Source organism: Balaenoptera ricei, chromosome 17 (genome assembly GCF_028023285.1).
Source record: "Balaenoptera ricei isolate mBalRic1 chromosome 17, mBalRic1.hap2, whole genome shotgun sequence".
Taxonomy (NCBI): domain Eukaryota; kingdom Metazoa; phylum Chordata; class Mammalia; order Artiodactyla; family Balaenopteridae; genus Balaenoptera; species Balaenoptera ricei.
Genome location: NC_082655.1, coordinates 9398959 through 9543137, shown reverse-complemented (window position 1 = coordinate 9543137; position 144179 = coordinate 9398959). Strand labels below are relative to the sequence as shown.

The following is a 144179-nucleotide window of genomic DNA, read 5'->3' as shown; positions in this document are numbered from 1 at the left end:
TCCGATCAACAATCACAGCGACACTTCAGGTGAGAGGAAATAGGTATCTTCTGTGAAAATGAAAAGGGTTTCTTTCCCTCCACACAGCTCAGTGGAGGAAAACGCTTCTGCGCGTCTTTATGCTTCGCTTACAGCGCCACCTAGCGTCCTGAAGCAAGTGCTTTCCTGCTTAGGAGATACTTCCCCTTTAGGAATTTTGCAAAATCCATGCATGCTCTTTCACCAACCAAGAAAAATAGAGATCAGCACTGAACTAGGCATCAGAATGTGCCAAAAGAAGTGAAGTGCAACACTCAACCTAAGAGGACTTTTATATCTAGTTAGAGGGGCAAGGGGAGAGATATCAGAGCAAAGGAATACATTTACGAGTACGTTGTTATTAAATTTAACTCCATATGAAAATAATATTTGAGCACCAACTCTGTGCCCAGCATTGCAAGGTACTGGTGATACTGCAGTGCTGAAGAGGATACAATTCTGCCTTCGAAGAGCCAACTTCAAAACAGACAATTAAAATACAGAATGACGAAATATGTGATCAGTTTATAAAGAGTGTGGGAAGGAGCCTAAAGAAGACACACCTTTGAGAGTCTGAGAATAGGGTCAGGGGAGTCTCTGGGTTGAGTATTTAAAAAGCTAGTCAGGTAAAGGCAAAAAGAGGGAAGGGGAGAGGGGTTTAGGTTGTTGGTTTAATAGGTATATTTAAGAGTATCAACCAAATCCAGGGATTGTCCAAGAGCCGCCTAAATCACGGATGAGGTGAGGCCCCCATGGGCACAGCTTGTACTATACCCCTCCCCGTCGTCGCAGCCAGGGCTGAATGGACGAGGAGTGAACACCTTAGCCAAGCTGAGCTGGGAATTTAGAACTGAGAATGGGCAGATTCCAATTGGGAAGAAACGCGATGTATCATTTAGGGAGGTTAGGGAGGTGTGGAGAAGCCATAATTTGCTGTCAGTAAAGCAGCAGAGAAATAAAGTCTGCAGGATAAGAAAGACATAGCTCCATTCCTGTTCACCACCACTCTGCTACCATCATGTGTCCCCTGGATGATTGCAGGAGCCTCCTAATAACTGTCCCTGCTTCCGCCCTTGCCCCTCTCTATTTTACAAAGGTGGGTGATCCGGTTAAAACTTGAACCAGACCATGTCACTTCTCTCTTCAATTGTCTGATAGCTTTCGATCTCAGAGTAGAAGCCATCGTGTTTAAAATCGTTTTTAAAAAGCTCATGTGACCTGCCCCAGGATCACCATTATGTCTCTGATCTCATCTCCTACTAAGTCTTCCCCTTTTATGCCCTCAACCAGTCTCCCTGGCCTCCCTGCTGTTGCTCAAATGTGCCACCTCAGGGCCTTTGCATGTGCTCTTTCCCCGAGCCTAGAAGTTCCTCTTCCAGAGATCCATGTAACTTACTCATTCACCTCCTTTAGGATTTACTCAAATTTCATATTTGTAGCGAAGCCTTTCCTGATTGCCCAGTTAAAAATTAAAACACTCTGTATTATTCCCTACCCCTGCTTTATTGAAGGATAAACAGAACTTGTCACCACCTGACATACTGCGGATTCTCATTATTTATATTACTTATTGTCTGACTTTGACCACCACCACCTCCCACTCTCATTACAATATGGGAAAGAGATTGCAATGAATTAATAAGCTAATTAATTCATTAGTGGAGTACATGTGAACACTGAGAGGAGTCATAGAGAGGGAGCTCTTTCTGGGTCCTGGATGATCTTCTAGCTCCTAGTTGCTCTGCACTTGACCTTGTCACATGCCTGCCATTAGCTGTTGGGAAACACACCTATATCTTTATAATTCTTCTTTTGTTGCTTAAAATAATCTCAGTTAATTTTTGTTCTATTTGCAGACTAAAAAGTCCTAACTCTTTCAATGAGAGAACAGCCTTTGAACTTGCTCTATCTGGAATAACTTTTCCCTGAGATATTCTTAAGCCTGACTCCCCTGCCTCACTTAGGTTTCTGCTCCAGTGTCTCTATGATAGAGGTCTTCTCTGACCACCTTATCTAAAACAGCAGTCTTCTAGAATAGATCTTGTGTTCTCACCACCAAAAAAAAAAAAAAAAAAAGTAACTTTGTAAGATAATGGATATGTTAATTCGCTTGATTGTGGTAATCAAGGATCAAGGTATATGCCTATCAAAACATCACACTGTGCCACCTAAATATATACCATTTTTACTTGTCAATCATTCCTCAATAAAATTGGAAAAATTAAAATAAAATGACACCCCCATCACACTCTATTCCTACCCAGACTTGACTTCCCTTCATAGCACAGAGGGCTTGTCTGACACATGTTTATGTGTTTATTACATCCCCCACAGGAATGTGAATGCCAGGAGAACAGGGTTTTTATCACTGGGTCCTCAGTGTTTGGGTTAGTCTAGGACATAGTTGACACTCAGTAAATGTGTGTTCATCTATTCCACAAATACCTTTAAAATGCCAATCCTCATCCCAGGTGCCGTGGAAATGTGTGCCCTCCAGGAAGCTACATTCTCACGGGAGATTTTTGTTAACTATGAAATGCGTGAACTCCAAGGTGAGGAAGGGATGGAGCCTGTGTCGACGTGTTGCTGGCCCTGAAGGTTGAGACAAGAACTGAAGTCGGAGGCTCCCTGGGAGGGCCAGGCGAGGCATAGAGGGATTGGGTTGTTGCTTCCCCAGCATCCACCTCCCACACACCCCAACAGGATGCAGATTTTCCATTTGCAGCAGCACAGGATTTGGGCAGGACTGACATCAGATCGAGGGGGCAGGCCTGGATAGACCTGAGCAATCAACACGTGACCCCTCGGCCACCAACACTGGTTTTCAGAAGAGCATGTGACTCAACCTGATCCAGTAAGGCAGGAAGAGATGTTTGCTGGAGTTACTGGGAAAGAAGTTTCTCTCTTCCATGGGAGCTAAAAGAAAATCATTCTTCTTCCTATGGACAGCATGGCTGAGGCTGTGTGTTCCAGAACTCTTGCAGCTAATATTGCTTCCATGAGCTAAAGAGTTAACAACAGAAGATGGCATGGAGAGGTCAAAGTCACATACAGCAAATGGCAGAGTCCAGAGAAAGACCCTGATGACATCATGAACCCATAGATCAAACTATGCCTGAAGCAGAATCCTGACATTTTCTGTCTTATGAGCCAATAAACTCCCCTTATGACTTAAGCTAGTTTTATATTTGTCAAACTATAAAAATAATACATGCTTGTTGAAGCACAAGAAATAATAGAAAGATACATAAGACAAATTTTATAATCAACTTCTATATTCCTTCTCATCCTATCCTCTGAAATATCCAATATTAACAGATGGATGTTACTATTGGGTTAAAATGTGTCCCCCCCCACCAAATTCATGTGTTGAAGTCCTAACCCCCCAGAACCTCTGAATGTGACTATCTTTGGAGATAGACTCTATAAAGAGGTAATTAATTTAAAATGGGGTCACGTGGGTGGGCCCTAATCCAATATGACTGGTGTCCTTATAAGAGATTAGGACACAGACACAGAGGGGAGACCATGTGAAGACACAGGGAGAAGAAAACCATCTACAGGTTAAGGACAGAGCCCTGAGAAGAAACCAACCATGCTGACACCTTGATCTTGGACTTCTAACCTCTGGAATGGTGAGAGAATAAATTTCTGTTGTTTAATCCATCCAGTCTGTGACACTTTATTATGGCAGCCCTAGTAAAATCATACCTATTTCTACCTTTCCATACCTTTCTCTTTGCTTTCACATATACACCTACAACATATGTACACATAATCATGAGTTCACTGTTTGTTTTTACAAAAAGAGTCATACAATACTCGTTATTCTGCAAGATGCCTTTGACATAAAAAACATGGATATTGCTAAAAACAGTTGTGGTCAATCTATTTATATCTGTTTTCTAATCTTTTAATGCATGTATAATGTACATAAATATAATTTTATATAAAGGCAATCATACACATACTGGGCTGGGGGGGGCTTGTTTGTTTGGTTGGGTTTTTTGGAGTATCTTCTTTTCTTCTATTTTTATCTGAGGCTTGTTTCATCTTCTCTTCCTTCATGCTCAGGAGAAACCAGATTAACAACCTCAAATGTGTCCTTGGTCCCATACTTTTCTCTGAGACATGTCATCAAGTTTTGTCATCCCAACCCAACTACAGGACTCCTAAGAGCCAATGGCTGTAGCACAAAGTTGTGGCTTCCTCCCAGTCAAGTGATTCCCATCACATGGTTCACAGTGGACCCCATCATTCCCATGGCTCAGGGGTTGAAATGAGAGCCCCCCATATAGATATTGCCCAAAGCCAGGAGTGGAAGAACCATGGCTGACACTTCGTGGACAGGGAGATGATTGCATTTGTGAGCACACGAGACACCCACCAGAGAGTCTCAAGATTAGCTGGAAAAGCCAAATTGTGCAGTGGCTGCTGGACACTCTGTAATAGTAAGTCCAATGAAAACCGTTTTGTTCTCCCTCATTTTACCCTCCCTGCCCCACACTTGCATTTGGATGATAATAGAAGAGCTAGGCAACTAGGAAGAGAGGTCTTTAAAAATAGCTCAGGTGCACTGATAGCAATCAGTTGGCACTGTGTTTTGTGCAAACGTGGCTTATCTCTAATGACAGCAAAATTGCAGACCCCAATATTTGTGCCCTCATCAATCAGTAAAATATAAAGATAAGATGAGCAGCTCCCATTGATCTTCCCTTTGAAGAGCCGAGTTATTGAACCACCTCTGCTTCACTTTGCTCAAAGTGATCGACCTTCAGCAGGCAGAGGCAACATGGATCAGAGAGATTCCAGATCTAACAAAGTACAGAGAAGAAAGCAGTGGAATTCCACACAGCGTGGCCCCAGACGCACGCCATTCAGAAAACAACTCTGTTGTTTCTGTTGGTCTCTGAACTCACGCTGTTTGGTGCCACCCATCAGCATGTCGACACCATGTCTGTGCCCTACCCCAGGTTTTATTTTATTTCCAGAAATTCTGATCTTACTTCCTTTTCCAGCTGTTAGACATATGTTCTTTGGGGCTCAGAAATGCTAGAAATATCATGTATTTAGGAAACAGAGCATTTTCAAATACATGAGCCTCAAGGTTTACAACTTTAAAAGGAGGTTCATATTCCCTCCCTCACAGGGTTCTTGCAGGGATTAACTGAAAGAAAACACATAAAGTGCTTTGCGTAGTGCCTGGCCCTCAGGGGTAATTGTGCAATAAACAATCCTTATGTTTACACAGGTGGGGACAGAGAAGAGAGCAGGGGATTTCTTGGGCCTGTGGTCAAGGGGCTAATGCCTCCATCCTGTGGTGAATGAAGAATGTGATGAGGGCATCATTCTCATGCAGGTGGTCAAAGGTCATTTCTGTTGTATCCTTTTGTGTATCCTGATGAATTATAGCCATTTGTGTCTTGCCAGAAAAACTGGATTGCACAAATTTGATACTTTGTTCACCCTTTGCTTCACTTTCATGCAAAAGTAATTTCATTATTACAAAGCGTTTGTGTGTGTGTGTGTGTGTGTGTGTGTGTGTGTGCGCGCGCGTGTGTGTGTTTATTCTTTTATTATGTGCAGGTTCTTTACATACATTACCTCACTGAAGTGGGTAGTGAAATTCTCCTTTTACAAATGAAGATAAAATGTTACAATGTTAGGGAGGTCCCTCTTTCTTTCTCTCTCTTTTTCTTTCTTTTGCTGTAATTATTAGTATCTGAAATTGTCTTATTTCATTTATATGCTTAATTATTTACTATCTTTCTCACACACTAGACTATGAGCTCCTGCATCTCTAGTACCTAGAACAGTGTCTAGAAGATAATTGGTATTCAAAAAACATCTGCCAAAAAGAGAAATATACAAGGAGAATACACTTTCATGAAAAGATTTGACCAGCCTGAACCACAGGGAGCCACCCAGGAGGCCCAGGTAATGTGCTTTTCTGAAAAATTACTAGGTTACTGGACATCTATTAAAATCTTGAACATATGCTTTCCTGGAAAATTACTTGACTCCTGGGAATATATTAAAATCCTAATTTTTACTATAAGAAATTGATACCACTTCTGAGTGATGTGGACTCCTTCTTCCTACAAATTTTATCCCCACCACCAAGTCTCTGGCTAGAGAACAGAAAGAAATGTTTAAAAACCATCCCTGGATCCCAACATACTCAGCAAATTCTCTTTATTCTTTTATTAAATTCCTGGAGATTTTCACTGTTTCATGCTTGTTGTTTATGGTGCAATAATATGGTGCAGTAAGATCTACAAATATATACAGAGGCAGTCTAAAAATACCCTTGTGCGTGGTTTGGAAAGATATCTTCAAGAGTATCCTTTGGGATATCTTTCCGAATAAAAATGCTGTGGGGTGGTGCTCTCATTATTGAGGTTTTATTCCTTATTCTTATTCACATGAAGGTGAGAACATATTGATGACAAAGATGCCCTTAGGCTTTTGTACTTCTACAAAGATGTTCCCATTGAGTTCAACAGCTCTCAGTGAATCATTATAAGACATTTTGTTGTTGAACTTCCTGCAGCACATGATTTTCAACATCTTTTTAGTATTCCAACCATCTCTCCTAACATTCGCAAACTGCCTTTTAAGGAATACAGGAAAACATAGCTCTAAAATCGACTTTGAAGAAGAAAAATGTTGTAAATGGCAGGGGTGATAAAAATTGCTAAAGGCTCCCTTTACCACCCATAAAGTTTTAATCAGACCCAATTTTGTTGAGCCTCGAATGGGAAGAAAATAATGAGCTTCTATTTTTAAAGGTTATGATAATCAGAAATTCTGATAATACTGATTTACGGCAAGGCACATCTGTGGCCTCATGATGTCCAGTCTGTAGGGACACAGGCAGAGTTCCTGTTTTTTTCTCATCTTCTTTGGTGTTCCAAAAAAAATCTGCTCATCGATACAGTGGGAAAGAATCTCAGAGGACATGCAGTCTACATTCTTCTTTCAACCTATGAGGAAACTGAGGCAAAGAAAGATTTTTCTTAAGTTTAATTAGCAAAATGGACCCACCAGATGGCAAGGAGGCTTTTCACTTTTAGTTGTTAACATGATTAAATAAATTAACAAATTATTTAAAAATTTCTAAATCAAATTCTCCATCCTACTCTGTAGACTAGTTTCATTCACGCATGCAAATTTTTGCAATTGGCCTGAGAAGGATGATTATTTTCGATAGAACTGATATGACTTGGTCATGAGGTTAGATGCTGGGGCAAAGGAAGATAGAGGTTGCAGACTTCCAGGAATCTGACTTGGGTGATCTGACATAGGTAAACACCTTATGAGTTCCATCAGCCCAAGAAGGAATGCAGCGTCTCATTTTCACAGCCTCCCTTTCCGCTAGACTCAGCCATGTGACCTCTGCTCCACCAATCAGATGCTCCAGTACATGATGTCTATTCAAAAGTGAGCAATGGGCCTTTGTTGTCTTTAAAAAACAATAACGTTATGAATCAATTTTAAAGCTTGAGAGAGAGGTGCAACTCAGCGTAATGGCTCCCAAAACTTGTAAATTACAGGCATCAGCATCAGTAAAATCATGACGACACCAAAAGAAAAGTGAGCAATGGGAGGAGGCCACCAGCACATGGAATTTATTTTTCCAAAGACATTTGGGAGTCAGGTGGTGGAGTTTCAAGCATACAGAGGCTAGCATCCTGCAACTGTGCCCAGGCATGATAGTAGTGGGTTCTGCTATATAAGCCTTGCATTGTGGTTTGAGCACTGTTCCTGAATGTATAGCTTCCAAGCCTGATTCTTATGCTTTCCTGGGATGTCTGAATGTCACCTGTTACTTTAACACACTTTTCTGTTCAAACCTACAACAGTGGCATGGTAGCTGGTCTCCAAAGATAACTCCCCTAGAAGCTGGTGTTGTCCGTCCCCTTGAATGTGGGCGAGCCCTGTGTCTCCCCCGGAACAGAATGAGGTGGAGAGACAGTGTGACTTCCAAAGCTAGTTGTAAGAATCCTTGCAGCTTCTGCTTGCCCCACTGGGAATGCTTGCTCTTGAGAAGGTCTGATTCGGACCATAGCTGCCATGCTGTGAGAAGCTTAAGCCACATGGAGAAGCTATATAGAGAAAGGATAAATCAAATTAAAAAGAAGAGGCTTAATTGTCCCTGTTGAAAATAAGAGTAGAGATTTCTCTTCATCCTTTCTTTTCCTTGAAGCATTTACTTTAGAAAATTAGATAGGCCTTTTGTCAGCTTTATGACCCAGGAATGTCTTTCTTAAGGACCTGGGAGCTATTTCTTTGAAACATAAACATCAAGAGAAATAGCATCTCTCTGTCTCTCTCTGTGTCTCTCTGTCTCTGTCTCTCTCTCAGTTTCTGTGAGAGGGTAGGATCTAACTTAAGTGAGGCTCTGAACACACCCCCCTCTTCTTGAAACTTCCTCCAAGTTACAAGACAATCTCCTATCATGAAGATATCAGAAGTTTGTTATTCCTCCGGATAAAGCCAATTGGCTAACCCAGATAGTCACCTCAATTACCAAGTAAAGTTAGGATGAACTATATGTGACAAACAGTGCCATCAAGTCCTCTTACCTGAGGACTAGTTACTGCTTATCTTGAGAACATGTGTATAATAGACTGTATCTGCTTGGCTATCTACAAGGGTGAGATTTCTTTCTATCTTTGCAATCTCTTAGCAGATTGCTTCTGATGTGTGCATCACATTCTGGTTTAATGTTTATTCGATAATAAAACTCTTTTCTTTTTCTACTACCTTTGTGGAGCAGTTTTCTGGGTTGGGAGAGGATTTTGGTTTTAATTACATTTCCCAAGAGTAGACACTCTGTCAGTCTCCGCTGAGATCCCAGATGACAGCCAGCATCAAGTGTCAACCACAGGAGTGAGCCATCCTGGACCTCCAGCCCAGTAAGCCCGTGAATAACTGCAACCCAGCCAATGACCATGACCGCATGACAGACTCCAAGCCACAGCCTCCTGGCTGAGCCCACTCAATCATAGAACCATGAAAGATAACAATAAATTGTTTTAAGCCACTAAGTTTGGGGTAGCAAGAGATAACCAAAACAAATAACTTTTGTTCTTGCAACTAAGAGCTCTGACTGTTACATGTAACCTCTTCTCTCCTTTCTGTGGGAGTATCTTAGAAGATGGCGGTCCATTGCATCTCTGAACCCCCTTCCTTGCAACTATTTTTCGCACAGAGGAGATACTAATACATTTTCCCATTTAAATCGCTTTTTGGACAGATTGGGGTTTAAATAAAATAAAAACAACAAATTGGATGCAATACATGTCAAATTGAACTAAATATTTTTATCTAACAACTGCTTCTAAAAAGCATTTGCTTCTGTTTGTTTACACACTCCTCAGATAATTTCCCTACAGTTTAAAGCCAATACACACAAAATTATGTTTAGGGAATACCAAGACTATTTCATTTTTCCAAAACCACTTCTGAGCTCTGCTGTTGGTTCATTGGGCATTTCGCTCTTCTGTTCACTTCAGGAGACACCATTCTGTGTTCTATGCCTGCTTTTTTCCCATTTTAATGGTGTGATTAAAAGCTCTCTATTTGTTGGCCATAGGGACCTCTCACAAATATCCATAGCATATTGTCAAGACAGAAAGCAAATGATTAGGCACAAAAAATGCTGTCTGCAGGGACCCATCGTTCCATTTCTCTGGAGCATCAGCCTGTGTGTGTAACAGTGACTGGATAATGTGTCTGCAGATACATGAGATCTCTTGTGATTTGACTTCTCCACACTCCTGACAGATTACTGACTCACAGGTTTCAAGATAAGAGCCATCCAGACACTGCCTTCATGCTTTTTCCAGGATTGGTAAGTGCCTTTTAATTGCGATTTAAACTGAACTTTGGAAACTTAAAGGTGCTTTCCTTAGTTGCTCTGGATCCTTTCTGACATGATTAGTCCCTGACAGAGAGGCTCTGGAAAGGTGGGCTCACAGCATCCATTTCCTGTCTTTTCCCCCATCCATTTGTAAAAGCCTCACTCAGCAGGAATGAGCAAGCCATCCATTTGCAGGGAAAGGATTGTCACGAAGGAGAGGTAGTGAGTGAAACCAGAAGACAAATTCTGTTCCAGGCAACTACTTCACGTCTGATGCACTGAAATCACTGACTTCCATCTGTTTTCCTTAGAGCCTGGCATAAAGACCTGATGACAAGGGCGTCAATAGTACTTGAACAATTTGGAAAGTATAGTGAGAGAGTGAGGTCAGGGAGAATTCATTCACAGGCTCAGCAACTTCACCTGTAAAAAGACAAAATGTTAGCATGCACCTCCCCAGGTTGCTGGGAACCCTAAAAACGTAAGTCAACTTAAGAACGTGAGTAGCACCCTAAGCATTGTGCCTGGCTCCTCGTGCAGTCAACATCCCCTTGGATATTGTCATGTCCAGAGCAATACTAGGGGTGATGCATTCTGTTTGGGGAGCTATGCTTTAAGAGGGACATTGCAAAATGTAGATAGAACTACGAGAGAAAAAGGAAGAGGAGAAAGAAGAGGAGGAAAAAGAAGCAGAAGAGAAGGAAAAGGAGAGGGTACAGGAGGGAGAGAAAGAGAAGGGAGAGGAAGATGACCAGGATGATGAAGGGCCTTGAAATAACATCAAACGAGGGAATACAAAACAGAAAGGTCATGAGAACCGAAATGCACCACGATTAAGGATACAGACCGTGTTCATTCAACATTACATATTTAATGCTTATCTTGGGCCCAGGGTGTTGCTAAGCACAGGGGATGCAGACATGGTCCCTGGCCTCATAGAACTTAGAGTAGCAGAGGTGACAGCTCATTTAAAAGGTCCCTGCTGTACAGTGGGTTATGGTACTATGACAGTGGAAGGATAGGAGAGGTGACTATGGTGGAACAGATCAGGGGCAGGTAAATAGTCTTTGGTGGGTAAGGGGGAGGTAAGGGTTCTCTGGAAAGGCTTCCACTTACCAGGTACCAGGACTAGGATACAGGATAAACTACTTAGCATTGCCAAGTCTCAGATGCTCATCTGTCAAATGGGAGTAACAACGGTACTTACCTCACAGGGACGCTGTGAAGAAGAAATACGACAATCCGTGTAAAGTATTTCACCAGGACGTCCCTTGGTCCAGCAAGGGATTCAACCTGGTGGCCATGGGGCAAATTAACCTCACTACATGTTTAGTCAGTGTTTCAAAAGGAAATGAGATGGCCACATTTAAAAATTGGGAAGGTTCACAGGAATTTGTATTTCTAGCTTCTCATGAAAAATAGGAGAATCCGGCACGTTTGCTCTCAGATTCCATATGGCAGCAGTTGGCTGGAACTGAGTAACAGCTGCCCTTCTGGGCAAGGGGTCTGGCCTCCAATTGGTCACGGTCCCAACAGCCCTCTTCTCTCACGTGTGTCCCCTGCCCGCCCTGCACGCTTCTGAAATGACCTCTCTTGCGCTACTGAATACAACGCAGACTCCTTACCTCAACTTTGCCCCTCGCCCTGCTTTTGTGCTCTTCGTTTCAGCAATCCTGAACAACTTACAACTCCCCCATGATCTCTGTGCAGAAGTACCCTTTTTCCTGCTGTTCTTTCTGCCTGGAAGAGGAAGAATCAATTAACTCTTGCTGAGATGAATTTGAATTCTGTTTTCAAGCGTGAAAGAATTTGCTTAGACAAAGCCATGGGACAAATGGCACATCATCCTCTGGGTAGTTTTAGGCTATACATTCCAAAGAGAAAAATTAGGCTGAACGTTATTATGAAAGGGGGAAAATTTCTGCTCAATGCCTGTCATTTTCTGCCAAGTGAAGGGAGCGCCTTCACAGTGATACACCTGGATTCTCTCATCTTTCACTTACTCTTCCCAAGGCAAGAGTGAATTTGGGTGAGTTTGGCAGAAAGAATTGGAAAGGCACAGCCCGGCCCTTTTGTCAGTCCTTTTCCCCTCCTTGCTGGTATGCCTACAGAAAGCATATGTCTTGCTCTGCCTCTGTCCTGTGGGAAAGGAACCTTCCCCAGCAAGGAGAGTTGCAGGCTTCCAACATCAACCGGGTCTAGATGGGTAAGCCTGGATGGTAGATTATTTGCAAAAATGGTTATAATTATTCCTTGCCTTGTACCCAGCCCTGTTAAGTAGTTCACACAACTTCCGGCATAAAGAGAGCTTGGGGGACAAGGGGAGAGGAAACCTGGGGGGCAGGAGGTGGGGAGGATTCACAAATTGTCTGGACATCACCTTTCTATTCTAACTCCTTTATTTCTCTGCCACTTTGAAATTTTAAAGTCCTCCTTCTATAGAAGACAACCTTCAGTCTTTGCCCATCTAGCATTTGACCTCTCCACATAGGAGGCAGAATCTGCGTCCCACTCTGGAATCTGAAATCCTGGACACGTCCTTTGCCACCCTCCCCTGCAGCAAGAGGGCCCTCTCCACTCCAGAAATGCTACTTCTGGAGATTCACTGCAGAATCTGAAAATAAAAGATCACCCTGACCACAAAGCTTCTGCCAGCAGATCCGTAGAACTTCTAAACGATTTATTTATCAACAATGGTGATATAATACATTCGACATTGCTTCTGAACAAAAACCTTTTCTTTTTTTACAGTGAGAGAAGAAAGGAGTTTAAGCCCATGGGATTCACTGCTCTTATCATATACCCCATCACCTGAGAATTCTTGGCCTTCTAGAAGAGTGAGAAGGCTTCTTGAAAACTCAGTGTTGATGCCAGTTGGACTGCCTTGCAAGGCTGAGTTGCAGTTATGCATATAAAATGTAGTATATGCTCTGAGCCAGACAGTAATTCATTGGGTGTTTCTTTATAGCCAGAATACATTGCATTCCATGCCCACAACTCTGGACTTCAATGGTTTAGAAAATGCTGTGTCCCAGAGAAGAAAGTTGCCTTTAGGAGACACAGCACGATTTCTTTGAATGGGGAGCTGAGCCACTGCCTATGCATTCAGGTGCCTCTGTTAGAGGAACAGGGGAAAGTGAGGGGTAAGTTGTTGTTTGAGATGATGAATTTTGACTAGCTAGGGAAGCTGGGGACATGGAAGGCTATGTCTAGATCTCAGGTGATCTCCTGTGATGGCTTTTAGTATTCCTGCCTTGTCTAGTGACAAAAATTAGTGGAAGATAACAGCAACCCCATGCAGGTGGAACACGAAGGACCCTAATCCACAGGGATGAAAATGTGGGTCACCCAACCAGGTAGAGGACCTCAAGAGGCCAAGGAGCTGGCTGAAGTTAAAGGCAACGGGAAATGAATAGAAGAGAAGTCATAAATTCACAAATACCAACTGTAGCCTTAGGAACAATTACTGTAATTAGTGCTCAGCATCTCCTGGCGTTTTCCTCCTCCTTGACTTGCACGTACACAAATGTATTAACTAATTTTCTTCTTTCTTCTCTGTCCTGCTATGTTTTATAAGATGTGTTGATGGTAGTTAACGTCACAATTTATTTTCCTAGAATACAGAAGATTGAGGTGGGATGGTGGCTGGACTAGAATAAGAATGGAAAATAGACACCCTAGACCTGGAGCTGGTAACAGAAGTGACTTAAAAAAGAAAAAAAGAAATGACTTCGTGTTGGTTTCTTTGAGGGAGGAGACAAAAAATATTTTTTATTTTATGAAGGCTATTTACATTATATTATTATTAGGTGAGGTTTTGTTGATTAGTTTAGTGTGTGTGCGTGTGTGTGTGTGTGTGTGTGTGTGTTGATACTATAAATGTGGGAAAAACAAAACAGACATGTTGATGTAGAACAGCCAAATGGCGAACATTTGCCATGATTTTTGGTTGCCCAGCATCTAACCCCCTTCCTATGTGTGCCAAGTCCAGCCCTGGTAAAGCAAAACACTTTTCCTATTAGAATCTGAAAATGTCATCAATTTGTTTGCCCACCTTTTCTTGCAGCTGGGTACCCAACCTCCACCTTTCCCACCAGGTATACCTGCACGAAACTTCGAATTGGAAGGTAGCGATGAAAAAAGAAAATAGGGCAGAACCTCACTGAATCTATGCTTGGGATGGGCGGTGACACTAGAGACAAAAACAGCAATGGCCAAAGTAGTGCCAAGGACAATAGTGACCAGTATTGCCAGCAGCAGTCCAGTGATATGTCAGGCTAGTTTCCTGGGATTTGGGTTCTGCTCCTGGCTGTAAACTCTGAGCTGAAACCTCAGGCTTTCCTAACTATTCTGAAAGTTACTCAATTGCATTTTAATGAATTCATTTTTGCTTAAATCAGTCAGAATTAGTTTCTGTTGATTGAAACTTTGAGCCCTGACTGATAAATATCATTCATTCAATGACTGTTAATTGAACTCTTACCATGTACCAGACGCTAAATTAAATGCTATGCTATTAGATACCAGCAGAGAGCAAATGTAGATATGGTCCCTGCCTACAGAGAACTTACAGTCTACAGAGAGAAATTTTCATCAAGTAATGAAAATACATTTGAGACTGATTCTCTTGTCTTTTCCACATTTATATTCCTCAGAGGCCTTGACACTATTTTTTCCTAACATTAAAGCAAAATGTTATTTCTGAGTAAGAGTGAGGTGAATGAGATTAAATGGCATTTTATTCTTTATACTTTTCTGCATCTTTTAGATTCTTTAGAATTGGTAAATATGTCTTTTAAAAACCTATCTTTTCCACCAGACAGATCGTACTTTATTATCCAACTAGAATCATTGAAATCTGCAAAGATTTTTGGTTAATGCAATCAAAATTATTTTCACTACTTTGCATCATTATAATAGCATTTGGAAACTGTATTTGGTTTATGGGAAATTATACCAAATTAGTTAATAAAATACGTCTTAATGTGATTGGAAAGATGTGCTTTATTTTATTGTGAGCACAGTTATAAAACAAGTAACGCAGGTCGGGTTGTGGTAAGAACAATTGTATTGAATATTAGAATAAATAACCATGGGGGGGAAACTATTCTTAAGAGATTTGCATATAAATTAGGTAATTTAAAAACTGATTTTTTTTTTTTTTTTTTTTTTCGGCTGCATTGGGTCTTGGTTGAAGCATGCAGGATCTTTTTTCGTTACAGTGCGCAGTCTGCTTGGGCTTCTCTCTAGTTGTGGCGTGTGGGTTTTGTCTCTCTAGTTGCGGCACACGGACTCTAGTTGTGGCTCGCAGGCTCAGTAGTTGTGGCACGCGGGCTTAGTTGCCCCACAGCATGTGGGATCTTAGTTCCCCGACCAGGATCGAACCCGCATCCCCTGCATTGGAAGGCAGATTCTTTACCGCTGGACCACCAGGGAATCCCTAAAAAGTGACTTATTAAATGTCTGAACTATGGAAACCGCTTAGTTATATTTTGCCACCATGGTGAATGAACAGTCATATCAACAGAAATCGATGTCATTTTTTCTCTCCCTCCCCCCTTCCTCCCTTCCCCCCTTCCGCAAGCTCATTCTTCATGCTGTGTTTGTTTATCTGAGTCATCTGATGGTCCCTTATGTTCAGACTTCTGCATTCCACCAAGCTTTCCCTTTCAGATGCCATTTAAAAGAGTATAAACTTCACTGTGGTTTTGGACAATTAGTTTGAAACTAAGTTTAATAGCAAAAAGGGAATTCCATTTGCCATATTTCATGAACCACTGGGGTTTCCTTTGGCTAAAAAATCCCTTCTTTGGGAGAGTAGATCCCTCTTCATTTTGCTTCATCGCTTCCTGTAGCCTTGTTTCTTCCCCATCTAATTTGTTCTTCATCTATTTATAAACTGCTCAGTTAAAAATGCTCTCCCTGTTGTTACTAGTGATCGTTCCCTAATCACCCAACTCAAAGAAAGACCTACTCCTTTCCCCACTGGAGACTTCTATAAATTAGTAAGTTTGCCTTCTTCCTTAAAAAAGAAAATTCCAAATCCTCTGAGGTTAACAATCGGAGGGAAAAACTTCACGTGAAAAGAGAAGCTGGCCTTGGAAGCCCTTACCCTTGTCCTCCTGAAGCTCACCTTCCTCTTTGTAAGATGAGGACCTACAACGCGAGTCCCTTGACTCCTGGACAAGGGGGTTCACGGCTCCTGGTCATAATCACTGCAAAGCTGACAGGGTTGAGGGCAATGTTGCTCGGCTCTCAGCTTTACTACATGACCCTTTCCTTACATTCCCAGAACACCTCACACAGGTGGTTCATTCCTGCTTGAGTAACTAGCTTTTGGCTCTTGCCCAGTATCTACGGTTAAACTTCTGGATGAAGCGATGGACTGATGTAGGATACAGTGTTCCCAGGGTTCCTCTCTGGATGGAGGTGTTGGACTGCCCACAGGTAGGCTATTATTGGGCAGATGCCCATCTCCGAGAGACCCAGTGGTACTTCGTGTGTTTGTCACCTGGAACAGACCCTTTTTAAAAAAAACTTTTCCTCTATACGTCGAAAATATTTTGAGTAACCATGTCATAATAAAAATCAAATATAATATTGATTTATTTTTTACTTTTAAAGCAATGATTTTAAAAAGCATTTTTCAAATTAAGGTATCGTTTGAAACCCATAAACCAGTTCATTTAGGAACTAAAATTTGTACTTCCAAGCAATATTATGTATGTTCACAGTTCGCTGTTTTAAAATTTCAGCAAATAAAAACTCCAAGTTGTCCCATAGAATTGAAGTAGTTCAAGTTCTGTTTCTCAGTTTTGGTAATCACAGCACTATCATGGTTTATTTCAATTCTACTATTTAATTGCAGGGTTATGTTGTGCCACAGAACTTGCAGACGGGAATTGAACCAGAAGAGAGCTGGAACCATTCAGAACCACTTTTATCTGACAGTGAGTTCAGAGTGGTTCAGAGTGGTTCTGCATTTTTAAAATTTTAAAACAGCTATGTCCATGTGCGTCGAGGCTCGGTTTTATGATTGGGAGTTCTTCAAAGTGACTTTCACAGAGAATATTATGTTTGTTAAAGGATAAATAATACAAATTACATTACATGTAAATTATTAGAACTCACAGTAACCCGAGCAATTGAGTAGAACTTAGACCAACGAAAGACTTTTTCAGATTATTTTATCACTGATATTGTTTACAATGGCCAGCACGTGGTGATAATAAAAAGCAGACACACTTTTAATTGGTTTTTTTAAAATTTATTATTATTATTTTTTAAAGATTCTGTACTTTAATTTATTTTTTATTTATTTATTTTTGGCTGCATTGGGTCCTCATTGCTGCACACGAGTTTTCTCTAGTTGGGGCGAGCAGGGGCCACTCTTTGTTGCGGTGCGCGGGCCTCTCATTGCGGTGGCCTCTCTTGTTGAGGAGCACGGGCTCTAGGCGCGTGGGCTTCAGCAGCTGTGGCACGTGGGCTCAGTAGTTGTGGCTCGCTGGCTCTAGAGCGCAGGCTTAGCAGTTGTGGCGCACGGGCTTAGTCGCTTTGTGGCATGTGGGATCTTCCCAGACCAAGGCTCAAACCCGTGTCCCCTGCATTGGCAGGCGGATTCTTAACCACTGCGCCACCAGGGAAGCCCCTTTTAATTGGTTTTATTACTGTCGTTAACTTCTCTATTACAAATGCATCCCTTTAGTGTCTGCATCTGCAATGGACCACACTTAGTGCCTGGACTTTGGTAAACCAATGGAGAGGTCTTCTCCGACCCCTCTATCTAATAAGTGAATCTCCCCTCTACTCTTATTTCTCTTTATCACCAGAACCCTATTAATTTGCTTTACAGCACTTATAATTTGTAATGACATAGTTGTTCATGTACATATTTACTGTCTACCTTACCACATTGCTATCATCATCAATTGGTGATGGTAGGTCCCAGCACCTCGTGGATATCTGATATATAGTAAGCACTCAGTATATTTTTTTAAATGAATGAATGCATGCATGAATGAATTAAAGTCTTGTTCGTTTAGCAGTGGCCAGGAGGATGAGATCATGTAATACCATATGGCAATTAATGCAAAAAACAGAGGTGTGAGTATGCTTTGGTATGCCCTGGCCTGCCTATTCACCTTGACTGAAATCATGAGAGGTATATAGATCAGATGTCCATGTGATGAGAAATACAACTGTCAGAAAAGCCAGGAGTTTACATCAGCCTTATCAGTGCATTCTTTCTTATAGTAAATATAGATGAGAAATCAAATCAAGTTTGCTTATATAGATAGCCAGAAAAGCACATGAAAAGATGCTCAACATCACTAATTATCAGAGAAATGCAAATCAAAACTACAATGAGGTATCACCTCACACCGGTCAGAATGACCATCATTAAAAAGTTACAAATAACAAATGTTGGAGAGGGTGTGGCGAAAAGAGAACTCTCCTACATTGTTGGCGGGAATGTAAATTGGTAGAACCACTGTGGAGAACAGTACGGAGGTTCCTTAAAAAACTAAATGTAGAACTACCATATGATCCAGCAATCCCATTCCTGGGCATATATCCGGGGAAAACCATAATTCAAAAAGATACATGCACTCCAGTGTTCATTGCAGCACTATTTACAATAGCCAAGACATGGAAGCAACCTAAGTGTCCAATGACAGGGGAATGGGTAGAGAAGATGTGGTACATATATGCAATGGAATATTACTCAGCCCCATAAAAAGAGAATGAAATAATGCCATTTGTAGTAACATGGATGGACCTAGGGATCATCATACTAAGTGAAGTAAGTCAGACAGAGAAAGACAAATATAATATGATATTACTCATATGTAGAATCTAATTTTAAAAATGATATAAATGGATTTATTTACAAAACAGAAACAGGTTCACAGATTTCGAAAACAAACTTATGGTTACCAAAGGGGAAACGTGGAAGAGGGGGACAAATTAGGAGTTTGGGATTAACTTACACACACCACTATATATAAAATAGATAAGCAACAAGGACCTACAGTATAGCACAGGGAACTTTACTCAATATTCTGTGATAACCTATATGGGAAAAGAATCATGTACTTTGGTTTTTTTGTTTTGTTTTGTTTTTAATTATTTATTTATTTTTTTGGCTGTGTTGGGTCTTCGTTTCTGTGCGAGGGCTTTCTCTAGTTGCGGCAAGCGGAGGCCACTCTTCATCGCGGTGCGCGGGCCTCTCACTATCGTGGCCTCTCTTGTTGCAGAGCACAGGCTCCAGACGCGCAGGCTCAGTAGTTGTGGCTCACGGGCCCAGTTGCTCCACGGCATGTGGGATCTTCCCAGACCAGGGCTCGAACCCGTGTCCCCTGCATTGGCAGGCAGATTCACAACCACTGCACCACCAGGGAAGCCCATGTACTTTGATTTATCTATGTTTGCTTCTTGTCTTTATGCCCTTTATGTTTATGCTCCCCCCTTCTTCCCTCTCTTTCTCCCTCTCTTCCTCAAATGTTTATTAAGCACCTAATATGCTCCATGTAGAGGGAATACCCCAATACACAAGATGTCATTCCATTTGTCATTAAAAGTCTTGTAAAGGATCTCACTGCCAGGAATGCCCCTGTGTTTAAGGAGTTTTTTCCTCTCTCTCCTTTTAGCAGCTCCACTACACCCTATGTTAAATGCTAAAGCTAGCTAGCATTTTAGTAAATAACAATGAGAGATAATGCTTTCCTCTAATTGTTTAAAATGATAGTGTTTCTAACGAAGAGTTTCCAGCTGTTTTGTCTGACCTAATCAAGAACTCTTCGCCTTATTATCTCAGGATTTTGCTCCCCATCCATTTGCAATTCTCTTTCTAAAGCACAGATGCCTGTGACATTTGGCTCGTGGGCTGATCAGGAGCGTGTGCCTCGCATGCTGTCCTAGTTGGCACAGAGAGGGGTTAGGAATGACCTTCTGGATTAGAGGCTCATCCTTTTCCTTTGGTCTCGTGTGTTTCCAACGACTTTGGCTAGGACGGTAGTGAGAAAATTACTCTGGCATTCAGAGTGCAGTGATCTCAAATGCATGAGCTTAAATGGCAACAGAAATGGCCTGATGAGATGTATGACATGTATGATTAGAGTCTCATCATACTTCAAGTCTTTTCTAAGAGAATGGTGCTCCACTTTGGTTACACACAGAAACATCTGGAGAGCTTTGAAATTAGGTCCACACCCAGGCCACACTGCAGACCAAACTACATCAGAATCTGGGGAGTGGGAACCGGGCATGGGTATTTTTAAAAGCTCCCCTGGTGATTCCAAAGTTCAGTCAAGTTTGAGAACTACTGCCTTGAGGGGACTCATAGAATGTTACAACACAGGAATGTCTCTTGATTTTAAAATTGAGGAAAATTAAGTCCAGAGAGGTCAAAGATTGTCAAAAGGCCAGGTAAGGGGGAAGGCAGTATTCAGACCCACGTTTTCCAAGTCCAAAGTCTGTACTTTTGATGCCTCATAAGAACCAGAAAGCCCTGAGTCACTATTAGGCAATGGTAGAAATAGAATGGAAAGAAATGAAACAAGAAGGGCATATTACTGATATAAATATTTAGTGAGAAAGAAAACTAAGCAATGAGAGCATCAAGTTGCATCATTTTGACCTTTTGGGAGAAGTAAGTAACCTTACAGTTGTTTCCTATAAACTGTAAATTTGCTGGCAAATACCTTTGAACACTGTACTTCCTTGGTGGCGCAGTGGTTAAGAATCTGCCTGCCAATGCAGGGGACATGGGTTTGAGTCCTGGTCCGGGAAGATCCCACGTGCTGCGGAGCAACTAAGCCTCTGCACTACAACTACTGAACCTGCACTCTAGAGCCAGTGAGCCACAACTACTGAGCCCGTGAGCCACAACTACTGAAGCCCGCGCACCTAGAGGCCATGCTCCGCTACAAAAGAAGCGCACTGCAACAAGAGTAGCCCCCGCTCGCCACAACTAGAGAAAGCCCGTGCGCAGCAACGAAGACGCAATGCAGCCAAAAAAAAAAAAAAAAAAAAAAAAAAAAAAATATATATATATATATATATATATATATACCTTTGAACACGAAAATGCGTGTTAATTAAAAGTGAATCGTCTCAGTGCTTGATTTGGAAATTGGAAGAAATACTGGACTAAACATGAAGCAGAGCTATTTTGGGCAATTTGGGCTAAAAGCAAATACTCTGATAGGATGTTGACAATGATCTTTCTAACACCATCTTAACTGATATTATCAGGCAGGCATCCTTCCTGGAAGAGGGACCTATCTAGTGGCTCATCTTGGTGTTGGCCCTACACAGTGTGTAAGAACGAGAGCTGGGAAGTGTGCGGACACGGAGATGGATAAAGCCCAGTTCCTACCAGTTCAAATCGGGCTTTAAGAGAGAAGCACTGGCACAGAGGGGATGGGAAGGGTATCCAAAAGAGGTCCAGGAGAGGCAAACACTCTTAGCTCAACTACTAAGAAGGTGGTGGCAGAATCAGTCTTCTAGAAATTGGGGGTAAGGGGAGGGGTGATACAGAGGCAGAACTTGATCCAGAGGATTTGACAGGGAAAGGGGGTCTGTACGGTAACTGTGTTACCAAAAGCCTACGTGTACTAACTAGGAAAACACTTAGGTGTGGTATATGTGAACCAATCATCAGGATATTATTATTCCTGACTTTGACCTGTCCTTCCTTCCTTCCTCAGGATCTTTGGCTGCAGATTTTATTTCTGGCAACTATACAAAACCAAAAGGTCCAGGGGATTAAAAAAAAAAAAAAAAAACAGTTAAAAACACAGAACCCAGTATGGGCCAAACTATCTCAGGGCCTCTGGGATTTGCATCTTTTTTGAACAATGTAAGCAGAGATGTCTGTCATTCGGCATCGTATCCTCCTTTGCCTTCCTGGGCACTGTGCCCTCTGGATCTCCTCTATCTCTGTCATTTTGGCTCCACACCCTCCCTCAGCAGGCTTTCTCTGACTCTTGCCTTCAGCTTTTGTCCCAGGGCCAAAGATTCCCAAATCTCTCTTCTTGAGATCCCTCTGCCTGCCTTCAGCCTGGTATGCCCAGCTGCCTTCAGATCTGTTCTCTCGGATGTTTCTCTTGGATGTCATCTCAAGCCTAATACGTAAAAGAGAAACTCACACCTTCTCTTCACACCTCCTCCCTAAAGCAGCTTTCCTTCCCAAGTTGCCTACTGCTCTTCCGTTTCCTCATTCCGTAAACTTGGAGTTTCGTAACTAACAGATGCCTGCTTTTGCTCCCAAGTCAGCAGCCAGCAAATCCCAGAGAGTCTTCTTCTGCAGTAAGATTCAGCCCTTTCCTTTTCCACAGCCACCAATACTATGCACCTAACACTCCCTTCCGTATCAAAATCGAGGTCTTCCCTCCATGGTTTTTCTGTCATGCTGTCGGCTCCGTAGAACCCTGTTGTTGATAATTCAATGCTACTGTCCTTATAAAGAACCTAGAGTGGTTTCTTAAAGGACATATTCCAAGCTTGCATGTAAAGTTGTTCATTAACTCGCTCCATTGTACCTGTTTTGTTTTTACATCCAGTGAATAAATATGTACTTTATTTACATAGTTATTACATTAACATGCTCTAGTCCCCCTACTGTGTGCCAGGCAGGAATACAGAAATATGAACAGAATATGGTTTTTGCCATTTTCTGAAATGTGTACAGCCCAGTGGTAGAATACAAGCACGTATGCAGTTTAATTAGGATTCAGTGGGGAAAATGCTACAGTAGAGGCAAATCAAGATGTTGTGGAAGTCTGGGGAAGAAAACTGGGAGCAGGAAAGATGTTATAGATGATAAAAATATGCAACGATGCATTGAAAGAAAACCAAGTATTTGGTAATCTGCCCCTTATACCCTTAAGCAAGAGACAGCCTCCTACATAGCATTTGTACACACTTCCCTGACTCACTCTAAATTGCCCTCCACCCTCCCCCAGCCTCTTTAAGAGCTCTCCAGGTCTTTGCTAACTCAAATTCTGCTTTCTTAGAAGTCCACCTCAAGACTAGTTTCCCTCAAGCCCTCCCGCCTCTTATCTTCACCTTCTTTTTCTTCTTCTTTCAGTACTGCACAATATCATTTCTTAACCAGAATGTTGGCACCAGGACAAAGGATCTCAAACTTAAATAGGTATTTGAATCACCCTCAAGTGTGATCCATCGGGGTTCAGCTAGGAAGGCAGGAATCTGATTTTTAACAGGTTCCCAGGTGATTCAGGCACAAGAGGATCTTGAGCCACTTTGAGAAACACTGGCTGAGACCTCTGTGGTTTCCTTCGACTTCTCCATACTGGCTGTCCACAGCCCACAGGGACTAGCTAAGCGTATGTGGGTTGCTGAAGGCTCTGGGCTCCAAGTATTCACTTAGGTCGGTGACTATTAGATACATCAATTATCAATGACATTCAGAGAGTAAAGAAAAGTGACTCAGTCAAGTGGACAGAACCGCCCTCTCTGGAGGAAACTGACTCCTGAGGCGTGAAATCTCTCTGAAAGTCACCATCAGAACAAGAGGATATTTGCAATATTTGCAAATGAAGCAACTGACAAAGGATTAATCTCCAAGATTTACAAGCAGCTCATGCGGCTCAATAACAAAAAAACAAACAACCCAATCCAAAAATGGGCAGAAGACCTAAATAGACATTTCTCCAAAGAAGATATACAGATTGCCAACAAACACATGAAAGAATGCTCAACATCATTAATCATTAGAGAAATGCAAATCAAAACTACAATGAGATATCATCTCACACCGGTCAGAAAGGCCATCATCAAAAAATCTAGAAACAATAAATGCTGGAGAGGGTGTGGAGAAAAGGGAACACTCTTGCACTGTTGGTGGGAAATGTAAATTGATACAGCCACTATGGAGAACAGTATGGAGGTTCCTTAAAAAACTAAAAATAGAACTACCATACGACCCAGCAATCCCACTACTGGGCATATACCCTGAGAAAACCATAGTTCAAAAAGAGTCATGTACCAAAATGTTCATTGCAGCTCTATTTACAATAGCCAGGACATGGAAGCAACCTAAGTGTCCATCATCGGATGAATGGATAAAGAAGATGCGGCACAGAACAAGAGGAAATTACACTTGCTGTCCTCTCAGAACAGGCGCAGCCGTCGCCCCGGATGACCTCCATGCGTCTCAAATCACGTTTTCAGAGAATACAGAACACACTGCAAGTTCAAGAGCTTATAAAAGAAAAAGCCTACGGGTACTCGATGCACTCAAGGCCATCACGCGTAGCCTCACAACCTCATAAACGGGTGCAGTTGCAAGAAACAAATATTGCTAATGCACCTCGCATAAGGGTTCATGAAAATGAATATGACTCAAATCAGGAGGGTCTGACAATAAAACGAAGCCCGAAGTGACCCTACGCGCGGCCCCGTCCTCGCCAACTTCCCCAAGCCCCAGCACGCAGCCCCTCCCTGCCCGGAGCTTTGCCTCCCTGTGGAGGCGGGGCCGAGACGTCGGTGACGTGCTGACGTCAGGGCGTGCGGACGCCCAAGTGTCGTCCGGCGCGGAGCTGGGCTGGCGGCGGCCCTTGTTGCCAGCTTCCTTTGCGTGAGCCGCGGGGTCCGTGTCTGCGCCCTCCGCCCTTCGCCCTTCGTCCTTCGCCCTTCGCCTCGTCCCGGTCTCCCCGGCCCGGCCCCTGCCCGTCATGGTGCCGTCGGCGCGCCTGGCGAGGCCCCGCTGAGCCTCGGCCCGGCGGCGAGCGCGGCTCGGGGTCACCATGCCTACCCGTGAGTGGCCGGCCGAGGGTCGGACCGGGCGGGGAGCGTTGGGAGGCGGCGGCCCGCTGGGCGCGTACTCCGGTGTCGCGGGGCGGCGGGGCAGGCGGGCCGGGCCGGGGAGAGCCAGGAAGTGCCGGCGACCGGCCGAGTTAGTTTCGTTTGGGCTTAGGCTTCCCCGGTGGGGTGGCGTGGGAGCCCGTTGCACAGACGGGGAAACCGAGGTCCGAGCGCTAAGGACGCACGGCTAGTAAGTGGCAGAGCTGCTAGTAAGCTTGACCTGTGGGACTTGGAAGTCCAGCTCTTTCTCCAGCAGAGCTAAATGGCACTTTATGGAAATGCTGAAAATAGCTCCGTTCCATCGCCATTGCCTCCTCACTTGCTCGAGGACCAGGCATCTCCTGGTGGGACGCTCCGGCCTGGCCCAGAGCCCTTCCCCGCGGCGCCCGAAGTCCCAGCAGCCCTGACTTTTCTCTGTGACACGTCCCGGGGGTTGAAGCAGGTGCTCTTTGGGGGAACTTGTTGGACCCACCGGCTTCAGATCCAACTGGCAGCTGATTGAAAATGCAGGTGTAGGGTTCCTCCCTAGACACGTTGAATAAGATTCTGGAGCTTGGGCCCTGGAATCTGCGTGTCCTACGTGTTACTGAGGGACCCTGAAGTTTGAAAATTGCTGGATAGTGGAGGCGTTTTGGACAAACAGGGTACTATAACACTACCAACGACAAATGTTAAAACGACCCAGAGAATCACCATGTGACTTTAAACCCGGTGACCTATCTGGATACGTGCAGACTAGGGAAGCTCCTGATTTTGGACGTAGAGCAAGCATGATGATGATTGATTTGAGATTCTTTTCAAGTAGGGCTCTTGCAAGCGTTTCATGCTGTAGAATCTTGAAACACTTGGCGGTATGTTTCCAATTAGTTCATATTTCTTAGAATTCATAACTTTTCCTAATTGTCCTTATTTTTGTAGACACATGGGACATTGGATTTCCAGGTCAGCCTCAAATGCATGTTTTGTCCAGTGGTGGGTAAAGAGGAATTATTTCCTGATACTAGAAAGGTTTATGTAACGCTGTTACAACTTTTTAAACAATCTTGATGTAAAGATTACTAATAACTCCTCATATATGTATGGGTTAGGTGGATTTTGTTCTCTTAACCCAGTCCTGTGTGTCCTAAACTTGATGTTCTTGGATTTTTGTATCCCGTACGTATGTCAGCAGTTTATATCTTATTCTTCTAGACTGGAGGAATATCATCATCAGTATTATTGTCAATTTTTTGTTCCTAAATTTATATTCATGTTAACAAGTGAATTAGCACTGTGCTAATCTTTTACTTTCTTAGAAAGCAAAGGGGGTGGGGGAGGAACACCTTTCTTAAAAGTTAAGGCTTCAAGTGGACTTTATTGGTAAAATGGCAATTAAACAGCGTTTTTAAGTTATGTTCTAAGGTTATTTAGCCCCATAGAGTGGATAGAAGACTTTTTTTTCCCCTTAATTGTGTGATTTACAATGCAGAATGACACAAGGATGAGCCACGGTGTACTTTGCATAGTTAGGATTACAAGATCTGTGACCTGACTGGAGGGCAAGTGAAATATTTGAGTTATCTATCATTGCTGTTAATATTTATTATGGTACAGTTTCTGTGGTTGCTTAAAAGTGTGTTACCGATTGGTGGTACACGTGTGAAGTCAGTTGTGTTCATAATTGCCTTTTTCTCTTCTTTTGTGACCAGAACCACCAAAATAGCTGTGATAGTGTATGGATATTAGTACTTCTCAGAAATTCTGCATGTAGAATAAGTAATTCCCAGCAAAATTATTATTTTCTTTAGGGATTTTTTAGGAAGGAACACCCCCCACCCCCCAATAAGCGAAGCTTTTTTTCTTTCTAATGTCAAATGAGTTAGGAGGCTCATGTACATACATGCTCAGCCAGTTAATCCTTAAGCATTTAGTGAAATAAATGTAATGCTTTTCTGTAAAATGAAAGTGTTGGAGATGATCACTAGGGTCTTTTCAGACTCTATAGTTCTGAGAGTGACCCTTATTCCAAGTCATAGAATTATTCTACTCTTGCTATTTTGTTGCTTATTTGGAATATTGATACCCTCAGTCATTGAAACTGGAATTGGTAAGTAGAATCCAGTGGCGCATAGTACACCCCTGAAGGCTGAACGATGGCATATCTCATGAGTGTTAATAGTCGCTTCATTGGACTTATTTCGGAGATCCATAGACTCTTTTTCAGAAAACAGCTACCTGGAAGGATGGTGACAGGAAGTTGCTGCGACACAGGAACAGTTCTGTGGTCATGTCACTGTGTATTTTCAGGCAGTAGTTTGCAATAATCACTAAGCACAGATTTCAAGACTGTTTCACTAAACGATCTTTTCAAATCTACAAACCTGTAATTTGTCACATCATTTCTCTAAAGGCCTTCATTTCATCCTCCTACACCCAAAGGATCGTTAAGAAACATTTTGATTGTGAAGATTTTCCAAACCCTGTATCAGAATTTGAGTGGAAGAAACGTTAAAGCTTCTCAATCCAATCGTTTCATTTTATTTTGCATATCAGGAGACTGAGACTCGGTGAGTTTCAGTAACTCGGCTAAGATCACAGATGGAGTAGAACCAGGACTTGAACACAGACCTCGGGTTAGGGTTTAGGTTAGGGTTCCTATCCATAATCACACTGAGCATAGATAATGTTTATTTTTCCATAGCTAAGTTGATAATAGTTTATCTTTTTAAAAAATTTTCCCTGGAGTTACACTAAGGCAAAAGTGAGCTTGGCCAAAACTTACATCAGACATGTGAACTTAAAAGAATATTTAACATTTTTGCCTTTGCTTCTGTCTTGTCACAGGAATCTGAGCAGAGATCGCCGGGGATTCCAGTGGTGTGCTAGGTAGATGCTTGGTTATATAGGTATAGATGTAAACTTTTTAATAAACTACTTATATGAAAGGGACTTGTTAGCTGACAGATAACTTGTCTCAAAGCAGGTCCAATAAAATGTGCCCTTTTATTGTATATGAAAACATTGTATATTGGCTAAGGGAAACTGTAACTATTAACCATTCTTTGCTGTTAAACTATACTTTCAGTAATTATTTGTGGGTAATGCTTTCTTCTCTCATTTAGATGTTGGCATTGATATCTGGCCGCATTTGTTAGGCTGTGGTAATGTGGTCCATCTGTGTGTGGATTTTTCCATTGATGAGGTTGATTATATTTGACTTATTTTTCAGTCCATTCTTATGAAATAAGTGCAGAATATAGGTGAATTGTGAAGTGAGGGATGAATGCTGGTGAAAGTGTTTTCATTTAGAAACACATGACAAGTAAACTTGATCTGTTACTGGCTTGTGAACCTTTTGTGTTTGTTCGTTCTCTCTCCCTCTCTGCCCCTCACCCCCTTTTCTCCTTCTCCCACCCAGCACCTATGTACACTGCCAGAGTTATAGCTGAAGAGTTTTCTTTCTCACAGCGACCTTTGGCCTGACATGTTTTGGTTACTACCAGATCTCATCTTTCAATCTGTCCCCACTCATGGGGACACGGGGCTGCATTAAAGACGATGTAGGTCATGGGAGATGAGGCTGGAGAAGGAGAAAGGAGCCAGAATTTGAAGGATGTAAGATGCTGTGCAATTAACGTGACTAAAATTGTGTTCCAGCTGTCACAGTCACAGTTAGTGGCTATTTTGTAGGCATATTAGCAGTTTCCAACTTAGTGGTTACTTAAAAACTTAAAATTTCCTCTTAGTAATAGAAATTGATTATTGGATATTGATTGTGTACGAGGCAATATACTTTGTGCTTTACAGGAATGATCTTACTTAGTTGTCTCCGACATTGAGGAGGGTCCTATTTGACCAATTATAGAAATGAAGAGATTGGTTCGGGGAAGTCAAGTAACATGCCTAATGACAGTAAGTGGTGGAGCTGGGATTGGAAGTGGATAGGTGTGACTTCACGGTCCCAGTTCTTTTTTCACACTGCACTGCTCCAAGCCGGGCAGGAGTTGAATCTGCAGTCCTCAGATCCTATCAGTTTCCTTTAACACTGTCACTTTTGCTTAGCACTATGCCTGATCACATAATAGGTACTTGGTAAATGTTGAATAAAAGAATGAATTCTAACTGGAGTCAGAGAAGTTATTCTTTGGATACTATAACCTGAAATAACTTTTTTCCCATAAAAACAGTGTTATAAAAAGTTTTATAGTTTATGATTAGATTCTTAGCACACCTGCCTGAAATATTTGCAATACCTGAGACAAGAATACAAATGGAGGCCCGCAAATCATAGTCTAAATTCGGGTTTCTCAATTCTTGCTCTCTTGATGTCTTGGACTGGATCATTTCTTGTTTGGGAGGTCTAGGGCTTTCCTGTGCATTGTAGGATGTGTAGCAGCTTCTCTGGCCTCTACCCACTAGAAGCTAGTAGTAATTCTCCCTGTCCCCTAAAGCTGTGACAACCAAAAATGTCTTCAGACATTGCCAAATGTCCCCTGGGGGGGGGAGGGGGGGGAATTGTCCCTGGGTTGAGAACCACTGGTCTAAATATTAAATGTTATAGACCAAGCTGTGGCCACAGCCTGGCCTGCTTTCCCATCCAGGGTCCCTACAATGTGCTCCCCAGAGATTACCTTCTCAACCTGGAGGTCCAAGCAGACTACAGGCCTGATCTGGTCAGCAGTGATCTGTTGGGTCAGGGTGGGGTCTTGCCTGACCCTGTCCAGCTTCTTTGGGGAGCCAGAGTGAGAAGGTCCCCCCCACCCCCCATTACCTCACTTCCATCTCAGGAGTTTGGTATGGTTCTAAGCACCTCCCAAAGCTCTATCACCTGAGTAGAGGGGCAGGTGGGTGGAGGGAGCCCCGCTTTCTCGGGAAACTCCATCTGCCTGGACTCCCACTTCGGGTGATTTGGGGTGGGCAACTTCAAAGAAAAACAGCTGCCGCCATCTTTCTCTGGTCTCCTAGGATGTGATTTTCAGTATTGTCCCTTCCCCCACCCACAGGTACCTCTCTAAAAGGAAAGAAACCTGTGTTGTGGGAAGCAGAGGCCCTTTTCCCCCCCCCCGAGTCAAATGAAAGCACTAGTTCTTAGGAGAAAGCCACATCTTACCTATTATATAGCTCAACTTAGGTATGGAATGACCCCAGGTCACCTGAATACTGGGTGGGTATTCACAACTACATAACTACCTTTATGTACTACTTCATACTACCTTTATGGGGGATGGAAAGGTATGGTATAGAAGTATTATAAAAATCTGTGGCTAAAGATTTGAAGAAGGATTCAAAGTTAACATCAAATATAAGAGATCAATATTTGCAGTATTTATACAAATCGGAAAGCAAAATACCACCAACCCTCCGTGGTTAAAGCACACACGTATGCTTGTCAAAGTCTAAGTACAAATGATCGATAAAGATTTGGGGGGAGATGGCTCAATTTTACTAATAAAGAAATGCTCATTAGAAGCTGAAATCATTTTAGGTTTATCGCATTACCGAAGACTTTAACAGTAATAGGCAAAGGTGGTGGTGAGGTGCAGTAGAAAAGGCAGAAGTTTAAATTGGTACAATTCTTGGAAAGTAATTTGGCAATATTTTATCAAGTGCTCTGATAATGCTTTTACTCATTGACCCAGTAATTTCACTTTTGGGAATCCTTAAGAAATGATTAAAAACATAAACTGCACTAGGATGTCTGCACTGAGGTGTCTGTCACCTTAATATTTGTAAAATAGTAAAAACCTAGAAACTTTAATATTCAATAATGGGGAAGTGGTGCAAATTGAATATAGAACATCCTTGCAACAAAATATCATGCAGCCATTTAAAATACTTACAAAAGCACTGGGATTATGAACTGTTTTTATTTTCTTTTCTATAATTTGTGTTTTCCAGAGTTTCTACAGTTAGCATATAATCCACAATCAGAAAAAGATGCTTAAGTTTTTTTTTTACAACTTTACCATAATTTTTTTCAACATTTTCGTAATTCTTTCCAAAACCTAAATGAAACAAAATATTACCCTGAACTAACTGGTTCTTCCTTTAGCCCATAGAAAAGAATTTTGGGTAACTGATCAGATAGTGTTGATTGTGTGTGTATGTATATATACGGCTTAGGAAAACAGTGCATTTACTGTCTGATTGCTACTGTCAGGTGATAGCAAATGCTTATCATTGGTGTTTTATTCTGAAAGGAGGAAGAAATAATTTCTGATTTATTAAGTGGTGGTTCCAGTTGTGAAAACCTGAAAGGTTGAGATGAATCACTTTGGGTTTGGTTTATTGGGAGCTTGTAGGCTTTTTTTGTTTTTATTTCCCTGAATGATTGTGTATTGTAGAATGAACACAATTCTAGGGAAGTATGATCACAAAATGGATGTTGGCAATTCCTCCTATGATTAATATGTCAAACCTGTCAAAATTCTTTCATCATTTGTATTTGCCAGGTTTATTCCACTCTTAAAATGAGCCTGCTTTCGCATATGCTCGAAATCAAGCAGGAGCTACTATTAATTTTCCTCTTTCTGTATAGGCTGTCATATCCTCCCTTCTGCATATTTATTTACTGCTTCCTAACTTTAGGTATTATTAGATAGCATGATTCTAATTTTTATTAAAGAAGGAATCACTACTCAGCTTTTGTCATTGTACCTCTGCATCAAGTTTGCCATATTCTAAAAAATGGGCATTAAACCTTTTGCTCTGCAGTCTTCAAGAGGACTTTCATTCTCCTCAATGCCATTATTTTTGGTTTTATCCTTAGTTGGTGAGTTCATTACCTGAACTCCAGGGTATTTCTGCTGTACTGTATCCAGTTTTCTGGATAATTCTAAGTGTTCTTCACACCCCTGCTATTTAATTGGCTTTTTGAACAGCTGTCTTGGCAATTTGCTACAAAGTTCTCTGTGCTGTGGTTGCACTTAACTTTAAATGGATCTCACTCCCGCTGGGCAGGGAAAATGAAATATAAGATGTTCAGATTTGCTGCGGTCAATGCCTGGGCCCTCGTAAATGGCAAAAGGCACTGGCCAGGCTAAAGGACTGGCCTGGAAGTCGAAAGGAGTGGTCCGTTTATGACATCTGACATAAATTGTTTTTTGAACTTAGTTATAAGTATTTTTATTAACTATTTGATCCATTCAATGGAAAATGATAATACTTCTCAGGGAGATTTAGATGCAGTAGAATTTATGTAATTGTGCTTTAGAGGTAGAAATACTTTATGAACATGGGATTAGAATCAGAATCAGAATTAGAATTGCTTCTTGGATTGTTACCCTTTGCTGCAGCTGGTTCCAGAAGGCATCTACAGGGGAGGGTAGTCCAGGCAGATGTGTAATAGCTAGGATTTGGGGTCTAAGTCCCTATGGGTTTTTCCCATTCTCTTAGCTGGCTGGACTATGTGAACTTCAGGGGTCCAGTTTCTTTTTCAGTTCACAGCCCGGATCAGAAACAGCCTTAAATAATTTGTCTACTCCATGCTGCCTTTTCCCTTGATTCCATCCTGCTTCATCACTTGGTCTTCCAAGGATGGGAGCACCTTTGGGAAGCTGCCCCAGGTTTGTCTTACTGCGCCATCTTTACGAAATGGAACAGCTCAGGTCCAGGAGATTGAGGGAAGAAACTGCCCCAGGTCAGTTCTGTTTGTATTACCTTTACTAAAGCTCCATCCCCTGGCACAGGATTCTCGTTGGGAGTTCCTGAGCATTACATGTTGTTCCTGATCTGTATTGGAGGGTGGCACAAGGGAAGTTTGAGCTACCGCTAGACATAAGTTTTCAGAATGTCTTCCATGGAAATATAGTAGGGACTGTTGTGTGGAGAGAGTGCTGAAAGAGCAGGTGGGCCTCTCTGCCTGACCCAGCTTCAGCCGGGCCAGCTCTGTCTTTAATCTGTCTTATGGTAAGATTCTGCCTCCAATTTCAGGAGGTAAATAACATTGTTTCCTTTTTAAAAAGTTTGAAATTTATGGTCTTAGGCATTAGAATATGCCTTTTGACAAGAACGTAAGATATTTTAGAATCAAAAGCTTAGGGACCTAGAGGCAAAACCAAAGCCATTTAGCTGATGGTGTCTCAGCTGCTTTTGCTCTAACGATCTCCGGGAATGGAGTTGTCGCATCTCTCCTTGTAGTCGTTTTGGTCATAGGTGCTGTCTCTATACTCTTGGAGTCACAAACATTCTCTTTCAGTCTTTATTTTCCTGTTGGATTTCTCTTAGGGATTGATTCACTCAGCAGATTATTTTAGTGCCTACATGTGCAAGGCAGTGATAGGTGGGGAATATGGGGATGAATAAAGCAGTCCCTAGCTTTAAAAAGTCTATCCAGTTTATAGAACCTTGTGTAGATGGCTATCACACAAAGAAGGAAATGGCAAGCCCCCTGAGAAAGTGCTGTGGGGTTCACAGAGAGATCGCAAGGAAAAGGTGAGTGGGAGATGGCGTCCTCAGCCTGAGTAGTTACCAGAGGTGAGAGTGCGGGTTTGGGGAAGATGTTTGAGTCACACAGGTGGAAGTAACCAACAGCTGGCGGGAGTAAGTCATTGGTGCTGGGGTGCGTGACGACTTTAAGGCCATATATATATTTGGTAATTTTGTCTTTTAAGCAACACATACTTATCAACGCCTAGTATGTGCCAGTTATTACAGGCACTGAGGACACAGCAGTACCTCATACTAGACACATGGGCATCACCCCGGACATCTTCTCTGCTCTCATGAAGCTTAATCTGGTGAGGAAGACAAGTGCTGACCAGACACTTATCTTCCTCACCAGACTAATTACAAGCACCTAATGCCTGTTTTCTTTGCCAACGTATATATAGTTTTTGATACAGTAGGTGGCTCATGGTACACATTCGGTGTATATTTGTAGAGTGACTCAGATTACTAAAGGAGAAACACAGGTTGCTATGGAAACACATGAGCGAGGTTGGAGGGAGAGCAGTTAGAGGTTATTAGAATACAGTAGTCTGAGTGGTGGGCTTTTGGACTTGGATGATAGTAGTGGGATGGATTGCAGTGTAGAAATCTGAATATTGTTGAGAAAGTACAATTCATAGGATTCATTGGATGAGGGGTTGAGGGAGAAGGAGGAGTCAGGATTCACTCCCAGATTTCAGGCGTGATCGTTCGGGTGAACTGCTCTGGTATGATACAGGGACTTTTTGGAGAAGGCAGGTGAGTCCATCTTAGGGTATGATAAGTGTGTGGTGCCTTACAGGGCTTTCAGGGTACATTTGTAGGAATAACAGTGGATGAAATTACTAAAGGATAGGTTGTGAAGGGAGTAAAGATGCTGAGGCAGACCCTCGAGGAACATGTTCATTTAAGGATGGAATAGGCAGAGGGAGCAGGTGGAACATTGCTAAAACAAATGCGTGCGTGACAAGAACTAGGTAAGGCTCGTGACAGTCCCTTTATTTATAGATGCACTGCAAGCATTTCAGTGTAGCGAGGAAAAGAAGCTGGACAGTCGCTTACTGTTTGATGTGAGGCTTTGACGATGATGATTTATGAAGTGTTGTTAGGAAAAAAAAAATCTTACTTTAAAACCGTAAAGATGATTGTGTGTCTTAATTGTGGTATGTACTGTCCTGTACTTATGTCATTAACTTGTCACTGCTTCCTAGCTGAGGGAAGAGATTGTCAAATTATAGTTGGTTGAGAGGATGTAAGCTGTTCTATAATTCCTGGGTAGACAAGCTAAATTGTGCAATTTGCAGGTAGAAATTAGGGAAGCTCCACATATGTAATCTAAAACTTTCATATAGAACTAAACTATTAGTAACTTATCATCCCATGCTGTCTTCTTTGAGTCTCACTGTTAACGTGTATTTGTGGAAGAACTGAATGATCTGCTCGTGGCAGATACAATGCTTATGTAAACTTGCTGAGGAACTGCTTTACTTCAGACAGAGAACTGAGGGGGCATTTAGAGACTGGAGCGGTCACCTGAGAGCATCAGTTAGCTCTTTGAGTGTTGAGCACCACATTCTCCCCCCACACAGCTGATACTCCTCTTTTTTCCCTTCCCTATCCATTGCTTTCTGCGTATTTACTCAGTGACATGGAGTAAACAGCCTCTCGTCTCTTTTCAGCAGCAAAGAAATATTGCTGCTCTTTTTGCTGCCTGCCCTGATAGGGTACAGCAACATGCTGGTTAAGGGCTGAATAATTTTAAAAGCTTTGTATCCAGTGGTTTCAAGAACATTAGGGAGGGGTGAGTACAATTAAGTGTGGTTTGGCTGCAGAGCTTTTGCTGGAATGGCAGTTGATTCCACCATTCTTAATTTTTTAAATCTAAAATTTCACTGTATTCAACCTTGCTAAAGAATCTGAGTATTTACACAAAAGTGAGATGATTTTCTCTTGTTCCCTTTTAATTTTCAAGAGTGAATAGTTTCTTTTTGTAGTTGTGGTAATAACATGAATACCACAAATGTGTATAGATTTCCAGGTTCTCCCTTTGTGTATAAATGCCACAGAAAGTTGCCGTGTTTTTTATTTCTTCCATGCATTCGTTGTTATAAGTCTTACCTTTGAACTTGAGGAAGATATAGCAATACATTGAAATCTTCGGGTAGCATCAGATTTTGGTTTATGATTCATTAAAAAAGATATTAGAGAAGATTAGATTTCCTTAAGAGTTTTGATTAACATAAAAGTTGTGCATGCTGTGACCATAATGTGTATAATAAATTAAAAGAATACCTAATTTAAAGAAGTCTTAGGCTTTTGACATTGTGTTACCCAAGTGAATACAAAATGTTTAGAGTCTTTATGTTTTAGCTGGAAGTTTTGGGGAGACTATGTCAAGCACTGAACCTCGAAAGTTTAAATTAGTAGCTTAATGTTTTTTAAATTAAACTTTGTACTTAGCTAGACCCACTCAGCAAGTCCTGTGTTATATTTTCCTATCTTCAAACTTTGGATAGAGAAATTAAATATATATTCTGTTTAGATACATAATGAGAGTGTTCCCTATCTTTCCCTTTACTGTTTAATCAGGAAATTTAATCATCTCAAGTCAAATGAAAATCTTCAACATATGGCATAGACACCGTGGGTGTTGTGAAATCTGTAAGAAGAATCAATGCCGTTGGTATATTGAATGTATTCGTTCTGAAAATAATTTTGGAAGTTACAAACACCCCAGATTTAACCCTTTTGTTACTCTGTGACTAATAAGGAAATAAGAATTTGTTAAAATTTAAGTCGTTGGGGAATTTTAATGCTGTTTTGGATTTTGCCTGAAATAACTCATATCCTACTTTTGAAATATTCAGAGAATTTTTAATTAAAAATAACTCAAACATCTGGTTCACTGAGAAAGATCCTAGTCATCGTCTGTGGTGGATTCTTTATGTCTGTAATGGGGACAAGTTAGTATCTTTTGATTTAAGGGTTTATTTTCCTGACTACAGTGCCTTAGCTCGTTTAAGCAGAAATTGGATTTGGATGTGTTGGTGTTTTTTTGTTTTTGTTTTTGTTTTTGTTTTTTAAAGAACTTAGCTAAAAATCTGCAGAAAACCCCACCTTTATCTTTTTTTAATATCCAGGTTTTCATTGTGGACAGTAGGGTAGCAGTAGGGTTTTAAACTGTGACCTTGGTATTACAAATACTTATTAAGGTCACAGTAAGTATACTGATGGAAATAATTGATTTTTAAGGACAGCTGTATTGAGATATATAACTTGCTTACCTGTATTAAGTATATGGAAAGGCTTGATTTTTATGTAAAATTAAAACTGTACAAATTACCTGAGCAGTGATTATAAATGTGAAATCCTAGATGCCCAACCTTTCCTTTCCCCCAGATTTTGATTCAGTAGGACTCACAATTCGATAAATTGCACGGTGTTAGGAGACTTGCTAAAATTAAAGATACTGAGTGGCAAGATTGTGAAATTCTAGTTCTTTTTAACCTCTTTATTATAAATCAGATATTTTTTCCTCTGGATTTTAAAACTTACACAGTATATTTTTAAATTTAAAAATCTGAAATCATCCAGTGTCAGATTACCGTAATCCCAAAACGAGTGTTTTAGTTTGTAGAGGGGAGAATTAACTAGACTTTTTCCTCTGCATGCCCAAATTATAATAAAGCAAAGGATTCCCACCTTATTTCTACAAAGTGAAAATGGGTTGTAGCTTCAAAACTGCAACTTGCTTTAAGTATGGATTTGCTGCTAGAGTTTTGTGAAAGTTTACATATAAATGCTTCTGTTATTTTCCTTGTTAGTTTTGGGAGTATTTCGTTGTCACAAGCTGAAACTCACAGTGCACAGTGGATAGGGAAGCTTTAAGACATCCTAAACAGCGGTTGTCATTTGGCTGTGATTTTGTAAGTAATGAGGTTCTCTCCCCCTTTTTTCAGTGGCTGAGCTCCATACAGCTCTTGTTTGTTGTCAGGTGTGCTGGGAATTCACCAGTAACTTTTTGTGGGGGCAATCTAATAGCCTAACAAAAGCTTCTCATTTTTCCTTTCATGATGTTCTTGTATTCTTAGGGATATTTTAGAGCTCAGAGTAACCTACAATAGGAAAAGAAGACACTTTCTCGAAGTGGGAAGTTTTGTAACATGACAGGTTCTCAGGCAGGGTGTCACTTCTCCATTCTCTGCCATCTGACTTGATGGAGAGCTTGGTAACAAGAGTATAATCTTTGGGCAGCTGTGAAGTATTTTGACTCTGTTGCTCTACTCTCCATATTAAACAGTTCAGCTTATTTAAAGAAAAAAATAAAAAAGCCATCTCAGGAAGGCAGTACAGTATAGAAACTGTTAAGAGCACAGGCTCTTAAGTGGATCCACAACTTTGAGTTGTGTGACCTTGGACAAATTACTTTTATCTTTCTGATTTCCTATTTGTAACCTATAGATGTTGATACCTACCTCATACAGTTATGAGCATTAAGGAAGATAAAATCTGGAATATAGTAGATGGTCAAATATTGGTTGAATGCATTCTGAAAGAATCAGACTGGCAGATAAGGAATAGATAAGAACAGGGTATTCCTGGGGTAGATTAGGTTAGGTCTTCTGGTTTTCTACTATATTTTGCATTATATCCATGAAACCAGAATTTGTGCCGCAGGGAACTTGCATTTAGTATTTGCTGTTGTGTTAGTTTACTAGGGCTGCTGTAATAAAATACCACAAACTGAGTGACTTGAGCAACGAGTTTATTGGCTCACAGTTTTGGAGGTCAGAAGTCTGAAATCAAGGTGTTGGCCGAGTTGCTTCCTTCTGAGGGCTGTGAGGGAAGGGTGTGTTCCAGGTCTTTAGATCTGGCTTGTAGATGGCCAATTTCATGTTCATCTGGAGTTCTCCCTGTATGCATGTCTGTCTCTTAATTTTCCCTTTTTATAAGGATACCAGATATATTGGATTAGGGCCCACTCTAATGACTTCATCCTCACTTAATTGCCTCTGCAAAACCTTATCTCTAAATAAGGTCACATTCTAACGCCCTGGGAGTTAGGACTTCAGCATATGAATTTTTGAGGGGTATACAGTTCAACCCATAATAGCTATGTGAGACATGAAAGTGAAACAGATTTTTTTAGTTACAATATTTCCATTTTCTAAGCCATGCTTATTTATTAAACTTCGATGTAAACTGATGGCATAGTAACTTTTTCTTTTACTATAACCAAATATTCATTTACTTAAACTTATGGTGAAGTATATCTAGCACTAGAAGAAAATTGGTAGAATGGAACAAAAATTCTTTCTTTTCATGGCTCAGTTATTTGGTATGCTACTAAATTCTCTGAAGGCTGACTTATAGTCATTTTGGCATTTGAGTTGATTTCAGGAATGGTACATATCTTAATATCTAGCAAATACAGAATTTACTGGCCTCCATGTTATATGAAATCTTACTTGTGTTAGTTTTTCAAAGCTGCCATGTACAAGGTACCATAAGCCAAGTGGCTTAAGACAACAGAATATTCTCACAGTTCCAGAACCTAGAAGTCTGAAATAAGGTGTGGGCAGGGCCATGCTCCCCCATAAGTCTCTAGGGAAGGAGCCGTCCTTGCCTCTTCTAGCTCTGGTGGCTGCTGGCAAGCCTTAGAGTTCCTTGGTTTGTGGCAGCATGAATCTCATCTCTTCCTGTCTTCAATGTGGCCTTCTTCCCTGTGTGTCTCCTCTTTCTCTTATCCACTTGTCTTATCTTTCTCTTTAGGAGGGTACCAGTTTTTGGATTAAGGGCCCACCCTAATCCAGGATGACCTCCTTTTAATTTGATTCCATGTGCAAAAACTCTGTTTCCAAATAAGGTCACATTCACAGGTACTGGGGTTAGGACTTCAACATATCTTTTTTGTGGGAACACAGTTCAACCTGCAACGTTTGTCCATTGCTTTAAAAAGTTAGCTTCTTTTAACTTCTCTAATCTTGCAAGTATTCTTGACTAGTAAATGGACAACTTTGTTATCACAGATTAATGTTCTTGAGCCTCACAATTCAGAACCCTCCCAGTGTCTTGATTGTTAACCCATTACCTTGGTTTTCCAGGTAAAGAATTATGCTTCACTTTCAGCTCTTTGTCCTGTTTCAGTAGTTTGTTGCAAATTCTTTTTAAAGTGCCTTTTGTCTCATACTTTCTTTACCAACTCAATGTTATGAGTTATGTTTGAAATTGCTGAACCTACTATGGTATAGTTTACAATAGATTTCAATTCCAGGAGCCTTTTGTAACTGGAACGCATGTTATCTTACTGCTGAGTGCATCTTATCTGTAGTATTTTTTATGAAGACAAGGTATTCTATACAGATAGAATGGTGTGAGCAGGTGCATGGGGATGAATAGGTTTGGGGCTTGATTTAAGAGCTGTGAATATTCACAGTTTTTATCTGGGAAGTAAGGCTGAAAAGTTAGAGACTGTGCCCAGGTTCATCTCCAAAACCAGCCTAACAATGAAGTGTAAATAAATTGGGGAGATCTTTATTTTGGTAAAGTGTAACTGACTTCACTTTTTAAATCTTTAAATAAATGTGTGTGTGTGTAGCTAAAATAAACTATTAAATTTGTCATATACATTTTGTAAAATAAGTGATTTGGGTTTTTGTAGGTATGCTCTGAATGAACTATCTGATAATTTGTCTAATCATGGATACTATTTTAATAACCTTTTCCATTATATTCCATTATATTCTCCATATATTTCTGACATACAATAAAATGTCTTGTAGTCATATTCTTTCTGTGTTAACTTTGCCTTATATAAACTTCACAGTCTTTTTCAAAGGCATTTGGAAAATGTCAGGTTTTTTTTTGTTTTTTGTTTTTTAACTTTCACAAATTGGAAATGTCACAGTCAGACAGCTTCTGAGGAGAAATAGAAGGCTTTTATTGTGAGTCAAGGTTTGAACTTTATTTATTTATTTTTTATTATTTTCTTCTTATTAGTCATCCATTTTATAAACATCATTGTATACATGTCAATCCCAATCACCCAATTCCTCACACCACCACCCCCGCCCCCCCCGTCGCTTTCCCCCCTTGGTGTCCATACGTTTCTTTTTCTACTTCTGTGTCTCAATTTCTGCTCTGCAAACCAGTTCATCTGTACCATTTTTCTAGGTTCCACATATATGCGTTAATATACAGTATTTGTTTTTCTCTTTCTGACTTCACTCTGTATGACAGTCTAGATGCATCCAAGTCTCTACAAATGACCCAATTTCATTCCTTTTTATGGCTGAGTAATATTCCATTGTGTATATGTACCACATCTTCTTTATCCATTCGTCTGTCGATGGGCATTTAGGTTGCTTCCATGACCTGGCTATTGTAAATAGTGCTGCAGTGACCATTGGGGTGCATGTGTCTTTTTGAATTATGCTTTTCTCTGGGTCAATTTACATGCCCACCAACATTGCAAGAGGGTTCCCTTTTCTCCACACCCTCTCCAGAATTTGTTGTTTGTAGATTTTCTGATGATGCCCATTCTAACCAGTGTGAAGTGATACCTCATTGTAGTTCAGATTTGCATTTCTCTAATAATTAGTGATGTTGAGCATCTTTTCATGTGCCTCTTGGCCATCTGTATGTCTTCTTTGGAGAAATGTCTATTTAGGTCTTCTGCCCATTTTTGGATTGGGTTGTTTGTTTTTTTGATATTGAGCTGAATGAGCTGTTTATATATTTTGAAGATTAATCCTTTGTCCATTGATTCGTTTGCAAATATTTTCTCCCATTCTGAGTGTTGTCTTTTCGTCTTCTTTATAGTTTCCTTGGCTGTGCAAAAGCTTTGAAGTTTCATTAGGTTCCATTTGTTTATTTTTGTTTTTATTTCCATTACTCTAGGAGGTGGGTCAAAAAAGAACTTGCTGTGATTTATTTCGAAGAGTGTTCTTCTTATGTTTTCCTCTAAGAGTTTATAGTGTCCAATCTTACATTTAGGTCTTTAATCCATTTTGAGTTTATTTTTGTGTATGGTGTTAGGGAGTGTTCCAACTTCATTCTTTTACATGTAGCTGTCCAGTTTTCCCAGCACCACTTATTGAAGAGGCTGTCTTTTCTCCTTTGTAAACTCTTGCCTCCTTTATCAAAGATAAGGTGACCATATGTGCATGGGTTTAACTCTGGGCTTTCTATCCTGTTCCATTGATCTGTATTTCATTTTCTGTGCCAGTACCATATTGTCTTGATTACTGTAGCTTTGTAGTATAGTCTGAAATCAGGGAGTCTGATTCCTCCAGCTCCGTTTATTCTCTTTTTGATACTTCCTCCTACCCCCAAATTTGTCTTCCTCTGTTCCTTATTGGACACCACCATCCAACCACTTGTCCAAACTACCCTGTCTGTTCCTTTTGACTCCTCCCTCTTTGTACCTTCTAAGTTCAGTTGGTTTCCAAGTCTGCTTCCTACAAGTTTGTCTAGCCATTTCTCTCATATTGCAGAACTTTATGTTTGTTTGCAAATTAAAACGACACTCTTGTTCTTAACATGTGGCTCTCTCCACCTAGAATGATAATCCTCCCCCCTTTGCTGAATTCCTACTTCTTCTTCAAGACTTAGTTTAGTTATTACTTCTTGCAGGAAGGTTCGGGCTGTACTACTGTTCTCCTATAGCAATCTCTTCTGTCATAGCTGTTGTCACATAGAGTTATAATTCTCTTTGTATGTGATTATCTTCTCTTATCAGACTATGAGCTCCTGAAGGCCAGGGACTGTGACCTGTATTTGTCTTCCCTGCATTTAGCCTAGTGTCTGGGGCATGGCAGGTCTCATGAAAACCTTGCTGAAAGAATTAATGTGATTGTGTATGTGTTTTTTCCAGTTAGATATATTTCTGTTGATTTTAAGACTGTAGCAGTTGCACCCTTGTTCCCCTCTGAATTTGGACCCAATTGAGAGAAGTATAAATATCAGGCTGATAAAAGTCAAAATATGAGCTTTATTACTAGTAAAGCTGGGTCAGAAAATATGGTTTGACTTTTGTCTATCATCAGGCTTCCCACTTACTTTCCATCCAAATCTAGACTTTCCAACGATGTGTCTAAGGGACATTCCAGGTTGGCAGAGCAAATGCACTTACCAGCCTTCTGCAAGGAGGACACTCTGAGTTAGACTTCTGGGTAACCCCCTAGTGGCCACGTAGAGACAGCCTTCCAGGACCAAATATACTGATCACGTAGAGGCAGAAAGAGTGACTTGCAGAAGGCAGATTTGAAAGAGAAACGTTTGAGAGTGCACTGTTCATTCATTCAACAAATAGATATGCACTCTCCCTATGTGCTGGGCATTGCGTAAGTGCTAAGGATATATATCCGGAGCTTATGTTTCAAGGCATGCTCAGTTCCTTTGTCCAGACTCACCAGTAAAATAAGTCACTCTTCCTCCTTATAATAGAAATTTTCTCTAGGAAAGGTAGGTCAGGAGAATAGAACAATTTTTCCAAACTGTAGAGCTCATTCCTTAGCTATTGCATGTAAAATAAATTCCAAGGACTGATAATTTTAAGGACAAAGTGGCATGAAATACAGAGAAGCATACCAGAGCAGTCTTTTAGGAAAAGGGGAAATTTCAAAGTTCTGGTCATATTTTAGAAAATCATGTGCGAAGTCTGACCATGATAATTTGTTTTCCTTTGCTCCAGTACTTGATTTAGGATTTTAAAGGCCATTTAGTGCCTCACCCTGATTTATCTCCAGCATGGGTCTGCCAAGTATTCACTTAACGTAAGTTGTTTAGAAAATCTAGTCCACAGGGAGGTATGGTGGTGGCATCTCACAGTGATGGGGAAGTTCTAGGGACCTCAGCCACGAATACCAGTGCACTGTTGGCAGTGAAGTTCTGTCAGGTCAGTATCTTCTGTGACGTTGTTTCCAAATGCCCTAGTATTTGTCATCTCTGTCATTCATTTGGTCTCATAAATGGTGCTTTATATGATTCATTTATTGTAATGTATTAGATTAACTTAAGATGCCGCCGGTATTATCATTTTTTATCCATTGCGTAAGTTAGGTAGTAAGTACAATGTCCTGCGTACCTCAAGTACACAATAAGAAAAAATCATATACGTAGTTCTTTAAATCATTATGCAAGGGGAGTGGTTCTTGAGAACTTGAATGGTCATAGTAGGAAGCGGGGGTTATTTCTAGAAATAGGAATTCTGGTATCCCATCTCTAGAGACTGACTCAGAAGGTCCTGGCTGGGGCCAGGGAGTATTCAGTTAAAAACATATATTCCAGGAGATTGTTTTTCAGATGGCTCATAGAACCCTAAGGAAAGCATTGTACTATGGAAACACAGTTTACTTAGGTAGGATTTCTTATGAGGTAACCTTTTATCATAAGAGAGTAATAAACACATTCACATCTTAAAAGCAGAAGAGTTGAGAGTGTTGTTTTAGTTAGGGAAGTTGAGAGTGTTCTAATTGTTCCCTAGAGATAATGTTTGTTAAGAGTATGGTAGAAAAATCAGCATAATTAGAAATATATAATTCTACCCGGAGATTGAGGGTGAATTTGGTTACTTGCCATTATGGTTTTGTTTGCATGTGCCTTTCGTTTTTAGTAAAGGAATAATCATCTTGTTTTCTGTAGTATTGATTTCTTACAATTTTGTTAGTATTTTTTGTTGTTGCTTGGTTTAAAAAAAAATTTTTTTAACGTCTTTATTGGAGTATAATTGTTTTACAATTGTGTGTTAGTTTCTGCTTTATAACAAAGTGAATCAGCTATACATATACATATATCCCCATATCTCCTCCCTCTTGCGTCTCCCTCCCTCCCACCCTCCCTATCCCACCCCTGTAGGTGGTCACAAAGCACGGAGCTGATCTCCCTGTGCTATGCGGCTGCTTCCCACTAGCTATCTATTTTACATTTGGTAGTGTATATATGTTCATGCCACTCTCTCACTTTGTCCCAGCTTACCCTTCCCCATCCCTGTGTCCTCAAGTCCATTCTGTACGTCTGCATCTTTATTCTTGTCCTGCCCCGAGGAAGAGAAAAACAAATACCGTATGCTAACACATATATATGGAATCTAAAAAAAAACAAAAAACAATTTTGTTATAATTTAAAGGTCTTCATGTTAGGAACCCGTTTTGTGACTTATTCACACATCCCATCACAGTCCCTAGCTTCATACCTTGACTGTAGTAGGCATTTTATAGAACATTAATTACAGATGTGCAGGGACTTTACCAGTTAATAACAAAAAATTATTACATCATTTGATATATTACGATTATAGTTATTATATACCAGAAAAATTAAAGCCAGGTAAACTCTTAAGTTATTATTATTTTTTTAACCAATGTTCTATGTTTCTTTTTTTTTTTTTCCTTACCTTTTTCTTTATCTTCCTTGGCTGGATTATTGCTGCTTTTCCTCATTTTGTAGCTGTAACTGAAAACTTGTCTACTTTGTTTGATGCCTTTAGACATGTCCCAATACTCCGTCTAAGAGAATTAGGATAATCCTAGGTCCTAGGTTGCCTGTGACTGCCAAGATTTATATCACTGGTCCTGGCATAATTATTAATAGCATCCTGAAGTCACTCTAGAGATGCTAAATTACTAAGCATCCCTGGGCCTCAGAACCATCTGAATCAGTGATTTGCAAATGGAGTTCCTGCCTTTACTTATCCATAGAGGTCCTTCTGAGGCTCTGCAAGTTTGTCTTTGCTGTGTTAATGTTAGTGGCTCTTTCTGTATTTTGATTTCTAATGTGAGGATTCATAGACCCTGAAGTTTTGTTGTCCTCTAACAGGTAAGACTAGTAGCATCTTTATTTTTATTGAGAATTTTTGTGTTTTTTAAATGTGGAATTTTTAACTTATTTTAATCTTATTTTTGAACTATACAATAGAAGGTTTTGGCTGTCTCAAGAAAATTTTGCCCTTTCAAAATGGATTCTAAATGGGTGAGAGAGAATTCTTGGGCCATTAGCTTATGTCTAGGCATTGATATAAGAAAAACAATTTTCAAGAACACATAAAAAAACAATATTCCATGGTGTTCCATGAACATTTGTTCATGTTAAGGGTTCTTTACAAGAAGTTCTAACTAAAGGGAAAGTTGTAAGTTCAGTTTCTTTTGTTCTTTTTCATAGTAAAGGAATTTAGATATACACTGATCTCAGTTTTTGTTTATCTTTGAAGAACACATTTTCTTCTTAACGTAAGATACTTCTGTACTCTTTGGCTAGCTTTGTCATATTACATATTTACCAAGATTTGCTCTGAGAAGTGGAAAATAAGTTTTTGTACAAAGCTCCAAAGATTGGTTTGTTGAAATATACTACAGAGATGGAAACTGTCAGAGCCCTCAATTACTTTGCCAACTGTTTCCCTAGCTGGGTATTAAATCTCCTTTTGAAGATAAAGGGTTTTTTGTCAGCTAGAGTTTTTGTTAGACTGTGTTTTAAATAGGACTCTTAAAACACATTTGTGCTTTAGTATTTTACCTTCTCAGTTACATTATAAATTCTACATAGTCTGATTTGCCTTATGCCCTTGTTCCTCTATCTTAATCATAATCCTTAAATTTATCTTTGACCATTACATAATTCTCTCTTCCCCCCAAACATATTAATTGTGCAAAATAATTATCAATATAATAGTCAGTACCATGGTGTGGATTCAAGGGGAAAGTTGTTGTTCACATGCTTTTTTAAACAATTACATATGGAGAAAATGTGATTCCTTTTGTAATTCTTAACAGTACTACTGACATTATCATGGAGGACCTTTAGTCAGTATTTTATCTATTAAACAAAAAAGGGAATCACATACTATTTCAGTTTTCAGTTCTGCCTCATCTAATTTCTTACCTCCGGAGATGGGGACACCGGAGCGCTGTGTACTCCCTTCCAGGACCACCCCTGAGCGCACTTGAAGAAGGTCTGTGGCACGCAGAGTCTGGCCATATGGTCTTAGAAGTAGGGATGAACCATACACTATGTCCTAATGGTGGTGGGGACAGAGGTGTGAGTACTTTTTTTTTCCTGGTTGCAGCTCTGGTTTCTGTATCATCCAGTGGATCCTTTCTTATTTGTTTTGCAAACTAAGCCAACATCAGATGAAATCAATAGAGAATTGTATTTCCTTATTTTAATGTTTGTGGTATTTTTTTTTTCCATATGAGGATTCCAAAAGGTTTTCAAATGCAATCTTGCAGGATTAGATTTTCTAAAAACCATGATTATTCTGTATTTTATTGCTCTTGTCCTTGGGTAACTCTACTGAGTAATATTTTTTTTTTTTTCAGTTAAGTATGATAGTATACTGTAAAGTCTAGGTATAAATCTGTAAATTGACTGTAAGTAGGACAATGCCTAATATATTTTTTTCCTTTAAAATTGTGATAGTGGGGGAAAAATGTGTTGAGTACAGACTGATCACTAGTTGACGCAGCAAAAAGCTGTTTTTTCCCTACAGAGAGTATCTCAGAGTAGTTTTGTGAAGTGTGCAGAGTTTTGTCTATGTTATGCCTTTTGTAGAGGCAAGTATTGCAATGCAGTGGGAAGACCACCTTTTAAAAAAGAATTGGAGCTTTAATTCCATTTACTGCCTTTGTTGTCCTCTTTTCCATGAAGTTTATGTGCCTGGGAATAAAGAACAAGTAGTGAAATTGAGAATGAAAGGAGAGAACGTATAGAATTACATGTGGAAAGAATCATGTAATAAAATACTCCTCTAATGGATTAGAATCCTTTCAAAAGGAACACTTTCCTAAAGATAAGACTATTTTGTTCCCATTTTACTTTGACCCCTATCTAATTAGTCACCAAACCCTTTTGATGCTTCCTTTGTGCCACCTTCTACGTTCCTTCCTTTCTAAGCTCTGGGTCATTAGAAAACGCATTTTGGGTTTTCCATGCGCCGTCCTCCATAGTGAAACTTGCACTGTCCCACCTGCCTGTAATCATCCTCCACTGTCTTCAGTGTATCCTTATAGTTCAGTCTACTTGTTCTGCAGGGGGAGCCCTCAGCTCAAATCCCATGTCCTTCACAAAACCTCCCTTCATTTGACCTGGGAGTGCTTTCTCTCTTCTCTCAACTTCTGTGGCCCTATGGCCATGTGGTCCATTTGACATTAGATGTCCCTTGTCCTCCAGTGTTGTCCAAATCTTGTTTTAGATTTCAATTTTTAAACCTTTGTCTTTTCAAGTAGATAGTTACCTTTTTGATCCCCTGTGGCTCTTAACACAGTGTCTTGTACATGTGTTGAAGTGCAGGAAGAACAGCCGTATTACAGGCTTTATATATGGTGTCTATATGTGTGTGTATGGTATATGTAAATCTACATATTACATGTTTGGTACTTGGGAGGGATATGTGTGAGTGGGACTGTAATATTGCTAAATCTTTTAATTGTATGAAGTGAATGTCTTGTTCTGACACTAACTGAATGAATAACTTGACTTTTAATTTTAACCTTGAAGAGACTATATGTGATGCAGACTCTTTTAAAGGGCTTTGGATACCATAGAGCTCGAGGTCTTGAAGTAATGAATTTTTTAAATCTTCTAATAGAAAAACACGCTGTCTCTTTTCACCTTGATTACTGATAGCTTCCACTAGGCCTAAAAATAAAACATGAATTGTTCAAAGTGATTCGTTTGACATTGTCAGCTATTCGTTGGAGAAATTATATTGTTCTGGCATTTATTTAGTATTTTGTAGTGGGCAGTGTACTTTATCATTTTGATTTTTATACCACATATCGATAGATATTAAATTCATTTTGTTTATCAGTGAACTTTGGGTCCACATTCATTTAGTGAAGGAACATTTTTTGTGAATGTCTGCTATATTCCAGACATGCACAACAATGAACAAAACGTATGGGCTTTATGTTGGAGTGACTCATTTTCTGGGGGGAAAGACAGACATGTGTATAAATAAGTACAATAATTTGTTATAGACACAATGATAGAAATATCATAAAGACCAAAATCCAGTAATCATAGCCATTCCCATTTGAAAGTATGACACCTAGTAAGCCCTAAATATGCCAGAGAATTCCTAATGCATTACATGTTAGAATTAACAGAGATAATATAATTGTTTTGTAGAAGGTATAGATACTGTTAATTTCTCCTTTAATAGATCATGAGACAAACCTAATTCAAAATCATACAGTTGGTTCCCATCATAAGATCTAAACATTCTTCAACTTCAGTGACAGTAACTTATTATTTTTGTTTTAGAGGGTAGCTTTTTCCCAAGTACTCAGTACCATGATGGTGTTTAATAATAGACATTAATAGTTTAATTATTAATAATTTAATAATGGAGATATTACTATTTCCAGTTAGGTTTAAATTATCATTGGTAATATAGTTAGTTGAAAGCATAAGTAACTTATTTTAAAAGGGGTCTTAATTAATTATCCAAACCCCCAGACTTACAAAGCTGCATAGGAAAGCAAATGTCATCACAAACTAGGAGTACTCACTGGTGGACCAGCCACTTAGATTACTGGCCCCATTAAGCAGAATTCTCCCAGCACCCCTGTGTGCCCATGTACCCGATCCGATCCATGGCTTCTATCAGCTCAGCCATGAGGTTTTCTGTGCAGCTACTCAAGTCCTTCTGTGAATGCCTGTTGGATCAGGACGGGTTGGAAATTATTTCTAACACCTCACCATCAAAGAAGGAGGATGATAGAGGTCGATACATTTCACTCCTGCCTGAGGTGAGGACTAGGAGACACTGGTGAATCCACATGATGTCTTGGGTGTCTTTAAAGAAGAAATGGTTAATTTAGGAGGGCAAAATTTACCAAAAAACAAATTTACCAAAAGATTATATATATTATTATATATATATAATGTTCTTAAAGTGGCTTCTATATTCCAGGCAATTTTTATATTGATTTAGTACTCCTAACCCTGAGAGATTGGTAGGATTTTTCTGTTTCCTGACTAAGGCTCAGAGAGCATTATTGAACAGATTGCCCCATGAGCCTGTCTGCACACCACTGTCATATGCAGCTTGGCACTTTTTTTTTGGTCATAATTTTTCTTTCCAGCTATGCCCCAGTTCCATTTTCCCATAGTTCCGTTACCTACTCGAGACTTCCTGTTTCTCCTCCTGCTGTATCATACGTAGGGTTCTAAATTCCATATGCTACAGGAGGAGAATAGTGAGTTACCTTCTCCTTTATGTGTTAGAATTAAATTTAAAGGAAGAATTCATATTGCTTAGACCTGCCAGTTGCTTGAGGCTTTCTTGTGATATGCTTAGCCTCTTTTTCCTTTGGAAAAGACGAGGTTGGGAAGCAGTTGAAAAGTGAGGAGTTAGTTGGAAGGGATCAGAAGCTAGGATGAGAAGGAATTAAAGGGATGCTTCAAGAAAAAAAATATAAGTTTATGTTCTTATTCAAACTATACAAAAATCTATATTTAGTAAACTAGCAATACAATAATAGTATCTTGTTTAAGCTGTTTGGCCTTGTCAGCAGAATTTGATAGGGATATTATCAAGTTCTCCATAGCTTTATATTTGATGTCAGCACGTTAGATAAGTTACAGTGTATTAGTACCTTCTGCTAATTAATTACAAGTAAAGTGAGCTAGGCACTTCCTGGACAGTAGGTAAAAGGATCTAAGAGCAGGAAGATCAGCTAGAAAATCGTCTCTTACAACATGAAGGACTATGTGCAGGTACCTGCAGCTGAACTCGAAAAGCCTTATGAACTGACTTCAACAAGGGAGTCAACCACATTTCTGTGCCTGAGTAGGTCCAGTGATTTTATTTTACTTGTTCTTGTGCTTATAAGTACAGAATTGTCTTATTTAAAATAGAGTTATTTCTTTTGTGATTATTGTTACCACTCACTTTCACCTTGTATTACCTTCAGTATGTTATCATTTTATAGAAACCTTAGTAAATTGAAGCTTTCAAATCTAGTTTCATCTGTCTTCTCTATAGTTGGTAAGTTTTCATGCATAGTAAGTGGTCAAGAAGTTGTTTTTGTTTTGTTTCGTTTTGAACCTCCTGGAGAAGCTCACTGTGATTGTTTATTTCCCTCCATGGCAGTGCATTCCTCATCTGTTAGCCAGACTCATTCCTGCAGTCACGTTCATGGTAATGGTCTGTGGAGAGCTAAAATGTTTAAAGTAATTTGGAAATTGTCTGGTGCTTGGATTCAGAGTGGCAGTTACCCTTTAAAGTCATCAGATCTGGTTGGAATCTCAGCTCCTCTCCTTACCAGCTGTATGATGTGGGACAGATGGGCCTCCCTTAGCCTCTGTTTCCTCGTTTATCACACAAAGCTGGAAATAGCACCTCAGAGAGCTGCCGTAGGAGTAAATGAATGATGCTGTAAAGCACCTAGTGTAGTGCTGCACACATCACGTTCAGAAAATAGCGGTTACCCCACTGGTTCTCCTCTTGTTACTGAAGGCTTGTTGTGAACCACATATAAAATTTGTTGGATTTTTAGATGATTAATTCACAGCAAAGGTCTTCACGTTGTTGGCAATACTATCTCAAGGGCCCTCAAGCACCTCTGCTTACCCTGATTGTGAGCACTTACAGCGTTACTAGTAATAACTACCATTTTATTGAATGCTACTGTGTATTACACCCTTAATAAGAACTTTACATATAGTTTTATTTCATTTTCCCAATAAATATGAAGAAGGCGTTATTACACCCATTTAACTGATAAGGAAACGTAGGTAAAATAAGAGAAGGTAACGTGCCTACCTAGCTGGACAGTGAGAGACCTTGGGTTCACCACAGTCTGTGTGACCCCAGAGCCCCTGCCCTTTAACCCCATGCTACCTATTGGGCATTTTGTCTTTTTACTTATCTGTCTCTTCCAGTACACCCAAGCTTCCTGAAAGTGGGAACTGGATATTATGTGTATTCCAAGTCCCCATTTTTGGAAGCCTCTTTAAACTAAAAGCAGTGTATAATATCAGAAAGTGTCAATGTGAGATGTAATACCTTATTAAGAATTCTTTCTTACTTACTGAAAATTACATAATTTACCATTCTGACAGGAAACTTGAAGCTTTGGGACTTGTTTTTCAGTTCCGTTCTCTCTTTGCCATAATAGCAATTTGAATTTACTATATTTGGCCTTGTGTTAGTGATAGCAAAGTATTCATCCTAATCTTCTTATCAGGTTATAAGCTTCTTTCATCATTGCAGTACCTAGCTCAGTGCCCTGTGTAAGTTAATCACTTGATACATACTTGATTTTAATTTATTTCAGTGTATTAATATTCATCTGAAGTATTTTTATATTAGGTATAGTTGACACAGAAATATGACTTTTGCTTACTTGGCTTTTACCCTTGTTTTTCTTTCTAGCAATCAGGCCTGTGTTTTGCTTTTGGACTTTAAAAAGAGTTCAGGTATTTTGGTGTTAGTCTGAAAAAAATTCCCTAATGGACTCTTTGGAATTTTTTCTTCTATTAAAGTAGAAAACATCCTGAACAATGTATAACATTTCGCATTATCAGCATGTAGTGCCTGTGTATATATTGCTGAATTATTCACTGTTTGTTTTTTAATAACAAGTTTATGAACTTCTCAAGGGCAGGGATCTTGTCTCTTATACTTTCTTGTATCTGTGGCATCTAGCCACAGATGGTGGCTAGGGACATAGCAGGTGCAGATGAAATATTTGGATCTTGATTGATTTGACCACTAATGTCTATGGGTTTGTGGAAAGAGCATGAGGTTTCAGAGTTAGACATTGGATTCTCACCCAGCCATTGCTGTTGAGTAAGTTACTTGGTCAGTTCTGCTACAGTTTCCACTCTTGTAAAGTAGTAATGATAATAATACCTAACTAATTTGCTGGAAATGTTAAATAATGTATGCACACTGCTTTATGATGACTAAAGATGCTGTACATGTCTTAATTCTGTCTTGTTTTTATCAATATAATGGCTCCATGCTACGACAAATCTGGACTCAGTCTTGTATGTTTTGGCCTGTTGGGCACTTACTTGATGTGATATATGACTGCATGCATGAGTCATGTATACTTCATGAGCAGAGTGAGGTCTGGAGAAGTTGTCTGTGGAATAACATTACTCAATAAGATCATAGAAGTCTGCTTAAGTCTGAGTTCTCTTAACTTCTGTCTTAAGTGTTCTCTCATACCATATTTTGGTTTCTAAATACATACAAGTGCACACTTACACACAGACACACATACCCCAGTTTCATAAATCATGGGAAGAATTTTATAATGGCTCAAGACCAACATTCCCATTAAGTTATTAGTTTGTAGTACAAGAAAATGGATCCCTCTTACCTACATAGTTCTTTCCAGAGAGCTGATGTGCCTTACCCAAGGTCATGTAGCCATTTAAGTGAAAGAATTGGAATGAACCGAGGTCTTCTAATCCAAATCCTTGACTCTTTCCAAGATGCCAACAACTGAAAATGTATAGAGCAGCCTTTGAGCATTTTTTGAAATTCCTGGACTTTCCCTCGATGTTGGTTCTCCCTAACTATTGTGGTTCCTTTGTATGATGCATCATATAGATACAGGTGTTACCTGTTTTCACCAGCTACACTAGGAGCGAACTGCCATTTTAAGACCATTGTAGCTGGAGCTGAGTGGATTGGGCTGGGCAGGAAAAGTGAGGGTGAGGGAGGTAAAGGTAGGGGTGGGGGCTGCAGAGAGTAGTAGGAAGTGAGACCAGAAAGGAGGCAAGGTGGGGTACCAGTTGTGTATATGCTTTAGAGGATGAATTGGGTGGGTTTTACGTGGATGTGCGTGCATGCGTGTACACACACACGCGCCCCAAAACAGTTTGAACAGTTTGGTTTGAAACTTTGGAATAATTCATTAGCATGTTCATTTTGACCTGGTGTCTTTGGGGAGGGGAGGAGAAATTTAACTTTTTCACTTCTTCATTAGTAATTGAATTTGCATGCCTTTTTCTATTTCTGGCTGTTTGAACTTTACCCCTTTATTTTAAAGAACCCATAAATATTCAGAAACTTGAATTTCTAGGTCGGCTTACAGTTCGATTAATCTCTGTACTTGGTGATTTTATTCTCTTTGAACAGGAGTGTGTTGCTGCTGTTCTGCTTTGCGTCCTCGCTACAAGCGCCTGGTGGACAACATCTTCCCTGAAGACCCAAAAGTAATTTGATCTGCATCTACTGCTCCTTCTCTTTGCTGGCCCATCCTCCCCCCCGCTGACCTCCCTAAAGGTTTCCCTAATTTCATTTCTCTACTTTTACTCCCAAATCTCATCATGTGCACTACTATTTTTATACTACTCTCCTTTTTTTTAACCTTTAAATGATCCATGCTTGCTTGTCTTGTTTTCAGATTCTTTTCTTAGATTAAGCATAAATTCAGAATGCTGGACGGATGATGTTCTTTAGTCTGTATAGTTCCTCAATTTAAGTAATACTCACTTACCAAAAATTTATGAACTAGTGTCAGATCATTTGTATGAAATGCCAAGAACACAGCTGTGAATACAGACGTGGTCTTCTGCTCTCACCAAGCTCCTAGACAAGTAAATTGGCAATTACAACATTGTGTGAAAGAATATGCTGTGATAGAGAAATAAGTACAGGGTACTGCTGGAGTAGGTAGGAATGATATCTAATCTGGGCTTGGGAGAAGAAAGGCCTGAAGGAAATGAAATCTAGGCTAAGATCCAAAGAATAAATAGGGTTGGCCACACAATTTTCAGAAGAGAATTGAGCAGTAAAGGGAGAATATTCCAGGCAGAGTTTGTTCTCTTTTTACTTAAGTGCTTTTAAATTTTTCATAGAAGTTACTTTATTGTGGAAGACGACTGGTTTCAAAGCAATTGTCTTTGATTGATTTTGTTTGACACTGTCTTAAATTTTCCAAGACTCTTTTAGTCTAGCGTTAAATGGATAGGAACAAAAAAATGTTACATGGGTTTGATTTCCAGAAGTTGCTTTATTTTAAAATGTAGCCAACTCTAGAAACCTTTTGGTTATCTTGATATTAATTTATGAGATACGCCTCATTTTTAATCAAATCTGATTTAAATATTCAGCTATTTGTAGGAGGCCTGCCAATTAAATATTTTGGCTGCGAGATATCCTGGATAATTTATGGCATATAAATAACTCTAAGATATGGTACCTGCCTTTAAGAAGCTTTCCATCCATTTGACTGAAATAAAGCGAAAGCATACTAAATATTAAATCACAATGCATAAATCAGTAAGTAAAATGTTAAGTAAAATAGGTGGTAAAGTTTCTGCCTTTATATCAAGGAGGTATCATATGGGTTGGCAATCTCTGTGAAGCATTCTCAGAAGAAATGCAATTTGCTGAACTTTGAAGGATGTACACCATCTGGAGAAGCAGAGATTAGTCTCTGTTGCCAGCAAGAGAAAAATCATGGTAAAGTAAGAGATACATTTGAGAACAAGAGCCTTCAAATGAAGGTGCCTATAGCCTAATTGAAGTGTAATGAATGATAATTGTACACAATTCCTGATTGGATGTTTCAGAAGTATCATTTAATAGACTGAATATTCAGATCATTTTCTTAAGGAATCTGGAACATACGATTACTGAAGATGAGGTGGAGCACAGATTATGGAGGAATGTGAATGACAGACGAGGCATCTACTTTACCCCCTTTAACTTACAGGCAGTGAGGGAGCTTTGAACACTTTTGATCTTGGGAGTGGTGGCAGGTAAATTAGAGAATGGTTACAGAAAGAATCTTTATTTTTGCCAAGTATTTAGATAAGATTTACTTAAGTAGCAATCTGTAAAATAAGGTTTAAGGAAAAGAAAAGATTTACATGAACCTTGCATACATATGGCAACCATAAACCCAATTGGCTACATTTCTTATTTTTAATTTATTAAACGAGCAAATCTTGTGGTATATCCAAAACGCATCCAACAGTAGGTTCCCAGAGTGCAGAGGTCTACGTGTCATAGTCCTGCCTTCAGAGAGTGCTCGAATGAGGGGAACAAATAACCAAACCTTTTCTTATAATTACTAAAATATATTCTATTCCTTACGCACTATATGCAGTTAATGGAGCTATTTTTCTGTAAAGGAAGGTGTTAGAATAATCCATTGCTTGTGAAAGCATATTTAAATGCTTTTCCTAAATGGGGCATTTATTTAACTTTTTGAAAATTCTGCATATCCAGAATGGTGATTAGCTCTTAAGAGGCTATATCCAGGAAGATTCAGCATAAATATGGATTAATTACCAATCCAAAAAGGGGAAATGTGACACAGGCAACACTTAGAAATACAAAAAATAAGCGTGAAAATATAGATATAAATATAACCTATTTCACTTGTTTTTTTTATTTTTATTTTTAGGATGGCCTTGTTAAAGCTGATATGGAGAAATTGACATTTTATGCTGTATCTGCTCCAGAGAAACTGGATCGAATTGGTTCTTACCTGGCAGAAAGGTTGAGCAGGGATGTTGTCAGACATCGGTCTGGGTAAGGAAACTAATTGCTGCTAATATAGTATCTTTGGAAAATTCTTCCTAGGCTAAATCATCCTATAAATTATTTTGCCATCTAGTCAGGGAAAGATAACATATGGAGAATAAAACATTGTAATATCATATAAGGAAATGTGTAATATCAAATAGATGCTGTAGCTTTTATTACTTTCCTGGTGGTCAGGTTTAAGAATAAGCTCATGTTACTTAACAGAGTTGTTTAAGTATCCATTAATTTTTAAGACTTCCCTAATGGAAATAGTAGAAATTGATTCCCTTAGTCTGTCAGCGCAGTACTGTAATTTAAAAATCAGTCTCAAAATTGAAAACTATCAGAAATTCTGTTAACGAACTGATTTTTATCACAGCTCCAGTTTTACCTATCAGAGGAGCAATAAAGCAGAGCTGTGTTAGGCTTAAGATTCAGAATATGTGCGCATGCTGATTTGACCTGTGCTAGCTGTACATCTACCTATAAATAAAGGTCTACCATCTTAATCCATTCTCTGTGCTTGAACAGCAGTAACTTTGCAGTTTGGTTTATAAATACTTTTCCATATTGTCATTTTATGATACTAGTTTCTTAGAGTATTCCTTTCTCCAAGTGCTATACTGGCTTTCTCTACTTCTGCATTGTTACCATTTAGAGCATTTGATACAAATGTGAGTCTTGATACAAGTAGTTTTTATAGTTGACTGTTCAAGCAAAGTTATCTAAAGTCTGAATTTTAATTTTTAGTACAGGCTTTAAAATCTGATGAATTATATGGTAAAATGTATGATACCTTTCCTTATAATATTGCTGATACTGTTTTATGTACTCATATTTACAAATACAAATAGATTATGTTAGAAATTTAGGCACATTTCTTATAATAACTTTTGGGTTGGATGCAAAGAAATGTGGTTAAAAGCCTGGAAAATGGAGAATATCTGTGTTTACAAAAAAATTCACATGAAGGTAATGTTAAAGAAGCTCTGGAAGAGTTTTTGGTGAGCAGGAGAAAATGGGGTAGTACAGTATAGTTTCTATGTACTTCCATATGAGGAATATTTTATAATCTCAAGATCATTTATGTTGTGTGAAGATTAGGATCTCACTTAGAAGCTGCTAAATTTGCCTTTCTGTGTTCTGTGCATTTAAATAAACTTACTTTAATTATCCCTATGAAAGTGATTAGGAGAATTAAGAGAGCTAGAGATGTGTTGACATTATTTTTCTCTTATATTTAGGTATGTTTTAATTGCTATGGAGGCATTGGACCAACTTCTTATGGCCTGCCATTCTCAAAGCATCAAGCCATTTGTAGAAAGCTTTCTTCATATGGTAGCAAAGCTGCTGGAATCAGGGGAACCAAAGCTTCAAGTTCTTGGAACAAATTCTGTGAGTAAAACTATTCTCTAATTTTAAGTTTAATTAGCATAACTTGGATTAACTCTTCTTAGAGTGTCTATCTGGTAGAAGCAGATGCTCTGGTCAGGGCATTTGGACAACCAGTACAGTGGTAGATGATTAGAACATTTTGTCTCTAGCTTTTATTGTTGCTGCTTGTGAAATCTGGGGTGTTAACCAATCATAAGGAACAACAGAAACTCAGTTGGCCATAAATAGAAGGTTTTTCTTTTCCCCCCAGGCCTTCTTACAGTACTTCTGAACTATCTCTGCTAACAACATTCATTTTCTTTTATCCAGAACCATAGTTTGTTAAACATGTGTGGGGTTGGGGAAGGCATATCTAATAAAGAAAATAAAATACAGTGATAACCTTTCTCCTCTTGTCTTTAGTTTCATTGTATAACCTTCAGTCTTTCGGTTCCAACTTCATCTCTGAGGAAGCTTTCAGGCATTCAACCAATCTATATGTTCCCATCCAGATATTTATCAACAAATAACAGAGTCATGTACTACCTGCTACTGTTTATAGATAACTATTTTGTGGTTAGGAAGTGTAGGGGGTGACTGACAGCATGGATTCTAGGGTTCGACTGCCTTTCTTTGAATTATGCCTATGCCACTTTCTAGCTGTGTATCTTGGGCAAGTTACTTAACCTCTCCTTGCCTTAGTTTTTCATCTGTGAAATGAGGGTAATAATAGTACCGATCTTGGTACTCCTGTTGTGTGATATGAGTTAATATAAATAAAGTTCTTAGAGCAGTGTTTGGCACTGTTAGTTATTGTTGGTAGTAATATAATGTTTTTCTTTTTTTGAAGCAAGAGTATGTAAATAAAATCCTCATTAAAAAGCCCTTAATATGATTTTGTCCATTTGCTTCAGAGGGAAAATATTGGCTATTTCCAAGTGCAGTTAGGTGGTGTGACAGGCTCCATTTCTGGCAACAGAGCTGCTTACGCGTCTCCTGTTTCCTTTACGTTTAGGTGGGGAACGCTTAGGGGAAATTTTTCTTTTAATTTTATTGAAGTATAGTTGATTTACAGTGTTGTGTTAATTTCTGCTGTACAGCAAAGGACTGAGTTATAGATACATATATATATATATATATATATATATATATATATATATATATGTTCTTTTTCATATTCTTTTCCATTACGGTTTATCACAGGATATCGACTATAGTTCCCTGTGCTATACAGTAGGACCTTGTTGTTTATCCATCCTATATATTAGGGGAAATGTTTTAATGGCTGTGGGGGAAGGAGTTTCAGTGTATATCTCCAGATGTTTCTTTACTTCAAGCCAGCAATGCCATTAGAATTCCTTTAATGACTCATTTGGGAAAAAGACAAAATTCTCCAGTTACCTACTTTGATTTGAATGAATTGTATTAAATGAAATGCTATATTATCTTGACCAACATTATTTATATACTGTTCCCTGAAAGTCTGATTTTAATTTCTTAGTGGTGCTAAGTTGTCTAACATTGAAAATTGAATATTAAAAAAATACTGTCAAACATGACTGGTACTGATTTAGTGCTTCTGTATTTATTAGTGGTCTTTGTACATTTTATTTTAATTTGTTGACATTTGCCACTTTGTGCTGATGCTGACTCAGTGTAACAGTACATGATTTATTCAGGTTCTCCTTTGTTTTAGAAATTGTGCTAGGTACTTTTTATGTTTACCCTTTTTTAAAATTGTGAACTATTTCAAATATAGAAAAGTATAGAGAATAATATAGCATACCCGCATAAACACAGATTCAGGCAAGAAAAATGTTAAGTAGTTAATATATCAATAAACGATAATACATAATAATTATTGTTATAAATAATAATACATAATAGTAATCAATGTTAACACTCTGCAACATTGGTTCATGTTTTTTAAAAGAAACCATATAGTATACGCTAGATACTTCATATACATTATGTCATTTAATTCTCACAAAAACCCTTCAAGCTTAGAAGTATTATTCCCATTTTACAGATGAGGAATTGAAGCTAAATAACATGTCCAAAGACATAGTGAAATATAATAAATATATTTATTTATGTGAAATAAATAGTGAAATAATAGTGTTATATAACAGGGATTCAGTGCTAGGCCTTTCCTACTCCAAAACTTGTGTTATATAAATACACTGTCATTTTTGTGGATTAAAATCTAGGAAAAGCAGAGGTTACTTTCCTTTTTTTCTTCCTCTTGTATTCAATTGATCCATCTCACTTTTCTGAAGCCTATTGCTAATCTTAACCTTTTCTTTAACTATTTTTGACAGTTGTCCATAGGGCCCAGTCATTTAAACCATTCACTACACTAAAGCAGTGATTCTCAACCAGGGACAGTGCTCCCGCCTCACTAACCCTCACTGGACGTTTGGCAGTGTCTGGAGACGTTTTTGATTTTTCACACCTGGGGTCGGGGGAGTGCTAGTGCTATCTAGGATGCTGGGCGCGCTGCTGAACGTGCCGTCCGTAATGCCCAGGACAGTCCCCACCACAGAGCTTATTGGGTGGAAAATGTAATAGCGCTTACTGTGAGAAACTACATCTCAGATCACACTGCTGCTGCCTTTTGTTGTACCTTTCAAAACATATCTAGCTCTTCCCTTAAATTTTTTTTTTATTGGAGCATAATTGCTCTACAATGTTGTGTTAGTTTCTGCTGTACAACGAAGTGAATCAGCTATGTGTATACATATATCCCCTCCCTTTTGGACCTCCCTCCCACTCCTGCACCTATCTGGGTCATCACAGAGCACCGAGCTGAGAGGGGGAGAAAGTAGCAAGGCCTTGTGCTAACTTTTGTTCATGGTTCTCATTTGAACTTCTCAACAACCCTGTAAGTTAAATATTCCATTTCACAGGTCACATATTTTGTTAGTAAATCCAGGATCCAAATCCAGAGCCATCTAACAGAATCCATTCCTAATCTCTGCACCATACTGTCTCATTTTTTTCCACTCCTACGTATGATAAGAAGTCTATAATGATAATACCTTTCTTTTTATTGATTTATCTTAGCACAGGGTGTATAGGTTTAGAATTTGTTAGAGAGCTCCCAGAGTTACAGGAATTAGAAGAGCTTTTCCATAAAATTGGGAAGGAAGATAATATTCTATGCATTGCCCTGGAACATAGCTGCACATGTTTTATCCTGTTCTTTATGCCAAAGGGCAATAGGAGAGGCTTCTGTAAATGATCACTCAGTACTTGAGTATTTGTGACTTTCAACAAGTGAAAAGAGAATAAAGTGTTGCCTAAAAATTTTCTAGAACATTTAACATTTTAATGGCCAAATTTTAAAATTTCTGATTAATTTTTTTCTAATTTAATATGTGATTTTTGGTAGCAAATTTGGAAAATGTAAGAAAATATGAAAGAGTAAACAAGTTAAAGATACCTGTAATTTCAGTATCCAGAAGTAGTCCTTTAATATTTTAATTTCTTTTTAAAATATATTTTAGAAAATGGGGAACATATTGTATATACAGTTGTATGTGTTTTTATCATTTACATTTTTGAGCATTTCCTGGTGTCATTCAAAGTTTCTTTTTATGAAAAATACAAATATTTGGCTTAATATTTTCTGAAACTCTTCATATGGTCAGTGTGTAGTATGGGAATCTTGAAAATTGGAATCAAACCCCTGAACTGTAATGCCAGTTTCACCATTTACTCACAGTGTCATTATGGGCAAGCGATTTAACCTCTGAATTTCAGTGTTCCTGTCTGTAAAATGGGGATAATGACACATGCTTTACAGGATTGTAGGAATGATTAAATAAGAACTCATGTGAAAACACCTAGTACAGAATATGGTACAGAATAGGTAATGAATGTCAGTTTCATCTCTACCAGGTGTGGTATTTGTGGTCTTTTTCTAGATAATATGAATCATATGAAATTATCATTTAAAACAGATGACTTGGCTCTGGCTAAATTAATTTAAAATACTTTTAGTATCATAATTTTATTTTTTCAAATTTATTCTATGCTTACTTTAGTTTTGTTTCCAGGACAGCTTTAGGCTATTTTAGAAGTAATAAATTACCAAATAAATGAGAAAGCAAATAAGAAAAAAAGATTACATACTAAGGAATCATATGGCTAGGTCTGTGACTCATGTAGGATATTTAAAATTTCCTAAACATATGGATATCTCTCTTTTTGTAATCTTTAGAAAAGAGGTAGAATAAATTTTACCATCTCAGTATTTTTTCTTCTCTATTGAGTTGGTTTTCTTCAGTTTAGGGCCCTTTTTTCTTGTCCCATCTCATTTGTATAAATATTACTCATTCATGCGTTATGTAACAACTGTCAAGATTCCCTACCCGAGATTTAAGAAATAAAATTCCCTGAAGGTTTGGGCCTCACTGAGGTTGTCATGGAAACACTGTCAGCATCCAGGAAATGCAGAAGGGCTTTAGAGCTCTTGAGAGAGTGGGCTCACTCAAAAGAGACTGCATCACAAAGTTATATTCGATGTTTATAATGCTATATTCTTGATTTTGTAAAGTTCGTTATCAAAAACTTCCTTTCGTATATATGTGGCATTTATGATATTTCATATTTCGTTTGCTTTTTACTTGGATATTTCTTGTCGATGTATGTAACAAATAATGAATGAAAGTAAATGTGTTTGTTCCACACTTTCAAAAAGGTGATAATACATCTTATTGTTATTTTTTTAGTTTGTCAAATTTGCAAATATTGAAGAAGACACACCGTCCTATCATAGACGTTATGATTTTTTTGTATCTCGCTTCAGTGCCATGTGTCACTCCTGTGATAGTGATCCAGAAACACGAACAGAGTATGTATTGTTTTATGGTTTATAGTCTTGGAGTTATTTATTGATGAATATTGTATTTATATATTACATAATGATCACCAAATGAGATGGGAAAATATATGCTTTATTCCTGAAGTACAACTTTTCATTGCTATTAGAAGAACTGACTAAAGCAGCAAAATTGAGAGTGGTTTCCTAACTCAGTCAGAATAAAATGCAAAGTCTTTACTGTAACCCAGAATGCCCTTTAATGCTCACCATACCCCAGTGTTGGATCCTGTCATTTCTTCTTCCTTTCACTCTGCTCTAGTACATGGGTCTCCTCGCTTGCTTGAATACATGAGGCACACTTCTCCCCAGGGCCTTTGGACTGCACAGTGGTCTCTCGGCCTTACCTCACTTTGTTCAGATTTCTGCTCAAATGTCATCTTATCGTGAGAATCCTCCCTCAGCCACCTTTTATTTATTAATATCAACCCTTCCATCCCACTCCCAGTTAAGCTTTGTCTTCTCATATCTTGTTATCTGTTTTCTCTCCTCTATGGAAGATGAACTGCAGGAGGGCAAGGGTTTTGTTTTGAGGACTGCTGTGTCACTAGTACTTTGAATATTGCTGAGCACGTTGCCGGCTCTCAGTAAGCACTTTTTGAATGAATACATACATAAATTGAATGAATGAATGACTGTATGTTACGGGATCATTGTCTGACTGAGGTTGTCATAACAACTGATTTGGGCATTTTTAAACATTTCTTCTAGATACATCCTGGTAGTAATCTAGAATCAAATACTTATCTGCAAACACAATCTATAGATTGACATGTATATGAAAGTTAAAAATTAAATTCAAAATGACCCTGGTAAATGTAGTTTGAGCTTTACCATAATACACCTAAAAAGAAAGAAACTAACCCAAATTCAGAGTGTTGTCATGGGCAGTCGATTGTCAAGATTTAGCATGTTTTGTGATTTTTACTTTTCTTTTAAAATAAAGGAATATACAGAAATGTAACTAGTTAGTTTTAAGTATGCAAGCTACAGTGTTGCTTTACACAAACAAAAACAAGTGTAAAAGTTACTTAACTTGGAGAAAGAAAGCTGAGGGGTAATTTAATAGTTTTCAGATATAAGATTTATTTCTGTCTGAGATGCTGTTAGTATAATTTTTCCTTGGTATACTATAGGCCGTTTAGGATCCTGATGTTATTCCTTTATTACGAGTGTAAAGCCTTATAGAAGAATAGGGATAACTATAACTATCTTATAATAATAAATTTCCTGTTTCTCCCAATCACTGCTAAAGTCTCTTTTTCTCCCTAAAGGATATTCAAAAAATGTTTTATAAAACTGTTCCCTGTTCTCAGAAGCTGGTATTAACTTGTTAATGGGGCAAAAAGGTATAAAAATTAGCTAAATAAAATGGCAGGTTTTTTTCAAAGTTGTAACAATTTCGTTTTCTTTTAAAATACAGAAAATAATCCAGAAGATAGGGGTTTCTAAACCTGTTTCTTTGTTTAGTTTGTTCACATAGGCATTTCCCAATTTTTGGTTGAGGTGGTGAATTTCACATATAAACCAATGTAAGTGAAAAGTGTTTATGATATTATAGTACCTATGAAAGGATGCATTTTAAAAATTCAAAAATTTTACATAGTATCTGATTTTTAGGTTTTAGCGCCCCCTAGTGAAAAATCTTGTCTTTTGAACATGTATTTTCGTAACATTTTTCAATTTACAAAAAAGAAACTTGAAATTTTCTGTACACAAATGAAAGGTGGTACTTTGTCTTAATTCTTTATTATATAATATTTGATATTCCAAAATAACACTTCATTTGAATCACTGTGAAACAAATGAGTAAACTAAAATGCTTTAAGATACTTAGAGGGCTTGATTTTTTTTCTGCTTCGTTTTTAGTAAAAGCCCTCTTCGGGTTTTCTTCAGGACTATTTATATTCCTTCTTAGGGTCTAACTTAGATAATTATTATAAATCCCTCTATTTTTAGCAATACACTGTCAAATAAAACTTAGGGGGCATGGCCAGTAGGAAATGGGGCTGATAACTGTTAAGATTTTCTTAAAATATTTGACTTGCAAATACTACCTTTGTAGTAATGTTAGGCTTGCCCACTCGTGATAGCTGCAGAAGAGATTTTCAAGACTTTCTTTTTGCTGTAGAAAGCAGCATGAATAAGACACAGCTTTGTAAGAGGCAAAATTTGTCTCCTAGTTCACTTTCTCACCTGTTTAGTGTCATGTTACCGCCGTATCCCATGCTCCACCTGCTACTACTGAATGCCTGCATTACTTCCCGATGGGTTTCTAAGCAGTATCACCCCCTTCCCCACAGCTTCCATTCTCTAACCCTATTCGCAGCTTTTGGAAAAAGTGCTGGGTAAGCTGAGTAAACTTCTAATGGTGACTATTTCAGGCAGTAACAAAAAAGGAGGGTAAATAACAATCAAATTTGGCCAGAATGAAGGTGTTTCGGGGCAGAGGGGCTACCGTGTTAGCTCTGCTCGCGAGATTGTTCTTCCCCAGATTTTATATACTGTTTTCTAATTACTTTTCTTCTCATCCTTGAACTGAATAGATTTTATTTTTAAAGAAGAATGAGGAAGAGCTTGAAGAAGTTGAGGGCTGTGAATTGGGAAGGGAGGGTAGGGCAGCATTCTCTCACAGTATGGATAAATTTTAAGTCCCATATGCACACAGTAATGTATACACATCGGGACACACGGATGTATATGTGTATATGTATACGGCTCAGGTTATCGGCACTCCATTTTGATGGTTCTCCTTTGTCATACCTTTTAAGGAACCAGCCTCATCTTCCATCTAGGTGGACTAAGGGAGGTGAGAGGTTCTCAGGAAGAAACAGTGAATGAAAAGTCTGCGGACGCATTAAGGGTGTTCAGGAACAGTGAAATAAATCCTGTTCTCACTCAGCTGCTGAGACTTGTAGGCAAGAAATGGGAGAGAATCTGGTCCACTTTGGTTTGAATTATCATCATCCTCTTAGGAAAACCTAATTCTTTTTTTTTCATTTTTAAAAAAATTTTACTGAAGTATAGTTGATTTACAACGTTGTGTTAATTTCCACTGTACAGCCAAGTGATTCAGTTATACATATACATACATTCTTTTTCATATTCCTTTCCATCATGGTTTATCACAGGATATTGAATATAGTTCCCTGTGCTGTACAGTAGCACATTGTTTATCCATTCTATATATAATAGTTTGCATCTGTTAATCCCAAACTCCCAATCCATCCCTCCCCACCCCGCTTGGCAACCACAAGTCTGTTCTCTATATCTGTGAGTCTGTTTCTGTTTCGTAGATAAGTTCATTTGTGTCATATTTTAGATTCTACATATAAGTGATATCATATGGTATTTGTCTTTCTCTTTCTGACTTAGTTCACTTAGTATGATAATCTCTAGGTCCGTCCATGTTGCTGCAAATGCTATTACTTCATGCTTTTGTATGGCTGAGTAATATTCCATGGTATGTATATACCACATCTTCTTTATCCATTCGTCTGTCAATGGACATTTAGGCTGTTTCCATGTCTTGGCTATTGTAAATAGTGCTGCATTGAACATTAGGGTGCATATATCTTTTCAAATTATAGTCTTCTCCAGACACATGCCCAGAAGTGGGATTGCTGGATTATATGGCAGCTCTATTTTTAGTTTTTGAGGAGCTTCTATACTGTTTTCCATAGTGGATGCACCAATTTACATTCCCACCAACAGCGTAGGAGGGTTCTCTTTTCTCCACTCCCTCTCCACCATTTGTTATTTGTAGACTTTTTAATGATGGCCATTCTGACCGGTGTGAGGTGGTTCCTCATTGTAGTTTTGATTTGCATCTCTCTAATAATTAGCAATGATGAACATCTTTTCATGTGCCTATTGGCCATCTGTATGTCTTCTTTGGAGAAATGTCTATTTAGGTCTTCTGCCCATTTTTTGATTGGGTTGTTTTTTCATTATTGAGTTGTATGAGCTGTTCGAATATTTTGGAAATTAAGCCCTTGTTAGTTGCATCATTTGCAGATATTTTCTCCTAGTCCGTAGGTTGTCTTTTTGTTTTGTTTATGGTTTCCTTTGCTGTGCAAAAGCTTATAAGTTTGATTAGGTCCCATTTATTTATTTTTGGTTTTGTTTCTATTGCCTTGGGAGAGTGACCGAAGAAAACATTGGTACAATTTATGTCAGAGAATGTAGGAGAACCTAATTCCTTTGATTAAATTATTTTTTATTGAAAACTGATACAGACTAAATATGTCTATATTTTACAGTCTTTTTTAACTTTAAATGCTGATTGTAAAAAGATCGTATTAAAAGTAAGCCTCGGGCTTCCCTGGTGGCACAGTGGTTAAGAATCCGCCTGCCAATGCAGGGGACACGGGTTTGAGCCCTGGTCCGGGAAGATCCCACATGCTGTGGGGCAGCTAAGCCCGTGCGCCACAACTACTGAAGCCCACGCACCTAGGGCATGTGCTCCACAACAAGAGAAGCCACCGCGATGAGAAGCCCTCTCACTGCAACAAAGAGTAGCCCCCACTCGCCACAACTAGAGAAAGCCCACATGTAGCAACGAAGACCCAACGCAGCCAAAAATAAATAAATAAATAAATAAATGTATTAAAAAAAAAAAGTAAGCCTCTTTTGGAACTGCCATATCTCTGTCCATCTTAGATTTTTGAGACTTTTATTTCTTAGACTTATTGTATGTTATTTTTATTGTCTTGAGATAACTATTTATTTGACATCCATTCTCTTAGCTAAGTAAGCAGACTTGTTTAAATAGCTTTTTTTCATGACTCAGTTTTTTTTCTTTTTTACAGAATCCGAATTGCTGGAATCAGAGGTATTCAAGGTGTGGTTCGCAAAACAGTTAATGATGAACTTCGGGCTACCATTTGGGAACCCCAGCATATGGATAAAATTGTTCCATCCCTGCTGTTTAACATGCAAAAGATAGAAGAGGTTGACAGGTATTGACTAAAGATGTTAGGGCTGGGGCTGTATTACTTTAATACGTGTGTATGTGTGCTCACTTGCTAGGGTAAGAACGTTTGTCTTTAGTATTATGTATATAGTAGTCTCATAAACTTGAGCAAGTTTAAATATGTATCCTCTCTGAAAAAATGTCAGCTTCAGTTGTCAAATTTAGACTGAGCAGACAGATTCTGACTCAGACACTTAAGCTTTTATTTCTTCTAGAATAAATTTTCACTTTACTTTCTGCTTATTATTGGGCATCCACATTGCTGTTTGAATTAATACTACTTAAAGCTGCAAGTGTAAGAAACAGAGATTATAAACTGAACTTCTGTTATTATTTAGAGATCCAGCATGCTTTTTCATAGGGAGTTAGTACTAATCAAAATAATAATAATAATAGCAGCTACTATTCACTGTATATATATTTTTCAACAGAAATACTAGACTATTTATGTCTTATTTATTCTTCTAAGGTATTTTGGCATGGAATATTGTTTTGGGGTGTATGCTGATTTCTCCCCCCACCCACCCACCCCAGTAACCTGTTGAACTTAGAATTCTGTACTTTATTCTCTTTTTCCAAATGCCATAAGCATGCTTTCCTCCCAACTTTCTGTTGCCTTACACAGAAGTACTATGCAACCAAGTTTTAGAACCAGTATTCTCCAGTTTGGCTTATTATGCTGATCTCCCTGATTCTTGCAGTTTAAAGAGGGAAATCCAAATCAAATTTAAAAGATATTTAATTCTGTAGTTCTAAAATTTTAACTTAATTTGTAATTTTGATGATTGTATGTGCAATATCAAAATAAAAGTGGTCTAGAAGTGAAAAGGTGAAACTGGTAACTCCGCAAGCGCTTATATGTTTATCAAAATTTATGGCAATTACAGCAAGTATTTATGCTAGATTCCTTAGATGTGATTGTCTCCAGCTTTGGAAACCTAAAATGTGAAATGATATATTTTAACACCTTCTGTATTTTTCCTGTTCTTGGCAATGTAGCTGAGGTTAGTTTTTCTGTCTAAAATATTTATTCTTCTAAAGGTACCTGGCTAGTTGAGAATTGACTCCCCATAATTATGGCTCTTGAGGTACAGGATTAGCATAAATAGGATACAGGAATGCTGTTAACCATTGGTTGCCAAATTTTAAGAAGTTGTGTTCTCTCATGGTTTTATCCCAATGCTACAGATAAATGCTTCTTTGAAATTATTATTGCACATGAATACATTAGTCTAAAATAAGGTTTTAAAATATGAACAAATAGTGTCTATTGAAGACATCTACTTATACAAATGTTCTAATTAGCTTTCAATTTTTGCTCACTTACAGTTAAACTGGGTGATCTTTGGGCACCTTGTTCTTACTAGGATTTTGCTATAAATGTAGCGAAGTTGTAGGAAGTTAACAAAATAGCAACTACTGAGTATTTTGCCTTTAGAAAAGATATTCTATTAGTTAGAAACAAGTTATACAAGTGAATTTAGCTCTCCAGTTTTGAAAGATTATGTGATTAGCTTCAAGGTGTTGAGTTCATGAAGTAGAATTAAGCTCTAAAGTTATTTTGGGATAAAAAGAAAATGTCATTCTAATATTTCCGAGAAGTAAAAATCTGTTCGAACTGTCAGAACTAGTGTCAGAGTCCTTGCATTCATTTATTTGTTTGTCTTTATTTTTCAGTCGCATAGGCCCTCCTCCTTCTCCTTCAGCAGCTGACAAAGAGGAGAATCCCGCCGTGCTGGCTGAAAACTGCTTCAGAGAACTGCTGGGCCGAGCAACTTTTGGGAATATGAATAATGCTGTGAGACCAGTTTTTGCGTAAGTAGTTGGTGTTTTCCTGGTTACTTGTGACTGTGCTATATTCATTCTGTTTTAATTTACTTACAGAGGACAAATACTCTTACCTGGGTGAGTGAGTTATTAATAGAGCCAGTGTAGCAATGTGGGAAGGGTACAGGATTGAGGCAGACAACATAACATCCCTTTGAGCACTTGTTCAACCACTTCACTGGATTTTCGCCCTTAAATAGGAAATACAGTCATGTGCATCATTTCACTAGAGTTTTTATTCACACCTTGAAATGTATATATCCAGTAAAATATTAAAACAAATGAATGTCCAAGTATGATGTATCTTGTTTTATTAACTTCTGGTCAGTTCCTCATATTCCCTGGCTTCTGTTTCTTGGCTTTCTTTTTGCCGTGGCTGGACTGCCTTAGGTCGCATTCTCTTCTCCGAGTAAGTTTTATCTTATACCGAGTGACTGAGCAGAGCAGGAATATTAAATACCTTGTTGGTACTTATATGCTGCCTTCCAAGCAGAATACATTTGTGAGCTTTGAGTTTCTCCACATAGACATTATCTCTCAAGCCTTGTAAAGCCTCTGAGTTCTAACTCAATTGTCAGATGATCGATTTATATAACATTCTGTGTAATTTCTGGACACTTTTGCTAGTCTTTCTTTTGTTAATCATTTGCCTTGTCCTTTCCCCTTCCTGACTATAATAATGTCTTTATAGCATATATAAAGTAGTCGAAATGTAATATCTAGAATTCTTTATTTAGGGCAGATATTTGGGTTCGAAGTTGAGCTTTAGTTACAAGAATCTATAAACCGCAAAATTAAGCGTCAGAGAATCATTATAGTGTTTTCAAAAGGATTCCCTCCACCCCACCCCCGACTGCTGCCACCCTCAAAAAGTTGAGATTTACCGTTTAAAGACTCTGTGGGCTTATGAAAATGCTACTAAGAACTAATCAAATTATGTCAAATATAACTAAAGGCAGATTTATTTTTTCGAGACATGCTGATTTAATATCAGAATTCCAGTTTTTATCTTAATCCTCTTGTTAACCCAGAGGTAATCTATAAGGCCTTAAAAATCTAGAGAGCTAGTCTAAAAGAAAGAAACTACCGAATTGACTATACTTGATTACTTGAGTAACTTGGAAGTGGGCCATATTCTTTTCTATGTAGAACTTAGTGGACTTACCTCCTGATCATGTGTTAATTAATCTAATTAAATGTTAATTAAATAGTTAATTATATATTAGCTATTTAGTTAATTAGTTGATTAAATATTAAATGCCCTCTGCAAGTAAGGTACCAGGTATTTTGGGGGAATATATACATGAATAAAACTGTCCTAGTCCTTAACAACTTGATTGATAATTGACATTCATAGTGGCTTTTTACCTTGTGTGTTCTGTGAATTTTAATTTTGAGCTCATATTCATTGTAACTTTATTTGTGAGAATCCTTTGAGGCTTGCATTAATGGTGTGTACTCCATAAGAGGCTTTATTTTGCTTCTGCTGAAGGCATAGATGCAGTGTTGTCCAGGCACCACTTTGAACTACATTCTTATCTTCCGTTATTTTAAACCACATAGATACTTGTGAATTCTGTCAGCCAAGGCGAGAGCCTGGGTGCTAGGTGTATGGTTGAATTCTTCAGAGACTTTCATTTTTGTGATTCTTCTCAGAGCCAAGGCCAACGCAGACAAGCTTCTTGACAGTCTTCTACAACATAGAACATTCCCCCAGATTCACTGAAGGTGTCATCTTTTACGGCTTGAATTGATGCATGTATTTCTGATCTGATAGCCACCTTTCCTGGGTGGACCCTAAACTTTGTCTCCAGTCTCCTGTGTATACAACCCTTTAAACCACTAGCTATCAGCTACCAGAGATCTGAAGATGTGCCTAAGACAACTGCTGGCTTCAGTGTATACTTACCTCTCCAGATTCTCACCTTCTTGTGGAGTCTGGACTGAGGGACTTTTCTTTCTTGCCAGCTCATGTTGGTATTGAAAAATCATATATATATGTATATGTATGTATATGTGTGTATATATATATATATATTCTAGTCTTTTATTGTTACTGTTTTATGAAAGGATCTGGCAGTTGTTCTGGAAATGGAAACATTGACTTTCTCTTAGATAATATTCTTTTGATTGGTAGGCTTTGCATATTGTTGAGGGTTCTAGAGGAGAAAGTGTAATAAAAATAAGGAATTCTTAAAGTACTTTTCTTACTGTTAATTTACAGGCATTTAGATCATCACAGACTATGGGATCCCAATGAATTTGCAGTTCACTGCTTTAAAATTATAATGTATTCCATTCAGGTAAGGATTGGTTAACTGTTATTTTTATATGTAAGTAATTTTAGTTCTGTGTCGATAAGCATGTCCTCAGACAGAGATAGAGAACAATGTAGGAGATAAGACGTGTTCTTAATTTAGTTCTTTGTCTCATTTATTTTTATTTACCGCTTATATTCTTATTTGCCAAGATGAAAAAATATCTAATTAAAAAGAACTAAATGATTTTATGATGACAATCTTTATTGTGCATTTATTAAATACATTATTGAGCATTTATATTTTACGATAAACTGGTATTAGAATTGATATTTATTACAGCATCATATAGCTGATACATTTATTGGATATTTACTGTGCAATAGTGTAGTTTTTATAGATTGAGGCACTTGATGAGGCACTCTCATCTACTGCAGAGGACAGCCTTGGTTTTCCTCAAACCTTGAACAGACCCAATTAGCTCTTAATTCAAGTGGGATTTTAGGTCTTTATTTTTTAACACTATCTACATTTTTAATGCCCTAAAAAGTCATCATTAATTTAAAGGAGATAAGGTAGTAAGAAGCAGTACAGCTTTTAGTATAGGTCATACCAGGATTTGCATCCTAGATGTGCTGTTTACTAGTTGCATAGAACTTGGGCAAATTATTTAGCCTCTTTGAGCTTCAATTTCCTCATTTCTGAAAAGGAAATTTTAATGAATTCATTGAATGGTTCATTTTTATATTAGAATAGAAGGTACCATTTATCAAGTGCTGGCTATACCTCTGAATATGCTAATAACCTTATGTATATGCTTTATCTCATTAATCCTCCTTATTTTATGAAGTAGATATTGTTATTATCCCCATTTTACAGATCAGAAAACTGACCTTTAGAGAGGTCAGACACCTCACTCAAGGGTACACAGAACGTAAGGATTCAAATTCTGGTCATTCTGTTCTAGAACTTTTGGTCTAAATTAAACATTAAGTTTAGGTTACTATAGCATGCCTAGCATAATGTAGGTTTTCAATGCATGGTAGTTATTATAAAGCTGGTTTGGATGTGGAAGGATAATTTAAAAAATTTTTTCCCAGTTTTATTGAGATTATAATTGACATATAACATTATATAAGATTAAGGTATACAGCATTGCAAAATGATTACCGTAATAAGTTTTCTCAAGATCCATCACCTCACATAGTTACACATTTTTTTTCCCCTTTGATGAGAACTTTTAAGATCTTTTAATTTAATTTTATTTTAGTAGGTGAGAAGTTGATCTGGCAATCTGTGGACATAATTAAGGCTGTTCCCCTGGTCTTCAGTAGCCTTGTATTTCTTCATTTGCCTTCCTCATTCAGATTTAGTTACTAGATGAAATTGTTTTTTACAAAAAGTAAAGTAAATTACTAAGTTGAAGAAACTGAAGGAATCAATAAGTATTTGTTGATTAAATTTCTGAGAAATGACTTCTGGTCCAGAGCATTGCTTTAGAAGGAGCTTTAAGTGCACCATATGTTTTTTGAAGTCCATTAATCAAAAATTACATGGTAGTACCCACCAGAATGGGAATTTCTGTTTAATAAGACTATCCTGATACAATCAAAACTTCTGATAGATTTGATTGTTTTAATTGCCATTTACTATAAAATTGATATAGGAATCATTCTTAGGTAATATTTCAACCTCTGTCCATAAAACATTAAACTAGCTGGCCCTGATCAGGAAATTTCATCAGGTACACATTGTTAAGACTTCAATTTTGGTAGTGGCTCTTGATTAGATGAGAGTTTTAACTGTTTAGCATTGTTAGATGTCCATGATAAGAAATAGTATGTATCTGGTTGGGTAAGAGAGAAGTACTATAAATGTCATAATCTGTCTTCTTTTTTAACAACATTTTGTCCTATTATCAAGTTATAAGAGTGTATAAATATTCTTTGTGGAATTACAGAGAAGTACAAAGAGAGTAAAAATTTCTCATAAATCTCCCTCTCAGAGATGACCAGTGTTAATATGTAGGCACATATAATTCTAGTCTTATATACTAAAAAACAGAATTTTATTTAACGTAGTATTTTACAACTTGCTTTTTTTCACTCAGGATATTGTAAATATTTTCCGGTATCCCTATTTATTCTTAAAAAGAATGGTTTCTAATGGCTACCTATTGTTCCATTAAATGTCACATGGTTTATCATTCTTAAGAATTCTGCCAGGATGCATGTAATTGTTCATATACTTTTACACTATTTTGTTCTTTTAGGCTCAGTATTCTCACCATGTGATCCAGGAGATTCTAGGACACCTTGATGCTCATAAAAAAGATTCTCCACGAGTTCGAGCAGGTATTATTCAGGTTCTGTTGGAGGCCGTTGCCATTGCTGCAAAAGGTTCCATAGGTGAGTGCCAGCACCCCCCCCCAAAAAAAATTCATTAATCATTTTCAGAATGTTTTTTTTTTCAGTAGGAATAGCAATGTGTGGAAAACTTGTTGAAAATATTTGCAATGTTTTTAAATGTGCTCTAATTTCTCTTGAAATGTTAGGTTCACATGACTGTTGTCAGACTTCCTTAGTGTACAGTTAAACATTTCCCTCCAAATCATTCTCTTCTTCCCTTCCTCCTTTTTTCCAGTAAAGATTTTTGAATACCAGTTATATGCTAAACATTGGGAGGGTACATATACAAGAAAGTTATGGTTTACTTGGAGTTAGATGACTTTACCTAATAACTGTAATACAAGGCAGAATTTGATCACATATCATAAGAAAACCAGGGTCCAGAGAAGGGAGGGAAAATGGATCAGCAGGAGGGAAGTATTACGTAGCCCGTTTGACTAGGACGTGTGGTGGTAGTGTGGGGGAAGCCCGAGAAGAGGCTTCAAGTTCCAGTCGTGGCCAGGTCACGGGTGTCATTCTACAGTGGACTGACACTAGTTAGAGATTTACTGTGCTCTTCATCAGAGGCGTGTTACAGGGCAGTTCATCTGGCTGCAGAGCGTAGGGCACATTGGAAGTCGCAGGTGGTTGTCACCATTGGAGGCACAGAGAAAGAACTTGACCTTGATGGCAGCAGTAGGAATGGGAACGTAAAGCCAGCAGGATTTGATAAGTGACTGACTAGAGAGAGGGGTAACAAGGAGATGGGACAGGTCAGACATCATGCTTTTTCATTCACATGTGATTAGAAGAATGGAAGGGTCCCTAATAAAATTACTGAAGTTAGGAGGAAAATCTAGTTATGGTTTCTTTGCTTCAAAATGAAAGTGGAACTATATATTAGCTGCTGAAGTATTCTAATATTCACTCAGTGTCAAATGAGAGTGGGCATTTTGGATATGGACTTGTCATTACTCATAACTTATCTCAAAGAGATGGAAGCAGGTTATTTAATTGAAGAGTTAACTTGAAATATGAAGTGAAACACAGATGATGCATTGACTGAATCGTCTCACCTGCTAATATCTATTATGTGTGAGGTTGCTATGTTTTAGGTTCCGTACATTCAAAGAAGCATTTGAACGTGGCTGTCTGTCCTGGAGAAAGTTGGAATCTAGAGTAGGAGGCAGAAATAAAAACACTGATTAAAGTATAGCGTGATAGATGCAGTGCCAGAAACACAGGCAGAGTATTTATAGTACTAAAAACAGAGAGCATATTTAGTTTACCTGAATGTGATAAATTGGCTAGTTTCTGTCTAATAATTGAGGCAAAATTCTTTCTTCTTCAGCCTCAAAAGATGCCAAACAAATTTCTTAGGCCACAGTGAGCTATATTATAGTTCTGTGGATTCTGACCCAACAGTCAGTTTATCCCAATACTGTACACATTATTCTGAGTAGACAAGATTAGATAGATGGAAAGTTTGTGGTAATCTTTATATGAATATACACATTTTGTGTGGTTTGTACCAAGGATTCAAACAGTGAGTTGCTCAGAGATGCCCAGTAAATGTTTGTTGGAATAGCTAGGAGACTTTCTTATTTAGGTATTTCTCATTTACTTTTTTAATGTGCTAGTTAGTTCATAAATTATGAAGTATTTCCAAGTACTTAGAAAATATGCAGAAATCTCTGTTGAGAAATACGAGGATTGGTTTTGAGTGTTCGTTGCCGGAAAAATGTATCTGCTCACATCAGGGTTCATTTGCAGGACCCACAGTGCTGGAAGTCTTTAACACCCTATTGAAGCATCTGCGTCTCAGTGTTGAATTTGAAGCAAATGATTTACAGGGAGGATCTATAAGCAGTGGCAACTTAAGCACAAGTTCCAAAGACAGTGATGAGAAGATTGTGCAGAATGCTATCATCCAAACAATAGGTGAGTACATTCCACTTTTCAAATTATTCTGGGAAACAGTGATTCAGAAAGCCCTCACGGAAGGTACTTGTCTCTTACGGGACATTAGTCAAAGGTGAATGATAGCTTAGACGTTTAAAAAAACTTTCTGTTTGGAAAATAAACAAACATAAGACTATGACAAAGAACACTGTATATACCCTTCACCCAGATTCATCTATTAATATTTTATGTCATTTACTTTATCGTTTCCTTTCTCTCTCTGTCTGCCTTTCTCCATCCCTTTCTCTGTTTCTCTGTGTGTGTGTGTATATGTGTGTATATATAGATACACACACATAAGCACATATATAAATATATACATATAGAGAGACATAGATACATACATATACACATCTACATTTTTTCCTAACCACTGGATGGTAAGTGCATGGCTCTTGACTACAGATTATTTTTCCAAAGAATAAACCAGAGTACTCTTACATAACCAGAGTACAGTTATCAAATCAGTATATTTAACTTTGATACAGTACTTTAGTCAAACTTTCATATTTCAGTTTTGTCATTTGACCTGATAATGTCCTTTATAGCATGTTTCTCCTTAGGTCCAGGATCCAGTCTAGGATCATTTAGTTGCATTTAGTTGTGATGTTTCTTTGGTTCCTTTAGATTGGAACATTTCTCTTTTATGATATGGGCATTTTTTAAGACTATAGGTCCCCCTGACCCCTCACTTAAAAAAAAAAATATCCTCACGTGGGTTTGTCTGCTCTTTCCTCATGATTAAATTCAGGTTATGGGTTCCTGGCTGGATACTACGTAAGTGATAGTGTTCTTCTCAGATTATCACATTCGGAGGTACACAGTGTACACCTACTTCTCGCTGGTGATGTTAGTTTTGATCACACAAAGTATTGTTCTATTCCTCTGCTGCACAGTTTCCATTTTTCCCCTTGCAAATAATAAGCAGTCTCTGAGAAGATACTTTTAGGCCGTGCAGATATTCTGCTCTCCATCCAAACTACCCCCTAGATGTAGCAACCATTCAAAATTCTTACCTGAACCAGTCTTTACCGTGATGGTTACAAAATGATGGTTATCAACTTGGCACTCTCACTTGGCACTCAGTGTTCATTGTAAGCAAGAGCCCCTTTTTCTCCCTACTTATGTATGTAGGAATACATGTGTTTATCTATTTAAATACAGTGGTATGAGCTCATGGATTTATATTTTTATCTTCATAATTTATTCTGTACTTTTTAAATTATTATTATTATTTTGGTGGTCAAACTGTCCCAGATTTGGCCAGTGGAGCCCCTATTTTCTGTATCTTTGTAATATCCCCCCACATTTCTTTTAAGCACAGCCTTAGGTTCATTTTATACTTCCTGCCCCAATCCTAGAATCAGTCATTTCTCTAAGGAGCTGTGGTTCCTTTTAGTGGGGAGAGGCACTAGAGACCAGGATCTGGGTACTGATACTTAGGCTTTAATATCATATGCTTCCCCCTCCCCTCACACACACAAAGGGTAAAAGGGTAAAGAGCTTACTTAAAAAAAAAAAAAAAAAAGAAAGCCATGGGGAATTTTTTGGGAAATTAAATGATCAGACTGTATATAAATACAAATTAAAGCAATCAAACTCTTCCTACCTTAACCCTTCTCTTCCAATATTTTCTTTAGAGTCCAGATCATATTTTAATGTAACTGTGATTTCTAGGATAATTTCCAAATTGAATTGTATTCTTGGGGTTTAGTACCTAATTTCTAGTGGTTACTAATAGTTTCTACTAATAATAGAGTCATATAAATTTATTCTGGAGCTCAGTTTATGCCTTTTATTTGAGTAATATCCTACCTATGGGCCACTTGTTTATAATAGTCCTTTGGCATATTTAATACAGAGTTTTCCTTTGTTTATTTCTAAAGTTTTATGGATATGCATACATGCATCACGCATCCACAGTCAGCACCTTTTTATTGAACATATTGAACTTACACCAGGCCGTATGCTTGGGCTTCTTGATGCACGTGACTCCTACCTTGTGGATGCCTTTGGTTGATCTGCTTGGGGGTAGTACCTCTGTTTCACCTAATCACAATCTCATCATGTGCATAGAAATTGTCCTCATTAGGGCAAAGGCCCAGGGTGTCTGTGATATTTTAAGATGGTGTATCAAATCAGCTAGTCTTGTTTTCAGAGAATTAATTTAAATTGCTTTAGTGACTTCTAGTTATATCAGTGTTACTGTTTTACTCTAGAGTGTTTAATTTATTGTTTCTCAAGTATGTTGTTATAAAATGTATATACCACAGACAAGCAATATTTCTGTGACATAACACATTCAGAATAACGTGAAAATTAAAACATGTGGCACAGTGAATAAGACTTTTATTTAAATCACACTTCTGCTTTCCTCAATATTTTCTTTCAGAAGTTCTCAGTATTCTTTATTTATCAGATCACATGAATACTGGTGGGACACAGAACAGGGCTGCTGTAGCTTTTGCACTTGAGGATGGGAGGCCGTTGGCCAAGCTCTTTCTTTTAAAATAATGCTCTCCTCTTTTGGGGAGGCTCATTAGCACTTCTATTCAGCAGTTCAAATACAAACAATGGGAATAGAGAATGAGTTAACTTTCTGGCTGTCCTCACAGTTGACTTGTTGGAAAATTTCTGCCTTTGTGGTTAATGACCAACTTGCTTGGAACAGAAAACCAGTGTCCAGTTTTTTACAGTGATTAGGAACATACCTAATTGGGTTCTTGGAAAGTTGAAAATACCTTATAGAGAGGAAGCAGAGAGTAATAATAACATACATAGGCTTTGGAGATGAATAGATCTCACCTCAGGTCTTAATGTTAGCTGTGTAATTTCTTGTGTGAATTCCTAACCTCTCTTATCCTAGTTTCCACAAGAGGAAACTGACACAAATAATAGTACCTGCATTCATAAGGTACTATTATTTGTTGCTGTAAGGATACAAATACAAAGTAGCTTCTTACCCCATAAATATGTGCTCAAGTGTTAGGTAGAATAATATACTTTATGCTGACTGAATAATGTTAAGATCATGAGATTTTTGATTCCTAGAGTATGTTATAAAGAGAAATGAGTTTTACCCCTAGATCTAATCAAAATGATAAATAGAACAATTTGAATTTATAGAAAGAGATTATTAACTCCAGTAATACAGGCTGAAGAGTTTAAGTTGAAAAACTAATTTACTCTTAAAGAAATATTAAAAATGTAGGTTTCTGTAATGATTGTGTTGCATTTTAAGAAATGATCAAAAATAGCCAGGTTTTAATACCTGTTCTGATCTTTCAAAGAAACAACAGGGTTAAAAGTTTGAGTAAGTGATTATTAAGTGTCCTAAGTCTTCTGTGACCAGGAAGTAAACTCTCCAAAGCTATAACAGATAAATTCAAAATATGCACAATACCCAAGAGTTCCTTGAGAAAAATGACAAATAAGTAAATAAGTTGAATTATGTATATTGAATTAATATTGAATTAACCCACAGTGTTAGACTGTAAACCTGGCTCATTATAATGACATTCTAGAACATTTCAACAATCCTGGGGAAGCCAAAGTAGTGGCCTAATTATTGACTTTCTTACTAGAACAGGAATTTAGGCTTACAAAATGGGAACAAGGATTTCATCAGAAATACTACCAAAAGTTTTTTTTTTTCCTTTTTCTAAAACTCCAGTCAATTCAAATTGATGATTTGCCACTGTTAACTGTATGCAAAAGACTTTCAAACATTTATCTTAATCTAAGTATTAGTCCATTAAACACATCTTATAATGTACATCATTAAATGATTTTCACCAAAGAAATTATAATATCTTTAGACTTACATGTAGCTCAAAGACATTATTTTACCACATTTTGAAAGCTGTGGTTAAAAATATATTATGATTCTTTATTATATGGAAAAATAAACTTTTCCATTTGCAAAATTTATCTTAAATTTATCTTAATATTTTTATAGGATTTTTTGGAAGTAACCTACCAGATTATCAGAGGTCAGAAATCATGATGTTCATTATGGGGAAAGTACCCGTCTTTGGAACATCCACCCATACTTTGGATATCAGTCAACTAGGGTATGTGTATGCAGTTGTTCTGTGTTCTCAAACTGTAAAGTTGAACTTAATCTTATATTAAATTTTATCTTAAATCTATAACATGTTTTGTCTTTTTACTCAGTAATAAAAGTCCTGTGGTGTTGTTATGGCACTAGATTGCTAAGCAGTTGAATCAACATTGCATGCTTGGGTGGGAGGAATTGGGAGACTGGGGTTGACACATACACATTATTGATACTGTGTATAAAATAGGCAACTGATGGGAACCTACTGTATAGCACAGGGAACTCTACCTAATGCCCTGTGGTAACCTAAATGGGAGGGAGGTCCAAAAGGGAGGGGATATCTGTATATGTATGGCTGATTCATTTTGTTGTGCAGTGGAGGCTAACACAACATTGTAAAGCAACCATACTCCAATAAAAATTAAAAAACAAAACAAAACCAAAAAAACATTGCATGCTTTTAGAATCAGTTTTCAGTATATCATAAATTCTCAAATTTTCTTATATTGGCTAGGTGGAAGGTCTATTCAGCCTGGGCATTTTCTATATATGTAGATTATTTAGGGTAAAGTTTCAAGTTTGTCACTGTGGAAGGAATGTTGACTTACTTCTAGAATTCTAGAACTGAAAGTTATTTTAAAGATCGTATGTCTTGGCCCCCTCCCCTCATTTTATAGATTTGCTTTGATTTTACAACATGCTAAAGCTTTAGTTTGTAAATATGTTTGTGTGTTGCTAATTTAATAAGGAAATGATAGTCTTATTTGACTTATATTTATTTGGCCATTAATTAGAGAACCCTTTCTTCATTTGTTAATTCTTTTTTGAAGAACTATTTATATAAGAATTATTTAGGCACATTCTTACCTGCTTATTAATATATGTTAAATAGATGTTATGTTTGTCAATTATATTTGCAATAGATCTATTCTCCAATTTATAGTATCTTTTAATTGAGGTTTTTTTGTTGTGTATTCATACAACTGACTTTTCATGTCATTACGTGCAGAGGTCTGTTTCCTTTGAGAGCCAATAGCTTTTTAATTTTTTTTGTTCAAATTTGATTTTTTTTTAGCAAATAACCCTTTAATTCATGTGAAATTTACTTTAGAGTATAAAGTGAGCCTTGACTTTAGCTAGTATGAAAATAAAATCTATATAGCTAATATGAATAGAGTTTTTAAATCAATAAATAATAATGTAAGGAAATGAAGTTAATTACTATTAATAAGATAATACCACTATTTTGTATATTTTAGGGATTTGGGAACCAGGCGGATTCAGATAATGTTGCTGAGATCTTTACTTATGGTAAGGAATTTAAGACAGGTGAAGAACACACTTAACCCTAAATTATTAAAGAGGTTAAAAGAATAGCTTCACATTATCAGTTTCTTTTTCTTGTATTATAAGATAGTATTTACGGTAAGTTTTTTTTCTGTGGTTTATATACTTGAATATTATGCTTTTCATTCTTTAAAATTTTACTTTTATTGTTTATTCCTCACTTCTCCTGTCGTCTTATTTGATCTTCATAATGATGAAATATACCGAGGGCAGGAAGCATTGCCATTTTATAGATGAAGATGCCTGGGCCCAGCTAGAGCCCGATTTGTCAGTCCTTTCCTCTGTGATCTTTGCTTTTTTATTTGGATCTTGTTTAAGAGCTCCTTGCCTACTCTGATGATATAAAAACATTTGTTTATATCTTCTTACAAAAGGTTTAAAATTCAGCTTTCCACATGTAGAACTTTGATCTGAGGTTTATTTTTGTATGTGGTATAAGATACGGATATATTTTTAATTTTTCTAGGTGGGTAGTAATTGTCCCACCAATTTCTGCTCACTTATAGAATCACTTTTATCCTATAATGAGTGCCCAAATGTAAATGTTAGATGTTCTATATATGCTAGTAATCCTGAATATAAATAGAGATTACCCACATGAAATTTCATTTGGTCCTAAGCCTTTTTATTAAATAAATTCCCTGAGTAAATAACTTTGTCTCTAATCCTAATTGTACTACATAGTCAACTGAATGAATTTCTATGTGGTATGGTTAAACTATTTAATAGCATTAAAGTATATGCTAATTAAAAGCTCCAACTTTAGCCATAGGGATACACTCAGAAATGTCACGTCAAATAAAGAATAAAGTACAGCTTTCCAAAATGAAAATGCTTTCCTATTAACCTAAATTACTTAATTTAAAATAAAAGAATTATTTGCCATTTTAACATTTTCAGGTCTTACCTGTGTTATTTGCTGCCTAGTGTCCTTATATCCATTTAGGACTGACTACCTGTTCCATATATTCTTAGTCTCTCTGAGCCTCAGTTTTCTTTTACAAAATGGGGGTACACTAATGCCTAGCCTCATAGGAATACGGTAAGGGTGAAGTTAATACACATATAGTGCTTAGATTCATGCCTGGCATATGGTAAATGTGTGCTATTATTAATTTTATTAACTCTATGAATGATGTTTTTGTAAATTCAGTAAAATCCTCATCATCTCACAAATTTCCTTTTAGTTTTTCCTTCAAGCTTGTGTCCATACTTGCTGTTTTCTCTAAGCTTCTGGTTCTTATAAAACAGCTTGAGAGTTTTACCAAAGAAGGACTCATGGCAAAGGTTTTTTTGTTTGTTTCTTTGTTTTTCCTCCCTATAATCAGGTAACCTCTGGATACAAAGCAAAGACAATAGTTACTGCACTGCCGGGGTCTTTTCTGGATCCTTTGTTATCACCATCCCTCATGGAAGACTATGAACTGAGACAGTTAGTTTTGGAAGTAATGCATAATCTCATGGATCGCCATGACAATAGGGCAAAGCTTCGAGGGATCAGGTAATGTGCTATTTGAAAATAGGCTTAATGGTAATGTTTTCAGATTTCTAAGTATTGTAATTTTTTTAATCTAGGATTTTCAGGTTTTCTTAATCCAGAATTTTATTTAATTGGTATTGTGACAATTTAATTATTAATATGTTTTACGATAGTGTTGAAGGTCTTTTAATGTACTTTCAGAGATCTCATCTACTAGTAATCACTAGTTACATAAATTTTATTTTGGTTTTGCTTTAAACTTAGGAATGACATTAGAAGTCAAGATTACTTTATGCAATTCTACTTGATTAAACTTGGTAATTCAGTAGTATCATTACATATAGGCTTATTTAAAATGCTCATTGAAATGAATGTTAAATAGTTCAGACTCCTAAGTATAGCTGATTCATCATATAAGATATGATATTATAACTAAATGTGCTGTTCATTAAAAATGATGCATTGATTGTCTCTAGAATAATACCAGATGTGGCTGACCTAAAAATAAAAAGAGAAAAAATTTGTAGACAAGACACAAGTTTCATGAAAAAGGTAAGATTATCTTCTGAAAAAGAATGCATGACTTAAGTTATAGCCATTTGAATTGTTAGGTAGTTTTATATTGATCGATAACCTTAAAATGAAGCCATAGCATTTTGGAGTTGAAAATCTGAAGCCATCTTCAACTCCCCACATTGCCACAACCGTCCTGATGGCGTCTCCTCCGGCCTGCGTTTAAACTTTGGGTTGTCCGTCTGCTGTGATAGTTCCAAATTTCTTCCTTTAAGTAAAATGTCTCTCTGTGATTTCTGCCCTGCTCTCCTCCCCACCCCAAACACACGTACTGATTTCGCTTTTAATGGGTCTTTAATAGACAACTTCAAGTTTTTGAAAGTACTTATCATCATTGATTAAATACATATAATGAGTATTTATTGTGTATTAGGCATTATTCTGTGCATTATTTGGGGTATAAAGGTCAGGTAGGCAGGATCTCTGCCTGTGTAACTAGTATTTAGCTAGATTTTCATTATGATCACTTAAATTTTGTAGGCGTATTGGCAAATGGCTGTATTTAGAAAATTATGGCATCTAAAGTTATTTAGTATATCAGATAAACTTTCTGTGCAGTTATTCTTCATCCAAAGCTTGAGCACCTAGTATTGCCAGACGCTGAGCTCAACATTGAGAGATACAACAGTAAACATGCCATGTGTGCTAACTGACCTCAGTATAATCACAGTTTTGGTGGATAAATCACAGTTTTGGTGAGCCTGGATCTTTAGAGGTGCAGAGAACAACAGACCTATAGGAAGATAGGTACAGATATCTATAATCCCTGATCATCTTTGGCTCTTTGTCAGACCCCGCTTTCTTCCTGTCACCATCTTTTATTTTTTTGTCCTTATCCATTAATATCGATTGCTGTGTTTCAAGTTAATGGCCTCAAAGTTTAAAAACTTCATTTGAAAAATATTTTACAATCACTGTTCCTAAATTAATGTGAATAAAAAGAATTCTTTAAGTTTGACTTTATTGTGTATGAAAAAAGTGGTTAATAATAGGTCAAAGGCATTAACTCTTTCCAACTTTTATTTTTTCGATATTTTATATCATCAAGTTAATCAAAGAAATTATTCCCCATAACTGAGGAACTTTTAATCGAGTGATAGAATGAATTTTTAAAATGTACTGATAGTTAATTTGGGGGTTTTTTACTTTAACATCATGACATTAAGCAATCCTGAACTTTGGGACTGGATTGATTTTATTTTATCTAGTATGATAGAAATAATCCTTTGTGCTTAATTTTGCTAGCCAGTCAATTTGAAAGGGTATGGTTTAACTGAAAGGTTAGACTACTTATTCCTTGTTAAATTTTGAATCATTAAACTGTTCTCTGCATTAGTTTTCCTTCCATTTCATAATTTAAAATAACTTAACCTGACTAAGCATTTGTTACCATTAGTATAAACCGTTTCTTTAGTATATTTTTCTTTAGGAACAATCTGTTCACATTTTTCCTTTATCATTTTATTTTTACAATTGGACACCCTTTTTCATTTACTTTCTCATTTATTTTATCAGTAAAAATGTTGTTTGGTTTTCATATGCAACTTTAACTAGCCACTTATGGAAATTTCAGTGAAGACCTGAAGAAAAAAAATTGAGGTCTATAGCCAGGGGACTGTGGACTGCCCTTTGGTTAAGAGAAGCTTGCAGTTTAGAATGGACAGTACCTTTGGCTTTTCCATGCAAGCATTATGTCCAGGCAGCTGTGTCTCAGATGACTACCCAGCCTAAAACTGCTCCATCTGAATGTTTTAGGGACATCTTAGACATTGGATCTAAGTTTGAAAAATTGTCCCAGGGCAAGGTGCCCTTACAAATTACATTGGGAGGTGCCCTTTCAGCTCTAATATCCTAATGAAGCTGTATTTTCAGATAAGAGAAAACAGCTGTTTCCACTCAGCTGTTCCAAACAGCTGTTTCCTCACCTGCCAGGGCTACTCTCCTAGAGCTAAATTCCTGGCAGAATGTCACTGCATAAAAGAGCTCTTGTTAGTGTTTTATCAATTAAGGATTATGTAGAAAAAAAGTACTTCTTATTATGAAATGTAAAATATATAGGCATTATTATTTTAATTACTTTTAAGTGAACAGCAGTACAGCTAAAAGCATCCCACATGCCCATCTTGTTTACAACTCCATCTTCTCCCCAAGAGGTAATCACTGTTCTTGCTTTCATGAATATTATTCCTTGCTTTTTTTTCCTACAATTTTGCCACCTAAGTGTATATCTGTATATCCCTGAACAGTACAGTGTTGTTTTATCAGTTTTTGTATTTTGTGTGAAAGGAACCATACCTTATATATTCTTTTATGTTTTCTTGCTTTCATTTAGCTTTATTTTGGTGAAATTCATTCACATGTGTAGCTTTATAGTATTTTATGACATGAATATACCACAGGTTACCCATTCTGTTGGTGGACATATGAATTGTTTGCAGTTTGGGTTTGTTATGAACAGTATGGCTATAAACATTCTTGTCCATGTATTGTGCTGTATGTAACTCTCATTTCTCTGATGCCTGTAGGAGAGAAATTGCTGAGTAATAAGTTATGCATTCTTCAAATTTACTAAACAATGCCAAACCACTTTTGGAAGTCATTATGTCTATTTGCACTATAATATTATAATACGTAATGTTAGATTTTAATTTTATCTAATATGGTAGGTATGTAGTAGGTAATTTTTTAAAAATAAACTTGAATTACTAAGGAACCCGAAGTTTAAACTCCCATGTGTGTAAGCACTCCTTTAATGGTTGTTAATGACGTTTAGAAATGTCAGATTTAAGAATAGGATTGGAGGTCATGAAGAACCTAGGGGCAAGAAGGGAATAAAGACACAGACCTACTAGAGAATGAACTTGAGGATACGGGGAGGGAGAAAGGTAAGCTGGGACAAAGTGAGAGAGTGGCATGGACATATATACACTACCAAACGTAAAGTAGATAGCTAGTGGGAAGCAGCCGCATAGCACGGAGAGATCAGCTTGGTGCTTTGTGACCACCTAGAGGGGTGGGATAGGTAGGGTGGGAGGGAAGGAGATGCAAGAGGGAAGAGATATGGGGAAATATGAATATGTATAACTGATTCACTTTGTTATAAAGCAGAAACTAACACACCATTGTAAAGCAATTATACTCCAATAAAGATGTTAAAAAAAAAAAGACAAAGAAAAGGATTGGAGAGGGCCCAATACATAGACTGTTATACACCAGAGTATAGAATCTTTTGAGAGAGAGACAAACTCTGGGTTCAGAAAGATGGAAACCGAAATGTCAGCTTCAGAAATAAAGAGGAATCTGTTAGGAGAGCATACATAGCTGTGTATCTGTAGCCACAAAACCCCCCACTTGCTGATACTGAACCACAGACCTAAACAGACTTAACCAGTCCCTGGCGCAGCTGGAGGACCCTCACCTGGGTGGGTCCATGTGCACGTTAAGTAGAGAACAGAGCAAAATGCGCATCTTTCAAGACAGGCTGGCGTGCAAAGACTGTGCTGCTGCTGCTCACTTCTTTCTCCTCCAGTGAGGAAGCAGACGAACCTTCTGAGAAACAGAAACTGAGCTTGGAGTGTTGAGCTCAGGCCCCTCCACGTGGGAATGAGTAGGCCTTACCCTGGCTGCACATTACAATCACCGGGGGAGCTTTATGCTTTAAAAACACCGATGCCTGGGCTTCGCCACTGACGGGTTAAATCATATCAGGGGTGGGCAGTGGTGACTGGTGGGGAGGAGGCATGGTGGTCCTTCCATTTCCCAGTGATCGTAGCTTACAGTTTGTGTTGAGAACCAATGCAACACGTTGAGTTAATTACCACATAGTAACTTGAAATGGGAAAAACTCTCTTATTTCTGTTAGCTCTCACTTGGCAGTTAGACCTATACCCAGGAATGCTTTAGACAGCAAGGCTTTTATATTCTTTATTAACATATTTAGATTGGTTTGGTTTAGAGGGGACCCTCTCGCAGTGTGTGTTGGGTCTCCTGGGGTGTGTCTGTAACCTCTCCCATCTACAGATGGGCTTATAGATGTGCCATCGTCACTTCAGACAAAAGTGTAGCAGAACCTGGAGATGCTCTTCCCTGGACAGCTCTTACCTCACCTCACAGGAGGTTGTTCCCTAAGGCGGGAAAGCCTGAGTCCATTTCCTCTCAGCCAAATGTTCTTTATCATTGCCAAAGCTTCCATGATTCTGCCATTCATTTCAGTTTTTCTCAAATCAGTCTATAATTTGCTTGTCTTTTCAAATTAGTATTAAAAACATTTTCATTGTTTACACTGGAACTATTTCTTACTTGCTGTTTTTATTTAAGTTTGTCCTCAACTCCAATATTAGTTTGTAGTCATACATTGGTGTAGTTATTGACGTTAATAATTGGAATACAATTTGACCCTCCGATTATCAGCCTAAATCTCTTCCATGTTAAGTTATGTAATAAGATAGCTACTTTTTAAGAGGTTATATATGCATGTAAAATCTGCCTTGCTACATTTTAAGCAAAAGTATCTTTTTCCTCTGTCATTCCCCTTTTCAGAATGGGCAACAACTATATCGGCACATATATTTGGGCTGTAAAGAAGAAGACAATGTTCAGAAAAACTATGAGCTACTTTATACTTCTCTTGCTCTTATAACTATTGAATTGGCCAATGAAGAAGTGGTTATTGATCTCATTCGATTAGCCATTGCTTTACAGGTATGTTTTCATAACCTTTCATTGAAGAAAGGATTCTTTCATGAATTAGACACCATCTTTAAAATATTATTGCCTTTATCCAAGGACATGAGTTTTTTAAGTGAGATGTCCAGTTTTAAATCTAAAATACTCAAGGCTACGATCCCATTCATTTATTCTTTTAACAAATGTTGCGTAAGTATTGACTGTGTGCTAACTGTTGTTCAAGGCCACCGGAATACTGTGATGAAAAAGACAACATGGTCCCTGTGCCCATCCTAGCGGGGAAGATGGTCGTTAAATAATAAGAATTACATATATGTCATTGTTTAATTGGAGTTTAAGTGTTACGCAATAACAGGACAGTTTGCAACGAGAATATATATAGTTATTTTTATATATCTTATATATATTCTGCCCACGCCCACGTTTAGGAAGGGCTTTCCTAAAGAACTGTTTGAATTGAGAGATTTAAGTCTCTTATAAATGGGCATTTATTCTCTTTTTAGAATTTTTTTTTTTTAAAGCTTCTTATAAGGGGACATTTTTGTTAGCATTCCGAACTACCTGCAGTTTTTTAGTATAATCATAGAGAAAATGCTAATGAAGCGTAAGACCTTGATCTTTCAGTGTTTGTTTTTTGGTTTTTTATTAAAGGACAGTGCAATTATCAATGAGGATAATTTGCCAATGTTCCATCGTTGTGGAATCATGGCGCTGGTTGCTGCATACCTCAACTTTGTAAGTCAGATGATAGCTGTCCCTGCGTTTTGCCAGCATGTTAGCAAGGTAATGTATTTAGAAAAGCCCTCGAATTTGATTTTTATACAAAAGTGGTGGATTTTCTTCCAGTGATGATTATTTTTAATTTTGATGATTATGTACCAAATTATTAAGATAATGCTATAAAAGTATGCATGACTTTTTCAATAGTGACAAAATCGACACTACAGCTCTAACTACGACTAGTGTTATGTTTTCTTTGATGCCTGTTGTTGTATTAGAATTTTTCTGTGTAATGGTTGAGTAGAATATATGATTTTCTTCTAAAATACTTCATGTGATTTCTTATATAATTGTTTTCCTTTTTAAACCATTATGAATCATAGTATCTAATATTTCTTTAATTATACTGTTTTTGTTGTTATTGTTTTAAACCAATCTACTTGAGTTAGATCTCAAAAGTTGCATAATTAATATGCCTCTCAGAGATTTGTCCTGTGTCATTCAACTGTATTTAGCTTTCTCAGCAGTAACTCATTAAATAGTTACTTGCATGATTTAATATACATTTCAGAGCTCCTAACTTACCTGGCAGAAAAAGTCCACTGTACTTTTTATTCTTTGAAAACGTCTTTCAGGGAGAACCTCATTTTTATGAAATTGGAAGCACACCTCTCAGTCCTTGCTAAAATGTAGGTTTTTAGAGCATTCTAATAAATAAAACTCATTCCTTCATTAAACAAATGTTTGAGTGAATATTTGACATCTGCCATTAGAGATACAACAAATGCTGTGATAGCAGGGTCCCCCTTTAAGTGGCTCCCAGGTGAGTGGAGGAGCCAGACCTCACAAGAGCACTGAGACCACCTGCACGTGCTGCAGAAGGTGGTGCAGAGGAGGGGGGACAGCGAGGGCCTGGTGCTTGTGAAGGCATTTCCCACATGGGGCGTTTGAGAAAGTACAGCTTCTAATCCCTCTGTAGTAGGTTTAATCAAATGTAATGTATTCTCTTTTTTTTTTTTTTTAACAACCTGTATTATTTTACTATCACGATTTTGTTACCTGCTGACTTTTTAAAATAATAAATGTGAAAACAAAATGAACTCTGCTTTTGGGCTCTAAATGTAGTTTAAATTCCAAAATAAAATGACGATATTTTGTATAAATGTTTAGATTCTGTTTCTGTGTTTTTAGTTTTCCAAATTTTTGTGGCAGGGTCCTGAGGAGTGAGGTTTTTGATTTTTATTTTGTTTTGTTTTTGAACATTTTTCAGGTTATTGAAATCCGAACTATGGAAGCCCCTTATTTTCTACCAGAGCATATTTTCAGAGATAAGTGCATGTATGTTAATTCTTTACATTTTAAGGAAGGGGCACTGACTTGGGAAACCAATCAGTGATAATTACAAAGGAGTAAACTACTGTTAGAATAATTTTCTGGTGTTTTAAAATATTCATTGTTTTATGTTTCTGTCATTTAATTCATCTAACTTGTTTCTCTTGGTATAAAAGTTCTTGTACAGTATAAATGTAGACTCATGAACACATGGAATCAATCTTTGATGAAAAAAATTTATCTTACCTTTTTTTAATATGGAGGTATATCTCTTAAGTATAGCATGTTCTGATATATAAGTGAACACTCCTTTAAGAGAATACAATATCCTGTTCAAGACTCTCAATAACTGACAACAATATTAATAAAGCTGTAGGAGAAAGAATGTATTACGGAAAATCAGTGTTATACCCTGAATTTTTTTCTTGCTGTCCAAACAAAAAAATATATATGAAAAATACTTTATTCAAACTTTTGGGCTCTAAAACCAGTTTAATATTGAAAGCATGCGCATAAGATAATATTAAGCAGTTTGAAAGGAAAGTGAAATCGTAGGTCTTAGCCAAGTGCTTCCTATCACTTAGTTGGCTAATATCTTCTTCATTAACAGTCAGTGAGCTTCATTTTTATTTTCTTCTCTCAGTAGATTTTTAATTAGCATGAAAGTTAAAGCTGAATTTAGTCCTCTTCATCATTTAATGTGTGAATACCAGTGGAATCATGTAAGGCTGGCTTCACCGTTGGGACATTACTGGGGAAAGAATCAGCAGAATGCTTCATATATGGGTCCACGTACCATATGTTTTTAAAGAGCTCAAATTAGCCACCTAAAATACACTGATTTTTCTATTACTAATTACAGTTTAAGTTGCATTTATATTTATATTTAGGCCTTGATCTAAAATGTTTATATGTTAACTTATTTTTGCCCAGTAATTTAAATAATACTAAATGACTTCTTTTTTGATCAACTTGACAGGCTTCCAAAATCTTTAGAGAAGCATGACAAAAATTTGTACTTTCTGACCAACAAGATTGCAGAGTCACTAGGTGGCAGTGGCTATAGTGTTGAGAGATTGTCAGTACCGTACGTACCACAAGTAACAGGTAAGAGGAAGGTAATTAGAACTCTTACTCTAGTGATTATGTGTCAGCAATTTTTCTGTTAGCCCAGTTAGAAAGTTAATGATGTTTGTATACTTACTAGCTTAAGAGAATTTACTTCTATTTTAAAATTTTGCTCTTGAAAACCTTTAGTAAATCTCTAAAACATGTATATGATTTTATCATGAGCATATTGAATCCTCAAGTGATTATTGTTATTATTATACTTTATATTTTATTGATATTATACTGAATAATATTATCCTTTAAACAAAAAAGCAAAATGAGATCTTTACTCTTTAAGCAATATTGTGTTTAACTTAGGGAAATTGGTGAAAATTGTTTAGTTAGTGATTTTTGTGACTATTGACCTTAATGAATTATGTAATTTTTGTCATTTGAAAGAGTACAGACTATTTGCTATGTAAAGAAATCTGCAAACTTTTTAAGTTAAGAATATGTTTTGCTCTGTGCATTATGTATTTCCTTCCTTTCTTTTCATTGCCTGAGATAATTCTGTTTTGTTTCAAGACAAAACTGCATGGTGTCTTGCATTCAGTTTTTACTTTGAAAACTAAAATTGAAGAATTTTTATCTTACACCTTCATTTTCATTTGATGACTGTATAAATATTAAATTTGGTAGAAAAACTAGTTCTTCCTTTGGGGATACCTCTGTTCTATAAGAGAACTATTTGATTTCAGTTAGGTAGTTTTCTGGATTAATCACTAGAAGTAGCACAGTCTTTGGGAATAGCTATCTTTTTATAATGTGGTTCCAAAGTATATACATTTATTACAATGATGGTTGTTTATAATAGTCTGAGATGTTAATGAAAGCTTTTGCATTTTCTTTTAAATTCCATAGTATAGAAAATTCTATTCCTCATGAGTTCCTTGGGGAAATAAAAGTGCTAAGAATAAAACATGAGTAGAGCTTTGTAATTTAAAAGAATTTTTAAAACCGACTTTTAAAATATTTCATTCTTATAACTTGGATTTAGCTCTCTTTCCTTCAGGCAAAAAACCTCATAAACCCAGGCACAAGTACAAAGGTAAATCCAAGTGTCAGTTTGGCTTGCCCTTTCCCTCACCTGTCCTCTAGGAAAATAGCTTAATACAATTTGCCTTCTAGAAAATGGAGCCAGTGGCCTGTATATTTTATATAGTTGTGAGTTCAGTTATTATTTTGCTCTACGTTCCCCATAGCTGTAGTTTATTTTCACTCCTTGTTATTTCCTTTTACCCTATTCCTTTAACTCTAAACAATTTTTAATGAAAATTATGGTACTTTTTTTAAGAGGTGGTTTGCTCTTCCCATTTCCTCCCACCCATGAAAATGATATATTCTCTTTCTTAATGCCTCCCTATCATTGACTAGGAGAATTCTGAGTATTTCAGCATATACTTAGTCACATAACTGCACAGAAATCCCTCAGTATAAATAAGGTTTTTCTGATTTATAAAGATTTTGATAGTTTAGAACCAGTCCATGGCATGTGTGTCCTGCCTTAATGCAGAAAGAGTCAGAAGATACAGTGATACTTCATGGGATAATCAATCGGTTATTAAAGTTTCCTTTTGCTGTATAACCATCAGATATTCATTTTAAAAAATAAGGGATTTAAGAACAATATATCAAAAGAAAAAATACAAAATAGTTTGTTGTGTATCATGCATATATACCCATCATCATCAAAATAGTAGCTGCCATTTATTAGGCACTAACTGTATGCCAGTCACTGTGATAAGCACTTCGTATTCATGTTCTCAATTAATCTGTAACATAGTTTGGTGAGGAAGGTAGCACTGTCTTTGTTTTTACAAATGAGGATAGTGAGACTGAAATTAAATAATTTAGTTAGGTAAGACCACTAGAATTAACTGCCTTGCCTGTTCAGTTAGGTGCTTAATAAATTGATTTTTGCCAACTGTGTGCTCAAAGATTGTTCAGTCATCCATATTGATCCAAGTTTATTTTTTTATGTATTCCACAAACCTTTACTGAGAGTCTACTATATATCAAGCACTTTTCTGACTTTTGCGGGTAGAAAGATGTTAAGGTTCAGTCCCTATCCTCAAGGATTAAAATCTGGTGGAGAAGACAGACAAACAATTGAAATGTAATGGTAACTGGTTCTAAAGAAAGAAGAATGGTCTGCCTAAAGCTTACTGAACTGTTGGTGACTGACATATAGTAAGTGATCAATACATGTTAGCTGATTATTGCATTTTCCTTTTATTTCAAATCAACCTAGAATTTGAGTTAATAGCATATGTCTAGGTGTATGCTAAGTGCTCCTCTGTGAGGGGGTACAGTACTTAATGAGTACTTACAGTGTGCCAGCTGCTGTGCAAACAGAAGCAAAAATGAACAAGACAGGTAGAGGTTTCTGCTTTCACAAAACTTACAGTCATTCCTAACGGGTTCCTCATCTGGACCACAAAACACAGAAGATGATTTTGAGTGACGTTTTTCTCAGTTCTCCCAAGATGGCACTTCACCAGTTTTATTTGAGATGCATAGGAAAGAAGTTAATTCATTATACAATTTGTCTAACAGGACAGTTGCAGTATGCCTTAAAGGCTATGATCAGAGAGGTTTGGGGTCCTCAGGCAGCACCTAGGAGAGTGTTTGCTCCAGGTTTGGTGACACGGATGTCTTCCAGAGGAAAAAGTCCCTACGCTGAGCCTGAAGCAGGTGTTAGGCAAGTGAACTGTGTTTCATGCAGAAGTAATAGCATATGTGGAGGAATGGAGGTAGGCAAGAACATGATTTTTCAAGGAGTTAGTATAAAGTTAGTCTACTTGGAGGGAATTGGAAGAGTAGGGTTGGGAATTGTAAAACCAGGTTAAATAGTTTGAACTATCCTAAAAGCAATGGGGAGTCATTAAATGATTTTAAACAGGGGATGGCATGATAAGAGTTGCATTTAGAAATGTTACTCTAGTTGTAGTTTAGCAAACTGAAGACGGGACAGCCATTTAGAATACTCTTCAGTAATCTCCAGGAGAGATGGCAGTGACCTGTACTAAGGAGGTCCCAGTGTGAATACAGGAAAGTGAGTGGACTCTAGAACACTGCAAGAGAGAATCTATAAACAGTTGAGTGATACGGGGTGGGGGGGCAGGGAGAAAAGCAAAGATTTTGTCTAGGGCTCTACCACGGACATTTGGGTGCTTGGTACAGCACCAGGAAGAAGAGCAGACAGAGCTTGTTTGCTGCTTCATTTGCTTGCTTTTTGTTGTTTTTGTTTTAGGAGGGACGGGTGGTGTGACTGGGTTTAAGTGAAGAAAGAAAGAAGTATGCATTTCAAATGTAACTGTCTATAAGTAGTTTTGAATCTTGGGTGATAGAAGGATGGACTTTTTATTAACAGAAATGAATAGGGAAGAGGGAGTAGTTTTGGAGTTCAGCCTTTTGTTGAGTGTCTTGGACAGTGGAGCATCCAAGTACGGTAGGGGTCAGGACGGTGTTTTGTGTGAGAGATCAGAGGTTATGATGAGAATTTTGAAATTAGCAGTATAGGGAATTTTGCAAGAGCTTTCAGGAAAGATGACTTCTCAAAGTGAAGAAATGAAGAGAGACTAGAGTGGCTTTGTTCTACCCTTGCTATGTGGCCTTGGGCATAACCCCTTAATCTCTCAATGACACCATATCCTCATGTGAAGCGAGGACCATAGCCCTGAAGCCATTTCGCTCAAGTGGGATATATACATGAAAGTACTTTTAAAAACTACAAAATGCCATATCAGTATAAGAATGTTATTAGTATTTTTTTAATGTCTTAATCTTCCAATTGGCATTTTGAATTTTGTTAATTTGTTTTATTGATTAAAAGCACTTATAACACATGGATGCCTTTATCTGCTTTATCAAAACCTCCATTATTTTCCTACGAATATCTGCTTATAAAAGTATTTTCATGTATATATCCTATCTCTCCTTGTAGAGGTTTTGTTTTAAAGCTTGTTTTAGAAATAAAAGATTGTCTTTTATATTACACTGGCATTTTATTCATGGTGACAATGGTTTTTTAGGTTCTTTCATTTTATAAATATGTATTAGCTCTAGATGGAATTTTGTGTTTTTCTACAGGACTAAAAAAAGTATATCTGTATAAGTAGTATCAGCATTAAACTGACATTTTAAATTTCGTGTAGATAAATTATCTGTGAAATTTCATTTTGCCCCAGTTAGCGTTTTCATTGAATCTGAATAGTATAGTGGCCCTAATTACATTTGTGATTTATTATATACAGTTAAGTAAGTTCCTACATCTTATTTTTTATATAGCCATAGAAAATTATATTGAGTAATTTAATGTAGTTCTGTGTTATACTTGTATTCAGACTGTTTTCTCTATTCTTTAGCCATCTGAATGCAGTTATATACATTACACACAGATACACCAGGTGGCAGCAAAATATCACTGAAGGACGTTAGGCCTCGCTCTCTCTAAGTATTACTTCTAAAACCCAGGTTCTAATTAAAAACAAAAAGAAGAAACAATGATTGCCATTGTGAACGGCAGATTATAGGAAGCGGAGAGGGAGAAGGGATGGGAAAATGAAAGGGCACAGAAAGTGGTGTCTGGGACTCCCCCAAACCAACCTCAGGAAGGGAAGCAAGGGCCTCCCGAGGGGGTGCGTACATCAGACGCTGAGATGGTGACGGGGTGGTTCTCGAACTGGCGGGACAGCGCAGTCCACGGAGGCTGCAGTGATGCTGCGTTCCAGCAGGTGTTGAAAGGCAGGTCAGGAACCCATGTGGACGGCCCATGGAAACAGGAGAGTTGTCTTTGGTAAGCTCTGTTTTGGAAAGCTTACTTCTGTGTAGATGTACAAGATATCTGATGATAGTTGTATCCGGGCTTTTTCTGTCACCTACAAGCGGGTTGCTCTATAGGTCAAAAGAAAGAACTTTCTGAGAATATAGTATTAGAGTTTCCCACTGAATTTCATTTTCTTCCCTAATCTCTGCTCACTATACTTCCCTTCTCTTCTTGTTGATTTTTGTCACTCAGTAATCCCTCTCCTGCCTCTGTACTTCTCCTTTCCTTTTTATTTTTATCTTAGGCTTCAACTTGACTTTTCTCTGCAACCATCAGCCTTTGTATATTAACCTAGAAATTCTTGTGTGGGTGGGAAGCAGGCTATTATTTATTCCTCATTTTGAATTCTGGTAAGACGTTGAAAGTTGGCGTGATTAGAGGGTAAAAAAGCAAGTCAGCAGTGATGACCACATACTATTTTGTGGCAGTTCCATTGATGTTCGGTCATTAGCTTTGGTGATTTATATTAGTGCATATGATCATGAAGAAAAAGTAGACAAAGTACAGTATCTAGGCTACCTCAGTAATGGCCCTACGCAAAAGATATAATATTTCCAGCCTGAAAACTGTAGAAAAACGATAGGTAATAACTTGTCACAGATATAGGTCTGTGTTCCTCCAGCCTTCACCCAGCAGAACCTTAGTAACTGGTGTGTGCTAGATGCAGACAGAGTCTGCCCCTGAATTTCTTGTATACTTGGGGACCTAAGACATTAAGTCATATGTCTGTACTTCAAGGCCCACTAGATGAATAAAGGGTGATGATGATTGAAGAGTGACAAGGAAAGATCAGTCATAACTGAAAGTAAATTTTTGTAGCTAGAAGAAAGAGGGATAAGTAAAAATAATGAGAGTGATATTTAAGATTTAAAGGAAGCGATGTAATGTTTAACCAAGGCTTGAAAGGTGAGAATCTTTACAGTGGGGAGGACATAAGAAAGGACAAGTAATAAAGGGCTTCCAGTAGGAGTTTCTGTTTGTAGAAAAGCATGTAAGGCAGATGTGCCAAAGCCTGCTCAGAGGTTGGAGAATAGGCACGTTTGCCTTAAACACGAGATAAATAAGGGAGCAGCTCTGAAGTTACTGTTGGCAAGATCTGACTGGAGAACCCAGATGCCTTTTTACTTCATCAAGCAATGGGCAGATTTGCTTGGGGGAGTGATGTGGTTAGTGTTTTAGTGTTTAAGAAGCTCATGGTGGCATAGAGGGAAAACTCTAGAAAGGTCTGTTATCAGGATAGACGGGGTCAGTGGTTCTCAACTGTGGATGATTTTGCCCATCCCACGGAACATTTGTCAACCCTAGAGACATTTTTAGTTACCACCACTGGGGCAGGCCTACTGGCATCCGGTGGGTAGAGGTCAGGGATGCCACGGAACATCCAGTGAGGCACAGGACAGTCCCCACGGCAAGAATTACCTGGGCCAAAATGCCACTAGTGCCAAGGCTAAGAAACCCTGGCTAAGTTGTGCTGTGAGAACAAACAGTCACAGGTTCTTAGTAGTTTAAACCAGTAAAGATGTATTCATCGCTCCAACTAACTGTGCATAACTTCATGTCATCTGTATTCTGGAATCCAAGCTGACGGGATAGCCGCCATCTGAAATGTTACTCATACTTTACTGGCCAGAACTACTTACACAGTCCCTCCTAACCACAAAGAGGCCAGGAATTGCAATCCTACTATGTCCCAGAAAGAGAGTAAATTGCCATATTTGATTAACAGCATTAATTACTGCCATGGAAGGCTACCTTGGAGTAGAGGAGTAGTCAGTAAGAAAGAAGCTAGTTTCTTTATGTTGGCCTTCTTTTAGTTCATTCTTCACCCCTTCAGAAGGATAAAATCACAGTACAGTTGATCCTTGAACAACACGGGTTTGAACTGCACGGGTCCACTTATACAGAGATAATTTTCAGTAAATACATACTGCAGTACTATATGATCTTCAGTTGGTTGAATCTGTGAATGCAGAACCATGGATATGGAGGGCCGACTAAAGTTATAATGCAGATTTTTGACTGTGCAGGGGTCAGTGCCCCAAGCCCCCATGTTGTTCAAGAGTCAACTCTATATACAAAATGAGATTAGAAAGATGGAGTGTTGCCAGATTATGCAGTGACTGACTGTGCTGTTCGACTAAGATTCTAGACCTGAGCTTCCCAGTTGTTATTGGGAGCTTTACAGGCTGGATATTTATCTCCTTAGTTCTTCAGGTAGCTGGGTCGGGCCTGGGGCAGTCAGCTTGCAGTGCGAGCAACCTCGTCCTTTTATCTCCAGGTGCCTTACACGTATTATAATTATATATATGTGCTTTGATGTGAAAAAACTTGCGAAGCTCAGCATTAGTCAGTGGGCTGGATTTGTTTTTTTGTTGTTTTTTTAAAAAATGAATTTATTTATTTATTTATTTATTTTTGGCTGCATTGGGTCTTCATTGCTGTACACGGGCTTTCTTCAGTTACGTCGAACGGGGGCTACTCTTTGTTGTGGTGTGCGGGCTTCTCATTGCGGTTGCGGAGCACGGGCTCTAGGTGTGCAGCTTCAGTAGTTGTGGCTCGCGGGCTCTAGAGCGCAGGCTCAGTAGTTGTGGCACACTGGCTTAGTTGCTCCGCGGCATGTGGGATCTTCCCGGACCAGGGCTTAACCCCGTGTCCCCTGCATTGGCAGGCGGATTCTTAACCACTGCGCCACCAGGGGAGTCCCTGGATTTGTTTTAAAATTATAGTTTAGTGTGAAAAAGATTTATTTTAGAACAACTCTACTGGTAGTATAGGAGGGAGTGTTGTATTAGACCAGTTAGTAAGCTATCCTCAGATCTAGGTAAGAAAAGATAAAGATTTTTGAATGATGGCACTCTTGAAAAATAAATATGGCATTGTGGAGATACAGGAGGTTTATTAGAGATGTTAAAATTGGGTTTAGAACATGTCAAATAGAATTGGTTAATAGAGAATTGGGAAGTTTGAACTGGATGTGGAACTGGAGATGTGGAGGGCTAACTGTAAAGTGCTGTGCTGATTTTCGACTGTGCAGGTGTCAGCACCCCTGACCTCCATGTTGTTCAAGGGTCAGCTGTGTTAAACTGAGTTCAGCCATCAATTTTATTTTTTTAATCTGCTTCACGACATATAACAGCCTGAGAGCGCACTGTTTCATATATTTAGTAAAAGAGCAAAAAAGGCAAAAAACGGTCTTAACTTTCTGAAAGTTTAAATCTGAAATAGGTGGAGTTTATAAGTGACATATCATTCTAACTAGCACATAATTGGGGAAATGTTTTAAAATTTTAGATGAAGATCGACTTTCTAGAAGGAAAAGTATTGTGGACACCGTATCCATTCAGGTGGATATCTTACCCAACAGCATTCCTTCAGATGATGTGGTAAGTTGCTGAAAGTTTATGATGAAGTACTGTCTGAGATAGACATCAATTTAAAAGAACTTTTTGCCCCTCCACACTTCTAAACAGGATCAAATACAACTCTGATTTATCCCTAAATCAACAAAATTGTTAGTAGAAGTTAATTTGATTTAGCCTTGAACTTATTTATAATTTATTTTACTGAACTCATTTCATATACCTATAAAGATACATAAACTTAATATTGTGTGTTATGATATCACTAGATTTCACATTGTAGTAAAAGGAACCATAAGATAGAACTAAGTAAGTTTTTTTAATAAGTAAGAAATGCTACACAAGACCTGTTATTAAATAAGTAGGCCCTCTAATCCTATTTATTTTTAAAGATTTATGAAACATAAGTTGTGAAAATAAATGGAATTATACACTCTCATGTGAAGCCAAATGCTCACTACTTTTAGAAAGTTTCAGAATTTCACCTATGAGAGAAATTTTTTTATCTTTTTGGATAGTGAATATAATGAATTTAACGTAGGTTAAGCTGTATCAGTGACCTGTGTACTCTTTAAGGAGTTATTTGAAACATCATAGATTTAATGTTCTCCTCCTGTTTCAATAGAGCACAAGAGTGTACCCAGCTGAGTTATAGGAAGAAAAAGCAGCCAGTATTCTCTAGGATTTGTCCACACAAATCAGCAGAGAATTTTTTGATAGTCAAGTAAAAATGCCAATGTGCCAGCATGTCAAGTCAGCCTCCTCCTTGTGGTTTATCCATTGTTTGCCTTCCTAGGTATTTCATTATTTCTCATTGGTACAATGTAAATAGCTAAAAGAATATCCATGTAAGAAAAGAGGAAGGAAGTTGTCTGAATTCATGCTTTCTCAGCCTCCTTCCTCCCTCCTGCTTCCAATGCCTGCCAGTTAATTTGTCTTCAGGAATTAAAACTATTTGGTGGCCAGGGTACAGCCAATTAATTTATATCTTTCATGCTTTTAACTCCCTGTTATGTAAAATTAATCAGTTTTATCAAGGAATTATCTGCAGAGCATCAGAGTAGTTGGAATAGGCAGTTAGTGTTCATTTTGGAACTTGGGGTTTTAAGGTTGGTTTAGAGTTTCTTACCAGTTTAAGACTCAGGAAAAATCATCTTCCCTAAATTTCACCTCTTCAAAGCCATTTTAATTTTTACACTCCTTACTAGCAAGAAGGATATCTTGCTAGCGATATCTTTCGGTGATTATGAATTTGCTGCTATTACCTTTTGAGGGAAGAAATTCATCCAAAGCCTTAGTTTATACTTGTCAAGAGTGCAGTCTATTTTATTGACTGGTATTTTTCCATTTGCCTTTTGTTAACCATTTTTATTTCTTTTAAAAATACATATATAGCACTTTAAATGGTTGCAAAGAATCAGTCTATTTTGATAAAATGAACTGAAGAAACATTTGCATGAAGACAATATAGGAGGAACATTCTTGAGCATGAATTTTACATTAAAAGTTCATTCATACATTTGTTAACTTATTAAAGATCCTTTTGTTTTATCTTTGCTCTAACTATAAATCCTAAGTCAAATATGCCTCACCCTGAGTATTTGAAAAGTTAAGTACAGTTTAGTATATAAGATTTACTTGAGCACATTGGAGTTTCAAACTCATTTACCATTATGGTATCTGATTTTGTGTATTAGGAATGGTCGTTGAAACACCAGAAGACAGAATAACAGTACCTTCTAGGCTAAAACTAACTAATTTCATTGTGTGGACAGGAGAAAGTGTCATCAGTTAGGTATTCACCAGTTAATGGTGTAACAAAATATCAAACTAAGAATAAGTATATTTGCAAACAATGAATCAAATTTAAAAATTGCTCATTTGAAAAATTGCTCATTATTTCATCAAAATTACTTGAAATTGTATATACATAATCCCACTTAGTCCTCAGATATATTTGATACCTGCTTTTAGAGCTTGTAATGTTGTTTAGATGGAGATCATAGCAAAACTTTTGTTTTCCCTAGATATAACTCAGCTTATTACTATGGTCTATTAAAATACCTGGTTCATTTCTGAGGTATGTGAGTCCTGACATTTGCAATTCAAATTTTAGGGCCCACCATGAATCACTTAGTGAACTTCTCCTAAAAATTGCACTATATATGTATAAAGATACCTAATTAAATTAAGGTATTCAAGAAGATAAATGGCTAAAACATTTATTTATTTCAGTGGCGTCTCTGCCTCCTGAAATTAAATGATCAGCTTGACTAATAGAATAAAGCACCATAGGCATGATTCTTTGGTGCTGGGCGAATGCATCATCATTATCCAAATTAAGGAAAACAACAAACAGAGAAGAGTTATTAGATAAAGTACTCTAGCTTTTCACTTATCCAGGATTGAACAGGTAATAAGTAAAAATTCTACGTAATAAGAATTCTGGCCTTCTAGCTTCTCCTATGTTCTTTCTCCTATACTATAATTGATTCTCAAAAGTCTAAAGCTCTTAACCAGTTGTAAGAACAACTTTGAAGTACTGGATTGCTTCTAGGTACAAATAATTGACCAGCCAGAGCCTAATCTTATATATCTGCTCCAAAGATCTAGAACAAAGCAACTGAAGACTCCCAAGTTTAATCTGACTTCAACTAGAAATATGAGCCCTCAGTAGAAAAACTGAGGTAGTAGAACTCTTGCTGCTTGATTTCCAGCTAAATCCTTTGTACAGAGAGCTAAGGTGCAAAGCATGAAGTCTTTTGCTTTCACTAGTCTTGCTGCCTTAGACTTAGCAAAAAGAAGCTCATGAGCTAAAATTAGGGATGACCAGAGTCCAAGGCAAGTACTCATATATCATTTCTTAACTTTTATTCAGAGATACTATAGTAACTGGATATATTATTCCTTCTGAAAATGTGCTAGTGCCACAAAAAGTATTACTGACTTTTTATGTAAGTACTTGATTTCATACCTTTTACATGTCTCAAAGCAAGCGAGATTTGAAAACTTCAAGTTAAAGGGAGTTTCTGGAGAATAAGACTTGGTGGTTGACCTTAAAAGATCCAGAATATAATTATTTTTAAATGTTGGTTAACTGTACTCATTGAACACTTCCCAAAGTAGTGATTTTTTGCTTTAAAATTTTTGCATTTAAAGTTCTAGATTATTTCATTTTTGATTTTTAAACTGTATGTGGTACCAAAATTATAAAGAGTATAGAATACTTAGTTTTCATTTATTACATAGCTGAAGCTGCATTTATATATAATCTCTGCCTTGAATATTGGTTGGGTTGCCTTAAAGGTTGCTAATTCTGCCAGCCTAACATCAATCTGTAGGCTTCTTTGGGGAACCACTGTGGTAGACCATTGTTAAAACCAATGAAAACGTGGAAATTATTTGATACTGTTGAGTGTGATCACAAAGCAAGCCAACACAAAGAAGAAAAAATATTTGTCAAAGTTCTTAGATGACTTGTAACTAGGTGAAGGTATCATTTATATTGACCGTTCTTAACTCTTTATTTTACTTAAAATCACTTTTCTCTAGGTTAGTAACACTGAAGAAATCACCTTTGAGGCGTTAAAGAAAGCAATTGGTGAGATTTTGCTTGTTAACTCTCCTAGTATTTTCTAGCTTATCTATATCTTGGTACTTGTTTAAATGCCAGAATTAACAGAGGCAGCATGGCAAGTGTATATACTGTCGATTTCTATATAAATATATAATCAGTTTATTAGCTTATGTTCTTTAGACTTTTGTAATTGTCCTGTCTTGTCATAGATAATTATTTTCCTCTCTATAGAATGACTTTTCTAGAATTATGAAAGCATATCGCCATGTATTTGAATGCTGCCCTTACTTGGTGGCCAACATTGAGGCTGAGTGAATTTATGAGAAATAGTGAATGTATTTTCTTTTATAGGAGATGGGCAGGTGAATAATTCTGAGAGAATTACATAGAATGATTTTTAGTAGGCATATAGCAGTGTAATTAGAAGCGTGTTTCTAATGGGGTAAGAGAAAGGAGCTGGCCGAAATTGTCAGCAGGCACAATAGAGTCACATTAATCCTTGCTGTTTTATCAATGAGAACACTGAGGCAGAGAAATTAGCAACTCTCCTGAGATCACATAGCTAGTAAATACCGGAGACAAATTTCATACCCAGGTCTGACTGACTCTGTAATCTTTTCACTTATCTTTGCATAAAATAATACTCTGATTTTTTTTTTCTCCTGTAGCCTTTATGGAAATAAATTTTACCTTATATAATTTGCCTCTTTTAAAAATTTTTTAAATGATTCCTTCAATTAAGTATTAATATAAATTCCTGCTAGGCTCATGATGCCTTGATCTCAATTCATTTCTAATTGGTAAAGCAATAGAGGGTGGAAATTGACTTTCACGATAGAGAGTGGAAATTGGCTCTCAATTTTTAAGAAACATTAGAATAAGAAAATCATTAACAAGGGAAGTGAAGTGCTCTAGTACCCATCATACATGAAATAAAATCTGACCTTTTTCAGCTTAATCCATTAGAGGATTTTTTTTTTCTTATTGTAATATCAAATTTGCCAAAATAAAATTGAATTTAGTAAGCAATTTTTGAACACACATTATGTACAAGATACTGTGAGACATTTAAAAATTAATGACATGTTGAGGAACTTACAGTCTGGCAGTGGTTCTCAAAGTATGTCTTTGGACCCCTGGAGCTTTGGGGAAGACTCTTCCAAGGGGTCCTTCAAGTCAAAAAGTATATTCAGCACAATACTAAGACATTATTTGCCTTTTTACTGCATGGATTAACATGAATGAAGGCAGTGGCGTCAAACGGTACTAGTGGTCATTGAATTCTTCAGCACCACACATCCCCAGTTATTTTTAAAAGTCAAGATTTCTCTTAAGAATGCCTTTGAAGAATCAGTATAAATGATTAATTTTATTAATCTCATCCCATGAATACATGCCTTTGGGAAGCACATATAAAGCACTTCTTTGATTGCTTTTATTCGCAAGCACAACTAGTTGGTTTTTTTAAGGAACATCACTTTTACTTAAAAAAAAAAGGAAAGACAGAAAACCTGTGGTATTTGAAGGGAAGCTGTCACTTCAAGAGAAAAAAACCACCCTGATGGTATTTGCTCCCAGTGATAAAATTAGCACTTTTTAACAAAATTAGAATTTTGAAGCTTATGTCTGCCACTGCAAGTTTGACAGTTCCCCAATATTTATTTAAAGACTTTTCTAATGAGATCAGTGATAATAACTAACAAATGTGATTTTAAAGAATATTTTACAGTGAGATATGTCTACATTTAGAGGGTCTGCATAAATCAGTGGACCAATATTCCAAATGACCTTGCATGATGTTACAAAACCATACATGAGTAAAGCTCTATTCAAACTGTAGAACAGACCAATAGATGTTAATATAACCAATTACAAAAAGTTCATTAATAAGGTTTCAAATTCCATATTGCAACTAACTTTTAAGAAACTACCGTTTGTCATGCTTTGTTGTAGTGTCCAAGAAGAAATAGCTACAATTCTGTGAAAAGGCTACTTATTGAATTACTCTTTCCCAGTCCATACCTGTGTGAGTTTAGTTTTTCTTTATATACTTCAACCAAAATAACATATTGCAGTGGATTGAATGCATTTGCAGGTAGAATCCAACTGCTTCTATTAAGTCAGACATTAAAGAGATTTGCAAAAATAGAAAACAATGCCATTCTCTTCACTAAATCTTTTCATTTTAGAAAATATCGTTATTTTTTCATGAAACAAATGTTATTTATGTTAACATATAGTGGTTTCATTTCTTTAATGCATTTAATGAATATTTTTAAAGTCTCTCATTTTTATATTGTAATATGGAAAATATCAAATGATGTCATACATAAAGAAAGCAATTTGGCTTTCTTAATAATTTTTCAGAGTAGAAAGGAGTCTTGAAACAAAAAGTTTGAGAACTGCTGGACTAATGCATGGAAAAGAAACTTGCTGCCTGCAGGCCAAATTTAGGTGGAAGTATTATTTTCAGAAACTGGATTTGAATAAAGACCAGGGATGTATGCTCAGCTTGCCCAAGTCCTGTTTTTCTTACTGCTTTTAAAACATTTATGTTTCCTGCCTAGCCTCTGGCACATTTGAGCTTGTGCCCCTGATCTAGTGAACACGAGAGATGTGATCATAATTCTGTATTATAGTCATTCAGAAAAAGTACATAAATTCGACAACTTTGTTAACCTGCCACAATTTCAGAGGGGGGAAAAAGAAACCTATTTCGTTTGTACCTGCTACATCCATTTTTTAAAACTAGCTAATTGTTACAGTTTGTCTACCTGAAGAGAAGCTTTGTTTTTGAAGAACCTTGAACAGATTGTGTTTCATCTTATGAAATTCTTGACCAGGAGAAAAAAAAAGCTGAAGAGTTACTGAGTTGTTACTGTAGACCATCAATAAATAAGCCATTAATTAGCCTTCTTTTCAGATTCTTAAGCAAATAGACATAGTTATTATATGTATCAAAATGACAGACACTTATTATTTTATTATCTCACAAACTTTGGCCAGACCACACGTCATCTTAAGATTTAAAAAAATCCCTTTTCAAATTGTGGAAGATAAATGGAAAAGGCTAAAACAATATGGTTCCTCATGACCCTATCTATATTTCAATCACGCCATTCACTATCAAGTTTAGCAAACTTTTAATTTAGTACCTCATATGTGCAAGGGCATGATTATTAATAAAAGAATCATCCTTCAGGAAGGGCCTTGAAGTTGCTTGACTTGTAGGAAGTTGTCATGCTTCTGCTTTTATTTGGTAAGAGAGACAAAGGTAGTCTTATGAAAAAGGGTTTTGTGCTGTGTAGTTTTTTAATTTTTTTATATGTGGGCTTTCTAGCCTTAACTAAGACACTTCAGGGATGTCACACCGTTTGCTTTTTTCCCTATACAAGTAGTCCTATAAATTACCCTTATTTTTTATTTATAGATCATTTGCTCTTAGGGTCATTGGCAAGGTTCTATGAAATTTTGTGTTCCTTTTAATGGGTCTTTGTAAACATTTATATAGATACCAGTGGAATGGAAGAACAGGAAAAGGAAAAGAGGCGTCTAGTAATAGAGAAATTCCAGAAAGCACCTTTTGAGGAAATAGCAGCACAGTGTGAATCCAAAGTAAGTGAACACATGGTGAAGAGGGTGGGGGGTGGAGTTTGACTTCGTGGAAGCTGTCCTGGTAATTGGTAGGTAGATTCCAAGCTTCAGGCAGATCAACAGAATCCACAAGGTAGTGGATTTGATAGGGACTGAAAACTGAAGACATAGCTATGAAGCCTAAATAATTTTTTTGTGTAATGTCAGCTGATGGGAATGGCAGACCCCAAATTAAATGTTAACGATTGTTATTGCTTTGAAACTGTTTTTGCAGTGGTTTTCAATGATTTTGCTGTAGGTATTTTGTGTGTCTATCGATTTTGTTTTTACCAGTGAGACTAGGAAAGGAATAAAAGAGAAACTTTACATTAAATTCCAGTGTATGAGACAGATAAAACCAAAACATTAAAGCATTCTGTACCATCAGTTTAATAGTTAGAGTTATGCTTTGTCCTTTAAATCACACTTGTGTTATTACATATGGGTGTTTGGAAAATAATAGATCCATTCTTAACATTTTTTTTCTCCTTTGTAGGCAAATTTGCTTCATGATAGACTTGCTCAAATATTGGAACTCACCATACGGTAAGAGTTTTGGTACTACAAGAGCAATAAAGCAACAAAATAGAAACTATTAGATCCCTATAAACTTGTGGCTTTTTAGGTAATTGTGCTTTTCATTTAGGGTAAACACAAGATCATACAGGTCTCTGTCTCAGTGGTTAGTCTGTTTACTGGATTGTCTGATACCATTTCTTGTCCAGGGGGCTTCTAGCTTTTCTAGCTTTCCTTTTTAGATCACTTATTCCTTTAAAATGGTCCTATAAGGACATTGGAGTAATTGGAAGACTCTTATTCTAATGATATGTTTAAAAAGGTAATTCCTCAGATTTAACCATTGTGACCTATAAAAACTACAGTTTTATATGGTTCAACCTCATAGTTCTTTCCAGGGCAATCATGATTCTACGTATGCAGATGGCTCGCTTGAATTATTAAACTTCACTTGAGTTTTCCTAAGTCGTGTCTGTTTGTGTCCTGTTATTAGTTATTATAGTCGGCCCTCCATATCCGCAGGCTCTGCATTCGCAAATTCAACCAACTGTGGATCAGAAATATTTGGGGGAAAAAAAATTCCCAGAAAGTTCCAGAAAGTAAAACTTGAACTTGCTGCATGCTGGCAACTATTCACATAGCATTTACATTGTATTAGGTATTATAAATAATCCAGATACGATGTAAAGTACAAGGGAGGATGTGTGTAGGTCATATGCCAGTAGCGCTCCATTTTATATAAGGGACTTGAGCATCCAAGGATTTTGGTCTGTGTGGAGGGTCCAGGAACCAATCCCCTGTGGATACCATTGAACGATTGTATCTTATGCTCCAAAAACATAAGGTATCTAATATCGGTTTTTCTGTGTCTATTGGTTATTAAGTAATGAAGCACATGACAGAGGGAGAGAAAAACTCCAGGTTCCACCTAAGGAAAGAACCTCTGCTTATTCTTTTTTTTTTTTTTTTAATTAATTAATTAATTATTATTTTTTTTTTTTATCTTTGGCTGTGTTGGGTCTTCATTTCTGTGCGAGGGCTTTCTCTAGTTGTGGCAAGCGGGGGCCACTCTTCCTCTTCATCACGGTGCACGGGCCTCTCACTATCGTGGCCTCTGTTGTTGCGGAGCACAGGCTCCAGACACGCAGGCTCAGTAGTTGTGGCGCACGGGCCTAGTTGCTCCGCGGCATGTGGGATCTTCCCAGACCAGGGCTCGAACCCGTGTCCCCTGCATTGGCAGGCAGATTCTCAGCCACTGCGCCACCAGGGAAGCCCTCTGCATATTCTTATATTGACTTCAGTGTGGAGACTGGTCTGTGTATAATGTGGCACAGTAAAGGAGCCATAGATAGAAATTGTGCTTCTGAAATTTTTTTTTACATTGCCGTATCTTTTATATTTTCAACTTGATTAACTAAATCTGTTTTGCTTCACACCCTGTATGTATCCTTATAAACAGAATAAACAGGTAGATGCTCGAGTTCACTTGCTTTTTTTTCCCCAGCCTTTTTTCTGCCTTCATACGCAAAGCATGTTTTCATCACTTTAACATCTTATTCTAGGCATTTACCACCAATACTGCCCCCCCAAATAAGTTGAGAATCACTCATTTATAAAAGTTCAGAACAGAGAATCAGACTAAAATACGCAATATACTATATACCTTAGATTCAAAGAAAATTGCTGGGTGTGGGCATTTACGCACAACCTAAAAGTTGAGAGTTAAGTTTTATTTGGGGACCTTGCTGAGGACTATAGCCCGGGAGACAGCCTCTCAGATAGCTCTGAGGAACTGCTCCGAAGAGGTAAGGGAGGAGCCAAGATATATAGGAGTTTTTGGCTGGAAAAAAGCATGTAGTCAAACATCAAAAGATCACTGCCAATCACAAAGACCAGACATCTCAGGTTGATGATTTTAGTGCTTTTCTATGCATGGGAAGGTGCAAGGATCTGGGTGCATTGAAATTATTCCTTAGATATGCATCTTAACTGTCTAGGGCCAGTATCCAAAGAACAGAATGCTCCCTGTTTTCCTCCATCCTGAGTTCCCCTCAGGGCGCACCACTGTGGGCGACTGCAGTGGCTGATGGCTTGATCTTGCAGAACTGGAATGGCAGGCAGCACTCCCTGTCCACAGCTTCTTTGGTGCCTGTTCATTGTAACAGTAAATATCTGCCGCTTTGTATCTGTTGTTTTTACTAATCCTCCCCACAGTCCTGAAAAGTTAGGTAGATCCTTTCCTCCCACCAACCAGGTAAAGACACTGAGGCTTAGAGAAGTAAAGTAACTTGCTGAAGTTTATCCAGTTAGTGAGTGGAAATAATCAAAATTCAAATCCATAACTCATGTTCTTAAAAGAAATGTTGCTAGAGACCACCATGTTACATTTAATCACACTATCATAACTATGTGGGTTTAATATTTTAGAATAAGTATTATGACTAATTCGGTTTCATTGGTACTGCAACTACTACTAATAATGTGTATTTATTAAGCCTTACTGCTAATAGTTATTTACTGAACACTTACGGTGTTCTAGGCACTGTGCTAAAGTGCATTCTTTCATTTAGTGTTTACAACAGATTTTTAAAATACGTAGTGATTATTTTTACTTTACAAATGTAGAAACAGATGCACGTAGAAGTTTGGTAATTTATCCAAGGTCACCTAGTTAGGAAGTAGTAGTTTTGGGTACCTTACATGATACAGAGAAATGAAATAGACTTCTTAGTGTACCTTCAGGGTTTTCAGTTTCTATTTGATATATTTCCTCTTGTTAATTTGCCTCATTCTAACTAGGAGATAGAGAAAAGAGTTTGTATTCTTGAGAAAAGAAACAAAATAAGCAATATTATATCTCAGTTTCCATTGTTCCTTCACTTTGACCTTAGTACAATAAGAAAAAGTTACAAGAAATGCAAAGGAGCAGGAAAATACAGAAAAAGAATAAGCAGCCCCACAGATGATTGATCCAATTATTGGAATTAGTAGACAATGACCTTAAAAGAACACACACACATATCAAAGAATTTAAAGGAAAAAATATGTATATTTTAGGAGAGAAATGGAAAGTCTAAAAAAGAACCAAATTGTAGTTCAAGAACTGAATGTTATAATATCTGAAAGAAAAAAAATGTCATTGGATGGGCTTAATAGTATATTGGACGTTATAGAAGAATTCGCATATATTGCTCATAGGAGTATAAGTTGGTACACTTTGCAAAACTTCGGCAGTGTCTTATAAAGTTAAACATATACCTGCTCTTGATCCTGTAATCCCATATCTCAGTATTTGCCCAGAGAAATGAAAACTTAGATTCACAAAAAGACATGTACATGAATGTTTAGCAACTTTTTTCATAATTACCAGATGTCCATCAACAGGAGAATGGAGAGAGAGTAGACAAATGGTGGTACTCTTAATATAGTGAAATACTATTCAGCAGTAAAAAGGAACACATTTTGGGGGTAAATTTTAAAAAATGCATTGAGCAAAAGAAGTCAAACATAAACGAGTATATCTTGTATAGACCATTCCTATAGGCTGTATAGACCATGTGAAATTCAAGAACAAGTGACACTAACCTTCAGTGACAGCTATCAGAACATAGTTACTGTTGGATGTGGGTGTATGTGTATGGGTATGTGGGATTAGGGAGAAATTGGTTGAGGACACAAAAGACCTTTTTTGAATGATGAAAGTGTCAGTATCTTTATCTATGGTAGAGATAAGAATGAACTAATGAATTGAGAGAAAAACATTGGTATCATATGACGAAAGATCAGTTTCCGAAACTGATAAAAGAAAAATATCTGAGTAGAAATACAGGCAGTAGACTCAAATAGACTATTCACTTTAAAAGAAACACAGAATGGATACTAAATCTACAAAGGTATGTGGCATTAGTAGTAACCCAAAATGTGAAAATAAAAGAAAGAATGAATTCCCTTTTGCCTGCCAGAGTGCCAGAGATTAAAATAACAAGAAAGAATGATTATACCCAATATTTATAATGGTGTAAGAGGATGGGTACACTCAGATGTTGAAAGTATGAATTGCCAGTATTATGGCAATGTGTACCAGTCTCAAAAATGTAAATACACTTTGATGCAGAAATTCTGTGTGGAAGGCTATAAACCAAGGAGACAGGATAAAATTATGTATAAGAATAGACCTGTCAGCATTATTTATGATAATGAAAAATGAAAATGAACCTACATCTGTCCATTGAAGTAAATCAATTATAATATATCTATATATTGAAGTACCATGCGGTGGTCATCAAAAGAAGTTAATATATGTATATATAAGATTTTTTACTAGTGAAACAAAGCAAGCTTACATGAGTGGGTATAGCATAATCCCACTGTAAAAATTATGTATACATATATTCAGAGGAGAATGTCTAGTGTAGGCTTAAAGACAGCTTGGTACCACTGTGATCTATGTGCCACACCAGCTTGTAGCTGGCCCGCAGTTCCGTCACACTGATCCCTGCGGTGAAGGAGACTCTCTGCTGCTGGCAGGTAGTAACGGGAGTGCTCTGTGACGTGAACAGCTTTGCAATTCACCTGTTGACAATGCCTCGCTCTTTTACAGCCCTCCTCCCAGTCCATCAGGAACACTGACCATTACTTCTGGGCACGCCCAATACCAGTCTGTCCCGGTCTACGAGATGAAGTTTCCAGATCTGTGTGTGTACTGAGTGGCTCGCGAAGACCTCAGCATAAAGCCTAAAACTTAGGGCCAAGCTGAGTTTTCAGGGTTTACTTAATGTGTGGTAACATACTTCTTGAAAATTATGATGGAATTTATCTTTAACCGAATGCTTGGCATATCAGATTAGATATCTTGCAGCTATATTATATGATTTAGAGTACTTTTGAAGATAGGTTTATGCCATGTTCATTTTTTTTTTTGAGGTTCCTGATGGCTTTTAAAATTGAACGTATATTGGTCTCACATTAATTGTTAAATAGTATATTTAAAAATTTTCACAAACATGTAATTTTAAAAAAAATTAAGCCTTCAGAGGGTTGAAGATGTATGAAGTGTCTACTGTATTTCTTAGACATCTACGCAACTGCTTAAAATAGAATTGCTGTTGTTTTTCTTTATCTGCAAAAGCAAAAACATACAAATATATTCCTAATCCTGGAGCTGCAAAACTGTTCTGTGGCTCTTTGTCCCCATGTTTTAGATGTCGTGGTGGGCATCCCTCTGTTCGTTCGCTGTAACAATATGTGACAGTCATTCCTCAACTTGTTTGTGGAAATGACATTTACTGAGTAATATTCCTAGAATATGACCCTAAAATCTCCGACTTTAAAGTGTCTAGTTCTTGTAATACTGTGTTTTCTGCCAAAAGTTTGACCGTTCTACTTGAGAGTCTTAGAGCTTGCTCTTGGAGTACTGAACTGTGCAATATTTTTTACATCATTCGATGTATTAGTTTACAGACTATGCTTTGAAATTATAGTAGTATTTTGCTGTGGCTCCATTAATTAAATGAGCTATATATTTAGTATAGGAAAAAAAGACACTTAAAACAGCTACTAGTTCACCTGTGAAGAGTGTGTACGTTTTGATTTCTGTTGAGAGCATATTAATTTACATTTTAATATTGTGCGGTTTTTAAATCCTCATAGTCAAAAAATGCCCCAAATGGACTTTCAGTTTGTAAGATTTGAACTGCAACTTGTATGCATCTCTGTTTAGGATTTGTGATATTACATTTGAAAAGAGTGCCTATGGGTTTAGCAATCAAGTGTGCTACAGATCGTCAATTTAAGCTTGTGTTGATTTAAGCTACCAAGATTACATGTGCTGACAGACTTAAATTCTTAAAATTGTGTACATTTTAGTGAATTCCATCACATGGCAAAAATGAACAATTTTCTTTGCAACTCATAAAATTCTTTTAGGACATTTTTATAAAATAATCTGTTTATAATTCTACTACCTTTTCAGATTTGATTCCCTTTTACATAAAACAATATACATATCAAAAATTGTAACCCAAAAAACAATTGCATTATTAGCTTTAGATTTTGTTTGAAAAACTGCAGTGAAGAAAGGCATGTTATTACTTGGTGTTTACAATTATTTGGGCACCTTTAGTAGAAACAAAAAAGTGAGGAAGTAATAATAGAACAAGCATACTCAAAATTTTTTTGAATATTTAAACCAAAGTACAGCATCTTGAAACATCTTGCAGAAGATCCTAGTCTTTTTAAACCTATTAAATGATACTCAAGCATCCTGGGTGGTTTACTCACTGTAGATAAACAAGGCATTGTTTTCCAAGTGATAGTGCAGTCACCACCTGGGGGGTTAAATGGCCCCATTGCAGCTGTCACTGTAACTTTACCTCTTGACCAGGTAAAATGTTTCACCATTTAATAGGCCAAGTTTTATGTTTTTTTAATTTCCCTTTTTTTCTTCTGTATTTCTAAAGAAAGATTGTGTAAAAATCTAAGCAGGGGGACATGCAAAAACAATCATCATCCACTTGGATGTCATTTTATAGATTAACACTGTGTGCTTTTGTATGAAAAAATATATATAATTTAATAGTATAAGAAAAGAAGATATATATTCATTTGCACTCATGCAAAACAAACTTTGCTCTACAAAATTTCATGTTTCTCTGTGATTTAAAAATGCATGTATAGCATGTAAAGGAAAACCATTTCAGTTAATGTTTATCACACCTCTCTTTTGGTCTGTTTTGTAAACTGTAGATTTGGGTTTTGTGGGATTTTTTTCCTGTAGTAGTTGTTTTTAAATCACAGTAGACTTCTGTATATCCTAGATTACTGAACTGGTCTTGTTAACAACGATTCCCAAGAAATGAGGGGTCTTTTCTTAGGCTTTCTGTCCCTTCCAGGAGATTGCAGGAGATCCTGCATGTCATAGGTGTGCCTACTATATCACAGCCAGTTTGGATACTGACAGTTTAGGATGTGTTGAAATTCACTGTATTGCTATATTTTTGTAGATATTTAAAACTCTTAATAAAAACTGTTAATCATTCTCTTTTTGCTGTATACTGTTGCTTATATCATTCATTTTTTTCCTTGACATTGAATAGTTAACATTGAAATGTTCCTCCTATACTTGTGTTGTCTTTGCTTATACAGTCATTGGAGTTAACCTAAACACACACACACTTCCTTAATACTTCTGAACTCATTAACTTTTAGAATCATAATACTGTACTTAACCAGCAGTTAACTTCCCCTTCCTCACAATATCTCTTTTCTTCCTTTCTGAAAATGGTACTAATTTGTTTTATTCATACCAATATATGTACTAAATGTAATGAACTGAGTTTTTTGAAATGTAACAATTCACTGTGCAATTCATATGTAAGCAATAAAACAAAATCAAATTACTTCTGTATAAGTACATTTTTGTAATAGCCATTGCATTTATTAAATTAAACGTATTCACCATTTTGCTTTAGTTAAAAATGAAGAACTTCAGTGAAAATCAAGCTGCCAAATGGATTCATCCTCACATACGTTGGAAGAATCAGAACCATAACTGCAGTTGTGGTAAGATACAGCTAAGATTAAGCTCTTAGTGTGTGCTTGCAAAAGCACGGTTTCCACCTCTGCATCAGTCTTACTGTTTGTATTTTCAACCCTACCCCTTTGCTGTATAAGTTACATGAAGCCTCTCTCTAAAAAAATAGCTCCTCTGTAGTACCCTCTGCCACCTGGTCTGCTTTCCTACTGCTGGCAGGAAAGCCCACCATAGCCAGATGGGCTTCAGGGACTTCCTTTAGGAGTTTAGCAAAGCAATGAGGAGCATGGGCTCTGGCTTCAAATCCCACCCTGCCACTTCCTGGCCGAGTAGCCTTAGGCAAGTGACTGAACTCTGAGCTTTGAAGTCTGTAAAATGAGGATAGTATGTTCTGCCCTCAGAGGTCATCTGTTGAGGGGTAAATGAGTCACCCCTCATGAGAAGAGGTTCCTCGTGTCATGCCTACATGGCACAGACTAGACACTGAGTCAGTGTTTGTCATTAATAATCCTTGAGTTCACTATGCATAGCGTCTTAAGCAACCTGGGCAGCTGTCTCAGTTCTGCAGTCTTAGGCCAGTCACTCCAGTTTTCTGAACCTGTTTTCTTTAGGTGTAAAATGAGTAGCCTGTGTGATACACTATCTCGTGTGTTTTCTTTTCAGCTGTAATTTGTTGCGTCCTGTTCTCCCATCTGATACATAAGTTCACATGAATGAAAAAGCAGAGCCGGTGTGTAGCATCAAGCTCTGCCTCTTAGTTTTGCTATATTACATTCACCTTGTACTTACACTTTGAGTCACAGGCAGACTTAGGGAGCCAGTAACTTAGCCTAGGTTCTCCCAAAGCAGAGCCTCAGACAAAGGCTTACATGTAGGAATTGCTCTGGGAAGTGATTCCAAGGAACCCCAGCAAGGGACTGGACCCGTGAAGTGGAATGAGAAAAAGCTCATTAAGAGGGTTTATTTATGAATTGCCAGCACCATAGGTGACTGGAGATCCACCCTACTGGACAGTCTAAGGAGTCTCATGAAATAATCTGAGAACTGTCCACCCAGGTGGTGAAAGCTGGGGAAGCATGTATCCTCGGCTTCTGTTCTTCATGGTCAAGGGTGGCCCTGTTGACATTAACTCCCCCGCGTTTTTGGATTGTGTGTGCTTGCGTGCTGGGCAGTTTCCCAAGGTGCGCCATGCCTTTTTCTCAGAGAAGTCCTGCGTCCCATGCACGAAGTGTAGAAGTGCAGAAGGCAGGCATTGTCAGATTCCACCCCCACGCATGAGGCGGGTTGAAGCCTGTGTGCAACTGGTTGTCACGGCAGGATCTGGAGTGAGGTAGGGCTGGATGATGTGAAGTCAGGCAGAAGATATCCAATATAGCACCACCTAGTGTGGTATTTAAGGACAAGACTAAATCTAGGAGCATCAGATTTATAATTTCATGTTTCCACCATCTTAGTTTAATGAGTCAAGGGAGAGATTTTTTAAAGATGGGAGACTTTAGGGCATGTTTGCATACTGATTAGAATGATACAGAAGAAGAGAGGGATGAATTGATATAGAATAAAAAGGAAATATTTGCAGGATTCAAGCCCTGGAAAAGGCAATAGTGGGGTACTGTACCCAGAGCATAGGTGGAGGGATTGACCTTTGATACGGATAAGGAACACTTTTTTCATTGAAACAAGAAGGAAGACAAAGACCGCCGGTAATCTTGTAGCTTTGGTGGCTAGAAGATCAGGACATTCCCACTGGAAAACTTCAATTTTCTCAGTGGAGTATTAGGTGAGGTCATTGTTGCTATGTGCCTTGCATTTCTGCATGTCTTGTGAACAGAGACACTATCTTTATTCTGGATTATCTTTTTTTAAGGATATAGTACATCCTACAGACTTGGAACACAGAGATGGCATCTCCCTTCGGAGCCCAGGACAGACATGCTTCTTGTCCTGTATAATACAGATGATCTGTTTTCTGGGGTAAAAGGCAGGCTTGTGGCCAATTATAAATATTTTAGGTTCCCTATGTAATGAAACCCACCCTGTGTGTAGGTGTTACCTGACCCTCTTTGCATTGGCCCAGGGCTTGAGGAACCAGCATAAATACTCATACTCAGGCTACTGCCATTACTGTAAGTAATAAAGTCCTTTGTCTCTGACCCAAGCATCTCGTATCTTCTGCCAGCATCCATGAAATGCAGACCAACTAGTTAAGTTACAAATAAGGTAAAATCTCAGGCCCTTCCTCTCTGGACAATTCTCAGCTGAGAGCAAGGGGAGGTGTGGAAGGTTTGAGGAGAGGAGGAAAGGGACCAAACAATTGTCTTGGAGAGCAGAAAACTCAGCTTACTAAGAAAAGGTTGAGCGTCCATTTGAGGTTTTTGTGGTCATGAGCTTCAAGTGAAGTGGGTCAGCTCAGTTGCTTTTGTCCTTGCGCAGCAACATTCAGCTGCCTCAGGTGAAGGTGCAGAGAAGGCAGGCGGTCACCATACCTGTGGGCGGCCCAGCACGGTGCCGGCCATGGGAAGCGGACACTTAGCACACACCTGCTGGGTTGAAGGAAGGGAGTGCCATCGGTGGCACGCCTCGCCTTGACCGCTGTAGTGCCCGCGGGCTGATTGCCGGCCACTCCCACCTGCATTTCTTTGCCTAAAGGCTTCCTCAGCCGCCAGAGCCTCCGGCCCCCAGGTGCAGCAGGCAGGAGACATCGCCCTCCACGGGAGTAGAGACTGATCTGATAGAAGGTGATCTGTCTCCTCTCCCGGGGGGGTGTGTGTGTGTGTGTGCTGTGCGTATTCTACTTCCAGTGGCAACTGCCTTGATAACGCAGCTTTCACTGGCTACCGTTCCTCTGCCGTCTTATCTCTTTGCTCTCCCCTCAGCATTTCCTGCACTTTCCAGATAAACCACTTGCTCTCAAGTCCTTGTCTAAGGGTCCGCTTCTGGGAGGACCCAAATTTAAGCTGTTACTTAAAAGGTCACATTATTCAAAAGATTCCAATGTGAGGGACTTCTCTGGCGGTCCAGTGGTTAAGACTCCACGCTTCCACTGCAGGGGGCAAGGGTTAGATCCCTGGTTGGGAAACTAAGATCCCACGTGCCACGCAAGAAAAAAAAGATTCCAATGTGTTGGATTCATCAAAAGGTGCTCATCAGGTGATTTCGCTGGAAGGTAGGGAAGGGTATCAGCTGCTGGCTTGGCACCACGACCTTTTGATTTCTTAAGGTTTTCAATTCTTTAACGTCAGGATAGTTCCGCACCATGAGAAGGTCACGAACACGCACTCTTCAGAGGCTCTGCTTTCCCGCCTGTCTGAGGAGCAGGCAGGGACCCTGTATCGTCTCACTGCAGGACACGTGATTTATGGGAATAGAGAACCAAGGATGTGATGTGAACTATAGTTCGTGTCCTTATCAAATATTGCAGGGGATTCCGGAGGCACATTGCCTTTTTGCCTGATGCACGGTAAAATCTCAATAACTATCAGATGGGTGGGTGAGTGGATGGATGGAGGGATATAATTTCCGTTTTTTTGTAATTCCCATTATATTTGTCTGTGTCCGAGTGGCCATTGGCATCCCCCAAACTTCCAGCCACTGGGATAAACCCTGTCATTTTTTTTTAAATCAATTTAGTATTGCCAGACCCACAACAGGGTTATCAGCGATTCTTCATGGAGGTGGCTGAGGCCATTCTCCTAATAACACACCGGAAGGGCTGTCATCTCCGTGCTTGGGATATGTCTTTGGTGGGTTATTGGTGACCCATAGGTGATCTCATAAGATTGATTAAACATACTCCCTTCTGTATTTTTTTAATAGAAGAAAAAGTAGCTTTCAGTGATTGGGGAGTGGAGATATCTTTCCCCCTCTGTTCCTCTGCCATCTCACCTTTGCCATCTGTTCATGTATCAGTATCTTCAAAACCAAACCAGACAAAGAAACGTTGATGGGAATATTTATTGAACCCCTACAGTGCCCTCCAGGAAACGTATAACCACCCCCTCGTTTGCTTTCTCCAAAGACACATTCAGATGTGAGCTGACAAACATCACAATGCACGTGTGCAAGGGTCTTCCTGCCTCTCCCCGCTTTGAGCCTCTGCTGAGGACAGAGAGGATGGAGATGGGCCCAGAGAGGTTACAGTAGCAGGAGGGACAGAACGACAGGGTGTGATGGTCATTTTCTCTGGGAATCTATCTGGGGCCACGTTGTGGCCTGGTCCCCAGGAGACCAAGTGACTTCCCCAGGAATCTCCTGGTTCTTCTCAGGCCCTCCCTGGGGGGCGGGGCCTCCTCGCTGTTCTCCTCAGAGCTGGAGCCAAGGGACGAAGCTGAAATGCTGCCATCCTCGCAGGACGGCCGGTGGCCCTGGCACTCCTGTCTGCCAGGTGACTTGAGGCTGTGGTTATAGAAGGTGGAGGCCAGGCACTCAGCCGCCGTCTTGTCACAGACACAAAGCAGCTTCTCGCACAGGCTCTGCCCCACACCTTAGGGGGCAAGAACAGAGTAGCAGACCTGAGACACCGCAGGATGCTTGCCCCTTCCGCCCTGTGCTCCCCGGCTCCATCTGGCACCTCTTGGTCCTGCGTCCACTGATTCCTCTACTGGGAATATTCTTAACTTTCTCCTCCTGGTTAGCGCATACTCATCCGTCAGGAATCCACCCGGCATCCCCCGTCTAGAAAGCTTCCTCCAGCCCCTCTGGCTAAAGGGAGTGTCTTCCCTGTGGGTTCCCATCGAATCCCACCCTATGGTTCTTACTATCACAGCGGAAATACATATATTTTTGCTATCTGTGTTTTTATTTGCTCTGTCTGGTGACCCTACTTTATTTCTTGAAGGTTTCAACTGCATGTAGTGCGGGTTGGCGTGCAGAACACACGTGTGATTCAAAGGAAATAACGTATGTGAAGGTGCTCGGACATAGGCAAGCATTCTGCAGACGTTTTCCTTGTCTGTGGTTTTCAAAGACGTATTTGGTCTGTTTAATGTTTTTTTGTCTGATCCTACCGCGAAGTATTCATCAACCAGACCTTTTCTCATCACACTGACCCTCCACGTCTCCTACCCTGGCCTTCACATCAGCCCCTGACATACTCGTTGCATCTCCACAGCAGGAAGCAGAAAGAGGAGACATGGAAGAGCAGAGTGGACCCAGACATGAGCCTGTTCCCCAGAGCAGCTCTGCGCTTGGGCCCCTGTGCCTTATGTGGGGTGGCCCAGAGCAGGTTCCGAGATGCCCCCATTTCTCACAGCCTGACACCTGCAGCTGCTACAGGACACCGCGCTCAGGGCTCACAGAGGGTCGGAACCAGTTCATGGAAGCCCTGTAGAAGTTCAAACGACACACACAACCTTCCTGGATTCAGTGAGACCAGAGGGATGAAGGCGCCTTTAGCTGAGCTGATGGGACCTCAAGGCGTGATTGCATCACAGACAACAACGATCATCTGATCCTGTCACTCATGGGTTCTAAACCCAACCCTGGCTTCTCACCCGCTAGAGGACAAAATGTAAATGTTTCAGCCTTGGGTTCGTGATCTGGTACCTGTCTCGCCAGCCTCACCTTGCATCACCATGGTCCCACGACTCCCACTATCTCTTCCCGAAATACAGAACCACGTGTCATTCCCAAACTGCCAGGAGTTCCCCGAAGGCCACAATCTTTCTCTTCCCTTTTCTTGGAACACCCACACCCAGCGCGGCCACCTGGGAACCTGTTAACCTCTTGGAAAACCTCCTTCACTGCCCTTCTAACTTCTCCCAAATTCTCCCATCCTGGCTGCCGTATTCCGCGGGCTCAAAACCCCTTTCACCATGGTCCCGGGCACCTGTACCACCTCATAGCAATACTAATGATAATAGAAGAGTCCCTTGCTTGTCTCTCTTCCTTCCGGGCTGTGAGCAATTTGAGGCAGGGATCATGTCTGTTCACTGTGTTTCTAGGTCCCGATGGAGGTTTTTTGGATAAGCAGATAATTGGGTGAATGAATGAATGAGTAAGTGATATGTAAAGCACAGAGCTCCCTCCTGGGAGATGAGAGGCACACAGGATCCTCCAAGGTCAGGATTCCCGGAGGCCGAGGGACAAGGTAGCACTGAAGCCTCAGCCTGGGGCTTCCCCAGATAAAAAGTGAGGGTGAGACAAGCCCTCTCAGGGCTCTCGAGAAATGCTATAGGGACCATTTCCTTTTAAACTGCAAAGGGTAAGGGAAATACATCCACTGATGTACATGAGGAAATGCAGCCAGAGAATGGAGATGAAGCCAGTTGTAAAGCAAGCCCAGCAGAGTGAGGCTCCTGGGGGTGGGGCTGTTTCCAAATGCCCCCCTCCCCCCTCCCCCCCCCAGGCCCTGAATGGCCATGGAGGCGCCTCCGGCTTCCACACCTGGGAGGAGTGGAGATGCAGGCCCACCTCTTCCTTCAGCCGGAGACACTCCCCTTTTTATGGGCTTCCTCAGGGGACCTCACTTGGGAAAAGTGTTCTGCTTCTCAGGAAAAGAGACCCACTGGCACAGTGAAGACTCGGTTCTGGGTCTGAGGCTCTGTGGTTTCACAGTTCCAGCCCCAGTTCTATCACCTCCTTCTACCTGTGTGATCGTGGACCTCAGTCGCCGCCTCTGTAAAATGGGAAGTCTCGTGGTGCTACCTCATAGGATTGGTGTGAGGATGAACTCTGTTAATACACAGAAAAACTCAGAAGAGCACATGGGAAGCACTCAATAAGCATGGGTAATTTACATTGTTCCCCGTCTGCTCTTATTGGCTCTGTGACTTTTGTCAGCTGACTTAGCCTCCTGCACTTGAGTCTCCTCCTCAGTGGAATAGGAGTACTAATGTGTGCCTCAAAGTTAAGAAATGTTTTAAATCACATTAGAGATGAACAAGTGCTTGGGAAAGCATCTATAAGATGAGCTGTGGTCCTGATACTGACTTGAATGAAAGAACAACCCCCTATGCTGGCTCACAGCACTTACACTTGGGGGTACCATCCACGCATACCACTGGTGACCGAGGAAGCCTCTCAAGCAGGCAGCCCAGCCTTCTCATCTGCTCCAGGCAGCAGTGATGGGACAAACAGCACCTAAGAGCAAGGAAAATCGCTTACTGCCCAGAGCCCCCAGCTGCCCCCAGAACTCCAGGCCTGCTTATCCCATACTCCCTATATTAATGAGAGAAGCCAGTGCCTCCTTTCCAGTGCCACTGGACTGATTTATATACATCCCAAGGGCCACCATGTATGGTTGTTCAGGTTGTGGACTGCACAAGGATGCCACATCTAAGGCAGTGTCCATCACACTGGATGTATCTTACTCTTTTTTTAAAAACTTGGTGTTTTTATTGTGACTCTGTTGACTGAAAAGATGGGTGACTTGCATATTTATTACAATAATTTTCCAAAAGATGGAAATAAAGAGTCTCGAGGAAGGGGTACCACTTCTAGCATACCATATGGGCTAGAAATAACCCACTCCCTCCAACCTTTTACATAATAGAACAGTTAATCTCACATCCATAAGGTACCCCCTTTGTCCATAGCCTTAAAAGAGAACAGAGTAACTATCTCGAACGTAAATAAAGAACTGCATCTAGGAAAGTGTCCAGCAAAGAGCAAGACCTCAGGAAATAGATGAGAATGAATCATGTTCTTGCTTTTTAGACCCACCCATCTGGCCTGATAAAGCCTCACAGTGTCCCCCCAGCTGATGGATATCCCGAGGGAACTTGTGATGGCTGCAACCAATAGGGGGCTACAATTGCTCCTTAAATCCTCTCTTTTCAACTCTCCCCTGTCCTTTAATCACTCTCACTCGGTCCTGGAGACCACAGCCGGAGCTGGGATCAGGCAGACTTGTGGCTTTTTGGTAGTGCTTGTGCTTGGCCACGTATGGGCTTCACCACCCATTCTGTGGTGCCAGCAGTCGGAGGAGGAACAATCCACCTCTCACATCACATTAGCCTGTGTGGGATGAGAACTGCAGCCCCCATTCTGCTGTTAGGACAGCCGAGCCACTATCTTGTGTGGCATTCGGCTGGGGTGGGTGGCGGTGGATAGTTAATATAATAGTTAAAATCTAAAGTCAGTGAATCAGAAATCATATATGATCCAACTACCCTTGAAAACCATTCAGGTGTCCCAGAATATAAAGTATGCATGGTTTGGAAAAACACCGTTGCAGAAAATAATATCGTTTTGACTAATCCTTCCTTGGTCAAGGCTATGGCTTTCCATTTTTCCATTTCTTCCTAATGGATGTCAAGGAAGCCGTATCATGGCTCACTTGCCTGCCTGGTCAAATCTCATATTTTTTGTGAAATAAGGTCAGAAGTCAGGAAACCTCTTCAACAGCACCCCCATATTCTTTCCATAGGGTTCAACAGGACACATTGACTACTGCTACCTAGATTTCTATTTTGCCTTATCTCACTGAGTGCTGTGGACTCAGGAACAATCCTTAAATGGTTCTCTGTCTTGGAGAGTAGAGGGCATGTTGTCAAGCCCCATGATGAAAACACAGTGATTCCACAGTGTGGTATACACTTTGCTAGAATAAAAACTTCTTTAGTATCACCTGGTGGGAAGTAAATTTTCTGAAGTCTGCCTGGGCAGCAGAGACCCTGATTTCCCGGAATGCCCTGCAAAGGTTGGATGATGGGGCTGGATGACTGTTCAGTGGAGACAGGAGAGCTACTGTGGAGGTAGGTGGGTGTGTGAGTCATACAGCCATGAAGACGCCACGTGACCTGCAGTGGACATGTTCCACGTTCCTGCCGGTACTGTGTCCTTTGTGTTAACTACAATAAGAATTGTCTTTTTCACTCTCAGCTATAGTTGTTGATTCTCCCCTGGCAAGCCCAACATCGGAGGCGGGCATACACAATTTCACTAGAGCTCTAACTGGCTGTGAACTGGGTGAGTCTTCACGTGCAATCAGTCTTTAAACCTGATCAGTTCTGCTCTCAGAACCTTCCTCTAACTCATCTCCAGGTTGAGTTCCCCATCGTTTCCTCTGTGTCCCCACTGCATTTGTTACAGCGGGTGGTATTTTGTCGAATTGTCCATCTCTTTCACTCAGCAAGCTCCTATGGGGCAGAGGCAGTTTGTTTTAATCTGCTTTGTTTAGGTTTAATCCTTTTTATGTCTCCAGCACCTAGCACAGTGCCCAACACAGAGCAAAAGCACAACAAATGTAGGCTGAATGCCTATATAAATGAAGGAATAAATTAATGAATGCATGAGGTCAGTGAAAATTCTTCAAAGAACAGTAGGTAAAACATTTGACAGTTACACTTAAAAGTTGTTGAGAAGCTCATTTCAGTGTGTCATCCTGCAGAGCAAATCAACTAGGGACCCCAATTCTACATGCTGCTCATTGCAAAATAGGCAGATTTGGGGTCTTCTGAAGTGTCTTTGCAGATTGACCCTCTTAGAGCAGCTGGGCAGTATTCATGGTGGAGCTCTAGACCAGATCGAAAGATCTGGATCTGCCCGGCTCTGCCCCTTCGTGGCTGAAGGACCTCAGACAAGTCAGCCTCGGGGCCTCAACTGCTCATCAGGAAAATGGGACCATAATGGCAGCAAGCCCTCCTGAGTGAAATAACGCCACTCAGCGAGCTCTCTGTGAGCCCGAAGCAATGTCCGACGTCGAAGAAGGCTATCATCTCTCGCTGCAGCATCAACAACACCCACCCGCCATCCTCGCCCGGCCGTACCTGTCCAGAGCGTCCCTTGGCTCGCCTTGTCCTTCCTGCCCGCAGTAACAGCCGTAAGATTCAAATTCCTCCGGGCACCGGGATGTCAGACAAAAGAGCATCTCTCCAAGCTGTGGCATCACCCAAGCGTTGTCCCCGCTTCCCAGGTGCAGGAAGGTGAACCTGTCACAGGCTGATGAGAAACAAGGACTCTCTGTCTCTCTCTCTGCCCTCGTTCTCTTCTCCCCTCCTCCTCAGCCTGCAACTTGTGCTAAGCTAGGCACTGTGCAAACTCCATTGTCCTCCGTTCAGAGGGGGAAGAACCACGAAGCCGGAGGCCTGCGCAGGGCTCCTCCCCAACCTCCCTCTCGAGAGCCCCGCATGCGTGGAGGGCTTGCCCAGGCGTGAGCAGAGTCCTGTGTGTCCCACCGGCTGTGGCTGCTTGCCGGTGCGGGGCCTTTGCTAAGGCACCCGAGGGAGGACAGCCAAGGAGGAGAACCATCCAAACCCAAGTGTTTCATTCTTTCCAGCAAAACCATGCTGCGGATGACGCCCAGCTCTTTCCTTCAGGGCCAGTAAGAGTGACAGGAGTCCTCAGTCAGGGGTTCCTTTCCCCGGCTCGGCCTCCAGCAGCTGATGGCTGCAGGCTCATCTGCCCGCTCTGAGAATCGAAGTGCTCAAGCGGCAGGAGGGATGGCGCCTCCTAGTGGCACCAAGTGGGACAGTCACAGTACGATGCGGTAGCCGAAGGGGCTTCGTTAACGACTTCACCAGAGGATCCCAAGGCCGGGAGAGGACAGACATCTCTGCCTGCTTCTGCTCACCTTTTCCAGATGTCTCCTCAGGACCACTTCTGACGGATGACACAGCCAACCCCAAAGATTTAATGCCGGCAGGGACGATGGTTACACCTTTAGCTGTGGCAACAATCTCTGCAGACCCTGAAAACACATACCTTTATGGTCCATATTTGAAAAGTGGTTCAAGAAGAGGTTTGCAGATGGACATGTAGTCAGGGCCAAATGCAGACAAAGCATCGGGAGAGTGTCTTCAAACTGGGTCTGCAGGCATCAGGGCAGAGCCTCAGGGATCCATGGACACTACGTGAGAATTTCCAAATTTCCTATGATAACGTTAAAACTGACAGGACCCCAAGCTAGACCACCTGGATGACATCTCGTGGGCGAGAAAAGTCATAGCCTCTCAGGCCTGTATTTGTGCTGTGTTTACCATCATGAGCCTGCAAAGTGAAGGTCCACGATGATGCTCACGGGTGAAGAGAGAAAAAGAATGGTGGAGAGATTAAGCCAACTCACAGTACCCAGTAATGCAAACTCCTCAAAGCACTGCGTCAGCTTCTCCTCATACTCAGAGTTAAGTGCAAGGTCCTCTCCATGGCCGTCAAGGCTGCCCGTGATGTGGCTCTGCCTGCCCCATGCAGGCTCCCTGGCCCTGTCTGGATCTCCCTTTGCTCTCAGACCTCAGTCCCACCAGCTCCATTGGCTGGAGGCAGGGAGGTCTCCAGCCCACAGGCCAGATCTCCAGCCCAGTGTGGTCCAGACCAAGGGAGCCTCGGCAGGCTATGTGCCCACTCATCTGCTGACCCAGGCTCAGCTCCCAGCGCTCTGGGTAAGACCTGGGCCTCTGACTTGCAGTCCTTCCCCAAATCCACCATATTGGTTTGCTTCATACACCTGGGCTTCTGTCTCAGCTTGCTCAACACTAGTCCTGATGGGTTAGAAGCAGCCCTTTAGTAGTCCTGTCGTAACCTCAGTCTCCTAGGTTTAGTATCCTGCCCAGCTCTCCAACCCCACAAAGGTGAATCAGAGGGAACAGTGGAAAATAATGAGCTACCTTTATTTTCTATTAAAAATGGGTACAGGTTTTTTGTTTCCTTGTTTTTAAATAATAGTAGGCGCTATTGGCCCCTGGCGTGTGCATATGAATGTAAATTGGTTCAATTTTTCTCCAGGGCGATTTGGCAACATATTGAGAGCCCTGAAATGATTATACCTTTTATCCAGCAATTCAACTTCTAGGCATTTATCAGAAGTGGATGGGCATAAAGAAAGTGCATATCTATTATTTATAATAACACATGTTGGAAATAATTGATTAAACAATTTATAGGATTCCATACAAGAAACCATTGTACAGCCTCTAAAAATCATGTTACAGAAAAATATTTCATGTCAGGGGAATATCATCTCATTGTATGAAGTGATGCAACTCAGACTGCAAAACCATGGCTGCCAAGTGATCTCAAATTCATTTTATTTATGTTCACAGATGTGCTCACTGTGGGTTGGGGCAGACTGGAAGAAAGCATCCTCAAATATTAAAAGTAGCTATTTTTGTAATGTGGATTTAAATAGACAACTAAGTACAGTTTTCTATATTTTTCTAAATGCATCTCTTTAGCAGGTAGGTTTCAATATCTTCCTACTAATGGATCTATTTTCTGATTGCACTTGTCTAATTTTGGGCGGGGGGATGTAAAAGTAAATTGGCTTCAATGATTTCTTTCATTCTGGGGAACACACTTGATTTCATAAATATATGGGGGACAACAATATATACAACATACACAAAGCTGAGCATGCTTACCTGGAGAAGGTGTGGCCCTTGCATCTTCTGTGTCTTCCTGGACTTGGCCTGGTTCTGTCCCCGGAAGAAGAGAGAGGAAGTAAGCATTAACTCCATTCTGTCCCATCTTGGTCTCCAGAGGCAGCTCCCATCCCGCTGAGCCCAGGAGGCAACGTGCTCCTTGCTCTGCCCCTGGTCGCCTCCCAGGAGAGCTGGTGAGGGCAGGGTCCCTGCTGAGTTAAAAAAACCCCCAGACTCAGGCTTGCTGATAAACGCAGCCGCAACTTGTCATGCTGGAAGCAGGTGAGTCTGTTGAAATACTTTGAGAAAGCAGACTTCTCCAGAATTTGAATGAAAATAAATAAACAAATAAAAATCACATTTTTTGAACAGGGGAGAATAAGGCAGCAGAACTGTATGATTCCAGTTGCTTGTGGTGTGGCTTCAGGAAGGCTGCTGAGCCCTGGTTTCTTTGTGAAATGAATTTGTTGCTGTTTAACAGTCATTAAGCTTCTAGTATGCTATAGAATGAGTGTGTGTTTCCCCCCCACCCAGATTCCTATATTGAAACCTAACCCCCAATAGGATGGCATTTGGAGATGGGACTTTGAGAGGTGATTAGGTCATGAGGGCAGATCCCTTGTGATGGGATTAGTGTCCTTATAAAAGGGACCCCAGAGAGCTCCCTCATCCCTTCTCCCATGTGAGGACGCAGTGAGAAGGTAGCCGTCCATCACTAAGAAGTGGACTCTTACCAGAACTTGACGATGCTGGCATCTTGATCTGGATTTCCAGAACCATGAGAAATAAACATCTGTTGTTTATAAGCCACCCAGTCTGTGGTACTTTGTTATAGCAGCCAGAATGAACTAAGACTTACTACATGCCATAGACAGCATTAAGTGTTTCGATTACATTAACTCAATAACAACCCCGTGAGTTAGAACTATGCTCACCCTCATTCACAAATGAGAAAGGGGACACACTTGCTCAAGGTCACGGAGCCAGGAAATGGTGATGTGCAAACCTGGGCCACCTGGCTAAAGTTGACCCACTTAACCACTATGCTAGGCTATTTCCCTTCTGGCTGTACCCCAGAGAGCTAGAGGTGAGAACTCCAAAATGCTTCAGAAAGGAAGGAACTGCCTTAACTTCAATGTGCCAAAGACCAAGTTTATGATGATGTTATGTGAAAATAGGCTTTGAAATTTCCTGATGTGGACACGAATGCTCAACAAAGAGAGAAAATCTCGGCAGTTCTAAGCTGGGGCAGATGGTTCTCGTCAAAGGCAGAATGTACAGATTCAAAACTAAAGGAATACTAAGCTGTACTACCCTGGGGAAATGACCCCGCCTCTCAGAGCTCCTCCTTTACCTGTAAAATGGGGATAACAACGGGCCTCTAGGATGAGGGAGGATTAACTCAGAGAAGGTGCATAAGGGCCTAGGAACCCGCTGACACATCGGAGGTCCCCAACAATGTCACTGCCTATTAAGCAAGGAATCCGTTTGTTTACTTAGTCACTCTTAGTATTTAGTAAACCATTATTATCCGTTATTTTTACTTATTAATGAAGGAGCCATGGTTGTTGACCACAAGCAAAGTAAATATGTTAATTCTTCTGATGACATCTCAGTCTAGATATTTTTAAGTAGGAGGTTGTGCTCTATGAATCACTGTTGTATAACAGAAAGCCTGAATGAAGTCTGGGGTTAGAAACCAGTCTACAAGTCACTGCTGAATGACAGAGCTTTTAACCTCCCAGAGCCCGAGTTTCCGATATAATCTGCAAAATGGGTATAATAATATTTCCTCCAGGCCATGTCAAAAACTGGTCACCAGAACTGAACACAAATATTTAGGTGGCATTTCTCCACTGGGTTTCTTGCTGTCCTCCTATGTAGTCCCCTCTGCTTACTTGTCCTGGAGAGAATGGTCAGTCGGGCAGCTCTGGTCTCAGCCGCCACTGTGAAAAGAAACCACCACATCTCAATTACCAACCCAGCTCAACACCTTAGCTGGGCAGAGGAGAGAAGGCCCATGGCAATATGATCAGACTATGTCTGGACGTTGTTGCTCCATTACTTCCCAAGTCAGTGGACAAGAGGCCAGATAAGCGCCAGTCCTGTGTTTAGGCAGAGAGACCAGCAAATGACCTCTTTGGGAGAAAGGGCCATTATTTCCCCTGGTTGGAATGGCTTTGTTGGGGAAGGCAGCTGAAGAGGGAGTTTAGGTCTAGAAGTAAGGATGGAGACAGTGGCGGCCTCAAATCTCAGCCCTACCACCCAGCTCTGGGCTTGGACAACTTCTCTCTCCATCTCAATTTACCATCTCAATATGGAGGTTACATCAATTATTTCATAGGGTTGTATGAGCATTAAATGAGATTATGTATTTTAGGCAAGTCGTCCAGTATCCTGCATGTGATTTGACATTGTGTGCAGTTTTTTATAGTCTCACTAGAATTTTTGGAAGAAGATGCTGGCCCAGAATCTTCCCATGCTCTGTCTCATTCTCCGGTCACCACAATGGACCGGGATAATCATCCCTTTCCAGGGATTGGTAAACTATGGCCCGGCCCTCAGCCCGTTTTTGTAAATAAAGTTTTATTGGCACCACAGCCACACACATCCAGTTACAGATTGTCTATGGCTGCTTTTCTGCTGCAATGGCAGAGTTGGGTAGTTGCGACAGAGATCCTCCGGTCCACGAAGTCTAAAATATTTACTATCTGGCCCTTAACATAAAAAAATGCTGATACCTGCTTTATGCAAAGGGGAAATTAAAGCTTAAAGAGCTTAAACCACACTTCCCAAGTCACACAGATGAAAAATAGAGCAGGGAATCCATCCCAAATCTGCCTGACTCCAAAACATAATTTCATCCCATGATGGTGAGAACAACTACAAACCCCAGATCTTTTCCTCACAAACTGTCCCACCTGCACCTGCATGATTGATTTTTGATCCCGCATTCAGGCTGCCCCCTCCTCTGAGGGCATCTGTGGCCACTGCCTAGGTCATGGATGTGAGGGGGAGAGTGCGAGTGCGCTGGGGAGCGAAGATGAGGGTGGTATCCCCTCACCTCCTCCCGTTAGACTCTAGACTCCTTGAGGAACCTTATTTACTTTGAGTCTTTTCCAGGGTTGTGCCACAAAGGGATGATGGTTCAGGCTGAAGAAAGTGGAAAATGTACGAATCTGGGGTTATTTTGTGCTTGTCTGGCGGGGCCGTGAAGCCCGTAGCTTAGCCTCAATTTAGAAGGGGCGTGGCCACTGCCACTCATGCTGGGAATGGCTGCCGGTTGGAAGCAGGGCGTATGGTGGAGCTTTGGTTTGGCGTTGGTGCCATTTCCTCTTTTCTCTGGACCTGGTCTCCAAGGCACGGGCTGTCCGGAAGCCGTTGGGGATGACACGCCCTTGGACATGGAGGATGGCTGGGGGTGAACACATGAGCCTCTGCTTTTAACCTGGCAGAAGCAGCAGCAGCAACAGCAGAGGAGAGCAGTACACGGACTTGTAGGGCGGTGGGTGTGCAGCGTGATCTCCCTGAGGTGAAGAGTTGCCAGATTTAGCAAATAAAAATCCAGGATGCCCAGTTCTATTTGGATTTCGCATGAACAAAAGATACATTTTTAGTAGAAGTAAGTCCCATGCAAATCCTGGGACATACTTATGTTAACAAAGTATGTGTTGTTGATCTGAAGTTCAATGTCAGATGGTTGAGGGCGGGGTCTGCGTTTTATCTGACAATTCTCCTAAGGTGGGACTAGGAGTGTGGCAGAAAGCTGAGCAAGTAGAGAAGAGATTTGGTAGTCAAAAGGAAGTAGGAGGAGTTCTAGAATGTTCCTGAGGCAGTTCCATTGTAAGCCCAGGCAGGGAGCATTTTAAGGGAGATAATCCCAGCAAGCAGGCGCTGGCACAATCAAAACACGGCAGAAAGAGACTCACAGACTTTGAAAACAAACTTATGGTTACCAAAGGGGAAACGTGGAGGGGGGATAAATTAGGAGCTTGGGATTAACAAATACACACTGCTATATATAAAATAGATAACCAACAAGGACCTACTGTAGAGCACAGGGACCTCTACTCAATACTCTGTAATAACCTACATGGGAAGAGAATCTGAAAAAGAAGAGATATATGTATATGTATAAATGAATCACTTTCCTGTACACCTGAAACTAACACAACTTTGTAAATCAACTATACTCCAATAAAAAATAAAATTAAAAAAAAGAAAAGAAAGCTACTCTACAAAAAAAAAAAAAACCCACGGATATTTGGGTTCCATACCGGTCCCCCTGTGCTCACCTTCTCCTGAGAGGGCCGTCAGGCTGGAGTCCGTGGGCTCCACGGGAACCACTGGAAAAAGAGAGCCCCCAGGAGCAACGAGTGAGGGATGCAAGTGCCAAGGGTCCCCAAGGACAGGCTGGGTGGCTGGATGAGGCGGGAGGATAAGGGGCTGTAAAAGATGTTCCCAGAAGGGCTGCTTGTCCCGCCTCGGGATACCTCTGACTCTCGCACACCGCCCAGGACACAGGGGTGCCCAGCAAGGCCCCCCCTAGGGTGGGGCTCCAGCCAGGGCTGGGTTCTGGTGGGGAAGGCGACACCATTGGACACAGGCTGTGGCGACAAAAGGGCTGCAAACTCCGAAGGTTTGTGCCTGTGGAGTGTGGTCCCAATTTGAGAAGACCTCTGTTCAAGGGGAAGGCAGATGGCAGAGAGAAAAGGGCGCTGACACAGAAAGTCCATAGAGGTACAACCCGCGCGCACGCACGCAGCCATACAAACGCGTCAGCCTATACATGCCCATACACAAACCCACGCGTGCACACACCCGTGCACACTCATAGGCACGGGCACACCTGCATCCACGCACACACAGCCATATCGGCTTCCTCTTCAACACACACTGCAGTGCTAATTCTGAGAAAGAGACCCCGGCCCCGGGAAAGGAGGGGTGGTTGGCCGAGGTGGACCTGGAACTTCTCATCCCCAGGTACCCACAGTATCGGGACTGAAAGATCGTGGGAACTTTGGCAGACAAGGGATGATGGGCATAAACTTAACTCTCACTTTTTTCATAAGATGCATGTTTTAGAGTCAGAATCATCCCTTGCTTAGCTCAGTAGACAGTTATAAGGAGGCTACCCTGTCCTGAAAAGTGACACACGAGAAAACAGCTTCCCCTTCAAGGGGCCTCACCTGGATCCAGGCAGCTCCTTGGGCTGCAGGCTCTGGGGGGCAGAGGAGGGGGACAGCCGGTCTGTTCCCAGGAGGCCTCAGTGGCCAGGAGCGCCCCCAGCCGGGAGGGGCCTTGCCCCATCTGAGCACTGGACCCTGTCCTGCTTACAATTATAGGCCGAGAGAAAGAACCTGGGGTCTTCATCCTAACTGGATTAAATTCACACCTGTCTACGTAGAAAGGGCCATTTGATTTTGGGTGTGAACTGAGTTTATCAGAAGTAATGGCGTCTCCGGCTGGGGGATGTGGGCATGTCTTCAGTGCCGTGGGTCACTCCAGCTTTGGTGAGGCAGGCCGGGTGGAGGAGGTGTATCCACCCATTCCCATCAGTAGCCAGAGCCCTGTGGTCCAAACAAGAGCAGCTTCCCGAGAAGACCTTACCTCTGGGCAGAAGTGTCAGCAGCTCTTTCCTGCTGGTTGTCTCTGAAGAGAAAGCACATTAGAGAAGTGGTTTTGGAGAATGTTAGAAGGCGCTGGACTTGGCATCTGAAGAAACGCAGCAACGACTGGTCCCATACCAGCTCCCGCCGCAGATCGCCAGCCCCACCGCTGATGCAGGGCCCGGATCTTCCTACCTGGAGGCTGAGCCAGACAGAAGGACGTGTCCAGAAGGTTCAGGGAAGAGTTGATACTGGACTGAGCCAAGCACTCTATGGCAGCCTTGTCACAGGTACACAGCAGGTGTTCACAAGCGTCCCCGGACTCTGTCCACAGAGCAAGGGCAGAGCAGACCGGAAGAGCTCACTGGGAATCCCAAGAGGTGAGGCAAACTCTAAAACTGACTCGCGCTCTGCCCCCAAAGCCCTGATTCTCTTGCGGTTTTCTTCGTCTCATCAACGCCAATTTCATCTCATCCACGCCAGCTCCATCCCTTCAGCTGTGTGGGCCCAGCCCGGGAGCTATAGGCACTCCTTTCCACCCCCCACCCCACCCCCCCCCGCACTTACACCGGATCCACCAAGCCATCCTACTGGCTACTCTCAACCTATTTGAGTCTGACATGCGTCCCCATCTCCACTCCACCCCCCATCATCCCCTGCCTGGGTGATGTGAGTGGCCTCACCGGTCCCCCCGCCTCCTCCCCTGCTGCCCAGCCTCTTCTCACTGAGGGACCAGAACAGTCCTTTTCAAACCCAGGTCAAACTATACCTTTGTGTGTGTGTGTGTTCAGAAATTTGAGCAACTTGTGCACTCAAAGTAAAAGCCTCCGCCCCCTGTTCCTTCTCAAACCTCACCTTCTTTCACTCCTCCCCCGTCTCCCCACTTCTGACCCACTGTCCCCCTTGTTTCTGAAACACACCAGGCACCTGGAGCCTGGGGTCCACCACAGGCTGCTTCCAACATCTGCTCTTCTGAGTAGCCACAGGCTGGCATCCCTTCTCCTCTCAGTCTTTGCTCAACTGTCATCTTCCCAAGGAGGCTTCTCTTGACTTTCTTATTTAAAAAGGAACCCACACCCCAGCCCTCCCTAAGCCTTTCCTCTGATTTATTTTCTTCCGCAGATCTTAGCATTATCTAACATACCGTATGATTTGTTTCTGACATTTTCAGTGTCTGACAACCAAGAGGAAATTCCAGAAGGTCAGGGTACCCCCAACACGTAGGCGATTGTCTTACACTTGGTGTAGGTGCTCAGCGCGCATGTGTTGAGCGAGTGAATGAATGAGTCTCGTTTCTTCGTGTTCGCTGTGTTCCTCACCTTGTAACTTACACCCTTCCTGATGCTCTGAACTCCAGCCAGCCCATGTGACCTGGACTGTGGGACCAGTCAAACCTGGGCTCAAACTCTGCCTTAGCCACTTAGCAGCTATGTGACTTTGGGCAAGTTGTTTAATTTCTCTGAGCTCTCCTCGCCTTGTCTGAAAACTGGGGATAATGACCCCCATCTAATAGGGTTGTAAGGACGATCAGAGTTGCTGTGTACAACATCCGTGGCACATAACAGGCACTCAGAGAGGAAGCCCTAATATACTACCCCAGCGTGCCATGGTCCTCTTCCCTCAATGCCTTTGCCTACTCTACTTCTTCTGCCGGGATTGTCCAGAGACATGAAAGAAAATTCCTGGAGTCACACAGCTAGTAATGTGGAGGGCTGAGATTTGAACTGCGGTGTGTGCCTGATTCCTACAGCCACACCAGCCTTATTCCTCCCTCGTGGACTCCACTTCCGTCACTGAGTTCTCAACAGATGCCAGTCACCATATTAACTGTTTTACACTTAACATTGTTTACATTTTTAAAATGTAACATTGTTTTACCTTTACTTAATTTTTATAACAAATCTCTGAAGCAGGTTTCCTCCTCCCCATTTTGAGGTTCCCAGTTGTTAAGTAGAAGGTCAGGGTATTCCCCCTAAATCACACAATGCATAAGTAGTAAGCTATTTGCTCTTCTCAAGCGCCCAGGCTTGGTACAAGCATAAAATTGTAGATCAGATAATCTGCTGAGCAGCCATTGTTTCAATTCAAAAAGAATTTGTTGTGCCTCTACTCCATGCAAGGTACAGATGCCATAGATCTGGCCCTTGTAGTGCTCTAAGTACACACAGTGATGTTGCCAATGGTGATGATGATGAGGGCGGACCCTGGGAGCCCCGGCCTGCGATCTCTGAACTGTCATTTCTCAGCCCAGCCTCCTGGGACACCTGGAGATGCTCACCACAGGTGATACTCTTGCTGACACAGTTGACATCTGTGCTAAGCTTGGCGGGGTCTTGTAGACAGTCCATCTCTGCAGCCTCCTCATAACACCTGCGATGCTGGAAGCAACAGCTGTGGCAGGATGGGGACGGGTCAGGGTGAGAGTGTGAGTTAGGGTCAGAAGAGGGGCAGGCAGCACATGATCATTCTGTGTCTCTGGTTGGTTTCTGGCAGTGGCCTGTTCCAAATGCTTAGTGTATACACACACACACACACACCCACCCCACCCCCCCACACACACACGATATTTGAATTTGAATTATATTACCTATGCAGCAAGTGCTATTATTCTTATGAGCATTTACATGTGTGAAAAGTGAAACACATAAAGCTCTGTAACTTGCCAAGGTCAAGGTTGATCACAGAGAGAGGCTGACACTAAACAAGGGAGTCAGGTGGCTCTTGCAGTGCATGCAGCAAGCAGTGAAAACCAATGTAAAGAAGAAGACATACAGGCAGCTGTATGGGCAAGCTAAGTTTCTCACATTACCTAACTCGTAAGAATTTGGGGGAGTCAAGAGAATGTCTATAAAGACCCTGTCATGTGGTTGACACTCAATAAACTATGGCAATTGTTTCTGGAATCTGGCGTGCAAGTTCGAGGTGGAAATAATCTGTCCTCCAGGAGTCTGGAAATTCCCACCTCCATCAACTGCAATGTGTAAAGTAATTGAAATTGGGTAGGCCCACCATTCTGCCAGTTCTGGCCATCAATGCTTTGATCATTCAGACAGGGATGAATTACTGCTTCATTTCTTTGACTTCTAGGTTTGTGGGTGTTTTAATAACTAAAGGAAGTGGTAAGGGAGGACCTGAAAGGAAAACACATTCCCAGAAATGGTTCTGGCACCGTGCCCGGAACAGAATCAGCCTCCCCCTTTCTGAATGTCAATGAGCTGGCTTATGGTCCCAGAAATGACAAACTGCCTTTTTGGTGCAGAAACAACTTACACCAATGGGAATCCTTCCCTATCTTCTGGGAGTCTGTGTAGATGAAAGCACACACTTTATCACACTGGATTTGGGCACAAATATAATACCAGTGAGGTATAGACATGGTCCTGGAGTAGGGGTGAGATGTGGGTTCAATTTCCTGGTTCCACACTCCTGTTGCTGCTGCAGTTACTATAGCTCCAATTACTGCTATTACTACTACTCCTACTGCTGCTACTACTACTACTACTACCACCACCACCATTACAGTTTTATTAGCACTGATGCTATTACTACTATTATTATTATTACTATTACTACAGCTACTGTGACAACTATTCTACTACTACTGTTACTACTACTACTAACAGCACCACCACCACCACCGGTTTACTAGTACTGCTGCTGCTGCTGTCACTACTATTATTACCACTATTACTATTAATACTACTATAGCTACCTAGACAATTGTTAACTACTAATGTTGTTACTATTACTACTACTATTACAGCCTATGACTCCCACAATACTATTACTACTATCACTACTACTACTACAGCCCTACTAATATTGTTATCAATTGCAAATACTCTTGAAGACTTAATAAGCCAGGCAGAATCCCAATCACTTTAACTTGTATTTGGTCATGTAATCCTAAACAATAACTCTATGAGGTAGGTGTTATTATTACCGCCATTTAATAGATGAATAAATGGAACACAAAGAAGTAAAAGAACGTGCCTAAGATCACAGAGTTCCTTAGGAACAGAGAATTGGAGTTACTGGGTTATAGGTGACATGCATAAAACTCTAACAGATACCACCAACTTGTCCTAATTGACCCTCCTGCTACCCGTAGCTATTTGCCATATCCTTGCCAACCCCGGATGCTTCTAAGATTTTAAATTTTATTGCACACACCCACATACACCTGCACACACAAACGAAGCCAAGGGAGTTTTCCGCATCTGTGCTCTGCCCAAGCCTCAGCCGGGCCTCCACGAGCTCACCTTTTGGTCATGCTCACCTGTCAGACTCGTCCACAGGCAGCCCTTCCATCTCAAACCTGCAGGCACAGCCGTAGTCTTCGAAGTCCCGGGGGCAGAGACCAGCCACACACTTCATACCACTCACGAACTGGAGCAGCGCGGGGAAGTTGGTGAAGACATCCTGCAGCCAGGTGAAGTGGGAGCCCAGGCAGTCTGGGGGAGGGGAGGAGGGTGCACCAGGAGCCAGAGTTGAGGAGGGAGCCCCCTTCTCGGGTAGATGGTGCCTTGTCACCTACTAAGCACCTACTGTGTACTTAGGACAATTCTAGACAATTGAAGGGAAGCAGGTTTACTAGCTGTGGTTCCTGTTGGTTGCCCACCTGACAGCCATTCATCCCTCTTCCTTACCAACAAAACTGAAAAGCACTCAAGGAAGGTAACCTCCTCCCCAAGTCCCTGGGAATGTTTAATAGTCATTCTCAGTTCATCATGGTAATCCCATGCTTCCATGACAAGGGCTAGTCTAGGGCTGAGCATGAAACCCAAATATGGCCCCAAAACCCTAAGGGTGAGTCTGTTAGAAGCTTTTGGGAAATATTTCTTTCTTAATAAAGCATAAAGGCATGTGAGAGGGCCCTTCTGAGCTACACCTTTCTCCTTCCTTGAATATGGGGAGGATATGCTGGCTGGAATTGCAGCAACCACCTTGCAGCCATGAGGCCCCAAGCCTAAAGCTGAAAAACTATTATGTCCAGGGTAGCAGTGGGGTAATATAGAACAAACCTGCTGGGTCTCTAATACCTGTGTTGAGCTACTGCACCAATGCTGGTGCCTTCAGATGGCTTATGTGAGATCATTAAACGTCTTTATTCTTTAAGTCACTATTAGTTTGCTGAATGGATTCCTAATGATACAGTCCTGGCAATAAAGAAGTATGAATCAGTGCAGGAAGAGAAGGGGTACAGACACTAATAATTTGCGGGCACCTGCTATGTGCCAGAAACTGTGTTAAGTGCTTTATTTTAATTTTTTATTTTATTTTTAACATCTTTATTGAAGTATAATTGCTTTACGATGGTGTGTTAGTGCTTTAAACAGCACAATAGTTAAAACTGATTGAGTGAGTAATGCTTTATAAAGCTTTCATTTGGTCTATGATCCCATAAACTTCTTGGGTTTTTTGTTTGTTTGTTTGCTTTGCTTTGCTTTTTTTTGGCAGCACCATGGGGCATGCCAGATCTTAGTTCCCTGACCAGGGATTGAACTCGCGCCCTTGGCAGTGAAAGCTCGGAGTCCTAACCACTGGACCACCAGGGAATTCCCCCCCCATAAACTTCTTGTTAATCCTGTAAGGCAGATGCTATTCTGTCACCTCCCTTTCATGGATAAAGAAATAGAAGGTCAGAGACATGCCCGAGGTATCCACCAGCAACAATGACTTATCCTAAACAAAAATGCTCTTGCAAACAAAATTGGCAAGAAAACAGTATTCCACCTTTTTGACTCTACAACTCATGGTCGCCCTCTCTGCTCTCTGCCTTTCTGATTGGACGATCGTCAGGTGCTTAATGCGGTGACCCCATAGCACCGATTTAAACACACAGGGTCGTCGTAGGGAGCTTGGGGAGATCCAAAGTTGTTTGTGAGGACCACGTCCACCTCAACTGTTCACTGCTCTTCTAGTTTCTTCCTACCTCATTCACACTTCCCTTCCCACCTTTTGTTTCCACACAGCCTAATCAGAAACATGAATAAATGGTTCTACGCTGATGGAAAAAGCCACCCTAAGGTTTATGTGTATGTGTATGTGTTTATAGAAACATGCATTTTCATTCAAGAGCTTCCAGGGCACCTGCACTTAGTCATACATACATTTGAAGTGCAGTTTTACGCGCAGCATTGTCTAATCCCATAGCAGTTCAGAGTCACCTTGCTCATGTCCATCTTGCTATAATCTTATTTTGGGTACTTTTAGTCATCAGTGATGGGAATCATCGTAATGTCGTGCGATTAACAGTCAAATAATAGATATATAACTGATCAATGGAATGCTTCTTTAACTTTATGTATATTCACTAGTTGAGAAGGAAAAATAAAACCACTTTTGTGGAAGGGGACCAAGCTCTGGACTCAGAGGAGACCTTGTCCCTTCTAGCTGTGTGGCATTGGGCAAGTCCCTAACTCCTTTGGCTCAGTTTTCTTGCCTGTAAAGTAAGGATGCCATTCCCCTCCTGGCCAGGTTGAGGCCAGGATGAATGAAGGAAGGACAACGAAGCCACCTGGCCACTCAGTGACTCACCCTGCAATAAAGGGCCCCGCTACTCTCATCAGGACCCGGATCACATTGTTCGGAGCTTGCTGGCGAGGCTGCGGGAGCTCAGAGGGCAGAGCCCAAGGCCCTGGTCATTTCCTTAGATTTCCCACACACCCCCCATGCCCTGACACCTGGGGGATAAAAGCAAGTTCAGATTTAACTTACCAAAAATTTCGGCCACTCCTCCCACATTTTTAAACACCCCATTGAAGAAAGTCATGTCTAAGTGGAAGGAAGAGAAAATAAATTAGCGAGGCTTGAGGTCTACCCTTTTCCCTTCCCGGTCCATCCCCTTCAGGAAGAGTGAGTAAAACCCCTTCTCTAAGGATAGATTTGACCTTGGGCTAACTTTCTAGTAACACAGGTTACCATGGAAACCTGGTAAGATAAAAACCGTGAACTGTGTTGCTAGACAACAATGCTCAACGGTAAAAAAAAAGGCCCGTGGATGGTGAGGTGTATCTGGACTGCAGGAACTGCGGATGAACTACAAACACCTGGTGGGAGGCCATCATTTTGGGTCTCCATCAGTGTGACGACTCATTCAGCTGGGCATGTCCATTCTGGCATCCTAGAAATTACACCTATGCGGTGGTTACTAGGGATACTGACTCCTTTGGAGAGTGAAGCTTCTAGGCCAGGGCGGGTCCTGGGGCTGCTCCACATGAGCCCCGTTCCCTTGAACCTGAGTTGTTACCTAGGCGCTCCTGGACTACTGCGTGGGTTGCTGCCAGAGCTCGTCTTGATAAAGAAGAATGGCCGGCATGGCCTGCTCGCACACAGTGCTTCCTGGCCTTGATCCTTCTAAAAGCCAAGTGTGGCCTGTGAGTCTAAATATCTACCTGAAGAAGACCTCCTAGTGGGCACTGCACTCCCCATGGGGGTGATGCCATTTGGAGAGAGGCCACTAACATTTGTGTCTGGATGGGACCGATCACTTAGCTTGCGTGGGCTCATGCACAAATAGTTTGGCTGACTCAGCTCGCCTCTCTGAAAGGTCAGAAACGAACACTTAACTCAGGGTTAACCTCGTCAGCTAGTTCACGATGTATTCTATTCTTCAGCGTTGCCTGTATAAGAACCCACCTGAGAAATATTTACAATCCATCACCAGGAAAACCTTCCGTTCCCCAAGGAACAATTACAGATCCCTCCCTTCGAATAACCAGAGGACTGAAATACATCATAGTTTTCTTTTCGTCCTGCCGTTTAATGCAGTTACTACATAACCCTCATTCATCAGCCCATTTACTTCCCTCTTCTAGTTTCCCCTTTCAGCTGACCTGTGTCTTTGATGAGAGTTTTTAGTGCTTTATCTCAAAGGAGAGACCAACAGTGGGTCAGACACCAGAGTAAACTGTGAGAGAGAGGCTTCTGAGTCTTATTCAAATCACTTTTACCTACAAATGCCACAGCAGTAAACGGCTCTAGGGTATATTCAGAAGGGATCAATTTCTCTGCCGATATCCTAGACAGCTTTCTACCCAGCTAGGTCTCCTAAGAAAAGATCAAAGGATGCTTACTGATATTTTCTGAGAGTCCTGGAGGCAGCTCCCATGGAAGATGTGGGGTGTCCAGAGGGTGGGCCCCTATAATCGAGGAGGAGAGCAGGCTTAGCACCCACACTGCTGCCGCCCACGTGCTGGGCTAGAGCTGAGAAGGGGTGGCCGGGAAAGCAATGAGGATGCAGAGAAATTCAATTCTAGACAGATTTTTCTAGTGCCTGCTATGCGCCAGATCTCTGCGGTCACCTCTTGAAGAAAATAAAGGAGTGGCAGGGTAACACAGTGTTTTATATTAGTTGGCCTTAAGGGAATGACTTTCTGGTTTGGGATGGGGAGATCTGGGGACTTATCTTGAAGCTGTTGTTGCATATGAAGCATACAATTTTAACTTATATTGCATGTTTGTTTGGAGTTACTTGAGATGAAGGATTGGTGGAAATAAAAACAGACATGGAGGGCTTCCCTGGTGGCGCAGTGGTTGAGAATCTGCCTGCCAATGCAGGGGACACGGGTTCGAGCCCTGGTCTGGGAAGATCCCACATGCCGCGGAGCAATTAGGCGCGTGAGCCACAACTACTGAGCCTGCGCGTCTGGAGCTTGTGCTCCGCAACAAGAGAAGCCACGACAGTGAGAGGCCCGCTCACCGCGATGAAGAGTGGCCCCCGCTCGCCGCAACTAGAGAAAGCCCTAGCACAGAAACGAAGACCCAACACAGCCAAAAAATAAATAAATAAATAATAAAAGAAAAAAAAAGAAAAAAAAAACAGACATGGAAAGGACCCCAAACGCCAAGTAGTTTATAACTGAGGACAGGGGTTTCCCCCAGACTATCAGCATCAAACTCACCTGGGATGCAGGCTCAGTAAAAAGTACCATCCTTGTGCCCTCACTCAAGTCTGATCCAGCAGGTCTGGAGTAAGGCTCAGAAATAGATATTTTTAACAAGCTCCTCAGCTGGTTTTAAAGTTAATGGCCTAGAAACTGCACTTTGAGAAATGTTGCTTGGGGAAAAAATGATGATTTCTACAGTACCCAAATATTACCACCAACTTCAGTTAGTGTTTCATCGAGGTGGGAGGATGGGGATGCAGCCTAGGGCAATGGGGACAAATGGGTGGGAACTGGAATCTTAGTTCAACCAGGGACCAGCTCCCTAGAGGCTCAGAGGGCTTACAGACTTGTCCACGCTCACATTGCTTTCCCCCCCAGTTATGAGCAGCATGTGAGTAGCCTGAAATGTTGAAAGATTTTTGTCTTTCTTCACAAAGTGGTCAATTTAGTCAGGCGCATAAGTTTGACATTGTTTGGAAACCTGCAAATCTGAAAGCCACAAAGGGTTGTCCTTCAAAGAAGCATGTTAGATTAAATTTACTCAGGAAGATGCCCCCAGTTGGCCCTGTTTGGCTTAGAGCAGGTTTCACGGCCTAAGACTATTGACATTTGGGCTGGATAATTTTCTGTTGTGGCTGTCCTGTGCATTTTGTACCCCTGGTTGATATCTGGGGGACTGCAGTGAGCTGGGACAGCCGGGATCAATCCCTCTTGGATGCCACACTCCAACCATCCAGAATTGCTCTCAGTTCCATGAGTGTGCCCTGACCCCTGGGCCTTTGCACAGGCCATGTCCTCTGCTGGAGTACTTTGTCCATGACTCAGCCTGGCTGACCCCCTACTCACCACTTAAGCTTAGTTTTAACAATACCATGTGGAAGTCTTTCCTCTCTCCCTCCCTCCATGTCGGAAGACTCTGGCTAGTTGCCTGCCCTCTGAGCTCTCATGCCCACTCCCACCTTCTGGTGACCTCTACCGTGGTACTATTCACGCTGATTCTCAGGGTCTCCTTACCTGTGGGTCTCTGGCATTAGACTTTGAACACCTGAGGGCAGGAACCTCATCATAGTTCCAAAGCCTAGCACCTCCCTTGGCGTACTGTTTGCTGAGTGGATTAAAGGAAACCATGAAGAATGACTTGGAAGGGCTGAGATGGGAGGCCCAGAGCCCAGTAAGGTTTAGACTGACTGTACTGGTCCAGGACAGAGAAAACAGGGGTCTTTCTTAAGACTCAAGACTGCACACCCACATCTCTCCAGGGGTCAGGCAGACGATGTAAACATGAGAAGTGGTCCAGTGCTGGGAAACAATAAGGATTGGTGGAGACTGTGGAGAACTTGAGAGCCCCAGGTCACAGTGGGAGGGACAGCTGTCACTCAGCCCCAGGCCTTGGGGAAGGAGTCTCACAATCCAGATTTTAAAAAATGTGTTGGAAGTCTGAATTTTTTATAAAAATTTTTTTTCCATTTTAAACTCTTGGCTCAAATTTTTAAAAATTTGTTGGAAGTCTGAATTTTTTGTAAAATTTTTTTTCCCATTTTAAACTCTTGGCTCAAATTTTAAATTAAAACAGCAACAAAAGCAGGTTGCAGGCTGATTTTAGTTTGAGGGTGAAAGGAAGATACTTTGGGTGTGTGCAGAGGGGCTTGGTGGGGTCAGTACTCCACCTAGGCCAGCCAGGCAGGGCTTGAGCTGACGTACACGTCTCAGCTTTTGGTTCCAACCACGGCTCCTCTCTTCCAGGTTCTCGGGATGGTTCCCAGGGAGAGGAGTTCCCTCCTGACTGAGCGCCATGGGCTGTACGGCCACAGTGCCCTGCACAGTGTAGACTTTCAGACCAGGAGGGAGACTCACAACTTCAGTTCCGTTCAAGCCCTTACCACAGAGCCCATGTAACTGCTCTGGCGCTTTCTACACTGGGCACAACTGCTTCAGGAACTGTTTAATTAGCATACCAGCCAACAGCTAAGAATATCTACTGCCCACTTAAGCAGCGATTGTAAAATATGGCCTGCTCCTTGGTCATTACTGCACTGGTATTTCCTTTGTGCAACTGATAATAAAATTTCTGCTCTGGAGGGTGGGGAATGATCTTATTACTGACATGGGCTAATCAGGTGTGTTTGCTCCTCTACACTCCCACTTACTTTCCAGATATCGGTGCCCACGCATTTTCATGAGCAGCTAAAAAAAGTCACCCTGGATTTTATTTTACTATATTTCGTTTTATTTTTTCTTTACATGCTGCAATATTTATTCCAAAAGTCTTTACGAAAACCCTACTTTCTGCAGGGAATTGTTTTAACCAGTGAACGTAGTGGAGAGAGAGGTTTTCTCTGAGCTAATAGGAAACTGGCCCAGAAGTGAACTATAGCAAGAAGCTTGATTTGGCACTTAGAAAAGCAACTTTCTAGACCTAAATAGACATTTCTCCAAAGAAGATGTACAGATGGCCAAGAGGCACATGAAAACGTGCTCAACATCGCTAATCATTAGAGAAATGCAAATCACAACTGCAATGAGGTACCACCTCACACCGGTCAGAACGGCCATCACCAAAAAATCCACAAATAATAAATGCTGGAGAGGGTGTGGAGAGAAGGGAACCCTCTTGCACTGTTGGTGGGAATGTAAATTGGTGCAACCACTATGGAGAACAGTATGGAGGCTCCTTAAGAAACTCCAACTCCAGCAAGTGCTGTGCCCTGAAGTCTAAGGCAGTGTTTGCCCAGAAGCCACAACCCGCATCCCTCACGGCTGCTCCTAGCCAACGGCTCAGCACGGGCAGGTGTTCACGGTGGGCTGGGCTCCTGGGGGACGCGGGACTCTTCTGACGGACTCCTCCCTGGGGGCCTTGCCAAATTTCCTTAGACACACCTGTGTCTTGTCTAGGATGCGTTCACCACCACCCCTCCCCGGTCTCTCCTTCACTTGCAGAGCTGTATGACCTCTCCCAGACTTTCCTGGTTGACACTCCATTTTTTTAATTACAGTTGAAACCTTTCCACACTTAAACCTGTCCTGTCATCAAAGAAGACCCAGACTTCTTTGAGAGTAGCGTGCAGGCAGAGGCCTCAAAAACAGACCTTTCCTCCTACAATGTTACGACCAAGAATTGGCGAATTGGGGAGGTGGGCAGTCTCTATGGTGACCACACACTCACCCCTGCAAAACTGGAGCTGTAGGCATGGCACATCTAAACCCATATATAAAAGGGTATGTTTGCACTTAAACTTTCTATGGTTACACTTTTTTTTTTTTTAACTCTAGGTGTTTGTGTTTGAAAATAAAATCTCTCAGGACAAGCACAAATGTTTGTGACAGGTTATCATAACAGGATA

At 39.7% G+C, this 144179-nt stretch overlaps 2 protein-coding genes across 6 annotated transcripts; one reads left to right on the top strand and one right to left on the bottom strand.

The window, feature by feature from the left end:
• Nucleotides 1-24419: 24419 nt before the first annotated feature.
• EFR3A (EFR3 homolog A) lies at nt 24420-113550 on the top strand. Of its 5 annotated transcripts, none has more exons than XM_059901639.1 (23): nt 24442-24503; nt 53223-53299; nt 55501-55628; nt 56867-57017; nt 61733-61854; nt 66693-66842; nt 68534-68671; nt 70908-70986; nt 73214-73349; nt 75102-75269; nt 79249-79363; nt 80610-80661; nt 82026-82198; nt 82654-82729; nt 87290-87451; nt 88088-88219; nt 89427-89494; nt 90468-90595; nt 98718-98809; nt 102338-102386; nt 105874-105977; nt 106492-106541; nt 111112-113550. In XM_059901639.1, the coding sequence occupies exons 3-23, from the start codon at nt 55522-55524 to the stop codon at nt 111215-111217; spliced, it is 2358 nt and encodes a 785-aa protein (XP_059757622.1). In that variant the 5' UTR covers nt 24442-24503; nt 53223-53299; nt 55501-55521; the 3' UTR covers nt 111218-113550. The 5 variants fall into 5 exon arrangements, with proteins under 5 accessions (XP_059757619.1, XP_059757622.1, XP_059757617.1 ...); XM_059901634.1 differs by having other exon boundaries at nt 24468-24670; XM_059901637.1 differs by lacking the exon at nt 24442-24503 and adding an exon at nt 49898-49916.
• A 4682-nt stretch (nt 113551-118232) lies between these two features.
• On the bottom strand, nt 118233-143010 carry OC90 (otoconin 90). The gene is made up of 12 exons (XM_059902411.1): nt 142986-143010; nt 140026-140091; nt 138668-138724; nt 136227-136401; nt 134226-134338; nt 132143-132271; nt 131949-131990; nt 130634-130684; nt 124556-124672; nt 123753-123924; nt 121016-121122; nt 118233-118525 (listed from the first exon to the last, which is right to left on the bottom strand). The coding sequence occupies exons 1-12, from the start codon at nt 143008-143010 to the stop codon at nt 118233-118235; spliced, it is 1347 nt and encodes a 448-aa protein (XP_059758394.1).
• Nucleotides 143011-144179: the final 1169 nt, after the last annotated feature.

Excerpts from the sequence above, each read along its gene's own strand:
- EFR3A (XM_059901634.1), top strand. Across the intron at positions 55,629-56,866 it reads GTTGTCAGACATCGGTCTGG|GTATGTTTTAATTGCTATGG; the intron begins GTAAGGAAACTA and ends TCTTATATTTAG. Across the intron at positions 57,018-61,732 it reads AAGTTCTTGGAACAAATTCT|TTTGTCAAATTTGCAAATAT; the intron begins GTGAGTAAAACT and ends TTATTTTTTTAG.
- OC90 (XM_059902411.1), bottom strand. The coding sequence starts at position 143,010 with ATGCGTGGGCACCGATATCTGGAAA. Across the intron at positions 134,339-136,226 it reads CCTGTGGACGAGTCTGACAG|CTGTTGCTTCCAGCATCGCA; the intron begins GTGAGCATGACC and ends ATCCTGCCACAG. Across the intron at positions 132,272-134,225 it reads CAGCAAGAGTATCACCTGTG|AGTCCGGGGACGCTTGTGAA; the intron begins GTGAGCATCTCC and ends CTCTGTGGACAG.